This window comes from Tiliqua scincoides, chromosome 10, assembly GCF_035046505.1.
Source record: "Tiliqua scincoides isolate rTilSci1 chromosome 10, rTilSci1.hap2, whole genome shotgun sequence".
NCBI lineage: Eukaryota > Metazoa > Chordata > Lepidosauria > Squamata > Scincidae > Tiliqua > Tiliqua scincoides.
Genome location: NC_089830.1, coordinates 10,228,839 through 10,373,017, shown reverse-complemented (window position 1 = coordinate 10,373,017; position 144,179 = coordinate 10,228,839). Strand labels below are relative to the sequence as shown.

General features: G+C 46.3%; 2 protein-coding genes and 1 pseudogene across 5 annotated transcripts; all 3 read right to left on the bottom strand.

The window, feature by feature from the left end:
* Nucleotides 1-53,657: 53,657 nt before the first annotated feature.
* LOC136661395 (digestive cysteine proteinase 2-like) lies at nt 53,658-89,772 on the bottom strand. 4 transcript variants are annotated; one of them, XM_066638618.1, is made up of 12 exons: nt 89,526-89,772; nt 78,880-79,034; nt 74,797-74,856; nt 71,624-71,716; nt 69,975-70,147; nt 68,606-68,849; nt 66,801-67,002; nt 63,118-63,311; nt 61,585-61,676; nt 59,878-60,039; nt 57,573-57,762; nt 53,658-54,154 (listed from the first exon to the last, which is right to left on the bottom strand). In XM_066638618.1, the coding sequence occupies exons 3-12, from the start codon at nt 74,843-74,845 to the stop codon at nt 53,967-53,969; spliced, it is 1,587 nt and encodes a 528-aa protein (XP_066494715.1). In that variant the 5' UTR covers nt 74,846-74,856; nt 78,880-79,034; nt 89,526-89,772; the 3' UTR covers nt 53,658-53,966. The 4 variants fall into 4 exon arrangements, with proteins under 4 accessions (XP_066494715.1, XP_066494713.1, XP_066494714.1 ...); XM_066638616.1 differs by lacking the exon at nt 89,526-89,772 and adding an exon at nt 88,155-88,279; XM_066638617.1 differs by lacking the exon at nt 78,880-79,034.
* On the bottom strand, nt 57,287-57,404 carry LOC136661776 (5S ribosomal RNA; annotated as a pseudogene).
* Nucleotides 89,773-101,122: 11,350 nt separating the features above from the next.
* Nucleotides 101,123-143,163, bottom strand: LOC136661349 (digestive cysteine proteinase 2-like). Its single transcript, XM_066638507.1, has 11 exons — nt 143,087-143,163; nt 134,030-134,089; nt 121,043-121,135; nt 119,569-119,741; nt 111,807-112,050; nt 108,186-108,381; nt 106,996-107,189; nt 106,064-106,155; nt 105,126-105,287; nt 103,656-103,845; nt 101,123-101,977 (listed from the first exon to the last, which is right to left on the bottom strand). Exons 1-11 carry the CDS (start codon nt 143,130-143,132, stop codon nt 101,790-101,792), a joined length of 1,638 nt encoding a protein of 545 aa, XP_066494604.1. The 5' UTR covers nt 143,133-143,163; the 3' UTR covers nt 101,123-101,789.
* Nucleotides 143,164-144,179: the final 1,016 nt, after the last annotated feature.

Sequence of the window (144,179 nt, the reverse complement as noted above, 5' to 3'; positions counted from 1 at the left end):
GGAAGGGGGTAGCTTCACCTGTCCTCGTCCTCAACCTGACTCTTGGCTCCTTACCTAGGCTTGCCCCAGAGCAGCCCTCAGGTACCCTTCCATTGGCCTCTCATCATCGCCATTCTGAAGGTTCAGCGGCAAGTCCCCAAGATGGTGCCCAAGATGGCAGGGCAAGTCAGGAAGTGGACACAAGTGTGCCCAACCATTCTCCATGGGCCAATCCCAAAGTCCCTTTGGTATCCAAAACTGACCTAAAGTAGACAACTTTCTAAAAAACTGACTGGATGCAATTACGCCCATTCCTTCCATATACTGTTGGCCATATACTGTATACTGTCTCTTCCTCTCAGCCCTGCAGAGCACCAACACTGCCTTCTGCTCACGAGGAGGCCACTGTCTCTTCTCCTCCTCCTCATGCAACCTCTCTTGCCCCCACCTGCCTGCCTGCTCTTAGCTGCACTGCTCCCCATCCCAGTGCACCAGCACTATATTCACAGGTAATGAGAACAGAGTCAGATAACTAGAAGTAGGTAGCAATTCTGCCCCTCGAACATCAGCAAATGCACATATAAAGAGGAACTGAACTGAACTATCATGGGTGCAGCTTCTTTTATTACAGAGTTCCCACCACCTGATAGGTGCAGAGAGGAGTATACCCATCCCAGCAATCTTCTGTCAAAGTCCCTGTGGATATGCAAGAATGGAATCTGTGCATGTGCCGGCCAACTATCTGAGGAGTTACATTTTTATTATCCCTGTCTTTCGAGGATGACTTACCAAATCAGATTCAAAGATCAGGGAAGAAAGTCCTCTGAGGCTCAGCTTCCGAACCCCAAGTTTCCCATGATCCAGCCACTGAAGGAGAGAGTCTTTTGACATGATGTTTCCAAGCTCCTTCACACGGTTCAGGAGCAACTGAAAGCCCAAGAAGGACAACAGAAGCAAATTAATTGGGGTGAACACTTTGGTTCACCTTGTTGAGCTCTTTGCAGATGAGTGTTCATGGCTTTATCCACCACATACAGATGCAGAGGGCACAGCTATATCACTGGTTTAAATTTGGTGAAAAGCCATTTCCTCTCCTCAGAGCATCCTGGGAACTTTATTTCTGTGAGCGGAGCCAGAAAACTCTTGCATTGGCAGTGCCATCACAATTCTCAAGATTTGCTGGAAGGAACTGCATCAGTTGAACTGAACAGGAAATGGATAGAAGTTTAGAGCATAGAGTTGCCTGGACACACCCAGAAACATCTATCACAGTCTCTTCTGCAAGCTGAAGCAAAGGCTCAAAGAGTGAATTCCAAGTCATTCACATGCCTTGTCTCCCTGACCTTGAGGTCAGAGATTCAGGGCAAAGCCAGCCCAGAGGGTATAAAATTCACACACCACTCTGTAAACACAAGTAGACTCTAACTGATCATTTGATGCCCTGTAATGGTGCCCATAATTTGCCATCCACATGCCAACCAATCTTTAGGACCATTGGTTTCCATAGCAGTTACATGGCCTAATCCAGTGGTTCCCAAACTTTTTTGACTGATGGCTCTCTTGATCTACTGGGCCATTGGCCGTGGCTCTCCATTAAGGCTACAATTCTAGAGAGGCAGGTTTTTCACAAAGATTCTGTGGCTTCCCTAGCTGGTTTTCATGGCTCCCTGGGAAGCCACAACTCACAGTTTGGGAACCACTGGCGTAATCCTATCCAGGGAAAGGCTGCAGGGTGCATCGCCACTAATGAAGCCTCTCAACTACTGCAGTACCCCTCACCTTGTGGTAGAGCATCACTGCTGTTTCATAGAGCCATGCATGCTCTTCAGCCCCAAAGATAAGCAGAAGGAACTGAATGATGCCAGGGACCAAGGAGTGTGAGCTGGAGAGGAGAATCCTGGAATAGATAACAGGACCATGCAAAAAAAAGAAAGGAAAAGAAAAAGAGGCACTAAAGATGTCAGTGGAAGACAAATGATGCACATTCACATCCCACAACTTCAGCTATCTGACACTCTTTGAGAAACCCAGCAGTCTTCCTCCTACCTTACTAAGCTGGACAATCCCTCACTAAAAGATTGAGGACTGCTCAGCTGATCCCAGCACTCGGTTTCCTCTGTCACGATTCTCACGATGTTACAGAGAAGCTGGAGTGTTTTCAGCGGCTCTCTGCAAGCAAGATAAAAGAAGTAAGACCAGGAGGGTCACTGCCACAGATACACCAGGAGTGTGACTAAGGGTCCCACTTCTATAGAATCCAAGAGTTTCATTTAAGTCAGAAATGGAACAAGTTGCTGGCTCAGGAGTAATCTTCTTCTTATTTTGAGAGTGTGAGATTGTAAGGTCAATTTCCCAGATGAGCGCATGTCCAAGGGAACCCCGGCCTGGGTGCCAAATCCGGGATTCCAACAAATCTGTGCGCCCGGTGAGCAGACCTTACCGTTCAGCCTGGGCGCTGCATGTGGTCCTCCACGATTAGGAGACAGAGATGCTCTGGGCAGTCGCATGTGCCTGAATGTCCTGTCACGTGGCCTTCTGGGACGCCAGGCAGCAGATGTGACTGCCCAGAGCGTCCCCCAATCATGGAGGATTACACATGGCGCCTGGGTGGAATGGAAAGATGTAGTCCAAACAGGAACTGCTTTTCCTGTGTGTGGCGGTAGTGAGTTTGGCCACTGTGGTCCAAGAGGAAAAAAGGGCCACATGCTGGGCAAGTGGCCATGGCTGAGTTGTAGCCTCCATGCCTTGCAAGCACCGTGTTCCAGATTCAATACCTGGCATGGTCAATCCAAAAGCTAGCACCAAAACCCAAAAGATCTCTTGCAGAGACAACTTACCTCACATTGCTTCCGTCCTTCAAGGAGACCGAGATTTGCCCCAGCAATGTCAGAAGCAACTTTGGAAACTGCTCTCTCACCCTTCTTTTGTTGGCAGCAGCACAGAGAAAGCTCCTCATGGCTTGGGTGGCATGTTGCTAGGAGAAAAGGAAAAAGAGATGCCCGGTGCTCTTACAGCTTCTTCTTTGTCCTGGACCAGAATGTCATGCAGCAGAGGGTGAGATCCTGTGTGTATGCACCTGCTCATCTCTCTCAGCTGCAGGGGGAGTCCTCCACTGCAATCTGCCTGGTACCTGCCGGGGACTGGGCTCGTCCTCCACCCCCTTCCCCTCACTTCCTCACCAACCCAAACTCCAGCTGAGGCAGGGTTGGCCCAAACCTGACCGAGAGTGAAAAATACACCTTCCTGTTCATGAAAGCTGGGCAGAAGGTTTCCTGCACAATCCCCAGTGATAGGAATGGATCCTGCCTCTTTTTCTTTCACAGCCTCCACTCATTTCACTAGGACTTGAAGAAAAGGGCATCCCCATGGGGTCAGATGGGTTTGTCTCTCACTCAGCCACAGTTCAAAAATCTCTCACCTGCAGTGAGCACTTCATATTGTCTCTTGGCAGGTCTCCCATATTGGAGTTTGCAACAAAGTGGTACTCTTGTAGCTGTACCAGCGGGGAGGTCATAAGGCTAGGCAGATAATGGTAGTGGGATAAGGTGTTCTCTCTATCTTTTCTATCTTCTGGTAAAGCATACCTAGAGGACAATCCTCAGGCTTTACTTCCTTCCTGCTCTCTCTCCCCCTTCCCCTCAAAAGGCCATGGAGCTAGACAGACTAGCTATGGGATTCTCTCCAACTCACATGCATGTTTCTTAAATTAACTGATGTCTGAGTCTTGAACTCAAGTCTCATACAAAGCTGCCGATCTCGGCTTTCCTGCAAAATGCATCTTTTGGGGTTTGGTCTCTGCCAACAACCCAGCATTGGATGGAGAGCTACATTGCAAAGATGTCAGCAACAGCAGAGATTTTCAACCCTTTTCATTTCACGGTACACTGACAAGGTGCTCAAATTGTCAAGGCGTACCATCAGTTTTTGGACAATTAACAAGGCACATTGCACTACAGGTGCGGGGCTTGCACACCCCAACGGCCCTACTGATAAATGACCCTTTCCCAAACTCCTGCAGCACCCCTGTGAACCACTGGCAGCACACCAATGTGCCATGGCACACTGGTTGAAAATCCCTGTGCTAGAGTATACCAGATCAAGAGCAGTCCCTCCAACAGAAATCAGTTCTCTCTTTCCTTCCTGACAAAAGGAGAGCACATCATGCACGAGGGACAGTCATTCACACTTGTGGTTCAAACCCTGAAATCATATTCTGGATTGTTGTGGATATTAACATTCATTGATATTGAAGAAGTTGATATTCTCCAGGGTGAATTTTGGTGTGTAGATTTTGCCCTCAGTACCAACTCCCGTGGCTTCTCTCTCCTTGCATGCAGCTGCAGGATATACTCATACGCTACCGGGAGAAGGGAATCGTGACACAGTTCCACAGCACAGCTCTTACCACACTTGTCTGCTCTTCTGGCTTTCCCCGCATCTCATACAGAAGGGCTTCAAGGAGCAGGGTTGTATCGGCACAGGCAAACACCACCGGCCAGTGCTCCTGACAAGCGCTGTGAATTGAAAAACAGACAGTTAGGTCCCTTGGACCAGGCGTGGCAACATCTGCCTACCTTACTGATGGCCCCCTCCAACCTGGAGTCAGCCTTGGTGCCGCCCTATGTAGCATGCTCTTTGGCAAACTACAAGCCCCAGGATTCCTTACTTTCTTCTGGCATTCCTACATGTCAGATGTACCCACAGGGAGCAGTAACTCAGCAAGAAGAACTGTAATAATCATGAACACTGGAATCCCAGAGAGAGTGCAAAACTGCCTGATACCATCTCACTTAGCATTGCCTATTCTGACTGGCGATGGTTCTTCAGCATTTCCGAGAGGGGTCAAATCCACTTTCCAGCCCTACCAGCAGATGCCAGGGATTGAACCCAAGTCATTCTATGTACAAAGCGCGTGCCCTATCACTGAGCTAGGGGCTTTCCCATACATGATGCAGAACATATGGCAGTCAATGAGTTATGCCTGCACAGTGAATCCAACTTTACAGATTAATAGTGATGCCAAATGGGCACACTGTTAGTTCGGATTTTTGGAGCGGCAAACAACAGACAGGAGAATTCAGAGGACTTCTGACAAAAGTAAACCTTTACTCGTTTGCAAACGGGACCCCCACACACACAGGTGGAGGATCCCAAAAAACTACAATGATGCAGGTTTTATAGGGTATTCTAGATAGGGGAGGGGTACAAGAGCACACAAAGAGAGGAGAACATCCATGGGAAAATTAACAGACCAACAGGCAAAAGAACAACATTTGGCATTTGTTATCAGTTCAGGATGTTGATTTGAGAAGGGCAGTTTGACGCGCATAGACACTTTGTTTACAGACCTATCCATTGCAGAGGATCTGGTGCTCTATCAACATCCCTTTTACCCTAACCCTTTCATCCTTTTTTGTTTCTTGCCATTGTTTATGGCTTTCTGTTCATCCTTGGGGCCCATACTGCAGCCAGCTTGTTTTCTGAGAAGGATATTAGATGCTGGCTGGTATCATTCTTGGACAAGGGTCAGAGAGGGGCTTTTAGTCAGAGCATTTGGGCCTTGTGGGTATTTCAATATTGTGAGCTGGGCATTTTGGGGACAATAGGGAATCTTTTTGATGGAGTAGCTGGACTGATAGGGCAATTTTTACATCAACTTACTGATCAGGACCAGGAATTTTTCCTGACATCACTTCCGGTGGGTCCCAGACATTGTCATTCTAAAAAGTGGGTCCCAGTGTAAACATGAGAGAACCACTGCCTTAATTCAAAACAGGCCAATGAGACATCTGGGGGGGGGGGTTGACACCCTAGTGACCAAAATTCTGGAAAGCGTGGCTTTTAGGAATAATGCCATCATGTTAGGAATAATACCATCATGAGACCATTTGATGCAGAATTTCATCTATTGCTTGTGGGGAAATATTCACTGCATTAATTTTCTGGCCATTATTACTACTCACTTCATGTCATGACTATTACTATCTCTCAGTCTCACCTACCTCACAGGGTTGTTGTGAGGACAAAATAAAGGGAGGAACCACACACACCATCCTGAGCTGCTTAGAGGAAGGGTGGTATAAAAATGTGAAAGAATTAATATGATTAATTAATAATTAAATAATTATGTTGCATGAGGAGACAAAAATTTATGGGCCCCAGTTGTCAAGTGACCTAGCTACACCACTGTATATATTTGAGGATCTGGAGGCCATTACTTGCTATATTAACCTAAGCTGCATGAAGTGTTGATATGCAGATACTTTGTATATGTGTGTGTGTATAAATATACATTCCGCACCCCCTTTTTTTAAGTATGTAACTCATAAGCATGTATCCATGTAATGCTATTTTTGGGGGGTTCTGTTTAAGCAATAAAAATAAAATAAAATAAAATGGCTGTACAGGTCTCCAGTGCCCACAGAACTGCCACTAAATCTCAGCCAGGCACAGAAGCATGCGCATACATAATGAGCCTATGGGTGCAATCCTAACCCTTTATGTCAGTGCTTTCCAGCACTAAGGGCCATGTAGCTCCAAGGTAAGGGAACAAACATTCCCTTACTTTGAGGAGGCCTCCATGAGTGACACCCAACTGCAGGTTGCAGCACATGTTCCATTGGCACCGCTATGCCAGTGCTGGAAAGTATTGACATAAGAGGTGAGGATTGCGCCCTATGTCCGTGTTTCTCAACCAATGGTATGTGCACCACCAGCGATACTTGAGGTCGTGTCTGATGGTACTTGTGGGACCCCCAGGCATCTGCTTCTGGCAGCAAGACAAATGAACTGATGTGACCAACTTCAGCAGGAGGCTTGGCTCCGTGAGCAGCAGGCTTTTCACCTACTCTAAAAAGCCCTCCTGTTCACCCTGAGCCTCTTCCTGATTGGTGTTTGTCATGTGGCATCTGGCCTCTCAACCCAGAAGTAACTGGCAATCACTTCTGCTGCTACTTCCAATAGGTGGATCATGCAAAGTGGTACAGTGTGGGATGAACATTGAGAAACGCTGGTCTATGTGCATACAAGGCTACAATTCCTGGCTCCTAATACAAATCAAGTTTGAAATATTAGGAAACTAAACCATGAACTAGATGTGACCGGACACCCGTAGAGATGCTCCAGAGCAGAGTATTCTTCATTCTGGTAGGCAGGCAGAGAGGGTGGTGGGGAACCCTGCTTTAAGTTTGTCCGGGGTGCAGAGACATGATACTTAGGGCCCAATCCTATCCAACTTTCCAGTACTGGTGCAGCCGTGCAAACAGGGCATGAGCTGCATGCTGTGGTGGGGACGCAGTCACAAAGGCCTCCTCAAGGTATGGGAACATTTGTTCCCTTACCTTGGGGCTGCATTGTGGCTACACCAGTGCTGGAAAGTTGGATAGGATTGGGCCCTTAGGCACTACTGTAAGCCCCATAGATCCCCAATGGGCCATCCAAGGCAGTACATGCTGAAATCCCCTATAGCTGCTTTGGGTGGTTTTTTATAAATACTAACAGAGAGGGAGAAATGCTTTAAATAAATAGATACCTGAAAGGATGCTGGAGGAGAAAGTTCACCACTTGGACCACGTTCTCACTCGCAAGCACGCCAAAACCTAAGAAGGGCATGTTGCTTTCACCCCTCCTTTCCGTTTTACACTTTTCAAAGAAGTGTTCCAGCAATGTCTCAACCTGTCAGGAAAGCAAAGGGCCACTGCTAAGGTACCCAGAAGCAAAATGTCTCAGAGGCTGTTGCCGTCCTAGGCAGGGCAACATCCATGAGGCCAGGTGAGATGAATTCCTCAGGTAGCAGACTGGTGGACGGGGGAGGGTGACCAGATGTCATAACGGCAAAAAGAGGATCAGGCACCCCCAAATGTAGGAATTCCAAGAAAAATGTAGGACATGACACAATAAAAGCTATGAACATTCATGTATTGATTTCATGTGGTTAATTTAAACACTTAGGGCACAATCATAAAACAATATTACTTCTTAAATTCAAAACTATATTACTTATAATTTATTATATATAACATTAATTACAAGACAGTTCTGTGCTGCCTGCAGGGGCCCACTCACAGGGAAAAGGAGGACATTAAAGTTCTTTTCCAGGACACGAGGCTGAAAAAGAGGATATGTCCTGGAAAAAGAAGATACCTGGTCACCCTGTGGGGGGGGGGGGAACCCAACTCCATTTGTTGGGTTCTGCCCACCGATTTGCTGCCCAAGGCAATTGCTAAAAAAACCTTTACTAAACCTTTTTTCTCCTCCCACTGCCTGGATTTGAAAACAAAGAAGGAGATGGAGTGAGAAGAGGAACAAGAAGAGCAGTCCTCTCTCCTTCATGCCAAACTCCCTCTCCATCTCTCTCTTCCCTATGAGAGAAGAGTGTGTGACTGCATTTAGGGAAACATTCAGGGAAATGTTATGGATCTGTACTTTCAACAGGATACTATGTAAATGCTTTTCACACTGATAGTCAATAGGGCTTACTCCTGGGTAAGCGCAGACAGAATTGCAGCCTTTGGGATATTTGGGGAATTTTCTTGAAACAGATCATCAATTGCTTGGGAAAGTTAGGAGGGTTCTTCTTTAGTTTAAATAACTTTTTAAACTTATACTTATTGTAACATTTTAATATACTTAGGCTCAAATCCTAACCAACTGTCCAGCACTGGCATAGCTTTGCCAACAGGTCAAGTGCTGCATCCTGCAGTTGGGTGGCAATCACTGAGGCCTCCTCAAAGTAAGGCAATGTTTGTTCCCTTACCTCGCAGCTGCATTGCCCTTATGTCACTGCTGGAAAGTGGCTTAGGATTGCACCCTTAATTAATTTGATTTGACTTTGTCATGTGAGGGGTGTTAAATTGTCCTGTCTGATGATCTCACTTCCAGCCATGACATTACTTCCTGGTCAATGACATCAATTCTGATGAGCCCTGACAGATTGCCATTCTAAAAAGCAGATCCCAGTTCTAAAAAAGTCTGAGAACCACTGATTTCAGCCATGGATTTCACACAAACCCTTAGCATCTTATGGTTTGCCTCTCTTGCATACGTATCTTTTGGGAGATGACAGATATATTAGGATTGGTACCTGACATCTGTTCCATGCTGAAACTTGGGGTTATTGCAGAACTTAGAATTCAGGAACACCAAGCTAAACTTGAGGGGGGGAGGGGGGTTTATATTTTCACCTCTAAGGCCACTCACCTGACATATGGTCTTTCAAAGTCCTTTGGTTAGTACTGGCATGATATGCTCAAAAATATATCCTTCAAAACATGCTAAGGATCTGGCGCAAGGATCCCAATGGCATGGGATTGATTTACAACTCCAAGAGATCCAGTTCAAAACCAAGATCCTTCTTTGCTATCCAGACTGTCTCTCTGGATTTATTTGTTCTCCCAACGGCTCAATAATATGTGTCAGGTCTTACTTTGTTTCTTCGTTTTGTGTTTCACTGCTTACTGTTAACATGTTTTTAATGCTTTGTTGGATGTTTTTCCTTCTGACCTGTTATGATACTTTGTATTTTATTATGGAGCTTTGTAAGTCCTCTTGGGTAATTGCTTCAGCATGGGAAAGGTGGGGTATAAATTTCTATAATAATAATATCTTTGCAGTTCCTTACCTTCACTACCTTGCCGCCAAACTGCTTGAGGAGTTGACGGAGCAAGCAATATATATCAAACACCTCAAAGGAGTTCTGGGCAGCTCCGGATAGGAAGGCCACGGCTTCCAAGAGTTCTTCAGGAGTCAGGAATGCACCAAAGACCTGAAACAATGCAACATCTCTGAGCGTCAAATCTTGCTTGGTTTATTCAACTATTTATACTCCACTTTTCCATGGAAAATGGTCTTGGGCTTTTAGTGAAAGAAAATGTCCAAAGCAGCTTACAAGTTCAGAACATACAACCGAACGTAAAACATAAACAGTCCAATGTACAACAATGATAAACAAAATCAAATCCAGAAGATTCCCAAACATTTCAGCACCATGACCCACTTCTTAATACAACACTCTATTGGGACCCACCTAGCTTTAACAGACTTTAAATGAAAGGCCATCTAGAAAAAAATATTGATTTATTTACAAGCAATAATGCCCAGAAAAAAAGAGCTAGCAGCTACCTTGCAGACTGTAGAAGCTGAGCTCTTTGCAGGTCAATTAGCAGCTATTTGATTTTTGAATAGGTATTGCAGATGTAAGTCAATCTGATGGGAGATTGACTTACATCTGCAATACATGATCTCACATCAAGGACATATTTAAAACTTCTTTCTTGGAATATTGCGGGATGGCGTAGCAAGGTTAACGATGAGACTTTCCAGAGATATTTATGTGATTTTCACATAATCCTTTTGCAGGAAACCTGGTCTCAAATTCCTTTACACCTTCAAGGTTTTAATTCCTACAACATTCCAGTTTATAGAATAAGCTCCAAGGGACGTTTGCAAGCGGGGATGACAATTTTTGTCTCTTCCCAGCTCAATTCAGAACTGGTGGTCACCAAGACAACTAGCAAATTATGTCATGCAGTTCAAGCTTATTCTTAACCATCTCCAATTAATAATTGGAAAGGTTTATCTTCCTCCTGGCTTGAACAGCCAATTATTATCCCAGAATTGGAGCACCTTCTCTAAAATTGTCAAGGAGTTAGACATGGAATTTCCTTCATGCCATTGGCTTATTGGTGGGGATTTCAACGCCAGGCTTGGAAATTCAGAGTCGTTGCTCAGTACTGCCGCAAACTTAGATCCTGATTCATCTCTCCTTGATTTATTTTCTTTAGAGAGATTTTCCAAAGATAATAAAACGAATGCAGCTGGCCTCTATTTGGCCAGATTCTGTCTCAATTTTAATACAATATGGTTAAATGGCCTTGTAGATTTCCCCAATTCAAGTGAATTCACTTCTGCTTCAGCCATTGGTTCCAGTGTTATAGATTATTTCTTGGTTCCACTTCACCTCAAGGTCAATGTTATTGATTTTTTGCTTGATGATCTAGCAATGAGTGACCATTTTCCTTTCATACTCAAGCTAGATTGAGGTTCTTTCCAGTACTCTACCCCTGATGTAGAGCTTGAAAATGAATATGAAATTAGGCCTAAAATCATGTGGAATACTACAATTAATCAGAAAATGAGCAAACTGCTCTACACGGAGCCATACAAGAGCTATAGAATCCCACTTTTAAATGAGTCAGATCCGATAGAACTAATTCAGATAGATGAGTTATTAATCTCTAGGGTTTCATCCTTTAGTCTCCTACACTAGTATACCCTCTGCTAAAGGTGCTACAGGGGAGGGATCCCAAACAATATCCCCTTGGTTTCATAGGGATTGTATGGATCTCCAAAATCAGATTAGATCCGTTTACCAGCAGTACCGCTATTCAGGGGATATTCAAATTCTCGATACATCTTTTATTCTAAAGAAGCAGCTGCAACAACTGATCCAAGAAAAGCCACATAATGATGCTTCCCGCTTGTGGTATAAACTACTAGCCGCCATAGAACATAAAAATTCTAAGCCATTTTGGGGTATAATCACCAATTCTGCTCAGAAAACTGCACCTCGCTCTCAGATGGTCATCTCCCCACACGAGTGGTGCCGCTTGTTCCCCACCTTCTATTGCCAAGAGGGTGAAAGTGGCTTAGCATCTTTGACTTTAAATCCTTCAGCAACCACCCCATGGCCTCCTGTATCCCCTGAAGAAATGAGAGAGCTAGTCTCTCAAAGTAAACAAGGGAAAGTTCCTGGGCCAGATTTGGTATTGTCAGAGATCCTGAAAGTGGACCCCGAATGGTGGGCCCCTATTCTATCCTCATTATTCACAGTGGTGGACCAAACAGGTATAATACCAGCTGAATGGACAAATGCTATTATAGTGCCTATTTACAAAAAAGGCGACCATCCTGATCCCTCCCATTTTAGACCTATAAGCCTTTTAGCAGTGGGGACAAAACTTGATGCAAAACATCTTTTAAACAAGCTGCTATCCTGGATGGAAGATCTGGGCCTTCCAGGGTGGGATCAGATAGGATTTGGAAAAGGATCTTCACCAATTGATCACTGTGCTGTTTTAGCTCATTTGATTGACAAGTACACAAGGCTTAAAAAATCAAAACTTATATGTTGACTTTGTTAATAGATCGCTGCTATGGGACAAACTAGTTCAACTCAATATAGACCCTGGACTTCTATCTCTTATTCAGAAACTTTATACAGGCACCACCTGCCAAATTAAATTGACATCTGGGGAAATTGACCCCCCAAATTCAGGTCAAAAGGGGAGTGAAACAGGGGTGCATTTTAGCACCCACTCTTTTTCATCTTTTTCTACACAATTTTACCCCCTTTTTGCTTCAGATAGATGGACATTTTTCCAAACTAGGTTCAATGCATATTCCAGCATTGCTTTAGGCAGATGATGCAGTGCTAGTTTCCTGTACACCTAGTGGACTTAAGAGACTTTTAAATAGAACTTCTGACTATCTGAAGTGCAACAAACTCGAATTGAACTCTCAGAAAACCAAAGTTATGGTTTTTTCAAAATCATGGAGCCCAGGCACTTGGTCTATTGGAGGGGAGAAACTGGAACAGGTCAAAAGCTTTCAATATCTTGGAATTCACTTCCACTACAATCTTTGCTGGGGTACTCATCGAAAATTGCTTACCAACTTGGCCCGTGTCACTTTGCAGAGCACCAATCGATTCTTTTTTAGTCAGGGCAATCGTTATATACCAGCTGCTCTCAAGGTATTTAATGCCAAAGTAGCGGCACAGCTCCTGTACAGGTGCCCTATCTGGATTAGTGCTATAAATCACACCCTTGAGAGTATCCAAGCTAAATTTTTGAGGGCTATCCTGGGTTTACCTAAATCTGTACCATACTCTGCATTATGTTTGGAGACCAGACAATCGCTCTTAGTATCAAGAGCATGGCTTTTAACCATACGCTATTGGTTCCAATTCCATTATAACATGAAACCAGGCAGTCTCCTATCCAGAATGCTATCTGAGTAGAGTCCAATTAAATCAAAAATCGAATCCATTGGTTTTTCTTTGGATTTTTTAAGTTTCTATCCATTCCCTGCAGTTTATCAAAGCGTGAAGCAAAGAATGCTAGACATTGAGGCACAAAACCTCTTTGAACTTGCTTCTAGAATTTGCTCCCCTCTTAATTTCTCTATCCCGCTAAAGTATGGGCAAATGGCTCCTTATCTGAGTATTCTGATCAACCCTTCTGAACGTCGTGCAATCTCCTTGGCAAGATTCAATGTGTTTTCATCCAAGGTCACAGGAGGCAGAAATACGCAAATACCCTATAAAGAACGCCTCTGCCCTTGAAATTTGGGAAATGTTGACTCAATCATACACATTCTTTTTTATTGTCCTCGGCACACTAGATCCCGCCACACTTATATCACTTCTTGGCAAAATGAATGGGCTTTCGGATGAGGCAAAACTGAAGTGTCTCCTAATGACTGCTCACCAGATGTGCTAGAGGGAGTTTCTAAATTTTTACTTATGGTGATTTCTAAGCTTTCTTAATGTAATTTGTCAAAAATGTTGATATTTTATGTTGAACTGTAAATGTTTTATTAGTAATTTAGTATCTTAACTCCGTTTTTGATCAACGGGATTAGGACTAATTATGTTTGCTTTTATGATTTCTCTATCTATGCCCAATCAAGGTTTATTCATTCACTCATTCATTTTTGAATAGCTTCAGGGCTTGAGGCAATTAGTTATCTGATCTTTCCATCATCCTTATGCTACCCACCAAAAATCAGGGCGTGACCCACCAGTGGGTCCCAAACCACATTTTGGGGACCACTGTGTTAATCAGTTCAAAAGCCTTTTCATCATCTGAGAAGGTTCCATTTGAGTCACATTTGTCAGGAGCCATGAATTTGCCTTAGGGCCCAATCCTATCCAACTTTCCAGTGCTGATGCAGCATACCAAAGGGGTGTGTGCCACATCCTGCAGTGGGGAAGCAGTCAAGGAAGCCACCTTAAGGTAAGGGAACATTTGTTCCCATACCTCAGGGCTGCATTGTGCCTCCATCAGCACTGGAAAGTTGGAGAGGATTGGGCCCTTATTCTTATTTCCAACCTGTCTCTCAACTACTGGGTCTTATGCTTTCATGTGACTGTAAATATTTAACAATGATTAAGATGAAAATAAAACACCACCACCTTTAGTTTAAACCTCTGGTTCCCAACCTGTGGTCCACAGGTGGTCCGTGAGACCCTGAGAAGTGGTCCACACAGTCTCAGGAAAAAAACAACAACATGCCTTTAATCACTTCCATGTTGCCAAGTGAGCATTTCCACATGGACCACCATAGAGGGTGGAGATCAGACCGCCCACAGCCAGCACTGAAGTGTTGGCTGTGGTTGTGGGTGGTCCATTCTCTCTGATAGGCTGTGCATTTTTTGTGTGTAGGGGTGAGGTGGGAAAGAGGGGGGGTTCCACATTGTCCACGACAATTCTCATTTTTGCCTCAGTGGTCTGCAGGCTCCTAAAGATTGCGCACTACTGGTTTAAGCCAACAATGAAGGTGCTTATGTGCACCAAAAAAAGCACCGAAATGGTTAGTTAAGGTTATTTGCCTTCACTTCATTATTGCCATGTTAGCAATAATACACATTATTGTATTGAACATCTTGTATTGAACACAACTGAACATCTTGTGTTTGCGCCAGGCTTAACCAGTGGCTCTCAAACTGTGGGTCACAACTACAAGTGGGTCACAAACTGATTTTTGGCAGGTTGCATAACATGGCATGAGCTTGCTGAGCTGTTGCGGGTTTTTTTTTTATTACTTGTAAAGCACACCTTCTGGAGTGTGTTTTTCTCATTGAACATGTTTTCATGAACAAGAACACAACGCGACAAGGACCAGAGTGGGCTGTAGACCGGAAAGCAGAATGCTTGGCCCCCTCTGGGCTGAGATGCATTGTGTTGTTGCTGACAAAAACATGTTCCACAGGTGAGCTTTTTGTGTTTAAAAAAATGCAAAAGCTCAGCAACCCAGATGTTTGGGCAGCGATGTGATGGCATCATTACGCCAACGCCAAAACATCTGGGTTGCTGAGCTCCATGCTGAAGGTGGGTCATGGGGCTAAAATGGTTGAGAACTACTGGCTTAACCTCCAAGCACCTACATTTTCCCCCAGTCTTTCAGCCCCATTCCTCTTCCTTTCCAGGTTGGAAGAACCCTGAAGTTTAGGACGCAGTGAGGCCTCAGACCATGGAAGGCTTCACACCCTTTCCTCCTTGCTTTTCTCATATGTTTTCCTTTGGACCAAGAGACGGGTCTAAATTATTACTAGTAAAATGTTGCATAGCCAGGGAGGGGTGGAAAGGTTAATAGACAGAAACTATAGAGCCAGACACAAGAAACAAAGGGGCAGAAAGCCAAAAAAATGAATGGTGAGTCAAAGGGAGGAATGAATTAGGAATGAATTAGATGTCCCCCATATACACACACACTCAGGCCCCAATCCTTTCACCCACCAACAGCAGCAATGCAGGTGCTCCTCACACTGCATCCTATGGTAGGTGGGAACTACCTGAAGACAAATGGGATGTGGTGATGGCATCTGGCCTAGGTGCCTTTAAAAGGAGATTGGACAAATTTCTGGAGGAAAAGTCCATCACGGGTTACAAGCCATGAAGTGTATGTGCAACCTCCTGATTTTAGAAGTGGGTTACCTTAGAACACCATATGCAAGGGATGGCACCGGGATGCAGGTCTCTTGTTGTCTTGTGTACTCCCTGAGACATTTGGTGGGCCACTGTGACATACAGGAAGCCAGTGGGGTAGCAGTGCAGGGGGTAGCAGTCACACCGGGCAACAAGCTTTAGGGGGGCAACAAGCTGAGCTTGACACTAGTGGCCAAAATTGAGCAAATCTTGGTATATACAAATAATACCATCACGTTATATATCATTAGAAAGGTTATTTAATGCAGAATTCAATGAAACAAACCACATTAGAATAACTGTATTTTATCAAAAGTTATGGCCAATTAACCAGAAAACGAAAATACAACTGCCTTAAAGAACAAAAACCGACTTTAACTCAAAGCTGACTTATGAGACTGATTTTTCTGAGAGCCAAAGAGATGTTCTTATGATACAGCAGAGAACCAGTAAGATGTGAATATGAGTCAGCTCTCATTTCCATGTATCATAATACAGCTACTCCTGCTAACTGGTAAAGAGGCACTTTTTCACGTGGTGCTCCTCTTCTATTTAGCAGGGGGAGAACAACCGTCCCTCATCACCCCAGCACAGTGTCTTGAACCAATAAGGGGCAAACTTTTGATGTATTTACTTAATTAAGTTTGATTTTGTCATGGGGGTGGCCACAAAATCTTTGATTCCAGGTAGCAGACAGATGCCTTAGCTATGCCACTGGCTGGGGGGAGATGGCAGATCAAGTGGGTGATGAGCTCCTTGGGGGAGGAGGCAAGTTTCCCCCCAATTTGCACTTTTAAAAAAGCCTGGGCTTGATATCACTTCCTGCTGTGAAATCACTTCCAGGGCATCATTCTGAGCTCCGCACTGGGCTACACGTTCATTAGCTACACCACTGCAGGAAGCTGCGCTAGATGGGCCTATGGCCTGATTCAGTGGGGCTGTTCTTATCTTCTTATGGGAGGCAAGTAAAAAGCATTTTTTTAACTAACCCCACATAAGCCCTGGGGCTAGCGATGGGTCTCTTTGGACATACACCACCTGTGTTGGTGGTGTATGTCCAAGGTGGGAAAAGGGGCAGGGAGGTTTCTGAAAGGGGGGATTAGATTCAGCATGCACCATTGCTGCTGGATCCATCCCCTCCTGCCTCTGTCCCTCCCACGGAATGCCCCAGTCCTCCCCTTCCGTGCACACACCTGCCTTCCCCGCTGACCTGTTGTTGGGGGATATAGGAAACCCACTGCTGCCTGGTCAGCACCACTAACTGTTTCTGGCAGCCACCCAGCAGTGTGCTCAAGTGTTATATTTCGCAGTGTGATAAGTCAGGTTGTGCTGCTGGAACACAAGTTCCAGCAGAGCAGCCCAAGGATAGGATTGTGCTGTCACTCACTCTCATATGGGGTCAGGAGTACTCTGTCCCTTGTGATGCTAACTTACTCTGACCAGGATGAAGCTGTTGTTCCTGAAGATGGTTGGTAGTGCTACATCAGTTGCATTCAGGATGCGGAGTGCATTCTTGATAGAGTCTTGGTTCAAGGAGGAATTTATCAGCATGTCTGCAAGGGAAAGAAACAGCTTCGACTCATTCCACCATACAACGGATGCCCCTTCATTGCAACTCCTCCCTGGCCTCCATCGGAATGAGATCAGAGAATCCCGTATTGAACAGTTGCTTGACCCTCCATTAGATCAGCTGAAGGTTGCTTACTATTGACTGCCAAAATATGTGGTCCTCTAGTCTGGAAAGATCTTGGTGAAGCTCAGAGGAACATGGTGAAACAGCGACAGAGTTAGGACAGTCACTGCAGCCACTGCAAGAGGGTGGCAGGGAGGAGGAGGCAGTCCTGTGGCAATGACTAGCGGGTGCCTGTCAAGGCAACAGTGCCCATGAGAGGGGGTAATTTGTACCCAGGCACAGAGTGAAAAAGGGGGCCCAGCAGCCAAAGGAGGGGCCGCAGAAATTTCTCACCTGGACTTGGGATGCTGAGGTTGCTGCGGCATTGGCTGCTGCAAGCCATATGCACCGGGCCAGGGAATGCATACATGACACTCCTTAACACTTAACTCCTGGTGTCAAATCCAGGAGGCAACCGGCCTGCTGCAGTAGCTCTTTAGTTTGTGGATCCACTTTCCAGGAAGGAGTGTAGAAGAGCTCAGGGACACAGCGGTGGGATTACAGCTACTGCAGAAGTACATTTTGTGCAGACAGGACATTTCCCATGCTCCTGGGAGCCTAAAGACAATGTTGCTAACTTTCTGCAATGATTTTCTACATTTTCTCCACATGGGGAAGCCAGGTAGACCCAGGCTCTGAAGACTATTCTGGCTGCTACCACTCTCCTCCCACCCTGTTTCACCCCCTCCCTGCCCCCATTCTGCCTGCTCCCGTCGCCACCCTCCCCTCACTCTGTTTTGCCCCATCCTCTTTGGGAAGGGGCCCAAAAGAAACTTAGTCATCTCTGGGAAAATTCCTCCATGCGCCATTTGAACACCCTCATGCTGTCTAGACTCCAAGTGCCCTCAGCTCAAGGCAGCCAACAGAGTAGGAGCAACCCACACTGAGCACTGGATGCTCCAACGCTGCAGCAAGGGCTACTGCATGGAGGGCAAGAGGGAGGCCCCTGGGTTTCTTCCAGCTCCCCTTGCAACTGATTCTACACCTAGAAAAGAGAGAGAGATGCTGCCTGAAAAAGAAAACTGCCAGCCTTCATTAGCCTTGCCAAGGGGCCAGACAACGAAAAGGCTTTCAACTGGCAGTCTTCAAATGTGATGCATTCCGGGGCAGATTCAAGGGGGGAACAAGGATCCATGGCAAGCCTCAAATTGTCCACGGGAAGCAGCCCAAGCACAGCCAAGAACACAGGTCTACCCAGCAGGTAGATCTGGGCTCCAAGTCTGGGTGGGAGCCCAGGTCTACCTGCTCAACAAACCTCATCCATGTAAGCCAGTAGATTTGGGTTCCAAGTCCAGGCAGAAGCTCAGGTCTATCCACTCAGCTAACCTCATCCAGGGAGGCCGGTAAACCTGGGCTCCAAGTCTGGTTGGAGAGCCCAGGTCTACCTACTCAGCAAACCTCAGCCACAGAGGTCAAAGCACAACAGGAGCCCAAGTCTATCCCCCTGGCTGACCTGGGCTCTGGAGTTAAGGTAGTGCTTGTGACCAGCCCAACAAACACAAACACTCTATCTGTCCCTGGATGTATTCTGTTCGACTTGGCAAAAGGTTCAGCGACCTTTGCAGGCAACAGCTCAAGCTCCTTCCAGACTTACCCGCCCGATGGCGCAGGATGGGCAGCAGCTCCCAGAGAACCTCTACCGCATTCTCATCGCACCTGGCATCTGTATCCAACGAGCAGAGACCGAGGATCGTGACCAGGCGGGGAAGCAAAGGCAACTCTACGGAAGGCTGGAGAGAAATGAGGATTAGCCAATGCTGGGTTAAGCAGCTCACCCTGATGGCAGGAAGGAGACGTCCTATTGCAGGGATATTGTGCATCTTTACATCTCACAACCCAGGCACACTGACTATTTATCAAACACCTATGATGGCTTCTGGCTGAAATTCCCAAAGATTCAATAAAACAATCAGAACAGTGCAATATTACAAGCGGCAAATGACAAAAATGCATCATGAGAACAACAGGAGTCTTTGAGAAAGGCATAGGAACCCGGGGAACCCGGTATGCACGGATCCCATATCCACAGATTCAGTTATCCGTGGATTGAGTCCGCAGGACCCCCTGGGCGCTTGCCCCCTCCGGAGGCGAGGGGAGCTCCGCTTCGCCCAGAGGGCTTCCCCAAACCTCCTCATGCCTTATAAGGCTTTAAAAAGCCACTTCTGGTTTCTCCGTGAAACCGGAAGTTATGTTATTTGAGCTGCCAAGCTCAGCCTGAGCCCAGCAGAGGCCACGGACGGGGAGGTCTGCTTCCCTCACCTCCAGAGGGTGGGGGGCAGCTGTTTGCCAGCATCCACAGTTTCAGGTAACTGTAGGAGGTTCTGGAATGGAACCCCCGCAGATACGGGGGCATGCTTGTATATAAATACTGTAATAAATACAATAATAGTAATAATATAAAAACAAAGAACACTGTGTGTGGTTAAAGCATCAGGTGATCAGTACCCTACATGGTGTTTGTCAGGTGTTTAAATGGGGGCTAGTCTCTACCCCTCAGTGTGATTGTCGGTTCTCCCACCAAACCATGTACCACATTGTGTCTGGCTGCAAACTGAGGGCGTATAATGGCCCATGGTCTGACTTTTTCTTTGAAGGTCACTCTATCTTTGAATGGCTGCATGAACTGGACACTGACATTTGATCTAGACTAACTGATATATATGTCCATGTATTATATGCCTTACGCTAAATCAATCAATCAGGTGATGAAATAGAACCCCAGTCTTGGTCTGTCACTTTTTTCTTTGGTTGAATTGGAGCTACTTTCCCTCGTTTTGCCTGTAGGTTGGGAAAACCCCATTCCAATCTCTCCTGGGCCATGAAATCATGATGAAACCTATGGCAAGGTTCTTACTGGAAGACTGGAGCAGGTCCAGAGGAGGGAGTCTAGGATGGGTGAGGAGTCCAGAGACTGCATCCTATGTGGACAGGTTGAAAGGGATTCGCATGAAGGAGTTGAAAGATGTTTACCGGGTGATTTGGGAACTATCTGTCAATATCTAAGGGGCTGTTGCATGGAAGATGGAGCAGCCTTGTTCCCAGTTTCTCTGGAGGATGGTACCGGGACAAGTGGGCTTGGACTACAAAGGGGATTTCAATTAAACATTAGGAAAAACTTCCTAATGGTCCAAAGAATTGTGCAGTAGAACACTATGTCTCAGAAGGTAGTAGACTCTTCATCATTGGAGATCTTTACGCAGAAGCTGGTTGGCCCTTTGTCAGGGATGTTGTAGTTCTACGACTGGCCTACCCTGCAGGGTTGTTGAAAGGATGAGTAATATAATCTGTGAAGCAGATTGAATACTCTGAAGTGCTTAAGAAATGAATATTGATTGCATGTAGCCGGCTTGCACAGCAATCCTGGAAGGGGCAGCCTTTGGTGTTCAAAACAAGGTTTGTCCAAACTACTCCCCTCAGTGACTCACGTATCTCTGGATCTCTCCCAGCAGATCTGCACACTTCTCCAGAGCCTGTGCCCGGATCAGATGGTTTGGGCTGATCATCTGATTCTGGAGAGTGGCCAGATCCCACATCAGCCTCACTTCCTCCCCGTCAGAATATCCCAGGTTTCTGGGAGAAGGAGACAGATGGAGAAGAAAAAACACACACAATTAGTAACAAACTGATGTGGGCTAACCATATCTGCGTCACCTCCATGGATTCCCTCAAGGAATCCTGCTCAGTGTAGCATGTTGAGCATGTGTAGCAGGTCTGCACTTCAAGTGACACAGATTCAAAATTTGCACCCCAGGATTGCCTTCCCTTGTCACCAGAGATGGTAGAGATTTCAGCAAAAATGGACTGCCGGATAGTGAGAGTTGTTGGACCTGCAAAAAGGCTCTGAAGTGAGGAATGCTGTTCCTCTCCTTGGCCTGGATTCCATGGGGTTCGATCAGTAGTTCTCAAACTCTTTCATATCAGGACCCACTTTTAGAATGACAATCTGTCAGTACCCACTGGGTGAAGATATTAACCTTGAAGTGACGACATGGTTGGAAGTGACATCATCAAGCAGGAAAATTTTTAACACCCCCAGACAAAAAAATCAAATCAAATTAGAGCGCAATCCAAATGGTGCGCTTGGCCGGCACAAGTCCCTTGCGCCAGCCTAGGAGGGTTGTAAATGTGCCATAAAGCATGTGTGGAGACAGCTGGGCTGGCGCAAGAATGTGCGCCGGCCCGCAGGGGCTGCATCCAGCTTCTGTTGCCCCGACGATGGGTAAGTTCATGCCAGCCAAACTCAGCTGGCGTGTGGGTCTGGGGGGTGTGGGGAGGAGGAGTTTTGGGGCAGAGGGAAAGCAGGCTGCAGGCAGGCAGGTGGCAAGAGAGTGGGGGGTGGGGCCAGGATCCGTCACTTGTGCCGGATCCTGACCCCGTTCCTGGGCAGCATAGCCCAGCTCCGGGCTGCTCAGATCTACAACACCTCTTTAGGTGGCGAAGATCAGAGTCACAAGCTTTGGGGCTGCCGAAGCAAAGAGCCAGAGGCCAAGTACACACAACAGTGCTTTCCAGATCTCCTGCTGGAACAGGCAGGTTGGTGGCAGGGGCAGTTCAGGGGAGAATCATGGGCAGTTTGGGGCAGGCAGTAGGCTGGGCAGGGGGCTGGGCAGGGGCACCACCTCACGGCCTAATCCTAATCCCCTTTCCCTGCCCTGAACCAATCCAGAAGTCTCCTTGGACTTATGCAAGCAGAATAGCTACTATAGGTTTGATGAAACCCATTGGGGGGCAGGTGGCCTATGGGGAAGTAAGTAGGAAAACATTTGACTTATCTCCTGGGCTGTCTGGTACACACACACACATACACACACCATAGAATGCAGCATGTGCTCTGTCTGCAGCACTGTGCACTATGGGCTGGCAGGGGGGATAGGGTTGGGCCCCATGTTTCTGGCTTTGAGCCACTAAAGGTGACAGGAAACGCACAATGCTTTACCTTAAGGGATCATCCACCTGACTAAGGGAGGTGCTGGTGTCACTGGTGAACTCAGTAAGCTGTGAATGAGAAAGAAAAATAAATAAATAAATAAATAAATAAATAAATAAATAAATAAATAAATAAATAAATAAAAGATTAATAAGTTGTGAGTTCCTACACCCTTTTTTTTTTTTTTTTACACAAAAAGCACTGACTATGCCTCTCTCTGTTCTCATTGTGGAGCTACACAAATAGTGTGGTACTGTTGTGCCTTGCCATAGGTTGGGCCGAGTTGCAGCCCATCAACCCCACATCTGGAAGGTACCTTGGGAGAATCAAAAATCCACTTACCTCATCGGGTTGTTGAGACGCCATGTTTGACTCACACAAAGGAGGCTCACCGCAACAAACCCTATGAAAAAACTGATGAAACAAACTAGGGTTAGAAAGAAAGAAAGAAAGAAAGAAAGAAAGAAAGAAAGAAAGAAAGAAAGAAAGAAAGAAAGAAAGAAAGAAAGAAAGAAAATGCCCTTTAATGCTACAGCCTAATTTATGAGCTTCCAGAGCAATAAACAAACACAACAAAGATGGATGTATCCAGTGTATGACGAATAAAGATTGCAGCAAAACTAAAGCTATTCAGAAATGTTAGTGGACAAGAGCTTCTACAAATCAAACTCTATGAACATAGATAACCAGTGCCAAAAAGTCTCTTGCCTAGGAGCCCAAAGCCCAAAGTCTTCTCTTGCCTAGGAGGCCAAAGACAAAAGCCCAAAGCCCATAGCACTTGATAAGTCAACCACCAGCCCTTTGTGACATCAAGAGACTGCAGTGCCTGGCAGCCATGACCTAGGAACATTCAGCTTGGTGAGTGTCATAATGTTTCTCCAGGAGGTGTGAGAAGTTTGTCTTTGGTTCCCCTTCAAAACATCCCTCCCACACTGGCTACCAAAACCTGCCATTTATGTAGTCATAGTCTGCTTTTCCTTGGTCCTTCCTTTCTTCACCTCCATGATTCCACCATGGTGTTTCCTAAAGTGTGTTCCTAGGCACACTGGTTCTCCCTGTGATCCCTTCATGAGCTCCGTAATCACACCATTAAATGGCTGCCATCTGCCCCCAGCTGGTTTACTCATCTGCCTTCCTGCCTTCCATTGTAGCTCTCCTTCCTCATTCTCCTCCTGTTCGAGCTCTTCACCAATAGTCAGTGTTGGGCTCTGTACTTTGCCACTCTGTGCATATGCCAGAGGTCTGGGGCTCTCCAAGACTCCGCACATGTGCTGGAAGACCATCTTGAGACACCTTTTGGGAACGAAACAGACTTGAGAACTTCAAGATGTCGGGGGGGGGGTGAGCATAAACAGAATGCTAGACACAGGGAAGTGGCAGCAAGATGCAATCTTGTGGTCTTGTGTGATCCCCGAGGTATCTGGTGGGCCGCTGTGAGATACAAGAAGCTAGATCGGATTGGCCCTGGGCCTGATCCAGCAGGGCTGTTCTTATGTTCTAATGAGAAGTGCTGCCCCAGTGGCATACCTATGGCATCTGTCACCCAGGGCAACCTAAAATTTTAGTGCCCCCTCCATTGTGCGTTGGGACCCATTAGGTGTGTTATTGGCCAATATCAGGTGGATCCCCATTCATTTAAATGTGTTAAATTTAAATTTTTAATAAAACACCCACCTCTTTGCAGAGCAGTTAGCAGCTACCTTGCAAACTGCGGGAGCTCCATTCTTTGCAGGGCAGTTCGCAGCTACCTTGCAAACTGCAGGAGCTCTGCTCTTTGCAGGGCAGTTAGCAACTTCCTTGCAAAGCTGCAGGAGCTCCACTCTTTGCAGGGCAGTTGGCAGCTTCTTTGCAAAGCTGCAGGAGCTCCACTCTTTGCAGGGCAGTTGGCAACGTCCTTGCAAAGCTGCAGGAGCTCCACTCTTTGCAGGGCAGTTGGCAGCTTCTTTGCAAAGCTGCAGGAGCTCCACTCTTTGCAGGGCAGTTGGCAGCTTCTTTGCAAAGCTGCAGGAGCTCCGCTCTTTGCAGGGCAGTTGGCAGATACCTTGCAAAGCTGCAGGAGCTCCACTCTTTGCAGGGCAGTTAGCAGCTTCTTTGCAAACTGCAGGAGCTCCACTCTTTGCAGGGCAGTTAGCAGCGATCTGATTTTTGAACAGCTTCAGCGCTTGAGGCTATTAGCTATCCGATCTTTCCACTCCCCCTTAGGGGACCCACCCAAATCGGGTCCGGATCCACAGTTTGGGAACCACTGAGCTAGAGGGTCCTGATCCACAGTTTAAGAAACCTTGCCTTAGCCCCACAGTAGCCACAGATCAGCCACCTGCACAACCACTGCCCTGCCTGCCTCCACCTTGGAAAGCTTTCCAGCGCTTAATCCTGGCCTGCTCTATTTAGCCCAGCCACCCCCTGCTATGACTGCTCTGCACTGAAGTGCTTGGATGGCTCCACCTCCTTTTTTCCCTCCCCACCTTCCCCTTTGCTTTCCTTTCCCTCTCCCTCCTGCCTGCCCCCACCTTCCTTGTCAAACGTGCAGGAAGCGCACAAATGTTTTCCCCGCCCCCACACACAAGCAAACCAAACAGCCCCCCTCGGATGACAGTCAAGGAGAGGCTCCCCCCACCCCCTAGACTTGGGAGAGCAGAAAGCATGGGGCCAGTGGAGGAGCTGATCCGAATAGCCAAGAAGCTGGAGAAGATGGTAGCCATGTTGCACGGTGTCTTCAGGGTTCAAAAGCAAACTCAGCAGACTTAAATCGTGGTGATTTCCAAGCACTTATTCATTGCCAGCAATGGGCTTCTCTTGGTGTTCAAAATGGGAAACACAGAGATCTGTGTTCTCTCAGTGTCTCCAGAGAAAAAGCAACTTTCCAATGCATGTTTCATTTTAAGTACCCCTAGGTTCTTTGTTCTAAAAATCTTACTGCTATTCATTAAGAGCTGATGATATCAGAAATGGAACTTTCCTTTGATTGGCCACAGGCCTCTAGCATTGATTGGCTGTGCCATCTAAGGAGAGTGCATTTGAATATCTCAGGTTACCGCTTGTGCCATATTTGGAAAGCTCTTCCCCTTCCTGTAATGCTAGCACTGTTCTAAAAAGCCTGTAGGGGGCACTGTACTTCTATCCTATTCAGAGCTTAACTTTTATATTTTCTTTATTTCTTTAATTAAGCCTCTGATAAACTAGTGTTTAGACTTTTTATAATTCTCAATTTATTCCTCTTTTGATTCTGATTTCAAACATTTCATATTTTGCTTAAAAACTGAGTTTTTAAGGGTTTTCTTCTCTCTGTAAAATCTCAGCTTTGCTCTGATGATTTCAGAAGACAAGCTGTGTTTTTCTCTGGAATCTCTTCAACTGGGCCCCTTCTAACATTCCTTAGATATCGGGTCCTGCCAGTTTGATTAACTATTCTTATACTTAAAACTTTCTCTGGCGCCTGGGTTTCACTCCTTAAACTGAGTTGCTTATTAGTTAGCTGACATGATATAATATTTTTGCTAGATAAGAATTTCAACTGTGAGGGGTTACCCATTTAACACATTCCAGATTTGTTCTACTCGTTTGATTTGAGTCACATTTGAAACTTAAATCCTTTCAATTTAGTTTCTCTTATTAATCTAACTCATATTAACAAAACTAGAATTCACCCTTTCATTGTATTTTCTAACTGATTAGAGCAGTGAAGAATTCAATTTACTTGCTAACTTCTATGATCTAATTATAAGTCTGTAGCTACAGAGTCTCTTTATCTGTGGCATGCCATAAATTCTGGAAACCTAGGCTGAGACAGATCTGCTTATTAGCTGGCTAAGTAAACTTAGCTTTTCTCCTTTCTTGTGGATTTTATATTCTGGCTTCAAATAACATTAGCAATTAAACTTTTACGCTTGACTTATATTGATTAAGAATATCTGCAAACATCCTATGTATTTCTACTTATCACAAGCAAACTTGAAAGTCAAAAATCCCTTTTGACTTTCTGTGTATTTGAATGCAAACCACTGGCTCTCTATTCAGTTGCAGGTATGAAGTGTCCCTTTAGAATGATCTTGCTTCTGTTTTAGTCTACTTGAATCCATCTTCATGTAGCTTCTGTTAACCTCCTTGCTAATGATTTTATGACCTTTGGTAATTCTCATTAGATTTTATTAGTTTTATTAGTGCTGGTAGCAGGATCTTGTAACCCTATCCCCTTTTATTGCGGCTTCAGAAACTTTAAAATGCTCCCTTTTGTTCTGAAGCTCTGCTAAGCGTAAGACCTAACTGACCTAACTATGATCACTCATTAATATCTAATTCTCGAAGTAAGCTTCCCTTAAAATTCAACATATTTGTTCTTCCTCTCTCTCTGTGTTTTCCTTTTGTTTAAATCCTATTTTCTCTGTCCAAAAGCAGCCCATAGGTTGGAGGGGGGTTTACATTCTTAACTCTTTGAAGCTGCTGCTTGACTCTAGATATCAACTTAATTAGCTTGACAGTTTCTTTGAAGCCTCTTATCTAATCGTTATGTCAAATGGTTTTATTACTGGGGCCTCCCGTGCCATCCTAGCTTATGACCTCTGCCTTCACCCAGCTTTGGACTCAGAGGGGTGACACAGAGTTCATCTGATTCTTACCTTATTCCCTATTTCCAAACTTATTTACTCTTCGCATTATTAAACATTTGTTTTATACTGATTCACTTTTTGCATTTACATTATTAAACTTATTGCTTATAAATAAATTAGGTGCTCTCCTTTAATTTTGTTCTTATAAAACAGCAATTGGGGATGTATCTTTGATTCCTTTCCAAGGAATGTCTCTACTAACAGACTATGCATTTCCTTTTGATGACACCCAGCTTGCAGACAACAGCTGTCTTTCTCTCTGAGGCTTCTGGGCAAAATGGATTCAAACTCAAATATAGTACATTTTCCCTATATCTACTAAGCAAATGCTTGCTAAACATAACATATATGCTGAAGTCTTGTTTGTGAAATGCTTTTTGAACTGTCCTAAGTACAAACATATTGCTTTGGTCATGATAAATACATATTTTTTTCCTCTAACATAACATAACATTTGGTTGGCATAAGTTTGGATTGCTTTTCAAACATACATTTGAACAGAACATCATGACATTTCATTGTCTTCACTGAGCAGGTATACATTTATTTATACAGGTTGAGTCTTGGCATCCATGTGGGTTCTGTTCTGAGAACCCCTGCGGATGCCAAAAATCATGCTAAATGAAATCCATTTAAAAAACAATGTCCCTTTCTCAGTGGTTTAAAAACAGCTTCACTTAACATTGTGAGGGAGAGCAAAAGCAGAAAGCAGACAAACTCTCTCTCTCTCTCTCTCTCTCTCTCTCTCTCTCCAGGTGCCCCCCACGGAGAACCACTGCATTAGATTGATTTGTAGGGCCTCTTTTCCAACGCAAGCATCTCATCTGTATGGTTCGTGATCAAAATTGCAGAGGTTACTGCCTAGAAGGGAGGGGGGTGTCCTTAAACCACAGCCTGTAAGCCATGTTCCAACCAACACATTTTGGCCAGACCACCGAGTCCAACAGAATTATAGGAACTTATGCTCCCCTCCCTACTAATTATAAATAATAATTCTAAATGAATACACATACTTGCAAATATTTTTCTTCTACTGTGAAAATGGTTACAGTCATGCCTAGCGTTTATATCTCACTTCCTACCATGAACCAGCATCGGCCCGGCATAGCAGCAAGGCTGAGCTATACTGTCCTGGTAGTTGACAGTTTGGGGAACCCTGGCCAAACCCCACACTCTCTACCCTACCCTATTTTTATTTGGCCTGCCCATGATCCACACCAGTTGAAGTTTAAATTTACATGGTTAGACTCTTGCCAGACACCTGTTGTCTACATGCCACTCCCCCCCCCCCCAATCCTCATAGGGACTGACCACTCTCAGGACAGGAGGAAGGGAGGGCTATGCCTTGAAAAACTAAGGTTGCCAGATACAAAGAGGGACAGAGTTCCTATACCTTTAACCATTGTATAGAAGAGGGAATTTTGGCAGGTGAAGCTCAACAGGGAAAGGTTCAAAAACCCTCTTCTATATCGGGGTATCAAACTGGTTTCATACAGAGGGCGGAAGGGAGGTGGGTGTCCTTAAATTCATGGTGCCTGCTGAGGGCTGGAAGTGACATCATTAAACAGAAAGTGACATCGTTAAGCAGAGGATGGCCAGAAATGAGCACTTTGTTCTCAGAAACTCATGAGCTGCAAATGACAAAAGAGAAAATGTGCAAATCTGGTTCATATTTTCAAGAGAGCCCAATAATCTCACTGGGAGAACCGAATTATAACTTGGGCAGATAAATTGCTTCCAGGGGCTACATTTGGCCCTCAACGATTAAGGTATAGGCCAGCCATTTTCAACCACTGTGCCATGGCACACTGGTGTGCCGCAAGAGGTTCACAGGTGTGCCCTAGGAATTTGGGGGAAGGTCATTTATTAGTAGGGCCAATGGGGGCTGTGAGCCCCCCACTTTGCATTCCTCCCCAGTTATGTCATTACCTCCATCTAGCAGCCCTACTACTAGCAGCTACTGTGGGGCTAAGGCAAGGTTTCTTAAACTGTGGATTGGGAACCTCTAGGTCAGTGGTTCCCAAACTGTGGGTCCGGACCCGATTTGGAGTGGGTCCCCTAAGGAGGAGTTGAAAGATCAGATAGCTAATAGCCTCAAGCCCTGAAGCTGTTCAAAAATCAGATCGCTGCTAATTGCCCTGCAAAGAGCGGAGCTCCAGCAGTTTGCAAGGTAGCTGCCAACTGCCCTGCAAAGAATGGAGCTCCTGCAGCTTTGCAAGGTAGCTGCCAACTGCCCTGCAAAGAGCGAAGGTCCTGCAGTTTGCAAGGTAGCTGCTAACTGTCCTGCAAAGAGGTGGGTGTTTTATTAAAAATTTAAATTGAACACATTTAAATGAATGGGGACCCACCTGATATTGGCCAATAACACACCTAATGGGTCCCAACCCACAGTGGGGGGGGGGCACTAAAATTTTAGGTTGCCCTGGGTGACAGATGGCATAGGTACGCCACTGGGGCAGCACTTCTCATTACAACACAAGAACAGCCCTGCTGGATCAGGCCCAGGGCCAATTCGATCTAGCTTCTTGTATCTCACAGCAGCCCACCAGATGCCTCAGGGATCACACAAGACCACAATATTGCATCTTGCTGCCACTTCCCTGTGTCTAGCATCCCGTTTACGCTCACACTCCCCCCCCCCAACATCTTGAAGTTCTCAAACTTTGGTGACGTCGGAGTGCGTAGCGTTCCCAAAAGGTGTCTCAAGATGGTCTTCCAGCACATGCGTGGAGTCTTGGAGAGCCCCAGAGCTCTAGCATATGCACAGAGTGGCAAAGCACAGAGCCCAACACTGACTATTGGTGAAGAGCTAGAACAGGAGGAGAATGATGAAGGAGAGCTACAATGGAAGGCAGGAAGGCAGATGAGTAAACCAGCTGGGGGCAGATGGCAGCTATTTAATGGTGTGATTGCGGAGCTCCTGAAGGGATCACAGGGAGACCCAGTGTTCCTAGGAACACACTTTGGGAAACACCATGTTGGAACCATGGAGGTGAAGAAAGGAAGGACCAAGGAAAAGCAGACTATGACTACATAAATGGCAGGTTTTGGTAGCCAGTGTGGGAGGGATGTTTTGAAGGGGAACCAAAGACAAACTTCTCACACCTCCTGGAGAAACATTTTGACACTCACCAAGCTGAATGTTCCTAGGTCATGGCTGCCAGGCACTGCAGTCTCTTGATGTCGCAAAGGGCTGGTGGTTGACTTATCAAGTCCTATGAGCTTGGGGCTTTGGGCTCCTAGGCAAGAGGAGACGTTTTGGCACTGGTTATCTATGTACATAGAATTTGTTTTGTGGAAGCTCTTGGCCATTAACATTTCTGAATAGCTTTAGTTTTGCTGCAATCTTTATTCATCATATTCTGGATACGTCCATCTTTGTTGTGTTTGTTTATTGCTCTGGAAGCTCATATACATTATTAGTCTGTAGCATTCCAGGGCATTTTCTTTCTTTCTTTTTTTGTAGCCCTAGTTTGTTGCATCAGTTTCTTCATAGGAATATATATGTTTAGGAATATATATATATTATTTTAAATTTTCTTACTACACCTTATATTTACATTATATTTACACTCCCATACTCGAGAATCTGTTACATTACCTGTTTTATCTTTGTTCCTTATTAATACAATATATTATCTTATCTAACTTACATCTAATATACAATTGTTACCTAGCGTTAATTGAAAAATGTTGTTCAAATGTTTCAATTTCCAGTTTTCTGTCACGTTATTGGAGCAGTTGTTCCCTGGTCCCAAGGCCAAAATTTTTTCCACTTGGTTTCTGACATTCTTTCTTTTTCATGTCTACTTAATGCGTTTACTTTAAACAATATAAATTCAACCGAATTACTTATTTTACTTTCTTTTCCAATTTTAATTTCTCTGTTTCTTTGAAATGTTAATGCTAATAGTACAATTAAATTTATTAGACGTACTGTTGACCAGGGAACACTCCAATAGTTTATCACAGTTGGTTGTCTTTCCTCCTTTTCTTTGTAGTCTTCCTTCTTGGTCCTTTGAAAGATTCTGTTTCGTTTTGTCCTGAAACAATATTTTCCCAGTTCTGTTTGGCCAAATCTGTCCAGTCCATTTTTTCTACTAATTTTGTCCAAGTTTCTTTTGCTGTAATACAATCACTAACAAAATGTTCTATTGTTTCTGTATGAGGTTGTCCTATTGTAACTGTTTGTCTTCGACATGCTATCCGAGTACAAGTTTGATCATTGGCTGCCAGCCATGGTCTGGCTGCTAAAACTCCATAAACTTGGAGTATAAACTCCATAAACTTGGTATAACCGCCATCTCAAGTCCCACAGATAGAATGGTACTCTGTTGTCTTTAAAATATTCAATCAGATAATCTGGTTCTCTTAAATAGTTACATAAATTAGTTCTTACTTTCTTTTTTTCTAATTCTGGTTCAAAATAACATTTTTCTAATATATATTGATATGTTTTCTTTTTTGTTATTTTCACAGAAACTCCAAATTCTTTCAACATGTCAGAATTTATATTCCACTTTTTTACACTTCCATAAATTTCACATAAATAATCAGGTCCAGTAAGTTTCATTGCCTGAGTGACATTATAAGATAAAGTACCAGCTTCCCACCACTTGTTACTCCAGTGTTTTCCCTTCCAACCCAATGCGAATGCTATTAACCAAAATTGAACATCTGTTCTTTTGACATCTTCGAATTCTAATTGAGCCCATTTTCCAAAGTTAAAGGATAAAAAAGTCGCTAAAAATATTGGCCCTATAGCCGACAGATCTAATCCTCCATCAACAACAGATCTAAATGCTGTTGCAAGTGGAAAATGGATCGTATCCCATAAAAATTTAAAAATCAAATTATATGCTTCCTTAATCAACCACTGAGGAGGAGGGTACACCGCTGCTATATTCGTCACTATGGGTAAAAGATAAGTTCTTACATACATTGCTCTTTGGTACACTGTTAGAGTCCAATTTTTCCATATTTTTATTTTTTCTGTAATTTTTTCTAACCATTTTTTCCAGTTGACTTCCCATCCATTTTTTCCTACTGAAAAATAGACTCCTAGCAATTTTACATATTCCTGTATTTCCATATTTGTTATTGTTTTTAAATCTGAGTTGATTACATCTTGCATTGGAATAACTGTCATTTCTTTTTTAGATGCTTTTAAAGAAATTTAAAAAACTCTTTTGAATATTTAATTTTGATCCAGAACATTTCTCGTAGTTATTAAACAACATAATTAATTTTTCCATTTCTTCCTTATTTTTTACCAGAATGGATACATCGTCTGCATGGGCCACCAATTTAACCACCACATGACTTTCTTTTAATGTATCTTTTGCTTTGTATATTTTAACATATACCAGTTATACCTTTATCTAGATGGATTTTAGCCAAGATAGGATCTAATGCTAATACATACAATAAAGAACTCAATGGACAACCCTGCCTCACTCCTGATAAGAGAGGAACCGGACTACCTCTCCAGCCGCTAAATTGAGGAGTCACAGCGGCACCTTTGTATAACAGTTTTACAGTATTCACAAAATCCGTTGGTTTTTTCTTCCACAACATCACTCCCCACAAATAATCATGATGGATATTATCAAAAGCTTTTACTTGGTCAAGTTGTACCAAATTACCTTCCCATCTCCCTTTATTAACCAAACAGAAAATTTCTCTGAAAAGACATAACAAATCAGTCATATTTCTCCCTGGTATACCATTGGTCTGGCATTGCATCAGTATTTTACTTGCAATTTTTGCTAACCATTCATTCAAAATTTTTGTTACAATTCTATAAGAATTCTATAACATCTGTAAGTGCAATAGGCCTCCAATTTTGTGGTAGGGTCAAATCTCCCTGCTTGGGAAAAAATATTAATGTTCCCTCATAAAATGACTTATTCCAAGTATGGTGTGTCAAACAATAATTTAAGACTCTAGTAAGAGGGCCTACTAACCAATCACTGAATATCTTGTAGAATTTCCATCCAAGTCCATCCGGACCTGGAGCAGATTTACCTCTTCCACTGGTTATGGCCTTTTTAACTTCCTGTTCTAAAATGGGACAAAGAAGAGTTTGAATATCTTCTTCATCTAATCCCTGATAGATTGCACTTAAATCATGTTTTGATAAGTCTGATAAAAATTTATAGTGTTCTTTTTATCTGTTTTACTGAGAACATTTTTTGATTATAATTCTCCATAATGGCAACCATTTCTTGTGGATGGAATTTTACTAGAGCATTTTCATTTTCTCTTAAACCTTCACACTCAATGAACATTTTAGAACTTCTACTTTTGGCCCATTGATCCATATCTATGATCCCTCCCTTTGTTCTAAATTTGTTCTATATTTGTTATTTAGTCTTTTTATTCTTTGTTTTCGTTGAAAATCTGCTATAATTTCTTTAGACCGCTTTATGTTTGTTTCATTGATTAAGAGACCTTTATTGGCTTAATAGTGACCCCTTAAAAATTGATTATTAGCTTTATGATATTCTACTATTTCTTTTATGAAAATATTTTTTTCATATTTTCTACTTCTGTTAACTACTGTTTTTTTGAGCCTTTCCCACCATTTATCAAGATCATCTAAGTAAGAGTCTAGTATAGATACTAGTTCTGCTAGAGTGAATTCAATTTGTTTTTTATATTCATATCTGTCCAAGTTGTTTTCCTTTTTGATGTATTTGACTTGTAGAACATTCGAGGGCAAGCATGCCATGATCTGACCATGGTGTGATTAAAATACAACATTTTTGAACTTTTAGATTTTGTGGGGTCCATAAACGATCTATTCTACTTGCAATTCTAGGGTGATAATACGTAAACCTTGTATAGATGAATAGTTGCTTAAATATTACGTATTTTTCTACAGACAACAGGAAAAAATCTAACTCATTGCTGATGTTCAAAGCTTTGTCCTGTAGATCTTTTTGAATCAAAAATATTTATAACATTTTTTCCTCAGGGTCTAACATTTTTGAATATTGTATCTTGGTTTTTGAATTGACATAACTACTCCTGTCTGACACCTTAGACCTATTATTAAAATCTCCTGCTACTATTAGATTTTTTCTTGTATTACATGCATCTTTCAAATGAGACCATAATTTTTTTCCTACCCGTTGATGTGGTGGGAGCATAAACTCCACATACACGAAAACTTTTTGTCTCATATTTCCCATTACTTAGAAGTTCTTTTAATGAAAAATCAACCACTAGCAATCTACTTGGCACTGCTTCCAAAATAAAATCAACAGTCATGCTTTGTTTCTGTTTAAATAAAATTGCCACACCACCTTTCTTATCCTCGCCATGGGACCCATAAGAAGGATCCAGAGTCCAAGCCCTCTGGACCTGACTCCGTTCCTTCTGGTTGGTAAAATGGGTCTCTTGTAAAATGTATATATCTTGGTTTAAACTAGGCAACTTTGATAAGATCTCATTTTGCCTATCTACAATTTTTAGGCCTCCTGTATTCCAAGTAATAATGTTAAGTTGACCCATAATGATTAAAAGTTAATAATTTGTATTGGTACAACTTTCTATATTTCCTCCACCTGTTTGATACCCATTTCTTCTTCTTCTTCTTCTTCTTTTACATCATTTCTTTCTACCTCCTCTGAAATCAGAGGTGTAGCACTACTTGAATTGTTTACTTCAGTCTCTGGAGGTTTCGGGGGTATCAATCTAAGGAAATCAGTAATGTCAAACAAATTTTTTGTTTTTTCTGCTGTTTGCTGTATAGTTTGTTGGGTAGCTTGTTGACAGATTTCAACTCCTTGTTTTTTATGGTGTAGGATGCTTTGTTTTGAAGTAGTTGCAAGATATCCACTATCTTGATCAGATTGTCTACCTATAGTACTTTCTCTTTCGATTTCCCTTCCTTGTTCAGTATCTCCTGCAGTTTTGTCAATGTCTTATGCAATTATATTCAATTTCATTTGTAATTCAGTAATGTCTTTTTCCAGTATTGAAATAGAATCTTTTAAAGTTTTGTGATGTTTTTGACTTTTAGTTCTTTGTAATTGGTTATTAAGCATGTCCCATTCCAAATATTTATCTTGTATTTGTATCTGTAAAGATTCAATTTCTTTCTGAAAATTGGCTCCTTTTTGAATCAGAAGTTCACTTTGTCTTTGTTTCTTATTCTATTTATTCCTTTGTTCTTTCGGAGATGATTGGTTTTGAATGTTCTCAATTTTGAAAAAAGTTTCATCTACATCTGACAAACCATATAAGCTATTCTTTTCTTCTGTTTCTTCTTCTGTCATTAGCATTTGAAATTTGTTTTGTTCAGCTAAAGTGTCTACTGAGAAGGTGGACAGTGTGTGATTTATTTTCCTGGATTTCTTACCCCCTTTTTTCTGTTCTCTCCATTCAGATGTTTTTTCCTCTGACAAATCGACTGGGTTAAATTGTCTTCTTAGAATATAGTCATCATTATCTATGCCCTTTACCATAGTTGGTGTTTCGCTTTCCATTTCATCTGAAGCTTTTGGTTGTTGATGTGCTTCATCCTTTCTGGTAGCAGTTTCTTTTGAGGTTGATTGTTTTGTTGTCTGTTCCCATCTTTTACGATCTCGCCTGTTGTAGTAGGCATCTGGACATTTGTAATAAACATGACCTGCTTTTCCACATAAATTGCAACAGATACCTTTTTGGCAAGTGGTCGCATCGTGTCCTCTCGTACCACATCGGGAGCACAAAGACGTTGTGCAAAAACGCCTTATGTGGTCGTAGGCCCCGCAATGATAACATGCTGGTCATTGTCCACTGAAACGTGTTATTCCTCTATCTGTCCCCAAAAAGAAATATTTTGGTATTTGAGTGACTCCATCTCTAAAGGCGATAACAGTTCGATATTCACCAGTCCATATTCCAAAGTCATCGTACTTCTTGTCTGGACCTAATAAGATGTTTGCATGTCTGGAGATCCAAGTTGCTATGTCCTGTGCTGGGATGGTAGTTGTTCTTAAAATAATTGTTAAGACTTTGGTGTCACCTCTGAAGAGTGGCACCGCATCATAATCTTTAAATAATGAAGCGCCTTTAGACATAATGTTTTTAAAACCGAGTCAGAATTTTTGATAGGACCTTTCCGATGCTAAACAAAAGTCAATTTCTTTAGATCCAGTAAGCTGGATCACAGCTATAATATCTTCTCTTGGAAAAGATAATTGTTCTTTTAGAAAAAGTTGTATGAGATACTTACAGGTCCCTTTTTCAGGATCTATCCCTTTGTATGTAAAGCGTACCACAAATCTTTTCCGAGGATTCTTTTCATCAGAAGCCAAGTGTGTAGTATTATTCCAATAAGCTTCCTCTTCATCTTCAATATCTTGTCTGTCTGCAGGGACACGTGTAAGAAGTTTTCTCCCAATTTGAGGGTCTTGTGTTCTCTTGGCTCCTGTTACATTTGCATAAGATCTTTTAGAGTCTGTCTGTGTTGATCTCTTAAGAGTATCATCCTGTATGCTTCCTTGCTGTACTGAAAGTCCTTGTAGCACTGGTGTATCTTGTTCCTTTTGTAAATGTATTTTCTCTTTGTCAGAAGAAAGATGTAAAATAGCTTTGGATTTTCCTTCAATTCTTTGTACTGTTGATAAATTTTCTGATATCTGCTTATCAAAATGTTCATGGCTTAGGTATTGTGATTCCATACTAATTAATTCTAAATTTTCTTGAAAGGGTTCTTTGGCCCAGTCTCTACCTCTTCTTGGCTTTATATGTTTTGGACCTTCTATCTCTGTATCCTTCGTTTGTTCAAATAAACTTTCACTAGTATTAATTTCCATATTGTCTAATTGTACTGTCTCTTTAATGGACTTAAACACTTCATTTGAATCCGTTTGCATTAAAGATTCCTCCGCTGATAGCTCTTCATCAGGTTGTTCCAGTTTTTTTCCAAAAGTTTTAAATCCACATTTAAGGTTTCTTGCAGTTGTTGTTTATAAAGTTTTTGTCTTTGCTTTAAATTATCAACAACGTATCTCATTCTATCCGAAAAGGTATTAATATCAACACATGAAGAACCCTCTTCTAAGTGTTGTTTATGATACATTTGTGCACCTTCAAAAGGCTGCTCCCAAGATCTAATCAGATGTTGTACCATCTTGATCATATTTTGTTATTTAAACCATTCTGGTATGGGCTTTGTCAAAGTCCTTGCTTTTCTAAAAACTATAATTTTTTTGACAATTTCAAGAGTTACAAACCTTGCATAATTAGGTTCATGCTCAATGTTGTTTTTATGTTTACCTTGTAGTATATCCAACATGGTATCTTTTTGATTATCCAGAAGATTCCATAAGGCGTCTTGGCTCAATCTGGAGAGTTTAATCATGTTGTTTCATGTTGAGTGAAATGGAGGATGCGGGGGGGAGGGGCAGAGAGGGCATTGTGGGTACCTGGAAATTGGAGAGAGAGCTGTGTTGAGTGAAACGGAGGATGCGGGGGGGAGGGGGGAAGGCAACTTATCTAAGAGAAGGAAAACTCTGATCCCAAATCTCCACTGCCTTGTGGCTACATCCAGTTGTGGAAAAGGCTTCAGGAGTCAACCTCGAGGCAAAATCCGGAGCCGGAGTCCCTGAGGCAGTTCGTGGCTGTACACAGTCATGCTCTGGCAACTCCTGCAACACCACTGGAACCAACCGAATTGGCTTCTGCCTTTCCATTGGACCATTTCAGCAATGTGGAGAGGGGGGATTTGCTGCATGGGTAACAGCCTATCCTCCATACCTTCTTTAGCCAGGCTTCGCGCACTGGAGAGGACACTCCAACTTCACCATACGGCGTCGGCACAACACGGGAAGCAGCAGTTTACCGGTTATAAGTCTTCACTCGATTGGCGTAGAGCGTGACACCAGGGGCTGCTTCCGATGGTGGGAGAGATCATTGCATCTCATTGGACAGCTACCACCCGCCTTAAACTGGACAGTCCCCAGTCAGTAAGGTGTTGCCTCGCCACGGTCCGTTAACCTCACGGGGTGTGTGGGGTTTAGGGTGAAAACCGACAAGTGGATCGACAACTCCGTACCATGCAACAGAAAACAGAAAACTCCTGCCCTAAAGCTGGGCACCTGGAATGTTAGGACAATGACACCTGGCTTCTCTGATGACCTGCAAGAAATAGATGACGCAAGCAAAACAGCTGTCATTGACATGGAGCTGAGCAGACTGCAGATGGACATCATCGCCCTTCAAGAGACTAGGCTGCCAGATTCCGGATCTGTCAAGGAGAGAAATTTCTCATTTTTCTGGCAGAGAAAACCACCAAACGAAATCAGGGAACATGGTGTTGGCTTTGCAGTCAGAAATACCCTGCTGAAGTCCATCATCCCACCTACTGTGGGAAGTGAAAGAATTTTGTCCCTGCACCTCCAATCATCAGCAGGACCTGTCACTCTCATCAGTGCTTATGCACTGACTCTGTCGTTTCCAGCAGAAGTCAAAGACAAATTCTATGATGACCTGGCCACCACTATCAAGAAGATCCCTGTAAAAGAGCCATTGTTCATCCTCGGCAATTTCAATGCTAGAGTTGGTGCTGATAACAGTTCGTGGCCCACTTGCTTAGGTCAGTTCGGCATTGGGAAGATGAACGAGAATGGCCAACGCCTGCTAGAGTTTTGCTGTCATCACGGTCTCTGTGTCAGCAACACGTTCTTCAACACGAAGCCCCAACAGAGTCTTTTGGAGACACCCAAGATCAAAGCACTGGCACCAGCTCGACCTGATTCTCACCAGACGCTCCAGCCTTCCCAGCATCAAGATCACACGCAGCTATCAGGGTGCTGCCTGCGACACCGACCACTCGCTGGTGTGCAGCAGAGTGAAACTGCAAACAAAGCGACTGTATCACACGAAAAAGGAAGGAAGACCCCACATTGATACCAGCAAGTCTCGGGATCAGAGAAAAGTGGAGGAATTTGCACGAGTGCTTGAGGAATCTCTTCCAGGCCCGGCTGACGCAAACGCATCAAACAGATGGGAACATTTCAAGAATGCCGTTTACAACAACGCCTTGTCCATATTTGGCAAGAAGACCAACAAGATGGCAGACTGGTTTGAAGCCCACTCTGAGGAGTGGACACCAGTCATTGAGGAAAAGAGGAGAGCTCAAGCAGCATACAAGGCCTGTCCCAGTGAGCACAACCTGTAGGTCCTCCGAGCTGCTCGCAGCAAAGTCCAGCAGACTGCCAGGAGATGTGGTAACAACTACTGGCTTCAGCTCTGCTCCCAGATACAGATAGCAGCTGACACAGGCAACATCAAGGGGATGTATGACAATATCAAGCAGGCCCTAGGTCCAACACAGAAGAAAATTGCCCCTCTGAAGTCTGCCACAGGCGAGGTCATCCAGGATCGGACGCAGCAGATGGAACGCTGGGTGCAGCACTACTCTGAGCTATATTCCAGAGAAAATGTAGTCACTGAAGAAGCACTGAACAACATTGAGTGCCTGCCTGTGCTGGAGGAGCTTGACAGTGAACTGACCCTAGAAGAACTTCACGTGGCCCTGGACACCCTTGCCTTTGGCAAGGCACCTGGAAAAGACAGCATCCCTGCTGAAGTCCTCAAGTGCTGCAAAGAGAACATTGTCAGTGAGCTGCATGAAATCCTCTGTCTCTGCTGGAGAGAAGGTGGAGTACCTCAAGAAATGAGGGATGCAAACATCATCACGCTGTACAAGAACAAAGGTGACAGGGGTGACTGCAACAACTACCGCAGCATCTCTCTCCTTAGCGTTGTAGGAAAGTTGTTTGCCCGAGTTGCACTAAAGAGGCTCCAGGTACTTGCAGAGAACATTTATCCAGAATCACAGTGCGGATTCCGAGCCAGCAGGTCCACCACTGATATTGTATTCTCCCTTAGACAACTGCTGGAGAAATGCAGGGAACAACGACAGCCACTCTTTATAGCCTTCAGAGATCTCACGAAGCCCTTCGACCTGGTCAGCAGGGATGGCCTCTTCAAGATTCTCCCCAAGATCGGATGTCCACCCAGGCTCCTCAGCATCATCAGATCCTTCCACAAGGACATGAAGGGCACTGTTGTCTTTGATGGCTCCACATCAGACCCCTTTGACATCAGAAGCGGCGTGAAGCAGGGCTGTGTTCTTGCACCAACCTTGTTTGGGATTTTCTTCGCTGTTTTGCTGAAGCATGCATTTGGAACTGCAACAGAAGGCATCTATCTCTGGACCAGATCAGACGGAAAGCTCTTCAACCTCTCCAGACTAAGAACAAAGTCCAAAGTCCAGCTGAAATGTCTGCGTGACTTCCTCTTTGCCGACGATGCAGCTGTCACTACCCACTCTGCCAAAGATCTCCAGCAGCTCATGGATCGTTTTAGCAAGGCCTGCCAAGATTTTGGACTGACGATCAGCCTGAAGAAAACACAGGTCATGGTTCAGGATGTGGACTCACCTCCCTGCATTACTATCTCTGCGCATGAACTGGAGGTTGTCCATGACTTTGTGTACCTTGGCTCAACAATCTCCAACACTCTTTCTCTCGATACCGAGCTAAACAAACGCATCGGTAAAGCAGCTACCACGTTTTTCAGACTCACAAAGAGAATCTGGTCCAACAAGAAGCTGATGGAACATACCAAGATCCAGGTCTACAGAGTTTGCGTCCTGAGTACACTTCTGTACTGCAGCGAGTCATGGACTCTCCGCTCACAACAGGAGAGGACTGAACGCTTTCCACATGCACTGCCTCCGACGCATTCTCGGCATCACCTGGCAGGACTAAGCTCCTAACAACACAGTCCTGGAACGTACTGGAATCCCTAGCATGTATGCACTGCTGAGACACCTGCATTGGCTCGGTCATGTCGTGAGAATGGATGATGGGCGAATCCCAAAGGATCTCCTCTATGGTGAACTCGTGCAAGGAAAGCACCCTACAGGTAGACCACAGCTGCGATACAAGGACATCTGCAAGAGGGATCTGAAGGCCTTAGGAATGGACCTCAACAAGTGGTAAACCCTGGCCTCTGAGCGGCCTGCTTGGAGGCAGGCTGTGCAGCACGGCCTTTCCCAGTTTGAAGAGACACTTTGCCAACAGTCTGAGGCAAAGAGGCAAAGAAGGAAGGCCCATAGCCAGGGAGACAGACCAGGGACAGACTGCACTTGCTCCCATTGTGGAAGGGATTGTCACTCCCGGATTGGCCTTTTCAGCCACACTAGACGCTGTTCCAGAACCACCTTTCAGAGCGCGATACCATAGTCTTTCGAGACTGAAGGTTGCCAATACCAAAATCATGTTGTTTACTGGTAAATCTATGTAAGCAACTAGTAAACCCCATAGTTTGACCATATCAAATTTATGCATTTCTTTAGGATATATGATTTCCTGAACACTTTTGTAAAAATCTTTATGTAATAACACTTGCCAGGCTTCTTGAATTTCTCTCTCTTTAGATGGTTTTCATTTTCCAGTTTTAACCTTCATTACAACATCAGTTTTACTTGTTTCACTCTCTTCTTCACTAGATAGCTGCACTTCACTATCTGAATTATGAATCAAAATGTAATCTTGAACATCAGACTGCAACGAGTTAGTAGAATTTATTTTTCCATTTAGTTGTTTATTAGTCTGTTCAACAACGTCTAAAATACTTTCATCTTTTGGTAAAATAAAAGGGTCATCTTTGACTTGTATATCAGAAGTAAGACTTTGTTCTTTTTCTTTAAGAGTAGATGCCTTATTTTTTTTTTTCTTTTAATTGTATTTGTTTATCCTGACCCAGTAAAGATAGATCAAAATCAAATGAACCAATTTTTTTCCTTAATTTTCCTTGATGTCCATCATCCATTTTTCAATTTTCCATCCATCCATCCATCTATTTTTCCAATTTTCCATCCATCCATCATCCAATTTTCCTTGATGTCCATTTTTGCACATTGGGGCAAAAAATCAAAACTTTAGATATAGGCTGATGGGTTCTGAGCTGTCTGTGACAGATCAGGAGAGAGATCTTGGGGTGGTGGTGGACAGGTCGATGAAAGTGTCGATCCAATGTGCGGCGGAAGTGAAGAAGGCCAATTCTATGCTTGGGATCATAAGGAAGGGTATTGAAAACAAAACGGCTAATATTATACCGTTGTACAAATCTATGGTAAGGCAACACCTGGAGTATTGTGTCCGGCTCTGGTCACCACATCTCAAAAAAGACATAGCGGAAATGGAAAAGGTGCAAAAGAGAGCGACTAAGATGATTTCGGAGCTGGGGCACTTTCCTTATGAGGAAAGGCTACGGCGTTTGGGCCTCTTCAGCCTAGAAAAGAGACGCCTGGGGGGGACATTATTGAGACATACAAAATTATGCAGGGGATGGACAGAGTGGATAGGGAGATGCTTTTTACACTCTCACATAATACCAGAACCAGGGGACATCCACTAAAATTGAGTGTTGGGCAGGTTAGGACACACAAAAGAAAATATTTCTTTACTCAGCGTGTGGGCGGTCTGTGGAACTGCTTGCCACAGGATGTGGTGCTGGCGTCTAGCCTAGACGCCTTTAAAAGGGGATTGGACAAGTTTCTGGAGGAAAAATCCATTACGGGGTACAAGCCATGATGTGTATGCGCAACCTCCTGATTTTAGAAATGGGTTATGTCAGAATGCCAGATGCAAGGGAGGGCACCAGGATGAGGTCTCTTGTTATCTGGTGTGCTCCCTGGGGCATTTGGTGGGCCGCTGTGAGATACAGGAAGCTGGACTAGATGGGCCTATGGCCTGATCCAGTGGGGCTGATCTTATGTTCTTATCCCAAGACAAATCTACTATCGATTTGTGAGGTGAGTGATCGCGTGCTTCTAAAAAAAATTTTCCTTCACCGATGAAATCTTTAGACAAACTTTTCTTTGATAAAGATAGTTATTTTATTGTTTGTCTGGTGCTTGTTCGGAAGTTTGTTTGGAAGTTTGTTAAGGCAAAGTGTCCTAAAGGTTTTAAGACCTCTTGCACTGGAAAAGTTATTTTTTCAATAGTCTGCAGTGATGCATGAAATTCCCCTCCTTTAGCTCCCAAAGTCAAAGTTTGTGGGGTATGACTAGGCTGGGCTGATTCCTGAGGATTTTTAGGGACCCCTCCTGTCGTTTTGGATGTGGTTTCCATTCCAATAAACATGGTTTTCGGTTGACTGTAATCATTATTTACATTTGGGCCTATCAGGCTTGTTCCTAAAGCAGGGGACTCACTTAACTGCTTGCCCGATTTTGATTCCAGAGAATCAGTTGTGCTTTGACTTAGTGGAACTAAGACAGAGGCCTCGCCTATTTACTTTCCCAGAAAAGGCTCTAAGTCTTTATTAGCATGTGATTGCAAGGCGTGCTGGCCTGACTGCTCTAAAGCAACCAAAAGGTCTTGTGGTTTCCTCCCCATTAATAGGTACAAGATAAAGGTTCACTTTGCTGTTCTCTTAGCCATTTTGTCTTGTTCTTCGTCTCTGTCTTTTCCAGTCATAGAGACCTCTTCATGTTCTGCAGTTTTCTGGGGTTCTATACAAGGTACCCCCTCCATCCTGGTCTTATTTTGATCCGTAGACATTCCCCCAGCTGGTCCTATATTGGGATCCTGGGCATTGTCACTGGAGAACTGGATTCTGGATGTTTTTTCCCCAACAGAAGGCAGGAGCACAGTCCAAACACTTTCTCTCAAGGCAGAGACAGTTGACAGTTGACAGTTTCTTCATAGGGTTTGTTGGGGTGAGCCTCATTTCTGAATAGCTTTAGTTTTGCTGCAATCTTTATTCATCATACACTGGATACATCCATCTTTGTTGTGTTTGTTTATTGCTCTGGAAGCTCATATATTAGGCTGTAGCTTTCTTTCTTTCCTTCCTTCCTTCCTTCCTTCCTTCGTTCTTTGTAACCCTAGTTTCTTGCATCAGTTTTTTCATAGGGTTTGTTGCGGTGAGCCTCCTTTGTGTGATTAAAACATGGTGTCTCAAGAACCGGATGAGGTAAGTGGATTTTTGATTCTCCCAAGGTGCCTTCCATAAGAACATAAGAACAGCCCCACTGGCTCAGGCCATAGGCCCATCTAGTCCAGCTTCCTGTATCAAACAGCTGTCCACCAAATGCCCCAAGGAGCACACCAGATAACAAGAGACCTCATCCTGGTGCCCTCCCTTGCATCTGGCATTCTGACATAACCCATTTCTAAAATCAGGAGGTTGCGCATACACATCATGGCTTATACCCCATAATGGATTTTTCCTCCAGAAACTTATCCAATCCCCTTTTAAAGGCGTCCAGGCTAGACGCCATCACCACATCCTGTGGCAAGGAGTTCCACAGACCGACCACACGCTGAGTAAAGAAATATTTTGGAACATGTTGGGGAGACACCAACCCAGCCAGGACTCAACCCCCCTCCACCACCCTCAAGAGCAATGCTTATTTATTTTTTGCTTACTCCAAGCCAGGTCCCAATCTCATACATGCCCTGGTCAATTACTGCACCAAATGTTTTACATAAAAGATTTTTATTAAACTTAAGGGAGTTCAGTTGCTCCATAAAAACATTTCCATATGCAACACAATAGCTTTAAAAACAAGAAAGATCTTAAAGAGGCTAAAACTATACTTACAAATCTCAGTATTGCTTCCACTATCAAGCTGTAAGCTTCCTTCCCCCTGCACTCTCCTTTCCAGGCACCCAACCCCAGGTTTTATTCCTTAGTTGTTAATACCCTACACCTGACCCAGCCCATCTTAAAGGGGAAGGGACTTGCCCCACCCCGTGACAGTAATCTCTCTCCAAGGGCTTAGAGAGGCTTCACTCCCAGGCAAGCAACCCCTCCCTTCCCCCTGGAGCACTCAAAAGAATGCAAAGGGAAGTGATTATTGCCTCCCTCTTTGCATTCTTTCCCTGTGCTTCAGGTGAAGGGAAGTGTCACTGCCTAGGAGTGAGGCCTTTCTAAGCACCTGGAGAGAGAGAGAGAGAGAGAGAGAGAGAGAGAGGTTGTCTGCTTTCTGCTTCTGCTCTCCCTCACAATGTTAAGTGAAGCTGTTTTTAAACCACTGAGAAAAGGGACATTGTTTTTTAAATGGATTTCATTTAGCATGATTTTTGGCATCTGCAGGGGTTCTCAGAACAGAACCCTCATGGATGCCAAGACTCAACCTGTATAAATTTTCTCATATACCGTGGGGAATTTCCACATCACACTATATAGTAGTATGATGTTTGTTGTCCCATAGTCCTCTAGTGAAATTCATAGATGAGCATGGATTTGAACCCAGGTCTGCTTAGTCTACATCCAACTTCATGGGTTTCACTACTTGATTTGTGATAGAAGGGTGGTAGGATCAGTACAGAGTGTTCCCTTTGCACAAATATGCCTGATGCCAGTTCTCATTGTTATTTTCTGCAAGACCAAGACCTACAGCCCAGACCTCATTAGGGGTGCTGCCCTGAGCTGTGTGTTCCATCCTTGTGTGAAGGAGGCAGCAATATTCAAGGTGGCAGCTTGCTTTGTGGGTAAGTCAAGGAGCATCCCTCACTTCAGTGCTGAACATCAGCCCCCACCCGTTTCTCTAATCCAATAAGCAGTGTGACTGTTTCAAAGACACCCCCTCTTTTTCACCTGGCAGATCCTCCCAAACTGCAGAGCACCCCTGAAAACCATCCTAATTGTTGGAGACTATTTTTGCTTGTTTGTATTTTGGCAAAAGTGTATTTTGGCTTAAAAAACATTAGGTCAGCATTTGGTTGTGCAAGAAGTTGTGATATCTGGGTGACTGAACAGAGAAGTCCCTTTGATTCAACAGGTCTCTTGGTGCAGAAACTAGAACCCAGTGCCAGGAACAGGGGACCACTGGCTTCTCTACAAGAATAGTTTATACAAGTGGTTCCCAAACTGTGGGTCAGGACTCACTGCGTGGTTGTGACCTGATTTTTGGTGGGTTTTATGTAGGAACATAAAACGGGTCATTTCCCCTTAAGGGAAGTGACCTAGTAATGGATGCCCCAGCAGTGCCACAGTAAACCAAAAGTCACTCCAATCTGAAGATTGGAGTGAAATGAAGCTTGGGGGAGACCCGCAGAGGGAGCTGCAGGCCTCTCGGACTCTCTCCAAGGCTGGCAGACCCCCTCAGGTAGGCAAGCCTCTGGGTGCCTGTGGCGCCACTATCACTGCGGTGCCACTGGGGCACATCCCCTCTCTCAGTCCCTGCCACTTACAAGCAGTTCTTGGACTCCCAGCGAGTTTGAGAACCGCTGAGCTATTTCCTCAAGCCCTGAGGCTATTCAAAAATCAGATACTGTAGTTACATATTACCCTACAAAGAGCCCAACTGCTGCAGTTTGCAAGCACATGTAAATATAGGGAGATAAATATTTCAGGGTCTTTTTCTGGTTATTATCCCTTATAAATAAATAGATTTTTCTTTCTAGACCTCTTTTTTTAAAGTCAGGTAAACCTAAGTGGGTCCTGATAGAGTATTGTTTAAAAAAGTGGGTCCTGATGCCTAAAAGATGCCCCTTGTTTATTGCCTCTCGGTATAGTACATGTGCCACACAGGGAGAACTCTGTTCTCAGCTCACAACCTCCTAAGGCAGTGGCTCTCAAACTATTAGCACCAGGACCTCCTTTTTAGAATGAGAATCTGTCAGGACCCACCGGAAATGATGTTATGAAGTGACATCATCAAGCAGGAAAATCTTTCTTTCTTTTAATAAATGCAAATACAAAAAAATTAAAAAGAATAAAGATATTACAAGTTGTGTGGCAAGTGTGGAGATCTCAAACTACATTTCTTTGTTCTACTACTACAAAAACATACAAAAAAGTTAGACATCACATCTTAAACAATCTACACTTATTTAAAATGTACATTTTCAACACAAAAAGAAAAATGAGAAAAACATAAAAGTTAAATCCCCTATCTACTCATCAAATCCATAGATTATTTGACCCATTCTCCCTTTAATGCGCAGGAAGTCCATGAATGGTTTCCAATTGTCCATAAAAGTTTTTACTGGCTTATCTTTAAGAAGTATTGTAAGTTTATCCATTTCTGTCAAATTCAATACCTTTAGCCAGCGTTCTTCCACTACAGGTATCTCTGGAACTTTTCAGTATTTGGCATACGATATTCTTGCAGCAGTTGTCATATAGAAAAACATAGTTTCATAGTCTTTCTGAATTGAATCATCCAATATTCCCAACAAAAAAGTGTCTTGTTTCATTTGTAAATTTACCTTAAATGTCAACTGCATTTGCTGGTGTATCAAAGTCCAATATATTTTTGCTTTTGTACAAGTCCACCACATATGGTAGAACCTTCCTTCTTGTCTTTTACACTCCCAACATCTATTTGGTATATTAATACATTTTTGCCAGTTTACCTGGAGTCAGACACCATCTATACATCATTTTATAAAAGTTCTCTAAGATTTGCATTCAATAAGCAGGAAACGTTTTCACAGTCATAGGCTGCAATCCTACCCGTGCTTATCCAGGAGTAAGTCCCATTTACTGTGTTACATTCTAGCCTGTAAAAAGTACAAGTTTGTCACATTTCCCCAAATGGTAGCATCAAGTCTAATATAGTAAAAACAAAATATTGAAATGATATGGGGAGCCACCTGAAATTGGCTCTCGGTTCACCTAGTGGGTCCTGACCCACAGTTTGAGAAACACTGACCTAGGGAGATCTCTGGCAGTCCTAGGTGCTGTCTTGACAGTCCAAGAATCAACATTCCATCCATTGTCGATGGCAACACCATGAAGGAAGTCCCAAAAGGCATCCCCTGAGCACTGAAGCTGTCCTTCAAGATGGGTCTCTCCAGAGGTCTCATGGCACTTTACAATCACTTCAGAGCACTCCCTCATAAGCTAACACTGATTCAGGTTGGTTTTCCAAGAGTAACTTCCTATTTATTCCACTGTCTCTCTAGGACACCTGGCTCATATTAATGGGAGCTTCATAAGAAGAGAAGATTTTCCTGCCTACTTCATGTGTAAGTGAGGAGTGCAGCTTTGCCCTTTCATAAACTCCCTATATTTTTTAAGGATTTTGTGGTCCAAGTTCATCCAGAAGGGAGCAGGTTCATCACTGGTCTCTGATAATCTCATTACATGACTGTTTTAACTTCCAGAAGAAAAGGAACCCACTAGATTTTGGGGCTCTCTGTTCACCAAGGAGGGAGGGTCCCCAAGGTAGCCTCCTTCTGACTCAGCTCCCTAGGTGGCAGAGAAAGCTATCATTTTTTCCCAGTTAATCCCAAACGGACCAATAGGAAGAATAGAGTGGACAGCAAGAGATCAAGGGCCGTCACTAACTGCTAGGCTTTGCGTCCTTTTAACCCATCTCTTTCATCACAATTTACATTCAAATACACATTTTTTAGGGGGAGGGGAACAAAAACAGTGCACAATTACTGTGTACCTTGGTACCTGTTGATTTTGTTTTGCTTTTCTGTTGACCTTCTTGGGGGGGGGGGTGTTATTTAAACTTCATGTTTTATTTATTGTATTTTGATATATTTTTAAGTTCATTGTAAATCGTTTTTTTCTGGAATTTTAATTTGTGATTGTGACCCACCCTGGACTTCCTGTTGTTCTGGAGAAGGGCAGGATAGAAATCTATTGAAAAAATAAATAAAAATTATGTGAAGCTGTCTTTTTCTGCCCACTCATAAGGCACAGTTAGATAGAGAGGACAAAAAGCAGAGAGGGCAGTGGTGGCTTGGGATGGACTGAGGAAGTTGGAAAGAAAAGGGGATTTCCCGTGCATGGAGATAGGCACAAACAAATAAGAGAACAAAACAGACTTTGTAGTTAAAAGAAGAAAAAGGTCCAGCAGGCATCTCTGATTGATTGGCCTTCTCTCTCACCCATTCAGGTCTTCAAACCAGTGATGTAAATGAGGAAGGCAGATTGGTGCTGTCACCAAGACCATGTTACATCGGTTCTTCAGGGAGCACAGCAAAAAAGGCATCCAGGGCTTTATGTCCCACTGTGCCAGGCTGTGTTTCCCAACAGGAAAGTACCCACCGGAATACTGCAGGGAAGATCTGGTGAGTACAGTATGTGCTTTGAATTCGCAATCAGTCAAATACCTGCAGAATCATGACCATGGCTGATGTGGAAGTATAAACCAGATTTAGGCCCTGGAATTCAGCAGTGTCGGAATGAGTGTTCTGGTGTCACTAGGTGCTTTCTGTCTGTCACAGAAGGGAGCATATCACATATTAGCATAATACTTCATTAGCTCCTAAAGTCTTGACTGGAATTCAAACTCCTGAGAGTCTAAATAAAAAAATACCCATCTAAACACCTGGCAGAGTGTGAAAATTGATATATTAATTAATTAAAAAATGCACTTTTCAGATGAACCCTGAAGCTGTGTCTGATGCAAGCGCTGAGGCAGGTACCTCTGGGCAGGGGATGTCTTCTGTCCCTTAAGAAAAGAAAAGAAAGGAGTGAAGACCCTTTGATTCAGCAGCACAAGGAAGATTTTGACACAAATGATTTCGTGCAAGGAATTGTTGGCCTTGGTCTCCTCTGCTCACCCTTTTCCTTCTTCTCTTTATTTCTTTGCCTCTCTTTTGCACTGTCTCTCTGTCTGCCTCTGCCAAATTCCCTCCTGTTTCCCTTACTCTTTGCAAGATCATCCGCTCCCTAGTCTGATCATGGGTCACCTTGGGTGCCATCTGTGCTGAGGTGGGGTGGGCTACTTCTGCTGAGAGGATTTCCTTGGTTGTGGTGCCCTACCTGTCAAATGCTCTCCCAATGGAAGCTCATCTGGTTTCTACCTTGTTGTCTTTTTGGGTACCAGGCAATAACCATTTTTATTTTCCAAGGTGCTTAACTGGGTTAGAATAGATGGTTTTCATTTCTGATGGTCAGAACAGAGCCCTTGACAAAGGCTGGGAAGGTCAGTGGATGTTCAGAAGCAAGAGCTGGCTAAAGAGACAAAGGGCACAATCCTAACCGTGCCTTGGGACACAAGTTTATTGCGCCAGCCCGGGAGGGTCACTAACATGCCAGAAGGCACGTTTGCGCCTCCTTATGAGGAAGCTGCATCAGCGCAAGGAGATGCACCAACACATGGAGGCTGAATCCAGCCTCTGTGGCGGCTTCCCTGCTGAGTCTTGTGTTGGCCTCGGTGGGCTAATGCAAGAGTAAAAGGTAGGCAGGGAGGAGGCAGGAGGGAGGCATTCCTGGGTGGGGTGTGGGTGAGCAGTGGGCAGCCCCGGGGGTGGGTGGGCAGAGAGAAGGAGTTGGGCTGGGATCCGGCAGTTATGCCAGATACCAACCCCTGTTCCCAGGGAGAACGGAGCAGTTTGAAGCCACTCCACTCTCCTTGGATTTGTGCCACCTCCAGAGGTGGTACAAATTCAGGGAGACCCATAGTGGCCAGCAGCTGTTACCCAGGGGTAAGGGGAAAAGTTTTCCCTTGCCTCTGGCTAAGCTGCTTCTGGCCATAATCCTGCGCTGCATGCAGCACAAGCCTCCTGGCTTGCCTGTACCAGCGCAGGATAGGATTGCACCCCAAAACTTGGATGAGAGGACCTCCCCCTGCCTCAGGCCATTCACAAAGGTATAGGGAGGAAATTCTTGGTCCAGACATTCACCTTTGAGAGTCCTTCTCATTCACCAGTATAAACACCCTCGGGATGACTGGCAGGGCAGTCGTGAAGCAGGTGCTTCCTCCTTTCCCCAATTCTGCCTTTCTGTCCAAGTCCAAATTGGTGACTCCACAATCACCATGAAGACAAATCCAGGCAGAGAGGGGTCATCTTTGGAAGCCTCCAGTTTACAAAAAGAAGAACCCCAAAACCTAACCAATAGCAAATAGGCAAGCCTCAAAGAGGTCTGAGGCAAGGCTATGGATAATCCCAGAATAAAACAAGAAAGGAAGCTCAATCATTACTTGTCCCTTCCTCCTGAACTGATTGTATATATGAACTATACAGCAGGGATGAGAAAATCCCCAGCGGCTAGACTCAAGTTGGGTCCCAAGTCCCCGTCCTCTTTGATTCGACTCGTGCATAATGCGTGGCCGTGGGGACTGCAGTGTTGGCATCCTTCAGTCTCAGAAGACTATGGTATCGTGCTCTGAATAGTGCTTCTGGAACAGAGTGTCCTTTCCAGTGTGCGAAGCCTGGGTAAAGGAGGTGTGGAGGACAGACTGTTACCCATGCAGCAAATTCCTCCTCTCCATGTTACTGAAATGGTCCAAAGGAAAGGCAGAAGCCAATACAGTTGGTTCCAGCGGTGTTGCAGGAGTTGCCAGAACGTGACTGTGTTCAGCCATGAACTGCCTCAGGGACTCCAGCTCCGGATTTTGCCTTGAGGTTGACTCCTGAAGCCTTTTCCTTAACTGGATGTAGCCACAAGGTAGTAGAGTTTTGGGATCAGAGCTTTCCTTCTCTCAGATGAGCTGCCTTCCCAGGCTAACGAGTCCCATCTACCCGGTGGCTGTTTAGTCGCCTCTTATGACAAGTACAGCCAAACTGAGGGCCTATTCTTATCGCCAGCCCCCAGGGGAGACCGTGGGGACTAGTCCAAAGCATTTTTGGAACTTAGTTTGACTTGAGTCATGTCCTTCCCATACATGTGTCAGCAAGGCTGGAGGGGGGTGGGACGGACTGCGTGAGAGTGGAGACAGAAGGGGCAAGTGGGAGGGGGGTCAGGTGCACCAGCTGGGCGGCTTACCAGTAGGATCCAATCCTTTGCGGCTCTACTCAGTAGTCCCATTGTGGCCAGGAATTTAGTGAGCCTGCTGAAGCCATGAGTTTCTCTTCCATTGCTAAAACCACCTCCCACACACCTCCCCCCCCGCCCCGGCTTCCCAAGTCACTCCCCAGGCAAGAACCCCACCCCCATCCCTTGGGCTCCTCCTTCTACTCATCCTTTGTCCAATTACACAGGCCTACAAAATTGAGGGTCAGAAAAGTTTTTCCCAAACTTTATGGTGATTTGATATGAATTTGGGGTGCTTATTCCAAAAATGGCATCCGTTTTGCCCTATCATGTCTAGTTTTGGAGACTACACCATGGCTTCCTCATGAGGAAGCTGCTTGAACTATTCACTAATGAAGCTATACTATATCTCCAAAACTAGACATGATAGGGCAAAACAGATGCCATTTTTGGAATCAGCACCCCAAATATACCCAGGAATTGGTGTAACATTTAAGGAAGCAAAGAGTGTGCTGGCCTGTGTTTTCATTGGTTCCTTCAGAGATGGACAAAAGAGCCTGCTGCTGCCCCCCATCCCCCACCTCTTGTTCAATGCAAAGCCAAAACATTAACCCTTCCCTGCCTCCTGGCTGGAATTTCCCTGCTGCTCACCCGGTCTGAATGATGGCCCCACAAGGTCTTTCATGCCATGAAAAAAGTAAGCAAGCACACCCAGACTTATGCACTTAAGTTGTTTACATTCATGACTCTCAGTCAGGGGTCTCAGACTCGAGTCAGTGCCGGAATCATCAACATAGATGACTCGAGTGTACATGAGTCAGCAAAAAACGTGTTTTCATGGTTTGGACTCAGGCCACCTGACTTGAGTTCCCATCCCTGCTATATAGACTTGCAAAGAAGAGAACTTTTGCCCAGTGATGGGATTAAAGGCCCAATCCTATCCAACCTTTCAGCGCAGATGCAGACATGCCAACAGAGCATGTGCTGCATCTGGTGGTGTGGGGGCAGCCATGCATCAGCGCTGGAAGGTTGGCTAGGACTGGGCCCTAAATCTCAAACTGGATGTGGTCTGTTCCTAGTTTCAGGCCATTCAAGACATCTGTGCACAGTAGAACAAAGGGGGGGAAGAGAATTTGACTGTATAGTGTTCGAGAATGTCATTTACAGATTGCTCGGTCCAACTACAATTTATACTAGTCTACTGGGAATCCATCAGATCCCTCATTTTTTCCATTTCTTTTACAAACTTAACTGTTTCTTTTTTCTTCCAGGATTTTTTTAAACCAGAAATTCAATCTAACCAGGCTCCAGAGGAGGCCGTTACAGATGGTGGCTGTTCAAAAATGTGGCTCTCATGATCTGCAGGATGGTTCTCATTGCTGTAGAGCTTCAAATAAAGAGTTTTGAAACTCTGTGCTACTGGCTTTGGATGTTGTGTGGCTTTTCACTTAAAAGATTTCCTGCCTTTCCTCTTAAAAACTAAGGGCGCAATCCCAACCCCTTATGCCAGTGCTATCCAGCACTGACTTAAGGGCAATGCAGCTCTGAGGTAAAGGAACAAACATCTCCTGACTTTGAGGAGGCCTCCATGAGTGACACCCAACTGCAGGATGCAGCACATGTCCCATTGGCACTGCTAGGCCAGTGCTGGAACGTACTGACATAAGGGGTTAGGATTGCACCCTAAGATGCCCAAGGCTATTTACAATCACTTTGGGGCATCTTTGATCAGAAGAACAGCATTTCTGCGGTAGAGAAGTTTTATTTGGTGGGTCTGGTCATTTGCAGGGTCGTTCTCCCCTTTCCCTGTATCCCTGCTGCCCTTGGCTGTAGTTTAAAATGTCCCAAGCTACAGATGATTTCAGGCATGAATTAGAACAAAAACAGTCTTGTAGCACCTTAAGGACATGCAAAGCTCTAGATGGGGTCACCTTCTTGAAGGTGCTGTTAGGGTGAAGAAATCACTGGCATAGACATGGAGGATAAATCTGTCATCTTACACAGGAAGTTGCAACAGTTTAAATGACTTGAGCTGTCTAGGCATGTTTGCCACACATAATTTATTCTGGTCACCCAAATGTGAATGTTATGTGGTCTGGAACATTTCCCTACCTCTTGGGCAGAAAGTGAAGTAGGGGATCAGGTCCTTACGCAGTGCAGCCACATGGCATGGTACTGGACAGAGCAGTCTGCGTCCATGTAAAACAGAGATACTGAGCTGAAAAAATGCAGAGTTTTGCTGCTTTAGGAATTTCTTCTACAGAGATGCAATGAGACATTGCTATGCAGATGGTCCTGAATTCCAGCCTCATTCAGGTCAACCCAATTCTAAATGCCACATGGCAGAGGCCTCCCAGAAGGTCGACTAGCCTGGACCATCTTCACCATTAGGCCAGGATGGGGTAAGTGGCAGCGGTTGCCACTCCACAGTTGTTGTCTTTCATGGACATGAGGATGTAGCCATCATTGCCCCAATAGGTGGACCAAGAGTTCTTGATGAGCCAATAGCTTTCCCCTTGGAGGATCCCATATCCTACTGCTAGGACTGCATGGTCTAACTCTGCAGGTTTGTTTCCTAGAAGAAGAAGAAAAGGGGGAGAGTCAATCGACTGCTTCTCCACTGGTCATTTCTATTCAGTGGCATCACTAGGATTCGCGTCACCCAGTGCAGGAGGCCTGTGCATCACCCCATGCAGTGGGCAGGGCAACGCCCCAGGTGGTGGGCGTGGTGATGTACCATTGCCCCGCCCACACTGTTTTTTTGGCTGAACCTTTTGTTAGAACACAGATATTTCAATGTGGTTTGTTTCATTGCCTTCTGCATGAAATTACACATTGATTGATATATCACATGATGGTGTTATTCCTCCAAACTCTGATTTTAGTGATTTTGAAAACTTGTAGAGTCTCACACACACACACCCCTTGTCAACTTACTAACACCTTATTGCAGCATTCTCAAACTTTTAGCACTGGGACACACTTTTTAGAATGACAATCTGTCCAGGACCCATTGGAAGCAATGTTGTGGCCAGAAGTGACATCATCAAGCAAATTAAAATAAATAATTATAAATAATTAAATTAAAATAAAAGAAATAATTAAATAAGGGGGAGCCAGTCCTGTTCCAGCTAGTGAATTTTCTCTGTAGTCTGCCTGCAATAACACGCCCCCCCAAAAAAATGAATCAGTGAGATTTCCAGCCCTCCCCAGTGCCCAGTTTAAATTTCTTCTATTTCAAGCAGACCAAGATAAAGACCCACCTGGCTTTGCAAGTGGAAAACAGAAAACTTTCCCCTTACCAGTTCAAGCCTCTCTTTTGTCCTTTTTAGTGGGGGGGGGGGGAGGCTGCCTTCTGGAGCATTTGTTGCACTCCAGCTCCATCGGATCGGCACCATCCTGATGTCCTCAGATTCCCCTTTGCATGGCCTGACCACCAGCCAAGGCACGTCTGCCTACTCATGAGTAAACGCAACCGTGAGGCTGCTTTGCTTTCAATAGGGCTCAATAGACTCGCAACTGGGAGGGAGGGACCTCCTTCTTGGGTGTTTTTGGAGGCTGCATTCATTGGATCAGGACCATTCTGACGTCTTGGAGTCCTCTCAGCCTGCTCTTTCCGATGGACTAAGGCAAGTTCACTTACTCATGAGTAAACACGGCCACGTGGCTTCGGTTTTGGGCTCAAGAGACTCTCAGCTGGGAGAGATGGGACCTCCTTGGGTATTTTTTTTTGGCTGCATTCATTGGATCAGGACCATTCTGGTGTCATTGGATTCCTCTCAGCCTGCCCTTTCCAATGGACTATAGCAAGTATGCCTACCAACGAGTAAACGTGTGATACAGCTCACTTTCACTTTCCATAGGGATCCATTCATTTTTTCTTTCCAGCTTTATGGCCATAACTTTTGAAAGAAAGGAGCTATTTCAATTCTGTTTTTTGCATTGCATTCCGCTGGGAATTCTGCATCCAATGGTGTATGGCATGATGGGGTAGCTCCTAATGGTGCAATTTTAGCACATTACCCCCCAGGGCGCGTCCCCAGGGCGCATCACCTGGTGCGGCCTGCACCCCTCGCACCTGCCTAGCAACGCCATTAAGAAAGAGGCTGAACACAAGAAGACGCTCTGAACCAAGTCAACTATCAGTTCTCCTAATAATTGTAATGAAACAGACAGCCCAATCCTATCCTGGTCTCATGATGGCAGATCTTGTGTTTCGTATCATAAGTCGCAGGATTGCACAATAGGTTTGGGTTCACATGCTGAAGAAGAGCCAGCAATGTGATGCAGCTTCAAATAAAGCAAGCGTAATGGTAGGTTGCTTTTTTTTTTTTTAGGCATAGAGTCCAGATTACAAGCAGTAATCTGCTAATTGGGTAAGAGGCACTTTTCAAGTGGGTGCTCCTTTTTTTAGCAGGGGGAGAGTAACTGGCCCACCTCGCCCCAGCACTGTCTGTTCTAGTGGCTGTCTGCTGGTATTCATTTGCATCTTTTTTAGATTGTGAGCCCTTTTGGGACAGGGAGCCATTTAGTTATTTGATTTTTCTCTGTAAACCGCTTTGTGAACTTTTAGTTGAAAAGCGGTATATAAATACTGTTAATAATAATGTTAATAATAATGGTTCTACTCTATTTTGCAGTAGCCAGGCCTGACTCGGAATATGGCGCAGATAGAATTCCAGGCACCCCCTTATAAGGAGGACGCTGGTAAGCTGGAGTGGTTTTGGAGGAGAGCAGCTAAGGTGGCAAGGGGTCTGGAAACCATCTAATAGTTCAAAGAGCTTGGTATATTTAGCATGCAGGAGAGAAGACGAGGGGTGATATGATAGCTGTCTTCAAGTATCTGAAGGAATGTCACACAGAAAAAGGACAGGACTTGCTTTAGGTCACTCCTGAAAAAGGACTAGAATTAATGGGTTAAAACTACAGGGAGGTAGACTTAGGCCAGACATGATGAAGAATTTCTTAATTGTAAGTGCTGTCTGGCCTTGGAACCATCTGCCTAGTGGACTCTCCCTTGTTGGGGATTTTCAAGCAGAGGCTGGACAGTCATATGTCAAGGATGCTGTAGCCTGCACTGACAAGGAGGTTTGACTACATGACCTCCAAAGTTCCTCCCAACTCTAACATTCTAGGATTCTGTAATTAAACCAATAGCCTGACTCAACAGAGGACAGCTTCATACTGGAGAGTGTGTGTGTGCACTGATGACTCAGACGCTACCAAGAGGCACTGTGAATAGTCAATATCATACCAGCTCCAAATGCAATTCTGAATTCAGAGCGTGTATGTTCTGGGAGGTGAAGAGTGCTCTTATTGATAAGAAACATGAAACCAATACTTGAGGTGCAGCCCTGCCTGAAAATGGTTTCTCCCTTGATGGGTGAAGAATTTTTTTTTTGAGCATGGAGGGCTCCAGCCCAGTGGTGTCACGAGAGTTTCCATCACCTGGTGTTTCCATCACCTGGAGTTTCCATCACCAGCACTTTACCCCCATGATAGAACACCAATCATGCAGTGGGCATGGCAATGCCCCCCCAGGTGGTGGGTGTGGCAATGCATCATTGCCCCACTCACCTGCTGGTTTTTTAGTTATAACGTTTAATAGAATAGAAATATTTCAGTGCACTTTGTTTCATTGCATCTGCATGAAAGTATACATCAAATGGTACATAATATGATTCAGTCTCAAAAGACTATGGTATAAGCCTACAGCAGCCGGTATTCCCAAGCAGTCTCCCATCCAAGTACTAACCAGGCCTGTCCCTGCTTAGCTTCCGAGATCAGACGAGATCGGGAACATGCAGGGTAGCAGTTGCTGCACATGATTGTATTATTTGAAAATACCAAGTTTTAAAAAAATTTGGCCAGTAGTGATGTGACACCCCCCCCCGTGCATGTCACCAGGTGCAGCCTGCAACCCCTGCACCCCCTAGCAACGCCACTGCTCCAGCCCCTGGCATCTAAACTCCTCCCCCACCAGTCAGACTCACCACAGCTTGGCTCATGGTAGACACCGTTGGCGTAAAAGGCAAAGGACTTGTGGGAGGCATCAACATTCACTGCCACAGGGCCATGCTTGAACAGAGCAGCCTTCAAGGCGGTGGCGTTTGCAGAGGGCACGTTGACGTAGCCAGAGATCTTGGCCATCAGCTCGGATTTGTTGTAGTGGCAATAGCCATTCTGGAAGAGGGAAACCAGACAGCTCCTCGATTAGAAAACTGTTACTGCTTCACATACACATCTCTGTCTTAGAGCTCATGGGTTCTGGCTGCGGCTTGTGCAAGGTTGTGTGCATGGCCTGCCATTTTGTGAGATCATACAGCAACCATGTAATGCACTACTGATTGCAGCATTCCACTTACGGAATTTCTCAGCTTGCATGTTTTGTAGCTCTCACAGCTGCAAAGCCTCGCCTGGAAGCACATGAGTAATGCCTGCTGAACCTCAAAGAGCAGTTGCTGATGAGATTTCTATAAGCCGTGACATCGCTAGGGGTGTGTGGCCGCATCATGTGACGCGCATAGGGGGAGTGACACCCTCCTGGCCAAAATATGTAAAATGTAGGTATTTTTGAATAATATCATCATGTGAATATGTTAATAATATTATCATTATCATGTATCAATCAATGTGTAATTTCATGCAGAATGCAATGAAACAAGCTGTGTTGAAATATCCTATTATAGCAAAAAACCAGTGGAGGTGGGACAATGGTGCATCACCATGCCCACTGTCCAGGGTGCGGCACTGCCCTGGGAGGAGGATGGGGGTGGCACATTGGGCTCCTGCACCAGGTATGATATGCATACCATAAGAACATATGGGTTCCCAGCTGGCGCAGGCCAAAGTCTCATCTCACAGTGATCCAACAGCTGTCTCTGGGATCTCAATAACAGGAGGTGAAACCAACACCCCATTCTCACCATGACATCACTAGACCAGGTATTCAAAGACGTGCTGTCCTGAACCTATAGTCATCATGACTAACAGCCACTGATAACATTTAGTAGCCACTGATATATTGATACTAAGGGGTGGGCAGAGAATTGGTGAGGGCCTCCATCTCCTTCCACCCCAGTGGCGTAGCTAGCGAGGGGTGGGGGGGAACAGTCCACCCCAGGTACCAGTCTTGGGGGGTGATACCACAAGTGACCCAACATTGCTAACATCGCAGAGGTTATGAATAACCCCATCATTCTATATACCATTGGATGCAGAATTTCCAGCAGAATGTAATGAAAATAACCAGAGTGAAATATCTCCTTTCCATCAAAACTTATGGCCAAAAAACCAGAAACCAAAAAATGCATGGAGCCCTTTGGAAAGTGAAACCGAGCCATATTGTGTGTTTACTCATGAGTAGAAGAGCCTGCCTTAGTCTGTTGGAAAGGGTAGGCTGAGAGGAATCCAATGATACCAGAATGGTTCCTATCCAATGAAAGCAACCCCCAAAAAACACCCAAGAAGGAAGTCCCTCCCTCCAAGCAGTTGACTGTATTAATTGAGCCCTATGGAAAGTGAAAGTAAGCCACATGGTCATGTTTACTCCTGAGTGGCATGCCTTGGCTGCTGGTCAAGTCAGGCAAAGGGGAATACAAGGCTATCTGCATGGTCCCAATCTGATGGAAGTGGAGCTCCAGAAGTCAGCACCCCCTCCCCCCCAATAAGAAGGATCAAAACAGAGGCTTCAGCTGTTAAGGTGAATTTTTACTTTTTAAAGACTGGTAAAGCCAGGAGGGTCCTGATAGTGCTATGCTTGAAATAGAATTTACACTGAACTGGGCACTGGGGAGGGCTGAAAATCTCACTGATATTTTTGTGGAGGGTGTTATTGTAGGCTACAATAGGCAGGCTACAGAAAAAGTTCACTTGGTGAAACAGGGCTGGCTTCCCCTTAATTATTTGTTTATCTTTAACTTAATTATTTATAATTATTTATTTTATTTTGCTTGATGTCACTTCCAGCCATGACATCAGTTCCAGCGGGTCCCGGACAGACTGTCCTTCTAAAAAGTGGGTTCCAGTGTTAAAAGTTTGAGAACCACTGCGTTAACTCAAAACGGGCCAATGAGACATCTGGGGTGGGGGGGGAGATACCCTAGTGACCAAAATTCTGGAAATCATGGCTTTATGTCATGTTATATACCATTTGCAGCAGAATTGCATCCATTGCTTGTGGGGAAATATTCACTGCATTTATTTTCTCGCCATTATTATTATTCACTTCTTGTCATGACTATTACTATTGACTATTATAAGTTTTGCTTCCCACACAGACAGACAATCTGGACTCACTTGACCCATGTAAGGCCCATAGGACTCTGTGCTGGCAATTCCACCATGCTTCATGATCCACTCGTATGCATGCCATTCTTGACCACCATCGCAAGCATGGTTTCCAAAGCCCCAAGAGCAATCAATCAAGATCTGCTGAGATAGTGGAGTTAGGACTCCAGTCTGCAGGGAAAGGAATGAATATGGTGACTCATTGGTCGCTATATCAAGGCACTGACACCAGCTCTTATAACAGCTTCCCCTCCTCAAATGTCCTTTTCCTGCTCAAGAAAGGATGTTTAGATTTAGCATGCCATACATCATCTCTCCCTCTCTTTCTCCCTCTCCCTGTGTATGTAAGAAGAAGAGAGACCTGGGAACACGAGGCAGAAGTCCCTGCCCCAAGGAACTTACAATTTAATTACTGCCATATGGGAGACAAAAGAGGAAGGTCAGTGGAGGTAGCAGTAAACAGCTCTATTTCTTGACTATGGGTAACCATTCAGCTGTACAAGTGACAGGACCTTTGCATCCTGGACAACTGTGTCCCAGTCAAACGCATTCTGATATTGGACATTCGTCTCCACGTTCTTTTTGTGTCCTAGATATTTGTGTCCCAATAGGTGTATATTTAAATTATATGTACTTTTTTATTTTTAAAATGTGAAGGTACGGTTAGGGCTGGGTTAAGAGTCTTAGCATATACAGGTTGGTAGCATACCCATTCCCGGACCTCCACGGACATTCACATGCAGTTCTTTGACATATGTGTGGTTCTTAATTTGCATCACAATATAAAAGGTAAATAAATCTTGAAGTTTTATGCTTATTTACTGGGTATAAACTGAGAGTTCACTGGATTAACATGTAAGTTTAATGTTCATGGTGAATAAGTATATTGAAGAACCTGAGTGCTTCCTAAATATTGTGGCTCTTAAACATCTCTCTTGAGGCTTTCATACAACTGAAGTTTCTTATCTGTGGCTCTTACATTAAGCAAGTTTGGCCACCCCAATATATAATGTGGGGTCTGTTGCCCAGTTATAGTGGGGCGCTAATAACTGGGACGCCAAAAAAAAAAAAATCAAAACAAGAATAGGCTTGAATGTCCAGGGACACCAGTATCCAGGACTCACTAGACCAAGACACAATTGTCCAGGATGCAGAGACCCTGGTACCAGCTGTGTGATCCCCCTCCCCCTCTCTTCACAGCCTAATTGGTACAATCCAGTTGCAGATTTACTACCTCATCTGCTGGCTGTGAAAGGCTTGACAATGTTTGTGTGCCTATAAAATCTGCCTTCATCTCTTAACCTCACACTTTTCCCCTACAATAATCTATGACTTGTTTGATTAAACAAGCTAAGGAGGAAACCCTTTGCTGGATCCATAGTTCTGCTAGCAGCAAAGTTCTTCTCCCAGGGCTCTAAGGTAACAAGCCAGCTGTAAGGAACACCAGTGTTGTTAGGGGGTTTGGGAGATGTGGGCTGCACCAGGTGACACCCACACGGGGGTGACACCACTACTGGTCAAAATTTTTAAAATCTTGGTAGTTTTTAGTACATGTTATATTCTAACAAAAGTTATAGCCAAAAAAACTGGAACATTGCCCTGCCCACAGCACAGGAGCAAGCCCATCATGTGGGTGACATGCTGGCCTCCCACACTGGGTGACACAAACCCTAGTTACGCCACTGGTAAGGAACTGACAGGTCACCGAGCTCTCACCTTGAGGAACAGAGCACCCTCCAGTGTGCCTGTCGTAGCAAAGCTCCAGCAGGAACCACACACAGCCTGATCTTTGACTGGGGTCACCGCACCTTTCATGATGAGCAGAGAGAAGTGGGAACAGGTGTGATCCTTGATATTTCACTTCCAACAGTTATGGCTTTTCTCAAATGGTAACTTCCCCACCTACACAAAAACTTTTCAGTGTGCACAAGGCCATGTGGGAGGCATGAAACACCCTAGGGCAATTTTCCAGATTTGGAGTTGAAGGAAAAGGGAATCCTAACCTCCTAAACAAATCTGCTAAAATAAAAACTGAAGGCTCAGGGTTTCCACGTCTACTCAGAACGGTACTGTGTCTGTGGAGACTGTTCAGAAGACAGTCGGAAACTTCTTCTTCTCAACTTCTTCTTCTGTGCTTCTCAACCAGCGGTAAGAGTACATGTACCCAAATCTGGGTACATGTAATTCTGGGGCATTTGGTGGGCCACTGTGAGATACAGGAAGCTGGACTAGATGGGCCTATGGCCTGATCCAGTGGGGCTGTTCTTATGTTCTTAAATCTGGCCTATCCATGAGACTGACTGAGGCAGCTGGAGACTGGCTGGAGTCAACCTCTTCCAAGCACTGGCCCCCACTGCTTCTCCTCCTCCCACTTGCTGGATTGGAAAAGGAAGAAGGGGCAAAGTGAAAGTGAGGCATGTGGATGAGAGAAGCAAGGGCTAGAGCACTGGAAACCCACTTCAACTTCCGATCTGTCCTCCTCTTCCTTTTCCAATCCAGGGCGTGCAAGGAGCAGAGGCTGCAGCATCACCAGTGGGAGGGGGAGAGTATTTGGCGTGCTGCCAGGAAACCTCGGGCCAGCCCTGCAAGTACTACTGTGGTACATCTTCATAGGTGCTCCGCATGACAGGTGATGCACCAGCGAGCAGGTGCAGCTGTGCAATGGTCCAGTCTTTTGAAAGATATATGGGTTGGGCACAGAGAGAAGAAAGGTACTGTGTGGAGAGGAGATCAGAGGAGACAACATCTGGAGAAGCCCCTCAATCACTGTAGGGACAACTGTGGGGCATGTCACCCACTTTTGCACACAGCAGCTGCCCTGAGGGCAGTGGTATCAGGCCAAAGGGGTGTTCACAAAGCTTAAAGCTGAAGAGTCCTGATCAAGACAGAAGTCCAGTGGTATACCTGGGGGGGAGCAGGTGCAAGTGCCCCTCGGTGGCATGGTACTACCACTGGTACTCCCCAGCTGTGCAACCCCAATGGCCACCCGCACCTGCTGCTTCCCTGTTTGGAGGCCTTCTGAGAGCCAGAAAGGCCTTCTAAGGCCTTCAAAGAGCCTTAAAACATCACTTCCAGTTTGGGGGGGACAGGACACCGCGACCTCTCCACACATGGCCTCTGCAGCCCTCAGCAGACCTCCAGAGGTAATACAATCAATAGAGGAGGGTGGCACTTCCAGGCTTACCCTGGGGTGGCATAGTGGCCAGGACCGCTACTACAAAAGGCAGAAACTGATGTTCTCATGCTCACCATAAAGTCTCCAGTCCAGACTCTCTGGCAGAGCGAGATCACTATAGCCTTGTGATGGGAAAGGCCACCCACAATTGGATGTCCCATTCTTTAACCTTCCCCTCAGCACTGCCATCTCCTCTGGGGTACGATCAGCCAAGTGGTTCACCGCCAGCTTGTAGGAGAGGTTGGCCCGGTTCTTGGAGTGGACATATCTGGAAGGAAATGGAAAGCAGGAAAGAAAGACAGAGACCCAAGCAAGTTTTCAGAGACTTGAAGGTATTGTGACAGAAGCCTTATTGTCCATTGGCCTCCCATGATCACCTTTGCTCACAGATTCTACTTGATTTATCATGAAAAACCTGCAGAACTCACTTATATTTTCTGTCTCCAGTGTGTCTCTTTGAGCTCTCTGACCAGTGTTCAATCTGATAACCCTCACATCATCCCTGCCCCAGTTTATTATGAAAGCATGGAACTGAGATCATGGGAAAGAAGGGTAGCAGATGGGGTAACCGGTGAACCCATTGTGAGGGTCCCAGAGCCAAAGCCAAGGCAGCAAAACCTCCAGACCTTTCTCCTCTGAGCCAGAAGAGGAGATTGAACACTGGAACTCTTTCTCCTTTGTTATTATGCATCACCCAGAAGGCTGAAGATGGGTGGGGGACTGTGTGCTTCCTGTCAAGCCCAGATAAAATATGGATAAAAGGACTTGTAGGGCAGGGACTGTGAACCAACAAACCTGCATCCCTAGTCAACACATGTGGACGAAGAAGGCCCATATTGTCACTACCATTACTGCCCATCACTAATAAAAAATATTGAGCTGGGCTGCAAGAAACCATCGACAGCAAGCGTGTCTGTAGCTTGCAGCTTGAAACGTCCTGAATTATTGCCAGATGGCTCCCTTTCACTGCTACCTTGAAGCATTTCTAACCTTCACCCCATAAGAATTCTGGAACTTTCTGGGACTGGGTTGCTGTGTACAGTGCTCTTTCAGTGGTCATTTTGGGAGTGCTGCCCAAGAGGCAGCAGCACTTCCTGGACATCCCTGGGACCCCCCCGGGGGGGGGTCGGGGAGGCAGTGGCGTAGCTAACCCAGTTGCTGCCTGGTGCAAAGAATGTTCTGTAGCCCCCCTCCCCAGCAATGACCTCACATTTAATTAATTAAATTGGGTCTTTTTATTTGTTAAAGTGAGTGAGAAATGTTCGTTAATATTTTGAAAGAGCAGGCACTTTTGAAGGTACTTGTTGCACTTTTAGAGGGCAATCCTATTCATATCTATTCAGAAGTAAGTCCCATTGTGTTCAATGAGGCTTACTTCCAGGAAAGTGTGCATAGGACTGCAGCCTTAGAGTTAGCGAGGTGCACACAAAAGGGGATCACATTATCTTTCTGCTGCAATGGACAAGTGCAAAGTCCAACCACAACTTGAATTCTCAAGACACTCTGAATCTCTGGATTCATGGTGAGAACTGAGCCTTACCTGGGGTGTGTGCAAGAAGCAAACACTGGCATTCTGACAAAGGAGACAGTTTTTTCTTTGTGATGGCAGGTTGCTGCCAGCTTGGGGGGGGGGGGGCTTACATTCAGGTGCTGGATGAGGTAAGTGAAGGCGCCCCTCCCCTGCTGTGTGAGTGTGTGTGTGGGAGGGAACAGAGCATCTGTGTGTGTAAGAGAAGGGGGGCAGCCTGTGTGTGTGAGAGAGAGGGGGGAGCGTTTGTGTTGTGGAGAAACTGTGATGCTCCAGGCTTGGGGGGGGGGAGAGAGAGGCTGTGATGCTCCAGGCTTGAGAGGGCGAAGAGAGAGGCTTTGATGATGCTCCAGGTTTGGGGGGGAGGAAGAGAGAAACTGTGATGCTCCAGGCTTGGGGGGGGGAGAGACAGAGAGGCTGTGATGCTCCAGGCTTGGGGGGAGAACAGAGAGGCTGTGATGCTCCAGGATGGGGGGGAGAGGCTGTGATGCTCCAGGCTTGGGGGGGAAGAGAGAGGCTGTGATGCTCCAGGCTTGAGGGGGGGACACAAAAACGGGCAGGGGCAAGAACGTGCAACCCCCTCCCCCGACAGGCACACAGGAGCCTGGCTCTTTGTGTGTGAGGGAGGGAGGGAGCATGAGGGGGAGAGAGGGGGATGCTGACCGACCCGCTGCAGCGCAAGGGGCGAGGGAGGAGCCCACCAGGCTTGCCAGAGGCTGCACGTCCCTGGGAGCAGGGGGGGATGTGGGGTGGGAGGTGCAGGAAGCGGAGGGAGGCTCCTGGCTGGCTGGCTGGTGGGCTCTGAAGTTTGGCCCCGAGAGGAGGGGGAGGGTGCAGGCGCAGCTGCAGCGCTCACCGTCCCACGTTTCCTGGGACGGGCACGCTTGGCTGGGTGGGCAGGAGGCTGCATGCGGGCGACTGTTGGCTCAGCCTCTGACAGGGCTGCAGCAGCCCGATGGAAGGCACGCGGGGGGGGCGTTGTTGCACGCTGTTGCTCCCCCAGGCCTGCTGCCCAGTGCATTTGCTACCCCCTGCACCCCCATAGCTACACCACTGCGGGGAGGTAAAGCAGTGGCACGAGCGGGGAAGGGAAGGGAAAGGGGGTAGGGAGACTGCGGTTGCATCTTGCAGTCAGGGCCTAGGAGAGGAGGGTAAAGGGGGTCATTTGTCCCCGGGCCCAAGGTCAGAAAGGGGGCCCAGGAGCCAAAGGAGGGGGCCCAGAAAGTTCCTGGGATCTGGCATTTTCCTGTCTCACCCGAACTCACTGCGCATGATGCTGGGGCACAATTACTTGTCTGCAGTGCTAACTGCTGCTGCAAGCCATACAAGCTGGGCTCAGGAATGTATCCATGACCCTCCAACACAGTGTCAAATCTGGATGTCAAAACTGGCCTGCTACAGTAGCTCTTTGGCGGGTGGATCCCATAACCATGAAGGAGTGTATAGAAGCTCAGTGACCCAGGTGTGGGGCTACAGCTGCTGCAGAACTTCATTTTGGTCCATTCTAGTGTGAGCCTAAACACAATGATGCTAATTTTCTGCAATCAATTTTCTATATTTCAAAGATTTTAGAGAGACTTAGGAGCGTGCTTGGTTTTCCATATCACTATCTAGCTGCCAATGCTGCATGATCAGGTAGACCTGGGCTCTGTATCAAGAAGTCTAGTAGACCTGGGCTCCAAAGACTATTGTGGCTGTCAGCACCCTCCCCCTGCCTTATTATGCCGTGCCCCCCCCGTTCTGCCTGTCCCCATTGACCCCCTCCCCCTTTGGGAAGGGGCCCAGAAGAAACTTTGCACCCCCTGACAAAATTCCTCTTATAGGCTTTCCTTGCAGTGATGGTGTACATCAGATCCTATGCTCATTTTAGAACCTCTCCTGCCCCCATTCTCTCCTCTTCTCTATCCTGCACCAGCTAAAGAGCTGAAACAGCTCAGAGGAGACTCATTGCAGGGGGGGAGGCTTGGGGAGGGGTAAGGGGATTTAAATTCCCCCCAAAGCCTCCCAATTCACCCACCCCACTGGGTACACTTTTTTGGTGGGGCTGCACCACTGGGATGAGGGAAAAGATTAGGATTAGGTTGTAAAACAGAGCCATGTCCCTCTGTCTCACCATCCTGATTCTGACCACTGTTCTGGGTTTTCCATTCAATCTGAACCTTTGGGAGTCCTTACACTGTGGTTTAAGGTAGCGACCCATCCCTGACTCTCCTCTGCTACTTGCCATACCTCATGTTGTGGATGAAGTTGTGCTTCCTGTGCTCTGTCTCCTTCTCACTGTTGTATCTCTTCCTGAATTTCTCTTTGTAGTGATGAAACAGGTGCTCGTGGTGCCTGCTTATTTCTCCAACCCCTCCCACAAATTCCTGCATGGGATTGGCCATGATGCGGTGCTCTGGTCCTGCCACAGGCCAGTGCTCACACTTCAGGTCTGTGAGAGAAAGTCATTCAGTTGTCATTACTGAGGGCCACAAGTTATTTCTCTCCAGTTCTCCATTGCTTGCTGAGTGCCCTGGCTGGTAGGATGATATTAAGGATAGGAAGAGCCAGCCCAAGACCTCCTGATGCCTGAGGTAGCTTCCCAAATGCTATCCTCTTTACCTGGTGATGCGTCAGCCTCTGCTCCTCCAACTTTCCCATATTCAAGCTTTGCACTCTCCTATCCTCCACATTCCTCTACCTCTCTGTTTCCTTTTTTTCAAGGTAGGGATTGGAAGGAGAAGGAGAAGCAATGGAGGCAAGAGGGCAGACAGAGATGGGCACCCCTTCCACCAATCTGCTGTCTGATGAGACTGCTTCTGTTGGCCTCATGGATGGGCCAGCCCTGATGCACCACAGAGAATTCTACTTTGTCGTCTGTCCACCTTCTGGGCTGATGGGGACAGGGGGGATAGGTAGCACGTGTGCATTTATGAACATGTATATATAGGGGGGAGGTCCCAGGGCTTGTGCCCAGGAACATCCCCAAACCCAGTGACCACCCTGATTCAGTGTTAGAGCACATACATTTCATGTACACGATCCCAGGTTCAATCCCTGGCATCTCCAAGGAGACAGGAAATCACCATCCAAAACTCCGGAGAATTGTAGACATACTGATCAAGACTAGCCACTGGTTCAGTTCAGTCTAAGGCAGCAATTTTCATTGGGTGTGCCACAGCACATTGGTGTACTGTGAAAGGTCCATAGCTGTGCCGTGGGAATTTGGAGCACAGCAACTGAATCACTGAAAAACTCTTCCGGGCTCAGCAGCTCTATCTTTAGGGCAATAGTCGGTAGTCACAAATTGTCAGTCCCTCTTCCTCCACTCACAGAGGGACAGACAAGTTCTTACTATGGACAGTTGCCCTAAAAACAGAGCCACAGAATGCAGAAGAGTCTCCCAGAAGCGGGAAGTGACATTACAAGAGGCAAACACCATAGACATCAGTGTGCCATGAGAAGAAAATGTTGAAAATTGCTGGTCTAAGGCATCTTCATATATTCAGGGTGTGTGATTGGCAGATAGGGTGTGTGATAGGCATCAGTGGCATCCCTAGGGGTGTGTGGGATGCACCAGGTGATGCATATGGGGGAGGGGGTGATACCACTACTGGCAAAAAAATGTTAAATCTTGGTATTTTCAAATAGTACCATCTTGTCATATCATATGATGTGCAATTTCACACAGAATACTATGAAACAAACTGTGTTGAAATCACTATTCTATCAAAAGTTATAGCCAAAAGACCAGCAATGGCGGGGCAATGGTACATCACCACACCCACCACCCAGGGCATTGCCCTGCCCATTGTATGGGCAGAGATCCATCATGGGGGTGATGCGCTGGCCTCCCTTACCGGGTGACGTAACCCCTAGTGATGCCACTGATAGGCATCACTTTTCCTGGGATGAAAGGTCCCATGGTAAGCTGGGGAGCTACATGCACTTTGTAGAAGTGGGCAGCGGAAAAGGGAGACTCCCAATGCAATGCAACACCCAGATAGGACCATGTGACAGCGCAACTAAAGCAAAAAGCACTGAACCGGACATACCGTGGGGGAGATCGAAGACATCAGACAGGAAGCTGGGGGAAAAACTGGTGTAGTCTATCTCATACTTGTCATAATGGGAGCCGAGAAGAGTGTTGAAGCCCTTCATTTCATAGTGGACAGGTACATGCTTGAGGGAAGCATCTGCTGCTATCCACAAGGTGTAGATGTTTTTCTTCCTGCCCCAATAGGACACACTCTCTAATACGGTGCAGTATCGTCCCTTGTAGTACTCCTGCCGAACAAGCTGGAGTTTGGAGAGAGCAGAAGAGAGTTAAATATTAAGATCATTAGTGGGATATGGGGAAAGCAAATTTCTAAGTACCATATACGTTCAAGAACAGGTACTAGAGCAGGGGTGCTCACACTTTTTTGGCTCGAGAGGTACTTTGAAACCCAGCAAGGCCCGGAGATCTACCAGAGTTTTTTTTACAATGTTCGCGCCATCATAACATATAACATTTATGTGTACAATGTATGTTGGTGTACCTTGAGCCCCACTGAGTATAACAGGACTTACTCCTGAGTAGACATGCCTAGGATTAGGCTGTGAGGCTGCAATCCTAGCCACACTTACCTGGGAGTAAGCCCCATTGAGCACAATGGGCCTTACTCCCGGCGTTTCCTCCCAGAGGCACCTGAAGGGGGGGGTTGGCACTCCGCGATCTACTCATTTTGCCTTGCGATCTACCAGTAGATCGCGATCCACCTATTGAGCACCCCTGTACTAGAGTCTCGGTGTGGTCCCCAGACATACACACACATACAGTCTCATCTGGCAGTCTCAGCAGCCAGGGAAATATGCACGATCAAGGTGAATGGTTTTTGCTTCCCCTTCCCTTATAGACGGGAAGTGGCATTCCAACAGATGCTGCGCTATTCATCTCCTCCTGACAGTCATGCAATCACTTTTTATTTTTCCTGCTGTCTTCGCTGAAAGCAAATTGCATCTCATTTTAAACACCTACAATTCTGTAAGAGACAATACAAGTCTTACACTACAAAAGGCAGCAGGAGGAGCAAGCACTAAACAATGCCACAATACACACTTTTGGAATTTGCTTCTGAGTAAATGGGTGTAGGATTGTGCTGCAAAACAACAGTAAAATCAGGTACAAAATTAATCAAAAGCCTCCAATTATTACTTTTTTTTTTTTTTAAGTGGCCTTCAGAGCTGACATGTCTGACATTCCACTTCAGTTCAAAAACTGGGAGAGTTCTCACTCCAGAACTAAACTCAACAAGGTCATTTGATCAAAGGCAACTCTCATGGATGGCCCTACTATGAACACCAACCTTTCAAATCCCCACCTGCCCTAATGCATGGCCCAACACACACAGGGAACAAGGGGGAGAAGGAAGAGGGACTCACCTGGAAATCAGCTAGCCTAGGAAAGACGCTCTGAGGTTTGACGGGATTCACAGAAGTGCCGTTGACCCGGAAACACTTTCTAATGTTGAGCTTGGTTTCGGTGCTTTCTGGTGTCACCTTGAAGCTGGCTCCAAAAGGCTTCATGGAGCCAAACTGGTAAGTGACCACTTGACCTGATGCAAAGAAGAGGCTGAATTATACCACATAGTTCATTGCCTCACACCAGGGTCATATACGATCAGGATTTCTGTCCAGGACCCATTGGAAGTGATATCATGGCCAGAAGTGATGTCAACAAGCAAATTAAATTAAATAATTATAAATAGTTAAATTAAAATAAAAGAGATAATTAAATAAGGGGAAGCCAGTCCTGTTCCACCAAGTGAATCTACTCTGAAGTCCCATAGTGGTCAATGGGGTTTACTCTGTAGTCTGCCTGCAATAACAACCCCCCAAAAAGAATCAGTGAGCTCTTCAGCCCTCCCAGTGCCCAATTTAAAGTTCTTCTATCTGAGGCACATCAGAAGAAAGACCCTCCTGGCTTCACAAGTGCAAAATAGAAAACTTTCCCCTTACCATTCAAGTCTGGTTCATTTTAGGGGGGGGAGGCTGCCTTCTGGAGCAGCTCCATTGGATCAGGACCCTTCTGGTGTCCTCACATTCCCCTTTGCCTGGCCTGACCACCAGCCAAGGCACGTCTGCCTACTTGCGAGTAAACGCAACTGTGAGGCTGCTTTGCTTTCCATGGGGCTCCACAGACTGGGAGGGAGGCAGCTGGGAGGGAGGAACCTCCTTCTCCAGTGTTTTTGGGGGCTGCACTCATTGGATGAGGACCATTCTGACATCCTTGGAGCCTCTCAGCCTGCCTCGACCAAGGCAAGTCTGCCTACTCATGAGTAAACGCGGCCACGTGGCTTCATTTCAGGCTCAGGCTCGCAGCTGGGAGGGGGGAGCTTCTTGGATGTTTTGGGGGGGCTGCATTCAATGGATCGGGACCATTCTGATGTCATTGGATTCCTCTCAGCCTGCCCTTTCTGAAGGACTATGGCAAGTACACCTACTCACAAGTAAATGCATGATACGGCTCACTTTCACTATCCATAGGGCTCCATGCATTTTTTCCTTCTGGTTGTTTGGCCATAACGTTTGAATGAAAGGAGCGACTTCAATTCTGTTTTTTGCACTGCACTCCACTGGCCATTCCACATCCAACGGTGTCTGGCATGACATGGTAGCTCCTAACCCCACGATGTTAGCACGTCCTTCCCCGGGCGCGTCACCCTCCCAGCGCGTCACCCGTGTGGCCCGCACCCCCCTAGCGATGCCAGAGGGTAAGGACAATGCAACTCCGATGTAAGGGAACAAACACTGCCTTACCCTGAGGAGGCCTCTGTGACTGCCCCCCAACTGCAAGATGCAGCACATGGCCCACTGGCACAGCTATGTCAGTGCTAAGAAGTTGGTTAGGATTGCATCCTAGGTCATTTTAGTCAAGTCACTACTTTTGGCCTCAGTCCTCCCTATCTGCAATGGGGGGATAATACTTACCTTACAGGGTTGTCATTAAGGTCAGCATGTGAAGCACTTCAAACAAGAGGTGAAAAAGCTATATAACTGCTACATATTATTAGAAGGATTATTTTACATACCCTGATAATACTCGATACGGCTGTTTCCTTCAGTAGCATTGAACCAGGCCTCAAAGGGCTCCTCTATTTCAGCATAAGGCAGTTTGAGCACCCCTGAAGGAAGCAAGATGGTGGTCGTTAAAGTATTTGCCTACAGAGAGCCAGGATGATGTAGTGGTTTGGAAATCGGACTTAGACCTGGAAGATCCAGGTTCAAATTCCCACCCAGCCATGAAGATTCCTGGGTGACCTTGAGCCAATCTTTCTCTCAGCCTCACCTACCTTACAGAGTTGCTATAAGGACAAAAGAAAGGGAGGAACCATGTACACCACCCTGAGTTCCTTGGAAGAAAGGTGGAATTAAAAAGTGAAAAATGAATAAGGATAAATTTGAGCCACAATGATACATTCGAAGAAGAGACAAACTACACTTCGCGTTAGCAAGTTCTTGGTTTTTAAAGAAGTCGGTAAGACTTGGTAGGCTCTCTGATGGGGTGTGGGCTTTTAGCCAGTGCCTCACCTGACCAACATCTGCCACCATAGCTGAGCACACACCTCCATTTAGTAAGAAATGGGGGGTGGGGAAGAGATTTTTTTTTTCCTGCTCAGCATGGCTTCTAGCAAGAAAATAGTGCACTGCAAGCTACGTAACTCCCATTTCTTAAGTCAGAAATGCTTGCAGTCCATTTGTGCCACCTCCAGAATTAAGCACCTATGATATAGGGCAGGGGTGTCCAAAGTTTTTGGCAGGAGGGCCACATCGTCTCTCTGACACTGTATCGGGGGCCAGGGAAAAAAAGAATTAATTTACATTTAAAATTTGAATAAATTTACATAAGTTTACATAAATGAATATATTAAAGATGAACTTCTATGAATGAATGAAGGTCTTGCAATAGCTCAAGACCCATAAAAGGCCTTGCACAAAGCAAGGCTGGCCTTCCCTTTGCTGCTGCTACTGCATCACAGACATGAAACAGCAAGCAGTGGAGGAAGCCCTCATTCCACAGCTCAAGCAACAGGTCAAACAGTTGCTCTCATGTTGAGAGCAGTTGCGTCGGGCCAGTGTGGGCTCCAACAAATCTCCGGAGGGCCAGAGGCTCATTGGAGACTGGGGGCTCCCTGAGGGCCGCACTGGGAGGCCTCCAGGGCCGCAAGTGGCCCCAGGGCCAGGGTTTGGGCACCCCTGATATAGGGTGATGTTTCTCAAACTGTGGTTCAGGACCCACCTAGTGGGTCATAGCCAATTTCAAGTGGATCTTCTTTCATTTCAATGTGCATTTTGTTTTTCATATATTTAACATGGCAGCATCAAGTCTATGTGACTGTATATGGGGAAATATTACAGATCTGTACTTTTAACAGGGTGCTAAAAATTTTCCTGCTTGATGATGGCACTTCCGGCCATGACATCACTTCCAGATTCATGACATCACTTCCAGTGGGTTCCAATAGATTGCCATTCTAAAAAGTGGGTCCTAGTGCTAAAAAGTTTGAGAACCACTGATGTAATGAATTCTCGCATGAAGGCAATGCCTGGGAGCTGGCCACTTCATTTTCCAAAGCAGCAGCGTGAAAATAATGCTCTGCTCTAGCACTTCAGGAGGACTAATGAAACTGACTAGGAGTGCTCTGCAACCTAAGAAGGTCTGTGAAATTTAACAGAAGAGAGAGCAACCAGAGCAAAAAAGTACTCTGAAAAAAATAAAGCTTCAGTAGTGTAGCTAGGGGGACGACAGTAAGTACCACAGATGCCACAGTGCGCTGTGTAAGCTGCCCCTCCCACTTGTCATCAGAGCCATTCTGGGCAGCGATGGCAATGCACAGTTGCTCACCAAACCAAACAGCGTCTTCTGCGCATTGCTATCACTGCCCAGAATTGCTCCGAAGGTGAGTGAGGGGGTCGTTTACATTGTGTGTTGCAGCACCTACCATTTTGCTCCCCCTCTAGCTGGCTACTGCAAACCTCTCCTTTTCCATCCATATTGGATATTGTAGGACAGGTATCATATGGGGCTTTCGTAATTGAAGTTTGGAGACCCACAGAGCTTCACATTAAAATTGTAGCTTAGAATGTTCCTACAATTCAGTAGCTCTCTCTCTCTCTCTCTCTCTCTCTCTCTCTCTCACACACACACACACACACACACACACACACACACACACACACACAGAGTCCTTCAAATGTATGACACTCTTGAACAGAGGCAAACCTAAACCAGGCCGCTAATGGCTAATTACATACAATCTGAGTTCTGGCCTGTTTACTTTTCCTTGTGTAAATGCTACATGTGGCAGGGGACCAATCTGGAATAGGGCCTTGATTCAGGGATGGAGTGGGGGCTTTTAGGTCAACCCTCCACTGTGATCCTCATCAAGATCCCCCACCCTTTCCCCTTTGCAATTTGCCTTGAAAAAAAGAAGACGTTTCCGTTGGCTCCAATAGGGCCTCACAATTTGTAAAACCAGCCATGTGACCCCTGTGGTCCAAAGGCCCCTGTGGCAAACCAGTCATGCAGCATTACTTCCTCCCAACCCCGACCCCTATCATAGATTTTGGTCTTCAGGAACATCGAACCCAACCTCCTGCTTGAAGCAGGAAACTCCTGCCTGTCCAGTCTCAGTTTGAAGGCTTTCAACAAGGGAGAACCCACCACTTCCCTCAGTAATCATTTCCATTGTTAAACCACTTACCATTAAAAATTTCTTCCTGTCTTGCCTCCTGCAGCTTAAGCCCATTAGATCTAGTTCTGCTTACTAGGGCAGCAGAGAACAAAATTTGACCCTCTTCCATGTGACAACACTTCAGGTATTTGAAGGGTCTTATCTAGTGACCAGGCTAAACAAACCAAGTTCCTTTCTTGCACAGGACTAGGAAATAAAAGCTAATTGCATGTGGTCAGAATCTAAATGGAACCACTATCCTGCCAGTGGTTGAGTGATGGCCAGTGATGAGGAGCAGTGACAAGGAGCTTGGAATATCCAATCTACTCACCCCCAAAACAACAGCTGGTGAGATTTTGGAGATGTCAAGAAGCACAACAGAACCTCCCACCATAAACCTCCATCAAGATCCAAGTATTCATCGTATCCACTGCTCAGTATCCACTGCTCAGCTTCTGCAAATCACATACTATTCCTGAAGCATTCTAGGGTACTAAAAAGCCCAGGATAATATAAAGGTATTATATTACCTTTAATATGATAGACATCCCCAAAGTCAGGAAGCGTCTGCAAACTCATGCAATCCACAGCTGAAATCCAAAAGAGAACTCAATTTATTCCTGTGCAAGTCTGCGGTAAAAGACTTTCACAAATAAATACCTTTCTTGAATGCAACAGATGATAAAATAATAACACAGAACACTAGTGAAATACAATTGGGATGTCATTCACCTAAGAGAAATTCTCTGGGAAACCTGCTACACACACAGAATGTCCCACAGTTGTTTTGGTTCCCCTCCCACTTTGCCCTGTTTGGTATTTCAGTTTCCACAATCTCTCCTAGATTCAGCTGTGTCATTCTTAGTAGCTCTGTTTTTAGTCTTTAATCGACTTGCTCCAGGTCCAGACTCCTTTAGCCACATTAACTTTCCAGCCAAGAGAACCTTGAAACTTCTGACCAGACAATATGTCTTTAACCTGAACATAACAAAAGAGAAGACCGGCAACCTTACCAAGGAGCCCAGCCCAGAACAGTAAGGTCAGCATCCTCATTCCTGCAACAGCCTGGTCAGACAGGCTTTCTCTTAGATCTCCTTAAAAAGGAGATGACTTGTTAAACAATGGTCAGTTAGCCAATGGTTAAAACTGAGCCCACTTGGAAGGGTGGGGCTAGAAAGGTGGTGGGATTTCAGAAGGAGACTGTAGAAGGCATGTATCCTACTGGCTGCTTAGAGATTGTAACAAGAAAACAGCTTCCCAATGGTTGGCAAACAGCTTCCCAATGGTTGGCAACCTTCAGTCTCGAAAGACTATGGTATAAGCCAGGTGTGCTCAATAGGTGGATCGCGATCTACCAGTAGATCGCAAGGCAAAATGAGTAGATCGCGGAGTGCCGACCCCTCCCTTCAGGAGCCTCTGGGAGGAAATGCTGGGAGTAAGGCCCATTGTACTCAATGGGGCTTACTCCCAGGTAAGTGTGGCTAGGATTGCAGCCTCACAGCCTAATCCTAGGCATGTCTACTCAGGAGTAAGTCCTGTTATACTCAGTGGGGCTCAAGGTACACCAACATACATTGTACACATAAATGTTATATGTTATGATGGCGCGAACATTGTAAAAAAAACTCTGGTAGTTCTCCGGGCCTTGCTGGGTTTCAAAGTAGCTCTTGAGTCAAAAAAGTGTGAGCACCCCTGGTATAAGCCTTCAGCACCTGGTATTCCCAGGCGGTCTCCCATCCAAGTACTAACCAGGCCTGACCCTCCTTGGCTTCCAAGATCGGGCATCTGCAGGGTAACAGTTGCTGCTCCCGTTCCCCCATCATGGTCAAACCTCTTATCACTTCTGGAGGTCAGAGAGGACTCAAGAATAGTGGGGCAGGGGAGGTAGTGGAATGACATACCATACTGGGGCCTGGAGATCCAGGGAGGCCAATCCCAAACTGGAACTAGGGTTGTCAACCTTCCAAGATTGTCCTGAGCATCTTTATCAATTTCCAAGGGACTCCTGAAAGCAATCCTACCATGCAATTCTATTCAGAAGTCCTGTTCATCTCAATGGGACTTACTTCCATGTAAATGTGTATGGGGGTTGCAGCCCTTGAGATGTTGACAGGTTAGTTTCGTGATATGACATCATATTGGGGGGGGGGGGAATCTCCAGGAATGGCTCTGGTCAAAATTGGCAACCCTACCTGAAACCACATCAGAGTAAAGTTAAATGGTAGATCATGCAAGCCGTACATTGTATGTCAAAGAGCCACAGGTGTCTCCTGAGTCATGGTTTGGTCACCCCGCTATATGGCATGTTCCCTCAAGAACTGGCAGTTCCAGAGTTCCCTGTGCATGTTGGGAGACAAGGATGGTTGACAGAAAGGACTAAGCACCATAATAATCAGAGTCATTGATCCCAGGGACAGTGAGATTCAATTCTCCTTGCAGAACTTAAAGACCCCATACAGTATGTTCATAAACATCCAGTTCACACATACCCTTACTGTCATGTCTGGTGGCCATCAATACAAATCAGGCAGTCAGAAACAGAAGCAGCTCAAAGAAAAGGTACAAGAAGAAGATAAAAGAAGATAAAGAAGAAGAAGATAAAGGATAGATAAAGACGATAAAGGACAAGGAAACAGCAAATAATTTCTCAATGAAGTGTGCATAGTTGTATGGACTTTTTGTATATGGCAAAACAACATAAACAACTTTGTGAATTTGGGGAGGAGATTTGAAAAGTGGCATTTGAATTTTTTTCAGAGTAGTAAAAATAATAATTCAGAATAAATCAAAATGATGAGTAGAGAAAATAAAAACAGTGGTACATAAACATCTCCCCTATGCAGTATCACAGCAGAGCATATAGCCCTTGGCTTGTTCTTTAGCAGGTCATTGCAGCTAATTGTTATCATAATAATGTGTAGCAAGATGCAGACTGTAATTTTATGTGAATGCACCTGGGAATATGTCCCACTGAACTCAGAGGGACTTACTATTGAGGAGGTATGCATGGAATTGAACTCTTAGGAATGAGTCAAGCCATACACCTGCTGGAACTTTGCAATAATCTAACCCTTTTTTTCTAAATAATAATTCTTTTTTTAAACATTTAAAGGCCTTGAAAGAAGGATCCAATCTGATTTTCTGGGGCAAGATGTTGCCATAGGCTGAGTGCCACAACAGTGAAGACTCTCTCCATCCCCTGAATGTCCATTTAAATGAATAATAGTAGGAAGAATACATGGGGTCTCTGGACAGTCTATATCCAAGGAAGATATCTTAAGGACATGAAATGTCAAAGTGTGGAACTGGAGGGGAAAAAAGCAAGCAAACAAACAAATAAAATCCTTGCAAGGAATTTTAAGGAAAGGGATGGAAAAGAAACGACCAGTATCCAAATGTCTGTATATCTTTACACCAGTATTAATGATGTAGCTACATTTGGAAAGCTACAGCACACAAATAACAGCAGGAGGGTTGGTTGCCTTTGCACCTTGCTTATAGACTCCCTGGAGAAAGCTTTTGGTTGGACTTCGCTAGAAAGAGAATATGTGTATGCGCAACCTTCTGATTTTAGAAATGGGTTATGTCAGAATGCCAGATGCAAGGGAGGGCACCAGGATGAGGTCTCTTGTTATCTGGTGTGCTCCCTGGGGCATTTGGTGGGCCGCTGTGAGATACAGGAAGCTGGACTAGATGGGCCTATGGCCTGATCCAGTGGGGCTGTTCTTATGTTCTTATGACTAGGTGGGCATTTGATCTGTTCCAGGAGACATATCCTGTTTTTGAAGAATAAGCAGGATACTTCAGATTGAATGCCAATGTCCTCTTCTCTCATTCCTCTTGCCCCATATCCAGCTGGTTTCTCACCCAAGGTTGAAAGCAGGCACTTCTGTTTGTCCTGTGTCAGTGTGTTCTCTCTGAAACCATAACACAGTCTGATAAGAAGCAATTCGTCTGAGCCAGAGCTTCCATTGGCACGTAATCTTGTCTTATGTGTGCATCCAGGGAAGTTGCCTTGTTTGGTCAAAGTTGCTTGGCGTTTTCTCGTCCTGGGTTTCCAAACCTTTACTTGGCAAGTGCCACATTCAGGTGACTCCAAGCAGCAACTTCTCATGCTGCTGTTTCAGCTGTGGGACACTGTGACAAGGTGGGGCATTTCTCAAGGAAAAGTAGACACCATTTTCCCTCGGACAGTTTCAGGGTTGGCACATCCATGAGGTGGTCGCCTCAGGCACCAAACTGCAGTGGCATCACTAGGGTTTGCTTACCCAGTATGGGAGGCTAGTGTGTCACCCCCATGATGAACCTCCTCCCATGCAATGGGTGTGGCAATGCCCCAGGCAGTGGGCGTGGTGATGTACCTGCACCTGCCTGGTTCTTTGACTATAACTTTTGATAGAATAGAAAAGCCGTTTGTTCAATGCCGTTTGTTCATTGCATTCTGCACAAAATTACACAACGAAGGATATATTACATGATGGTATTATTCAAAAGTACCAAGATATTAAAAATTTTGGTCAGTAGTAGTGTCAACCCCATGTGTGTCCTCCCATGCGGTCACACTCCCACACCCCCCTACCAACACCACTGCCAAATTGACGGAGACTGCTCACCTTTTTCTGGCCTTCAATGTTCCTCCTCCTCCCCCACTGCCTGATTTGGAAAAGGAAGAGTGACCTGGAGTGGAAGTGTGGAGAGGGAGAGAGTGGTGGGCTAGAGCAGGGGTGTCCAAACATTTTGGCAGGAGGGCCACATCATCTCTCTGACACTGTGTTGGGGGCCGGAGAAAAAAAGAATTAATTTACATTTTAAATTGGAATAAATTTACATAAATGAATTTATTAGAGATGGAACTTCTATGAATGAATGAAGGTCTTGCAGTAGGTCAAGGCTTATAAAAGGCCTTGTACAAATCAAGGTCAGCCTTTCCTTCACTGCCACTGCTGCATCACAGACGTGAAACAGCAAGTAGTGGAGGAAGCCCTCATCCCACAGGTGAGAGGTAGAACAGTTGTCCTCATGCTGAGAGCAGTTGCGTTGGGCCAGAATGGGCTCCAACAAGTCTCCAGAGGGCCAGAGGCTCATTGAAGACTGGGGGCCTGATTGGGAGCCCTCGAGGGCCGCAAGTGGCCCCCGGGCCAGGGTTTGGGCACCCCTGGGCTAGAGTGTACTCAGATTAAAATGTTACTTTCTAATGCAGAATTGGGTTCAAAGGGCTTACTTCTTATCAGACTGTGTTATGGTCTCCAATCTAGGGAGCAGAGGCTGGTGCATCCTTGCATTTGAAAAGGAAGAGGGCAGCAGAGGACAGAAGAAAATGGGCAGGAGAGGAGAATGGTGGGATTGATCGTCTTCACTCTCCTGTCCCTTACACTTCCTCTTCTTCACCTCTTCTTTTTGAATCCAGGTTGGGGGGGGGGGAGCAGTCGCAGCAAGGAGGACAGAGATAGGTGCACAGATGAGGGAAGGCAATTAGCACCCCTCCCAGGCTAGTAGTCCATCCCAGAACTTATATCAGGCCAAAAGGACAAGGAGTCTAAAGGAATGGATAGCCATGGGTTTGGGTACCATATGCAGGGAAGAATCACAGCATTTTAGCCTGCCATTCATTAAGACCATTCTATGTTCCTCGTCTTATGCCTTAGAGTTCCTGGCGCTCTGTTACCATACTGTCTCCCAGAGGGTTTGTGTCACCCGGTGTGAGAGCTCATTGCATCACCCCCATGATAAACCTCCTCCTGTACCAGATATACAGATCAAATCACAATATCATACGCACAGCCTAAATGCAGTGGCACCACTAGGGTTGGTGTCACCCCCGTTCACTGTATTTATTTCTTAATTTTTATATATAACAGTACAGGTCAGTCAACAGATCAGTAACCAATAAAAAACCAGTGGCCAACTTAATGATAGTCATACAGCTGAATAAGAGTTCTAGTATTAACTCTGATTCATGGAAAAGAGAGTTGACATACAACCACCTTATTGGTTCCCTCCTGTGTCATAATAACACCTTATTGGCTCTCAGAACAATCAGTCTCATTGGTCAGTTTTGAGTCAAAGAAATCCACTTTTTGTTACATAAGGCTGTTGTGTTCTCCTTTTCTGGTTTTTTGGCTATAACTTTTGATAGAGTACAGATATTTAAGCATGGTTTGTGTCATTGCATTCTGCATTACATTACATATTGACTGGTGTATAACATGATGGTATTATTCACAAATACAAATTTCCAACAGGTTTCTAAAATTTTGGCCACGAGTGGTGTCACGCCCACCCCCGAGGGTGTCACCCGGTTCAGTCCACACCCCTCCCACTCCCTTAGTGATGCCACTGCTGTCCCCGTGTTTTTGGATGTCCTTAAATATTGCATGTGTTGCAGCTTGGTACGGAGGCTGCATTTGAGCAGCATGATGAACTACAGCTATGAACTGGGCCTTTGACAGTCTCCATTTTGTCAGACCTTTGAGGACATTACACAGTTCCAGCCTTTCTTTTGGCTGCAGGGTCATACGAGATGCTTAGTCAGTCCCTGGAAAGGACAATAGTGAGAGGGCAATATTTCTGCGGTGTTCAAAATTGAAATGTTGCATGTTCATGCACTGCCCATGTTTCTGAAATGCAGCAAGCACAGTGGGTGTTTAGAAGGAACAGGCCGCTGCACGCAGAAGCATCCACAGACCCCAAGGACAGACAAGAGAATAGAGACAAACTTGGACAAAGGTGAAGCCACCCCGACTGATCAGACTCTCATCTCATAGCCATAATATTGATGTTTCAGTGTTATACGAGCAAGGGCATGAGCAGGATGGAGAGCGGAGGTTGGATAATTATTTGCATCCTACGTGAATTGTTTGTGCTCCTGAAAAACGAATCAATGTGTTGTCTTTTTCATTCAGACTGTACTGAGGTGGTGAGTTTATCACGTGCGGACCCATATCCAAAGCAGAGTGGCCACTTTCCCTCCCCCCTGCCCCGTTTCAATGCCTTTAACAGCATCTTGCTCTGAAGATAAGAACAATGCTTATCCCCATGCTGTGAATGACAAATCTGCACTGGTTATTCTTGTTTACTGGCTGTGCTAATTTTTGTACTGGTCTCTACCCTTGGGAAGCCACTCCATATTTTTGCCTTTTTGGAATACCTTTATTTAATGTTGTCGGTGTTAGAGTGTTAGTTGCTAGCACAGATATTCTTACGGGTTCTTCTCCATTCCCAGGGTCTCCGGATGCCATATTCTGGGTCGAGCACCTGGCCTCAAGTGTACATGTCTGTAAATGCATGCGCCAAGACACCATGCAACCTGCTCTGCCTCCAGCCTGAGATGTCCCATGGCCTGAGGCAGCTCACCAAATATGGCAACCCATTGATGGTGGCATGCCAACCATTGCCACCTCCACGTCTCCTCTTCCTGCTCTAGGGATTCAAAATGGAAAAGGGCACTGGAGAGGAAGAGGAAATGTGGTGGAAAGGAGACATTCTAGCCCAGCACTCGCCAAACCACAGCTTGTAGGATGGATCCAGCACAGCGCTGCATCCCTCCCCCATGTGAGCATTCCTCCACACTGCTCATATGAAGCCCACTTGAGTGCCACAATGCAATGCTCTAGGCAGTCATGTCGGCCCGGAAATGCAGGTGCAAAGCTTCCCGGGGCAGTGGGCTACAGGTGCAACTGCCTAGACTGGAGCATTGCATTGCAGCACTCAGGTGGTCTTCTTCCCAGTAGCAAGGTGAAATGGTAAGAGTGGGTCCAGATAGGTGCCACTTCTACCATGCACAGCAGTCATGAGTTTGCTGACTGCTGCTCTAGCTCATCAGACTCCTGTCCACCACACTTCCTCTTCCACTCTATCAACCTCTTCCATTTCCAATCCAGGGAGCGAGAGGAGGAGGAGGAGGAGGAGGAATGGCAGAGAGGAGCAAGCAGTGATAAGCAAGGCTCTGTCAGTCTGCCACCTGAGGTGACCACCTCAATCAGCCTCTTTGCAAAGCCAGTTGTGCCTGCAGCTGGTGAGGTAAGCTTTGAACCAATATATTGCAGGAAATTTTTTTCCCAGCATACCTCTAACACTAAAACCAGCTAGCTTCTCATTTTTTTTTTAAAGCAGCAGGAGATGCTACAGCAGAATAAGGAAATGGTTGGCAACCTTCAGTCTCGAAAGACTATGGTTACAAGCCTACAGCACCCAGTATTCCCAGGCGGTCTCCCATCCAAGTACTAACCAGGCCTGACCCTGCTTAGCTTCCGAGATCAGACAAGATCGGGCATGTGCAATAAGGAAATATGGCATCCAAAAGATGAAAGAGAGTCCTCAACAATGTTTGGGGGTAGGGGTGGAGGAAGGATATTGGGCAGAGATCCTATTGATCCTCAGAATAGTGGCATTATAAGCATTATCCTATTTAAATGTGTGAGATTTTGGAGGTTCTATACTGTGTCTACTGTAAAAGACACAGGAGTAGATCAAGCCAGGGTTTTGTTTTGTTTTTTTTCCTGGTCAGTTGGCAACCCCAGTGTGGAAGCCTGTGAATTGTCTTTGCAACAAGTGGCACCTTCAGGGTATTTCCATGGGGAGGGGGATTTCTGGTGAGAAAACTGCATGGAAGTAAAGGATTACTTTACTCTGCTCTGTGGTCCCAGAGCTTTGGGCTTCTGTTTTAGGGTAACTGTAAACCTGCAATGAGGTGGCACATCTCTGCTATTTTGGCCCAGAGCCTGTGTGCGAAGGATCCTGTTTTGGGGACAATGGACAGGGCCAGCCCTACCATGGAGCAAACTGAAGTGTCAGGCAGCAGATTCTGAGTCATTTCTCAGGGGCTGCACTGCACCTTCCCACAGTGGTGATCCTGGGGGGGAGGGGGCAAAGAGCTTCAGAGTCATTCGAGAGGCGAGAGCAAATCAGGCATCCCCTCCACTTTGCTTTCAGTGCTCTGAATGGCTCTGAAGATGAGGGGGAGAGGCTGCTTTACACTGTGTGTTCAGGCACCTGAAAAACATAGTGCTTTGCCCCTCCCTGGTTCACCACTGCCCTCCCCACAGACAGCCTGCAGAGGATGGAAGGAGAAATGGTCCCATGCTGTTTTTCCACTTCGAAAAAGAAAGAAGGGGAAAAATTTGAAAGTAGGAAAGGAAGCGGGATACATGATTTTAGCAGGACACAAAAAGAGGAGAGGTGCCATTCAGTGCTCCAAGGCAATAAGTCACGGGAAGTAGTGGTTCTGCTTACTCCACATTGGTCAGACCTCACCTGGAGTAACGTGTCCAATTCTGGGCACCTCACATTGGGAAAGATGCAGCCAAACTGGAGCAGGTTCAAAGATGAGAATAATCAGGGAACTGGAGAACACGAAAGGTTGAGGGAACTTGGTATGTTCAGCCTGTAGCAGACCAAAAGGGGATATTTGAAGTGCTGTTCAAATATGTGTAGGGCTGCCAAAAGGGAGAAGGAACTAATTTGTTCTCAGCTGCTTCTGAGAGTAGAATTGGATCCTGTGGGTACAAACTGTAAGAGGGGAGATTCTGGGTGGACATCAGGAAGGAATTATTGACAGTCAGGGCAGTTTGGCAGTGGAACACAGGGAGGTGGTGAGGGAGGAGGTGGATTCACCCTTACTGGAGATCTTCAAGCAGAGGTTTGACAGGCACCTGCTGGAGATGCTCTAGGAGGATTTCCTGCAAGAGACTGGGGGTTGGACTAGATGACCTTGCAGATCACTTCCAACTCTATGATTCTATAATTCCATGACTTCAGGTTGCAAAAGGTCATAGGCCAGCACTAGCAACAGAAGCACAAGTGCAGTAGAAATGTAGGTTGGAAAGAACATGCTGCACCATAGAAGCTCCTGCCTTTTCTTTTCGTCTCTGAACCATTGGTAGGGTATGAGTGATGGGGCTTGAGCATCACTCGGGAAACAAACAAACAAACAACTATCTGCACACAGCCTATAAGATATAGTAGAAAAGGATTGGTTGGGTGAAATAAATGGGGCTGCTTGGCCAAGGCCAGACAGTGAGTGAGCTTCATGTATGGGCCGAAACTGGCTGCCTGGATTGAAACCTTAAGTATGGAGAGTCCATCTATGAGGCTGGCTGAAATGTCCTCATCAGTGCAACAAACAGATGAGATGAGTGCCTCTCCATCAGATCCCCAGCCATTGCCACATTCTCTTCTTGTGTGCTCTCCTACAACAAGATCCTATGCATGCTACTCAGAAGTAAGTTCCATTATAGCCAATGGGGCTATAATGGTCAGCAGGTCAGCAGCCCTAGTGAGCCAGAGGAGGATGGTGAAGCAGCTTGTCTTGCCTTGTGTCACCTCCTCCTCGGTTCAATCCTTGGTATCTGCAGGAAGGGCAAAAAATAACTGAAACAAAGGGATGCCACTGTGTTGATGTTGCTGAGCTCAATGGACAATGATCAAACACAGCAGGAAGCAGCAAGGAAGAAATAGAATTTGTGCCTGCTAAATTGTGTCTGCACTGAAACAACCTACGTACAAGGCCTTATCACAGCACTTTGCCCTACTTCAGACTGTGCATGTTTTGAATGCCTAAAGATCTACTTAGGCTGGTCCAGGGGCCCTGACATGAAATACAAACTTTAATCCACCCAAAGGTCAACTGCAATGGAATGTCAAACCCGTCCTCCTATTCCCCTCCTGCCTTAACCAGCAGAGATGATTGCACAGCAGTGACATCGCTAGGGGGGTGCCGGGGGGTGGGGGCCACACCGAGTGATGCACATGGGGGGGTGACACCACTAGTGACCAAAATTTTTTAATTCTTGGTATTTTTGAATAAGGTTCTATATCGTTCAATGCGTAATTTCATGCAGAATGGAACAAAACAAACTGAGTTGAAATACCACTATTCTATCAAAAGTTCTAGCCAAGAACCAGTGGTGCGAGGCAATGGGCGTTGCCCTGCCCACTGCATGGGACGAGGTCCATCGTGGGGGTGTCATGAAAAGTCGGCCAGTTATTTTTTTTTCTGTTTGCAAATTGTATTGATCTTCAAAATGGTAATGCAATAAAAACAACCATTATGTACTTGTCTCTTAAACCTTTTATCTCTTGTGGATTAATTTAACTTCTCATAACTACCTCTGTTTGATGTTCTGGTTGAACAATTTTTTTCCTTTATGTAAAGAATAGAGGTGTTTGAAAATGGTGTTATTTATTTTACTCACAAGTAAGCCCACTCTGTTCATTAAGAATAGGGGCCCAATTCCAGAGTGCACTGTCGCAAACATGCCGTGAGGCACGCCTGTGGCAGTCAGAGCTGGAGCTGGCTCAGTGTGAGCCCACACTGAACCAGTGCTGGTCAGAGGATGGAGGAGCGCTGCCTGGCACTCTGGGAAGTGCTGGGCAGTGGAACGGTGAGTAAGGGCATGGGGGAGGTGTTACGGGGCCAGGGTATGGAGTAGGGTGGGAGGGGCAGGACTGGCGAAGCTCTTCTCCATTGGATCCAAAGCTCCATGTTGGGCCTCCTGGCCTGACACAGGGCTGCTTTACTCTGCACTGTAAAGTACTTTGCCAGCGCAGAGTCAAGTATCCCTATTGCGGGGCTCCTTACTTGGGGGAAGGGGACAAATGTCCCCTTCCTCTGAGGAAATGTTGGGAGCTGCCACCGGCTGTGTGGCATCCGTTGGATGTAGTGGCAGTCATTTCAGCGCTGCTGCAGCCCTGGGTATCGAGCAGAATAGGATTCGGCTGTTAGGCTGTATTGGAATCTCAGTAGATCTGGCAAAGAGGTAGGGTGTGATGTCAGCAGTGGCCCCTTTAAGGGTAAGGCCTGGGCATCCAGCAGAGTGTGCTGCACAGCTGCAGCCACTTGAAGGCAATAGGGCCCTCAGGGATATAAGGAGTACTTGAGGCAGGAAGGGTTTGTGGGCAGCAGAAGGAGGAAAGCTTGATGAAGGAGAGATGGGATTAATGGATTAAGGAATTGATGGCTAATGGACTGCTGGTGGACTGATTGGTGAATGAACTTTGGAGTCTGCTGGAACAGACTGCTGGAGACACTAAGAGTGGTGTTTGGCTGCTGTGCCCAAGACTTGCTGAGGATCAAGGGGCTGCTGTATTGGCGGGAGGCTGCTGGCAGGAAGGAGGACCTCTGTAGGTTTAAACAGGTGAGTTGCCCTGGTGGTGGGGTCCGGCAGGACTGCAGGGCAGAACCAAGGTCATTTCTGAGGAAAGAAGGGGAGCTAATTAGCTAAAAGTGGGCATAATTCTCCAGGCAGGGCTTGGCCTTGGAATCTGGCAAAACAAAGGCTGTAATCCTATCTTAGTCACTGGAAGCAAACACCTCTAGTTATCAATAAACAGACTTTACTTAATAAAGTAAAATGAAGCTTTGCACTCCAGTTTTGTGTCTTCTCTCTTCTAGTGCCCAGACTGGAATGCTGACCCCCTTGTCTCTGCAAGCCATGATGGGCCGCTCTTAGGACCTTGGAACTATGGAGGATTTGGGAGGCCTTGAACTGGATCAAGGCACATGGCGGTATGCCAAGTGCTGAACCAGATGGGACATGTGTGGGCCATGTCAGCAGAACATCTATTGTGGCCAGTTTCAATTTATTCCAATGGATCCCAACCAAACCAGCCAATTATTCCCGAGCCAAACCATCCTCTCGCTTCCTCTTTTTGATGAATGGTGCACTGGGGCAGTTGAAGTGCATTTGAGCCTATTTGTACCTGTCTGTGAATGACCTAGCTAGCTTAGCATTTCTCAAACCATAGGTCGGGGCCCACTTGGTGGGTTGGGACCTGATTTCTGGTGGGTCTCCCAGAGCCCCCAATGATTGACAGATCAGATAACTAATTGCCTCAAGCCCTGAGACTATTCCAAAATCTGATAGTTGCTCACTGTCCTGGAAACAGCTAAGCTCCTGCAGTTCATAAGCTTGTGTAAATATAGGGACATAAATGTTTGGGCAGTGCTGGGGCAGACCAATTGTCAAAAGAGCCAGATAGAGAGTTTCTGGGGGCCACATTCAGTCTGCGGGCCTTATGTTTGACACCCCCATTTTTAAAAGTGGGTCCTGGTGCTAGAAAGTTTGGGAACCATGGATCTAACTGCACAGAAATGCAGTTTTCATTTTCTTTTTAGAGATGTGTGTTGAGAAAGGCAACTTTTACCATCACACAGTCTTGGGAGCACCTTGAAAAACTATGCTGAAGTCTACAGGCCAGACCAAGATCTCTTGGCACACCTGAGACAGTGCATCAAATGCTGCCCATCTACCCCTGTTGTGAGGCACCTCGCCACACCAACTGCAAACGTTTTCATAGCCAGTAGCATGCTAGCCTCCTCCTCTTTCTCATCCCACTCTCTGGATCCGAAAAGGACGGGAAAATATGGAAGAGAGAAATGTGCAGGGCTAGTGCATCTTACCTCTAATGCTCAAGCCCACTACTCTCCTATCCACACTTTCTTTTCTGCTTTTTTACTCTCTTTTCAAATCCAGGGAGCAACAGAAGGAGCAATGGGGGACAGGCGCGCCCATTCCACCACCTGAGACGACCGACCACCGTAGTCTACCTGGCATGCACTATCACCTGGAGTATATTACTGAGTCTCCTTCCAATGTCGCTTGCATAGAATTGAATGCACAGAAGCCCTGAGAGAGATAATGATGACTTAATGTAGCTTCTGCACTAGTTACCAGTGATGCCAGGTACATTCAGGATGCTGGGTTAGATCTCTGAAGCCTTAAATGGTTCAGCCCTGGGAAGGACCATCTCCTCCCCTATGAACCTGCACAAGATCAGTAAGGGAGACTCTCCAGTGTGTCAGACAAATGGTTTGGTTGGGATCAGCCCAGGAGTTGCTCCTGGGTGCTAAGAAGAAAGGATGAATGGACAGGCAGAAAGAAATACCTACCTACCCTCCCTCTCTCCTGAGAGCAATGTCTGGCTTCATCTCTGTCCTTTTGTCCGTCAATAAAGAAATTTTTTTTTCTGGGGTGCTTTTTATCTAGTTTGGTGTGGAGGAGTGGAAAAAGTCAGACAAGCTTTAAATTCCTCAATTCTTCACTGATCAGAGTGCACTGATCATAGTTCATAGATTTGCATCAAAATCACACTGAGCTTGGGGGGGGGGGTATTTGCAAGGCATGTTTTTGTCCCAACACTCCCTCCCAGCTCTATTTGCAGGTTAAATTTGCATTTCTATTTGGCAGCACAAAGTGAACATGCAAAGAGAGCTGGGAGGGAGCGCTTTGAGCCCTTGGGGAGCTCAGTGCAATTGCAACATAGACTGAAGTGTCAAAGGGCATGGGAGGAAGGATTTGGGGACTCGAAATGTCCCAATATACACTTAAGGGAAACAACCAACCAAGTTGTGGGTTTTGTCTAGTACAGTGTTTCTCAAACTGTGGGTCATGAGTCAGTTTCAGGTGGGTTGTGTAGCACTTAGCTCAGCCGCCACTGAAAACACAGAGCTGAAAATAAAGGGTGAAGAGTTGTTGGGCAGGCTCCAGTGAGAGGGGGGGGGGCATGGTACTTTGCCCTGAGGAGATGGGAAGATGGGATGCTGGAAAGGGGGAAGGTCTGTGTGGTTGGAGAAGAATCCAAGTCTGCTTTCTACTTTGACTTCCAAGCTAGAACGTTTGGGCTTAAAGCCTAAATTGATGATGTCACTTCCAACCATGACATCACCTCCAGGTTAACGACATCACTTTCAGTGGATCCCAGTAGGGTAGAGCCTCCATTAGCCCGAAGATAACATCAGAAGGTCGCCAGTTCAAGGACACCGGCAGCTCCCTGAACGGCTGAGAACGGCGAGAACTTGAAGCAGCTGACAAGCCCAGCTGAGCGATTCCACCTGCTCTCGGTGTGAGCAAGAAGCGTCTTGGCTGCCCTCCACATGAGGGGGGAGATGGAGCTGCTTGTCAGCTTGCGTGGGAGAACCGGAGGCCAGAAGTGAGACCAAGCCAGGAAGATCCATTCTGAAATGTTGTTGGTTCCTGAAAGAGAGAACCTCTACGATTGTAGAAATCCCCTTGAGGGATTTAGAAACACCTGCCTATGTAAACCGCCTTGAATAAAGTCAGAGGAGTAATCCGATGACCAGAAAGGCGGTATATAAATACAGAATTATTATTATTATTATTATTATTATTATTATTATTATTATCCCAACAGATTGCCATTCTGAAAAGTGGGTCCCAGTGCTAAAAAGTTTGAGAACCACAAATCTATTGCATCGAGTAAGCTCAAGCGTTGGTTGAGTTATTTAGACTGAGAAGCTTACCTTGAAGATGTCTGGAGAAGTTCTGGTAGTATTTGGGCTTCTATATTTTCCTGTGTTTAAGGAAATATTTTTTGCTTTTTCTCAGTAGTCCCTAACTGTCTACTTGCATGTGGTATCCCTTGCAGGTGGCTCTCCAACCTCTGCATGAAAGCCTCCAACAAGGAAAGGCCTGCTATTACGTAGGGCAGACTGTCCCACTGCCAGACAACTCTTACAGATGAGGAGTTCTGTCCAGCCGAGATCAGCCTTCCTGTAGTTTAAACCTGTTGGTTCTAGTCCTGTCCTCAGCAGCCGCGGTTCGTTCTTCCACGTGACAGCCCTTCAGATATTTGAGGATGGCTATCATACATCTCCTTTGCCTTCTCTTCTCAAGGCTAAAAATACCCATCCCTTTTCGTTGTTCCCCACAGGGTTTGCTTTCCAGACTGCTCACCATCGTTGTTGTCATATTTGCTTCTGGGTAAGGGTACTCACACACAGGTCTGCATAGCCAAACATTCTTCAGCCTGCAGTAGTGTTTTATCCCCTAAGGGATCCCCTAAGTTCCAGTGAGGCTTAAGCCTGTCCAGGTTTCCCTTGGATTGCTCAGCTTGGGGGGGGGGGGCAGCTTGGATTGTGTTCTTGGGGGGGGCAGGGCTGTCCCATGCAGGAGGCCAACTGAAACAGATTGGTAGGGGTACCCATCTCTGCCTGCCCACTTGCCACCACTGCTCCTGCTTCTCCTGCCAGTCCTTGGATTGGGAAAGGAAGAGGGGAACAGAGAGGGGGAGGAACAGTGGAAGGAAGGAGATTGCTGAGCTAGGACATTGCAGAGTGGGGGAAACAGAGGTGGGCACATCATTGGGTAAGAGGGGCAGCATTTAGAACACTGCCCTAGGTGCCAGGAGGTCTTGGGCCAGTTTATTTCTACACCACTGGCATATGTCTCCATCATCTATGCTTCTGCCTTAGGGTGGTTTCTCCTATGGAGCTAATATTCCTCTGGTTCAAGCCCTAGTCAGAACATCTAACAATAGTGATTTTTTAAAAGATATATATTTTATTCAATTTGACTTTCATTAGCAAACGAAGTCTTTCAGCAAAACCCTACCCATTTCATTCTTCATGTGAGGCTCTGTGTGTGCTTTACCTTGGTTATGCCAGCAGGTGGTAGCAGTACCCCATTCAAGCAATTTTTGAGCCGGCTGATTTAATTCTTACCCTTGGAAACGGAGGGTTAACCTCCAGGAGCTTCAGCAAATTACAGGCTTACTTGTTCTTCTCAGCACATAATGGCTCATGCTTTATGCAGCCCTTGGCTGATCTCCAGCAGCCTTGAAAACCAAACCACAAATATGATTGCTAGTTCCCCTGACAATACCAGCCTATACATCGAGGGCCTTGAAAGGAGAAAAAGAACCTGTTTTACAAAAAATGACTCTAGTGGGCAATTTCCAATTTATTGAAGTAGAAACTTTTGTGGGCTACAGGCCACTTCATCCGATGCACAAATATTTATACTTGGTAGGTATGTGTATTTACATTGTTGGCAACCTTCAGTCTCGAAAGACTATGGTATCGCGCTCTGAATACCATAGTCTTTAATACACGCTCTGAGCGTGTATTTACATGCTGTGGTATAGCTAGAGAGGGTGCAAAGCACTAAGTTTTGCAGGGAGCCCCACCATGGTGTGCAAACAGCTCCTCTCCTTCCCCTTCGGAGCCGTTCCAGGGGGTGGGAACAAAATGGAGGCAGTTTGCTCGGGAAGTGCTGTTTAAGACTACAGGGAAGCGTCAGAACACTTCCCCAGTGGGTCTGAAGTTTGCGCGAGACTCTATTGCGCTAGAAAGGCAGGGGGAACAGCTTCACATATGCAGGGGGCGGCATCTCAGACCATTGCCCCAGGGTAAGTCAGCCCCTGCTTGATTCGATTTTGTTATGTGGGGGTTGTTAAAAATTTTCCTGCTTGATGATGTCACTTTCGGTCATGAAATCACCTCCAAGTTAATGACATCACTTCTAGTGGGTCCTGACAGATTGTCACTTTAAAAAGTGGGCCCCAGTGCTAAAAAGTTTGAGAACCACTAGGCTAGGGCGTTGGAGACGCTTCCTCTTCTGCCTCATTCCCCTCTTCCTTCTCCAGTCCAGGTGGTGGAATGGGTGGAGAGTCACCTGTGGCTTGAAGAGGCTGCCTCAGTCAACCTCAGGCCAGTCTGTCCCTGACTACTCATATTCTATACATATAGTCAAATCTATCACAGTATTGGTGGTAAGTAGAGTATAATCCACCAGAGAAACACTGGTCAATTTCTGGGTCCCACCCTGTACTTCTTATTCCTTGCCAAGGATACTGGACTTGGTATATCTAACTCTGCAATCTGGTCTTCTTACACAACAGTGCAGCCATACTCAGTATTACTTAAGAACAGGTCCAGCAATGGAGTAACCAAGACAAACTGCTTGTCAGGAAGATATTTGCATCCTTCTTATCCCACTGGCGCGGTCTATGTGCCAAGGCTATTTGTTCCTTTCGTGAATACCAGCAAGTATTCTGCATGCTTGTCTCCAGATATCCCCACCCCCCAGTTCTGCACTGAAACACCATCTGTGCCTTTTTTGGAAGCATTGAGCAAAGAACAGGTTGTTGACTCCAACAGCAAGGGTAGGCAGTCAATGGCCTGCAGGCCACATTCGACCTGTCACTCAGTCACTCAAAATCATCTGGCCCATACTTCCAAAAAAATATATCCACCCAGCCTGCAGTTGTCCTAAGAAAGAATTCCAGTCTGTACTTCTATCGCTGCAACTCTCACAGTGTAAGCAGACCAATGGCAAAGGCCTTCTTTGAGCATCAATCTCTGTCTGGGCTTGCGTCTCTCTGCAGCGTGCCCGTCTCTTTTTGATTTGTTCTATGGCAGTGTTTCTCAACCAGTGGTATGGGTACCACCAGTAGCACTTGAGTTGGTGTCTGGTGGTACTCACAGGACCCCTGGACACCTGCTGCCCAGCAGCAAGAGCAGGAACACAACACAACAAACAGTGGTAGGAGGCTTAGCTCATCAGGCAGAGCTCCAAAGCATTCTTTTCCGCACTCAAAAAAGTCCTCCCGTTCCGTGAGCCTCTTACTGGTATTTGTTGTATTGCATTTAGCCTCCCAACCTGGAAGTGACTGGTGATAATATCATCGCCAGTTACTTCCAGTAGTACTTTCAATAGGTGGACCATGTGAAGTGAAGGACAAACATTGAGAAACAATGTTCTACGGCTTAATCAGGAGGTTTGTGCAGGCTCGTGTATTCTTGATGAACCCAATGTCTGGCAGCTATGCGGAAGAAAGTAGTCAACCCTGACCTACAGGCTCTTGCAGGGTGACCAGATGTGATAACCACAAAAGAGGACAAGGCATCCCAAAATGTAGGTCATGACAAAATAAAAGCTAAAAGCACTCATATATTGATTTCATGTGGTTAATTTCAACACTATATTACTTATTAAATTTAAAACTATATTACTTATAATTTATATTATGTAATGTAGATTATATTTACATATAATTTATGTAATATAGATAACATATAATCTATATTATAATTTACATATAATTTATTATTTACAAGTAGGCTCTGGACTGCCTGCTCACAGGGAAAAGGAGGACATTTAAGTTCTTTTCCAGGACTTGAGGCTAAAAAAGAGGATATGTCCTGAAGAAAAAGGATGCCTGGTCACTCTGGGCTCTTGCCTGTTCTAAACCCTTTGTTCTAAACTAGTTCTGCCCCCCACCCAGCCCCCATTCCTTTAGCATGCAATTCTCAGGTCAGCCTGTAGACAGTGCACAAGTGGTTCTCTCTTTGAAAGAGGCGGATCAAACCAAGTGGAAACCCTTGTCACTTTCTTTCCTGGTCATTTCATAATGGGATGAGCTTTGCCTGTGCATAGGTTACATCCAGTTATGTAACACCACAAGGCACCTGAAACTTACTTAGTTTTTGCCTTCCCATTCTCAGGCTGTCTGTAGGGCACACCTAGCCACAGAGTTATGTCTGTGGACAGTGGGCATGGTTTCAAGGAGCAAAGATATGATGTGACTTGATGATATCCTCTTTTTTCTTCCCCTCCCATCATTAAAACGCACTAGGTGGATGGGGAAGAAGGAAATAATGACATGTAAAATGTCAACTGCTGCTTTCACTGAGGTTAATCCTGATGTAATTGTTAAGTATGTATGTATGTATGTATGTATGTGTATGATTTATATAATCTGTCCTTCCCTTTAAAATATATCAGGCAGTATACAGAATATAGTTTTCAAAAGGGCAACACTGGAAATTAACACATCTATCTTTATATCTAAAGGAATAAAGAACATTTGCAAGTTCAGCTAAGAGCAGGTGTAGCATTCAATTACACAGCTCTACAAAATTGAGGGTCAGAAACGTTTTTCCCAAACTTTATGGTGGTTTGATATGAATTTGGAGTGCCAATTCTAAAAATGGCACCCCGTTTTGCCCTATCACGTCTAGTTTTGGAGATATAGTATAGCCCAGTGGTGGCAAACCTATGGCACGCGTGCCAGAGAGGGCACGCAGAATTGCCCCAGCGGCCAGGCGGGAGCCTCTAGGATCGCCACCCCAGGAGGCGCCAGCAGCTGAGGCGCGTCTGCCTGAGGAGCCGGCGCAGGCACAAAGCCAGCCTCCTCCTGCTTGGCAGTAGCCAAGGCTCCCAAGACACCCCATCTAGCCAGGCCGGGGGGGGGGGGAGGAGGAAGGCTGAAAAGCCCTCTGCCTAGCAGCCCAATGGGAGCGCTTCCTCCCTCCCCTGTCTGGGGTAAGGCAGGCAGCTGGCTCCTGCACATGGTGCTGGTCCTGAAGTAAGTCTCATTAAAGTCATTGGGGTTTGCTCCCCAGGCTAGGATTGCAGCCTGAGAGCCCAATCCTTTGCATGTCTACTCAGGAGTCAGTCCATCATAGTCAGTAGGGCTTACTCCCAGGAAAGTGAGGGTAGGATTGCAGCCGTAGTCAAAAGGGGGGGGGGGTTGCTCCTAGTTTAAGAGCCCAATCCTATGCATGTCTACTTGGGAGTCAGTCCCATTATAGTCAATGGGGTTTGCTCCCCGGAAATCGTGGCTAGGATTGCAGCCTTGGAGCCTGCTGCTGTGCATGTCTACTCAGAAGTAAGCCCCATTACAGTGGATAAGGCTTACTCCCAAGAAAGAGTGGCTGGCATTGCAGCCTTGGAGCCCACTCCTGTGTATGTCTACCCAGAAGTAAGCCCCATTAGAGTCGATGAGGCTTACTCCTAGGAAAGAGTGGCTAGGATTGCAGCCTTGGAGCCTGCTCCTGTGCGTGTCTACTCAGCAGTAAACCCCATTAGAGTCGATGAGGCTTACTCCTAGGAAACAGTGGCTGGCATTGCAGCCTTGGAGCCCACTTCTGTGGGTGGGGCTTTTTAAAAAAAAATTTTCTTGTTTGAGAAAATGAGCAGTGGCAAGGTCTTGTAGCCACCCCCTCCCTGCTAATATTTCTTTACCCAGCATGTAGTCTGTGGAACTCTTTGCCACAGGAAGCAGTGATGACAACTTGCCTAGATGCCTTTAAGAACGGATTGGACAAATTTCTAAAGGAAAAGTTCATTACAGGTTACAAGTAATAGTAAGTAAAAGATGTTAATGTATGAGTTGTTTTTCTAAACTAAAACCTCAGTATTCAGGTTAAATTGCCGTGTTGGCACTTTGCGATAAATAAGTGGGTTTTGGGTTGCAGTTTGGGCACTCGGTCTCTAAAAGGTTTGCCTTCACTAGTATAGCCTCATTAGTGAATGGTTCAAGCAGCTTCCTCATGAGGAAGCCTACACCATGGCTTCCTCATAAGGAAGCTGCTTGAACCATTCACTGAAGAGGCTATGCCATGCCTCCAAAACTAGACATGATAGGGCAAAACGGATGCCATTTTTGGAATCAGCACCCCAAATATACCCATGAATTGGTGTAACGTTTAAGGAAGCAAAATGGGTGTTGGCCTGTGTTATCATTTTAGAAAAAAATAATAAAAACTAACCAGAACAACTGTAGAACCCTCCTCAAGAAGGCTGCTTTGCCTCAAAAGCTAGCTAGAAAGGAGTGAACTTTTTTAGGGAGACAGTGTGACAATTTTGGGGTCACACAGAGAAGGCAGGGTTGGGAGAAATCCCACTCTTTTGAGTTAAACCCTGATCTCTCACAAACACCACTCTTGGTATCACTACCTTAATAAATGATTTCTGCCCAACGTTTCATATGTTGGCAACCTTCAGTCTTGAAAGACTCTGGTATCGCGCTCTGAAAGGTGGTTCTGGAACAGCGTCTAGTGTGGCTGAAAAGGCCGATTCGGGAGTGACAATCCCTTCCACACTGGGAGCAAGTGCAGTCTGTCTCTGGTCTGTCTCCCTGGCTGTGGGCCTTCCTTCCTTGCCTCTTAGCCTCAGTCTATTGGCCAAGTGTCTCTTCAAACTGGGAGAGGCCATGCTGCACAGCCTGCCTCCAAGCGGGCCGCTCAGAGGCCAGGTTTTCCCACCTGTCGGGGTCCACTCCTAAGGCCTTCAGATTCCTCTTGCAGATGTCCTTGTATCGCAGCTGTGGTCTACCACATACATATACCACGTGGCAAACCATATGCCACGTTTCATATACACAACAGGGATCAAATGTGAACACCTGTGGGCTGGGCAGAAATGGGTTAAATATTCATGCACAACTGTGGTGATTTGGATGAAGCCACCACAGCCCACCATGCAGGAAAGAAGCAAGGCACACAGTCTGTGTGGCTGACAGAACCTCCCAACAAAAAAAGGGGGGGGGGAATAGCTGCTGCTACCAGGAAGAAAAAAAACCCCTGAAAGGGGGGGGTGTCCTTTCTCACCCTACCTCCCATCTGGGGGAAGCCCAATTACTGGACTCCCTCAGCCCAGGAACCACTTACTGTAGGAGTGACCTGGAGCTGACCAACCCCAGAGACTGACTGGCCCAACTAGCCCCCCACTTACATTTTGTAGTGTTCACCCCAAGGGTCTGTCAGGAAGTCAGAGGCAATAACTCCAAACTCTGTTCTGAAAGGAACAGGAGGCAAGTAATTAGTAAAAATTTTTTAAAAAAAATTCATTAAGAAAGACAAAAAGGGAACTAAGAGCCCAGCCCTATCCTTCCCCCCACCAGTGCAATCTGACATGTGCTGTATCCAGCGGGGGAGTAGATTGGGAGACCTCAGAGGGGAAAGGGAATGATTTCTCTTTACCCCTCTGTAAGCCTCCCACTCCAGCACTTATACTCTATAGCTGGCGCAGGTCTGAGGACAAGAAAGGGGTGGGCAGGTTTGAAACAGAGGGGATAGGATCCAACCTGCATCATTGGCACTGGATCCACTCCATCCTACTGTCCTCCTCCCATTCCAGCCTAAGCTTCTCCTGTTTTCTGGACTGAAGGAAGGAGAGGTGGAGGAGAGGAGGGCAGTGGGCAAGATAATCTCTGTTGCTCTTCCTTTTCCAATCCAGGGCGTGGGGGGAGAAGAGGAGCAGTGGAGGTGCGTGGACATACAGAAGTGTCTCTCCCCCCCCCCCCACTGTCAGTGTACTGCCCTAAGGCAACTACCTCAATAAGCCTCATACATGGGCCAGCCCTGCCTAGGAAATGAAGCCCGACTCAGCTACCGAAACCATTGGTTTCATTCTAATCATGCATGGCTTTTGAGCCATGTCTGCTTCCAAGGATTGGCTCCAGCTGAAGCCTATGGATTGCGCTCCAGGGTGTTTCTGTTCAATATTCACCTGTGCTGCAAATTCACTCGTGTGGCGTCAGCATAGTCTGGACCTGCCAATATAATGCATGGCAGTCATTTTATGGCATATTGTTCCAGATTCCTATGTAAGCACGAGTCAGGGGGTTTCGGTTAAGGGCTCTACAGAACCTGGATCATCTCATCTAAGGCTAGGCTTGTGTCTGTTCAGAACCCTTTGCAGGCACAGATGGGAACAGAGGTGTGCAATAATGGCCTCTGGAATTGGCAGGCATGATGGTCTCTGGATTGGCCAGAGCTGACACAACCACTAGGAGAAGGCCTTCTGCCTTTGCTTGGTCAATAAAGCAGTGCCTACTATCTGCTATGCTTCAGCCTCCACCAGCTTCTCCAGCTCCAGTCACTGATTCCAGAGACCCTAGAGATCCTCCAGATCTAGTTTCGGAATACCACCCCTGGTGCCAGGCCCTGCCAGTTCCCCTCTGAACATCCAGCCATCCCCCAGCCTACCAAGAAGACATGTGGTGTCTTTGGTTGTAGGGGCAACCCCTGCTGAAGTGCTTGCATTGAGTGGCAAGCTGGGGGAGGTGGCAAGCAGTCCAGAAGTTCCCCCCATTCCTTGTTACCCACCACATCCCCTAGTCCACCATCTGTCCAGCCACTTTACCTGGTCACTGCCCCATTATCTTCTTGCACGCTCGCCTTGGAGACTGAGTGAGAAGAGGATGGGGGTGGGTCTAACTTCTCCTCTGCTGATATTGGAGAAAGCAGCCACCACTGTAACCAAGAAAAGGCTGTCTTCTCCACTGCTTTTTCTTCTCTGCTGCTCCTTGTAAAGGAGCCAGGAGGGCAGGATGCTGTGAACGCACAGGTTCTGCTCCTAGGAGCCTCCACAATTGCAGCAAGCCTCCATATTACAGCAATGGACACATGAAGGAAGACCATGGGTGGCAGTCAGAGCCATCCTTGGGTAGGGCAATTGGGGCCGCCTCCCTTGGCCTCACACTGTCATGACCAATATATGGCCATAATTAACCCAGGCCCTCACCTTGTCTGCACTCTTCTAAGGATGCCTCTGGTGATAGCGTTGGCTTGCACACCCCAGTGCATTTAATAAAGAGCCAAGATAGTATAGTTGTTCAAAAGGTGGACTTAGACCTGGAAGATCCAGGTTGAAATTCCCGCTCAGCCATGAAACTTCCTGGGTGACCTTGGATCAGGCAGTCTCAGCCTCACGCACTTCACAGGGCTGTTGTGAGGACAGAAGGAGGAAGGAACTCCTTGGAGGATGGGTGGTATATAAAAAAAAAATGTGACATGTGGTGGCTGAATTTTGAGGGGAGGATCAGCTTGGGCCACCTCAGTACTGGACCGTGATGATCTGTCAAGATAATCAACAGCGGGATAATTCAGGCTGGCTGATTTAGCATGCAGTTGGCATGGCTCATGGTGGAGAGTTTGGTCCTCCCATGATGCTCCTGCACTTTCACTAGCTAATCCACCACAAGCACAATAATGCGGTGAGCCAGTGCAGCTCTATGGCAGTAAAACAAAGGATGTCACATTTCTACTTCCTGGACTTATTTACACTCCCTGCCAGCTGATGCATCTTAGCAACACAGCAGCACCCTAGCTCTGAAAGAGGCTGTGTCTGGATTTTCTGGGATGAGAAGAGGTTGCAAGCTTGCTAGGGATCCTCTTGTGCCAGACCAGCATTTTTCCTGCTGCCCAGTGTCCCTGCCTGCCGGAGCAGGCAACATTAAAAGGGCTGATCCCAGAAGACATGTCACCTCCCACTTGGACGTTTCCAAGGTTTTATGCAATCTCTCCTCCCTTGCCTGGAGCACAGGTTCCCATGAATCTGCAGAATGCAGGACAAAATAGTTCCTCACCTGCGATAACTGTGACTAAATGTTTCATGGTGCCGCACACCCTGGATTGCACAGCTAAGTGAGAATCAGTGGGCCTGAAAAAACAGGTCAGTGGGGATTCTGTGGGGAATTTCAGGCATCACACAGGTGGTTCGATGACACACACACTTTGGCTGGCTTCTGCCTTTCTTTCACACTTCCTTGCTTCTTTCACCATACCATGGCATGGAACATCTCCAGGTCCCAAATGAGCAGAGCAATGCCAAGAGATTCACCAATAGCACCATGAGTCCTATTTATCAAAACTAGGGTTCAGAACCAGTACATTTAAAGCAGGGCCTTCCAAACCCCAGCCCGGGGGCCGGATCTGGGGTTTGGAATAACCTTTCTGCTCCATGAGCAGAGCTTACCATTCCACCGCCTGGCTGCATGACTCCTAGTTAGATTGGAGGAGAGGGACACTCTGGGCACTCTGGGATGCTGGGCAACAGACAAGACTGCCCAGAGCAACCCTGTCCTCCAATCTAACTAGAAGTCAGTTAGACCTGCTCTGCTCTGTTGGTGTGTATATTTGCTGCATTCTCAGTTATTTCAAGGAAGGGGTGTCCCTGTTCCTGGGTTGGTGGGGTGGTTTGATTGTGGGGGCATGTGGATGTATGGCAGGGTTTTTGGTTTAATCTGTCTGTGTCATCAGTGTCACTCTTTCCAACTCCAGAACACATTTCTTTCCTAGCACGTTCCTCAGTGCTCTGACTGATGATTTGTTACCCCTGATAAATGGGCAGAGGCACTTTGAGAAAAATGCTGCTCCACTTATATTTGGCAGAGTAACTGTCCTTCTTCCCCCAGCACAGCCCTTTTTGTGTGTTTCTGGTTTCTCTTCTATGTCTTTTTTAGTTTTTGCCCCTTTTGGGGCAGATAAACATTTCTTTATTTACTTAGCATTGGAACTGGTATCCTTCAGGATGGTGTGCTGGGACCTTCTCCTATTAGGTCACTGTTAGCAAGCCCTGAACTCTTCACAATGGAGAGTGTGTGTGTGGTGCGGTGAGGTGTGCTCCAAGGATCTGTCCTGGGGCCGGTGCTTTTCAACCTGTTCATACAAGACCTGGAGACAGGGTTGAGCAGCGAGGTGGCCAAGTTTGTGGATGACACCAAACTTTTCTGAGTTGAGAGATTGTGAAGAGCTCCAGAAGGAGCTCTTCAAAGTGGGAGATGAGCAGCAAAATGGCAGGTGCGTTTCAATGTAAGAAAATGTAAAGTCATGTACATTGGGGCATAGAATCAAAGCATTACATACAGGCTAATGGGTTCTGAGCTGTCTGTAACAGATCAGGAGAGAGATTTTGGGGTGCTGGTGGACAGCTTGATGGTGTTGACCCAATGTGTGGCTGCGGTGAAGAAGGCTAATTCAATGCTTGGGATTATTAGAAAAGATTTTGAGAATAAGACGGCTAATGTAATAATGCCATTGTACAAATCAATGATAAGGTCATGTCTGGAGTATTGAGTCCAGTTCTGGTCACCACATCTCAAAAAGGATATGGTGGAAATGGAAAAAGTGCAGAACAGAGCAACCAAAATTGCTCTGGGCTGGGGCACCTCCCTTACGAGGAAAGGCTACAGTGTTTGGGGCTCTTCAGTCTAGAAAAGTGGTGCCTGAAGGGGGACATGACTGAGACATACAAAATTGTGCAGGGGGATGGATAGAGTGAAAGCAATTCCATAGGACAGCACAGATGCCCACTTGTTTTGCTCTCTCATGGCAAGAGATGCTAGTGCTGATTTCAGGATGGAACCTTTCACCTGCCCCCCTCCCATCCATCACAGTCTTGGGACAAGCTAAATGCAATGGAAAGGTCAAATGGATTTGGGGATGCTCCAATCACAGCTGACCATTCCCCTAAGCAGGTAAGAAGAGAGACAAAAACCACAAGGTAAATACATATATATTTTAATTGGCTCAGAGGGAAAGAGCCGGAGCACTGCACTAAAATTGAGACAATTAATACACTATTTGGTCAAAGTCCAAGTTGACCACACAACCTTATATAGCTGCATTTGCATATGCTGTTTTGAAACCCTCCTCAGTGCAGAGTAGCAGGTTTGAATCATCCTTCCATTACTATGAACAAGGACAGTCCAGCATATAAGGCCAGAAAAAGGGTTGGTTCCTGAGCTATGCCAGAGTACATGTGTGACTTTCGAGAAACCACCCCGAATTTCTTAGGCTTGTTCCAGGGCAACAGTCCCTGCTTTGCTAAAGAGATTTTTGCACAGACTATGAGGTATCCACCGTGATGAGACAAAGATCATATCTAGAGTGTAGCTGGATCTTGCGGAACTGGAATGATGAGAAGAGATTGGGCAAAAGAAGATTCCAGAACATTAGGGGTTGGCTAGAAGAAAGCTCCATAAGGATAGGGATTCACATAAAATATTGGAAGAGCAACCTGAAGTTATTCCCATTCCAAAAAGGTACTGTCTCTGTAAGTTCCAGAGTCTCGTCCAGTCTTCTGATGAACATTCCAGTGCATGACTGAGTAGTTTAGATAAATTTAGGAGAAGGAGGAATCCAGAGTCAGGGCAAGGAGTTGGACAGGATCTTCTGGGGAGCTTGCTTGAAGGAGCTGGCTGGGTTCTGGCCTGGTCACCCAATAATTGGGTATGTGGCATCAGTAGCGACTCCACAGTTGTTGTCTTTCATGGACATGAGGATATAGCCATCATTTCCCCAGTATGTGGACCAAGAGTTCTTGACAAGCCAGTAAGGCTCTCCTTGGAGAACACCATAACCCACAGCTAGTACAGCATGGTCCAAGTCACCTCTCTTGTTTTCTGAAATGGATGATGAAAACATTTTCAGTACAGACTGAAACTTTAGCAAACGTGATTATGTATAACATTTTGCAGGTCAGGTGGCCAAATGGAAAGAACACTAACTCCCCCCAAACAAGTTCCCCCGTATTCAATTAAAGCCACAGCACTTCTGTCCTTCCCTAGCCCTAATACCAAAGAAGAAAGCCAACCCAGTTTTTGCTGGGTGGGTGGATGGCAAGGGACTGACTGAACAGTCCTCGAAAGGGAAGTATCTGTTTATGTTTCCTGATGTCAGAGCTCAGGCTCGACCCTGGCTACATTTCAAACACATCTAATGCAAATTATACATGGGGTGGATAAAGGGAAGTTCTTTCCCCTCTTGTACAATACCAAAACTAGGGGACATCCACTAAAATTGAGATCTCTCACTGGACAAGACAAGAGACCATCTTCCTGTTGCTAGTCCCTGGCATCTGGCATTTGGAGGTAGCCTGCTTCTAAAACCAGGAGGTTGCACATACCCATCATGGCTTGTAACCTGTGATGGAGTTTTCCTCCAGAAATCTGCCCAGTCACCCTTTAAAGGCATCTAGGCTAGATGCCATCACCACATCCTGTGGCAAGGAGTTCTACAGTTACATGCTGGGTAAAGAAATACTTGCTTGCACTCAGATCCATCTGCAGCTTGCAACCTGAAAAGCCAGGCTGGGGCACCTCCTTGACAAAAGGTCTGCTTCTAAGTGCCTTTATAGGTGGCAAACCTGTTGCAAAGAGAGGCAGATAGAGAGGCCCCACCAGGCTTCTTGCTGAGATGCTGCAATGGATGCAAGTTCCTCTTTAATGAGCTGCTGATTTTGCCACCTCAGAAGTTGGAAGTGTTTGTCTCATCAAGGTAACCGCCTGGGATGAAGTACAGACTGTACCAAGTGCTCTTGGGACACGTGCTCAAAAGGGACCTTTTATGTACAGTTTTTGCCACACCTGAGATGCCTGCAAACTTAAGTTTGGAGAAGAACTTGGGGGGGGGGGGGCTTGTAAATGCTCACCTGGAAAGGAAACTGAGCAACCTAAGCCGCCAATTTAAAACTGAGCCAGAGAAGGGCCTTCCTTCTCCCTCTTCAACACAACACATCAGTCCGTCCCCCCACACCAAGGCACACTCTTAGTCCCTACCCTTAACTTACTGATCTGGCGGCAGTAGAAGAGTAGAAGAGGCATGAAGGGGGGGGGGGAAGGAGGTTTTCTACACCTCCTCCCATCAGTCTGAGACACTGCAGAGCTGCTTGCTAGGAGGAAAGATGTGGTGGCCTGTGGGATGTGTAGTTTTTTCAAGGGCCACGAAGGCCTTTTCTTCTGAAAGTGCCTTGATGTACTACTAAGCAACATGGGGAGAAAATATCCTCTGTTCTTTCCTCCCATTCCCACCCCACCCCCAGAACCGTTGCTCTTCTTGCTGGAACAGCGAGTAAAATATGTTGGGGAGTTGGTGGAAAAGGCATTTTGATACTGGAATGTTGTGATGGGGAGAAGAGTCATTTTCCAAACCTCGGATTAACTTAAAAAAAAGAATGATTCAATTTCTTCCTAGATGGAAGATGAGAAAAGAATTCTGACTGTGTCTACATTAATCTGAGGAAAGGGGAGAGCTTGTCCACCAATCCAATCCATACACTTAGTGAGATAAGCCAGGACTCACTGCACTTGGGCTCATAGTAGACGCCGCTGGAATAGAAGGAGAAGGTTCTGTGGGAGGCATCGATGCTGACTGACACAGGGCCGTGTTTGTAGATGGCAGTCTTCAGAGCCGTAATGTTCCCCGAGGTGACGTTGACGTACCCGGAGAGCTTGGCCACAAAGTGCGATTGGTTGTAATGACAGTAGCCATTCTGAAACATCCATAGGGAGAGAGGGGGGGGGCCATTAGCAGACAATGCAATATGTACAAAAGCAAATTCCAGAACTGCACCCATCATTACGCTATGCACCACCACCTCTCATCAGGGCATTCTTAAATGTTCATTGGAGATATTTTACTTCCATACAGACATTCTGGAGTCCTACTAGCTCTGCCCCAGGGCAGAAACATTACACTCCATATACATGAAGAACTGCCTACCTGAAAACAATTCCCACTTGCCTGCCTCCTCCTCACTGCCTCTGGGCAATCTGCTCACCTCTACCTGTACAACCAACACCCACCCACACCTCTGCCACACCGCATACCTCTTTCCCTACCCAGGTGTTAAACTCCTGCCTTTCTACATACACGCAATGCAGCCTGCCACACAAACACCACAGGTTATCCTCAGGTGGCATAGCTAAAAGGGGGGCTGGAGGGCAAATTGTCCCAGGTGCCATGCCTGGGGGTATTGGGAGGTGCCTTTCTGGGGTCTGGGGAGGCCGTGTATGACACTGCTCAAAAGCAGTGGCGTCGCTAGGGGGTGTGTGGGCCACATCAAGTGGTACACATGGGGGGAGGGGTGACACCACTATTGGTCAACGTTTGTTAAAATCTTGGTACTTTTGAATAATACCATCATGTTATATATCATTTGATGTGTAATTTAATGCAGAATGCAATGAAACAACTGCACTGAAATATCTCTGTTCTACCAAAAGTTATAGCAAAAAAAGCAGTGGGGTGGGGCAATGGTGCATCACCATGCCCACTGCCTGGGGTGTTGCTCCAGCCCCACTGCATGGGAGGAGCTTAATCATGGGGGGGATGCGCTTCCCTCCCACACCAGGTAAAGCAAACCCTAGCAATGTCACTGCTCGGAAGGCCTTAGAAATGCACTTCTGGTTTTAGCTCAAACTGGAAGGGCGTTCCTAAGGCCTCCAGCAGGCATGGGGAGGGGCCGTTAAAACCTTTCTTGCCCTGGGTGCCAGATATTGTAGCTACACCACTGCCAAAGACCGCCATCAGATGCATGGGGGGGGAGGGGGGAGCAGATGCTTTCATCAGTCTAGTTGCTTGCATTAATCTAAGTGCCAGTACAGCCAGAGACACTGTGGATCACCAGCTGCTGAGGTGCAGGTGGTGGCTCACCCTCCTGTTGTTGCAAACACAGATCCTGGCCTATATCTGCATGCCTCAGTCCAGCAACAGTATGTTGAATCCCCTGGTGGCACCAGATCCCCCGAGAGATTCATTTCTGCTACTCACCTGGCCTTTGTATGAACCATAGGACTCTGTGGTGGGAATGCCGCCATGCTTCAGGACCCATTCAAACGCCTGAAACTCCTCACCACCATCACACGCATAGTTCCCAAAGCCCCAAGAACAGTCAATGAGGGCTTGTTGTGACAGCGAGATGAGCTGCCCGGTCTGGAGAGTGAGAGAGAAAAGGGACCTCAGTCTAGCTGCCCTTCCAGGCAGTAGGACCAGGTAGCTACGCAGAACTTAGAGGCCTTCAGAAGGAAAGATGACGCACAGCCCAGTCCTGACTACTTTTCCAGTGCTGATGTAGCCACAACGCAGCCCCAAAGCAAGGGATCAAATGTTGCCTTACCTTGCAGAGGCTTCCATGACTGCTCTCCCACTGCCGGATGCAGCGCACACCCTGTTGGCATGGTTGCACCAGGGCTGGAAAGTTGGTTAGGACTGGGCGGGCACTTCTTTACAGCAGAAATGAATTTTTGCATAGCAAATTCAGTGATCTCTGAAATTTCAAATCTTAAAAGTCGAAATTTCAAATCTTAAAAGTCATTTAAAAAAGTAAAGAAAAAAAAATCTGAACTTACGTTGATGAGCCTGGAGGTACTAATATTAAGTACCAACAGATCTTATTATACTCATTAATGACCCACAGCTAATGGGTTAATCTAGCACACTTGACGATGGATCCCTAACTGGAAATGTAAAAAAGAATAGGCTGAGGAGGGGGAATATGAATTGATTAGCACATTTGCAAACAATCGAATTGGGAGGATTTGTTGAGAACCTCCCACCCCGTGGAGGCAGCCACCTGACCACACCGATCCTCTTCTGGAACATGAACTACCTGGAAAGCATGGAGGATCAGTACAGTCTGAAGAGTGACCCCAGCTTCTCCAAATTACAGACAGGAATCCCATCTCTAAAAAAAAAAGACAAACTCTAACCTTGAGGAACAGAGCTCCCTCCAATGCTCCGGTGCTTGAAAAGCTCCAACAGGAGCCACACACAGCCTGATCCTTGACTGGGGTGACTGCACCTGCAGAGGACAAAGAGAAACAGTTGGGGGGCCTGCATCTCCAGCAACATCCCGAGGTATGTTACACATGTTCATCTCGGACAGGGGGGAGAAAATGGGGCTGTAGAACAGTGGTATAGTGCATGTTTTGCATGCGCTGCAGAATGTCCCAGGTTTAATGTCCTATTCATCTGTGAAACTCCTTGCCACAGGTTGTGGTGATGGTACCTGGCCTACATGCCTTTAAAGGGGGATTGGACATTTCTGGAGGACAAGGCCATCACAGGTTACAAGCCATGATGGGTATGTGCAGCGTCCTGGTTTTAGAAAGTAGGCTACTTCTGAATGCCAGGTGCCAGAGAGTAGCAACAGGATGCAGGTCTCTTACTGTCCTGTCTACTCCCTGTGGCATCCAGTTGGCCACTGGATATAGGAAGCTGGACTAGATGGGCCTTTGGCCTGATTCAGTGGGGCTCTTATGTTTAGGCTGCAATCCTATACACCCTTTCCTGGGAGTACCACTGGGAGTACCACACTGAACACAAAGGGACTTACTTCTGAGTAGACATACATAGGCTTGTGCCCTGAATCTCTCACATATGCTCTACCTACTGAGTCCTAGGCCCTCCTCCCACCAGTGGCTTTTAAGTAAGTGTGAACACAGGAGAAGATTTAATCATCTGTCTCCTCTTGTATCTCAACTGTTTGGCCCTTTGCTGAATTGAATGATCAGCTTGGAGAACTGGTGAGCTAGCCAAAGAGGGACGGAAAGAACCAGGCATGTTCTGGAAAAGCAAGGGGAAAGACATTCACTCCCTCCCTTGGCACCCTTGGTTTCAGCTTCAGTGAGGCTCCACTCACCGTACATTCGCCAATCCATGCTCTCTGGCAGAATGAGGCCCACGTACGTTTCCTTTGGGAAAGGCAGCCCCTTGTTGGGAGTCGTGCTCTTCAGCTTCCCCCTCATCACAGCCATCTCCTCCTGGGTAAGATCAGCCAAGTGATTCAAAGCCAGTTTGAATGGGAGGTTGGCTCGGTTCTTGGAATGCACAAACCTGGAAAAGGAAGGTGGGTGGTAGGAGAAGGTGCTGTAGTTTGGGTGCATGGGCCCTTATGCTTCAGGTGACTTGGTCAGAAGGGGGGGACTGTATGGGCACAGAAAGGCAAGTACTAGACACAGCTAGAACACTCATTTCTTTGCTAGACAAATTATCCTCCATTTATGCCCCTTGATGATGATGCACTTGGGTATGTGGACTGCAAAAAGGTCATCCACCAGTTATGAGGAACAAGGCCACCATGTACCAAAAACAGTGCCAAAGTTTACATCAAAGGCACATGGAAGTAGCAGTCTAGCAGAGAGCCTGTAGTGCCACAAGAGATTCAAATAACCTAGGTCTTTATTTCATTTTTTACATTTATATTCTGTATTTCTTCCAAGGTGTCACACAGGCCCCTCCCCCCCAACGCAAAGATTAAGTCTCAGAACTGGTGTTGAACAGCACTGGCAATCCTCGCCCCTGGGCCACCCTGGGTCAGGACCGCAGAATGCTGTCTCCCCCAGAGGAAAATGCCACCCCCACCATCTCATCTGGAGGCCTTCTAAGGGCTCCAGAAGGCCTTAAAAAGTCACTTCCATTTTTCAGTCGAAAACCAAAGTGATGTTTAAAAGCTTTCCACAGAGGGGCGAGGGAGGCAGTGGGGGGGGGAGGCCAGAAAGGTGCCACCACCCCTGCAGGTGTGATGCCCCAGGGCGATTGATGACCCCCCCCTCTAGGTATGCCCGTGTTGAACAGCAGGCCACAGTGGAATATTGAAAGGTGAGTGTGTCTCTGAGCATGTGCTGAGTACATCTTTCCCTGGGAAAAGAGTATCCTAATCAACATATCTAATGTTATTAACAAAGATTTCTGAGTCAGAGTGAGCATGAAGTGCACATGCAACCTAGGATTATCAGTATGCGCCCAATGGATTCTTCAGCTGTTTTTTATTATTTAAGCTATTGCTGCCCCCACACCATCTCCCTCTGCCCCACGTGGAAGTCCCCATACCTCATGTTGTGGGTGAAGGTGTGTTTCCTGTGTTCCATCTCCATGTCGCTGTCATAGTTCTTTCCAAACTTCTTCCTGTACTGGTGGAACACCTCATGGGCCCGATCCTCCTGTCCGCCAACAAAATCTGCCATGGGGTTTGCCATAATGTGATGCTCTATCGAGCTGCCTCCCATCGTTCTACACAGTTTTGTTTCTAGGGAGAAAAGAACACAAGTGGGTCTCAAACTGTAAGAGTCAGTCTCCCTAAATCCAGAGGTAAGGCCTGGGACTGGAATCCTTTTTCCAGCACAACATTCACTACGATCAGCACTTGAGGTCCTGTACTGGGTGCTCTCTCCTTCAGAGGCTAGTAAGATATCTATTGACAACAGGGCCTTCTCTGTGGTGGCCCTTGAGCTTTTGGCATGTAAAAGCAACAGGACATCTTTGTCATTTGTTGCCTGCCCACTTCACTGCTGGTGGCTTTCCTAGGGTTTTGTGTGTTTTTAGATATGGAATATTTGACTCTCATATTTTGCTACTTGTGTGCAGAAATGAATGAATGTTAATGAGGAACAAAATGCAGGAGAGCTCTATTCTTAAAAAGGTAAATGATTATAAACATGACTTTGTGTAGGAAAGGGGTGTCAAATTCATTTCATATAGCGGACCGAATAGTGTTTGTGGCACCTCCTGAGGACCAGGATTGATGTCATTAAGCAGGTAGTGATGTCATTAAGCAGGAAGTGATGTCATTAAGCAGATGATGGCCAGGAATAAGCACTTTGTTCTCAAGTAGGAACTCATCAGTTGCAAATGGTAGAGAGAAAATATGCAAATCTTGACCATATTTTCAAGATATGGGAGAGCATGGCCACCTTTACAGCAGCATTGCTTCTGCCGAAGCATCACTTTGCAGCTCAGCGAAGTGGTGCCTGGGTCGAAGCTGTACTGCTGAAAGCATGTTGCCATCACTGTCCTGAATTGGTTTGACAGTGACCGAGAAGAGTCACTTACATGGGGGCTTGTAACGCTTGCTGTACTTACTGGGCTGCCCTGTGCTGCCCCCCTGGCTACGTACCACCCCCCAGGCTGCCCCTGGCTCTGGCTTACCATGTTGCCCCCCTGCTACACTCCTGACTCTGATCACTTTTTTCATAAGCAAGCAATTATCTTTCTAGTAAGTCTATAATGTTCTGATGCACAAATTTCTGATGGAAATCTAGTCGCCTCATCTTCCAATTACACAGGCCAACACACACTTTGCTTCCTTAAATGTTACACCAAATCCTGGGTATATTTGGGGTGCCGATTCCAAAAATGGCATCCGTTTTGCCCTATCACATCTAGTTTCGGAGATATAGTATAGCCTCTAGTGAATGGTTCAAGCGGCTTCCTCATGAGGAAGCCTACACCATGGGTTCCTCATGAGAAAGCTGTTTGAACCATTCACTAATGAGGCTGTACTATATCTCCAAAACTAGACGTGATAGGGCAAAACAGATGCCATTTTTGGAATCGGCACCCCAAATTCATATCAAGCCACCATAAAGTTTGGGAAAAACTTTTCTGACCCTCAATTTCGTAGGCCTGTGTTATCTCTTTGCCCTTTTTAAAAAAAAAACCATTCTGCCAATTTGTTCCTACACATCTGCTTTGGGCTGCTGTTTGATTTCCTAGGCCCACAGAGCCTCTGACTTGTGCACCATTCACTGTCCTGCAAAACCTCTGCTTTCTTCTGAATTAAAACGTGCCTGGGTGCAGTTACAAAAAGAAAAGCTGAAAAACAAAAGGTGCAACCTTTGCAAGGCAGTTCTTCCTCCTAGAGTAGTAAATTACAGTTGCCAGTGATTGCACGTCAGCAGGGTATTGTGCCATTGGCACTGAAAGATGAGTGGACTTGCAGGAACATTGCATCAAGGCTATAATGCCAGTTGCATCATTTTCATTGGTTGTTCTGTATGGCCGCAAGCACAACCTCTACAAGGCTCTCTTGCTTAAGTTCCTTGGAAACGATTGCTATCAGAGGAATAACTTCTCTGCCTTTTCAAGGGATTTCTGACATTGGAGCACCCAGCCCTTGCTGGTGGCCTACAGAGATTTTTTTTTTTTTTCCTGTTTCGCAACTTGTGTTATGTAAGGGCAGAATTTATTACATTCTGTGTGGAGGTACAACCTATGGCTAAAAACGTGTTCATGCAAAGTTGCTGGCTGTGATTCAAATGCATTGAATAGACACCTCAGATCCCCATCACAGGGATGATTTTCCATGCTTTTGTTTTGCTTTTTGAAAAAAGCAAAACCCCAAGTTTCTAGTCCTCATGGCTGGGAAAGGTTTGGAAGCGTGTAGACAATGCCTTTTGAAATGTCCTAGGAAGCTGCCTCCAACTGAGAGACCAATGATTTATCTATCTCAGTATTGTCTACATCAGAGGTTCCCAAACTGTGGTCGGGACTCACTTTTGGAGATATAGTATAGCCTCATTAGTGAATGGTTCAAGCAGCTTCCTCATGAGGAAGCCTACACCCTACATAATGGGGGCCTGATAAAGATCTTCCAGGGGCCACATCCGGCCCACGAGCCTACACCATAGCTTCCTCATGAGGAAGCTGCTTGAACCATTCTCTAAAGAGGATATGCCGTGTCTCCAAAACTAGACGTGATAGGGCAAAACGGATGCCATTTTTGGAATCGGCACCCCAAATATACCCAGGATTTGGTGTAACATTTAAGGAAGCAAAGTGTGTGTTGGCCTGTGTAATCGGAAGACGAGGCGACTAGATTTCCATCAGAAATTTATGTATCAGAACATTATAGACTTACTAGAAAGATAGTTGCTTGCTTATGAAAAAGTGATCAGAATCAGGAGTGTAGCAGGGGGGCAGCAAGGTAAGCCAGAGCCAGTGGCAGCCTGGGGATCAGTATGTAGCCAGGGGGGCAGCACGGGGCAGCCCAGTAAGTACAGCAAGCGTTACAAGCCCCCATGTAAGTGGCTCCTCTCGGTCACCCTCAAACCAATTCAGGACAGTGATGGCAACACACTTTGCCATTGCTGCCCTGAATGGCTCTAACAGCAACTAGGAGAAGCCACCGTGCGTTGCGGTGCTTGCTGTATTTACTGTGCCGCCTCCTGGCTATGCTATTGATCAGAGCTAAGGCAATGTAGTTAGAAGGCACTATCAGGCCAGAGAGGCATCCATTTGGCCGAATGTCCCCTCGAGCACTGCTGGACCAAACAGCTACACAACCCATGGTCTGATATCCCAACGTCTTATGGGAGCAGTTCTCAAACGACTCAGTTGCAGGAGCCCTTTATTCTCCTCAATGGAGCCTTAAGAGCCCCATTGGAGCATGCACAGAATCTTGGGCACAAGATTGGCACAAGCCAATCTGTTGGCACAAGCACAGAGTCTCAGAGAGCCCCAGAGTGCCAGTGCATGTGCAGAGTGGCATAGCACCAACCAGATGTCAGCTACTTATGGTGTGCGCATGGAGCCCCTGAGGGGGTCTCAGGGAGCCCTAGGGCTCCTAGGAGCACATTTTGAGAAACACTGTCTTACAGAAGGGTGAGGTCTGCTAATTGTTTGTGTCTTGTACGCATAGGAATATTCTTTCTCTGCTCCAAATTTCTGACTCACCATTTGGCTTCAGGACAAAGACAGATTCCGGGAAGCTGTTGGAGAAGTCGCTGTAATCGATTTCGTACTTGTCGTAGTGGGAGCCCAGCAACGTGTTGTAGCCCCTCATCTCGTAGCGCACAGGTGACACGCCACAGCTGCTGTTGGTTACCCACATGGTATAGATATTCTTCTTCCTGCCCTTGTAGGTGATGTTCTGCCACACATTACAGTACTTGCCTTTGTAGTACTCTTCCCTGATGGGCTGGAGAGGGAGTGCAAAGACTGTTCATTAAAATAAACAACCGTCCTGTGGGATTGCATTGCTACGCCTTACAATTTATTCCACTCTTACTCCAAGGAGCTTGGCGCAGATGATGTTCACCCCACCTCGTGGCATCTTAGAACAGTGGTTCTCAAACTTTTTAGCAGGGATCTACTTTTTAGAATGGCAATCTGTTGGGACCCACCAGAAGTGATGTCATTACCCTGGGAGTGACGTCATGGCCGGAACTGATATCATCAAACAGGAAAATTTTTAACACCCTTCCAGACAACAAAATCAAATCAAATTAAGTAAGTAAAGTATGCACTTAAGTTAAGTACCGTATTTTTCGCTCTATAAGACGCACTTTTCCCCCCCCAAAAAGTGGGGGGAAAAGTGTGTGCGTCTTATGGAGCGAATACTGCAAAAAAAAAAAAAAACTCCGCTCCTGGCCCCGCCCCCTGCCTGCTCTGCTCGGCTCCGCTTCCCAGGAAAGCGTGGGTGGGGTGGCAGTCTTGCTGAGCAAGCCCGTGTGTCTACTCAGAAGTAAGTCTCAGAGTCACTGGGGCTCACTCCCAGGAAAGCGGGGCTGGGTGGGTGGGATGGCAGGCTCGCTGAGAAAGCCCATGTGTCTACTCAGAAGTAAGTCTCAGACTCACTGGAACTCACTCCCAGGAAAGGGGGGGATGGCAGGCTCGCTGAGAAAGCCCACGTGTCTACTCAGAAGTAAGTCTCAGAGTCACTGGGGCTCACTCCCAGGAAAGCGTGGGTGGGATGGCAGTCTTGCTGAGCAAGCCCCTAGAGCAGGGGTGCTCATTAAGTCGATCCTCGAGCTACCAGTCCACCTCCAGGCGAAATGAGTCAATCGCGGGCTTCTCTCCTGTCCACGCATCCCTAGGAGTGAGCCCCTGGCAGGCTTGTGAGTCCAGGGAGCCCAGGGACTGAGACGGGCTCCTCCCTGGGAGAGGAGGCGCTGGCAGGCTTTTCTCCCGTCCACTCATCCCTGGGAGTGAGCCCCATTGGCTCTACTGGGGCTGACTTACCTTTCCCCTGCTTTTGCACTGGTATGTATGGAGATCTGCGCCCCCCCCCCACTTCCATCTGTTGGTTCTGTGTGCAAGGGGTTTTGCAATGGCCTTGCTGTGACGCCTATACAGAGATCTTACCTGCCCCACACTTTTCCCCTGCTTTTGCACTGCTATGTATGGAGATCTGCGCCTCCCCCACTTCCATCTGTTGGTTCTGTGTGCAAGGGGTTTTGCAATGGTCTTGCTGTGATGCCTATACAGAGATCTTACCTGCCCCACACTTTTCCCCTGCTTTTGCACTGCTATGTATGGAGATCTGCGCCCCCCCCCCCACTTCCATCTGTTGGTTCTGTGTGCAAGGGGTTTTGCAATGGTCTTGCTGTGATGCCTATACAGAGATCTTACCTGCCCCACACTTTTCCCCTGCTTTTGCACTGCTATGTATGGAGATCTGCGCCTCCCCCACTTCCATCTGTTGGTTCTGTGTGCAAGGGGTTTTGCAATGGTCTTGCTGTGATGCCTATACAGAGATCTTACCTGCCCCACACTTTTCCCCTGCTTTTGCACTGCTATGTATGGAGATCTGCGCCCCCCCCCACTTCCATCTGTTGGTTCTGTGTGCAAGGGGTTTTGCAATGGTCTTGCTGTGATGCCTATACAGAGATCTTACCTGCCCCACACTTTTCCCCTGCTTTTGCACTGCTATGTATGGAGATCTGCACCCCCCCCCCACTTCCATCTGTTGGTTCGGTATGCAAGGGGTTTTGCACTGGTCTTGCTGTGATGCCTATACAAAGATCTGACCTCCCCCACACCTTTCCCCTGTTTTTGCACTGGTTTGTATAGAGATCTGCTCCCCCCCCCCCTTGTATTGGAATCCAGGAAGATCTGGTGAGGAGGATGCGATGTCAGCAGTGGCCCCTTTAAGGGTAAGGCCCGGGCATCCTGGGCACAGCTGCAGCCACTGGAAGGCAATAGGGCCCTTAGGGATATAAGGAGTACCAGAGGCAGAAAGGGTTTGTGGGTTTTGAAGGAGTGCAGGTTGGAGGTAGGGGGAGGAGACTGACTGGGTTTATTGAATTTGTAATCTGACTGTGGATTGTGACTGGACTTGTATACCCTGATGGATTTAACTGACCTACCTGGAACCTGACCTTGGACTGTAATTTGGCTTATTGGCTCTGGACTCTGATTTGGTAACTCTGAATGATGGGATTGATTTACTTGGCATCTGTGGACTGGAACTGGACTCATTTTTGCTTGCTGCACTGGTGAGTTGCACAAGGGGGGACTGTTCAGCCTTAAGCGGTCATGAGGCCCAGTGGATTGGAATTTGGCAGAACATCATTGTAGCAGAAAGATAACGTGATCCCCTATTTGTGTGCACCTGCTTTTGTGAGCTTCATAAATTCTGACTCTAGTGATGATGAGTTCTTGGGATTTCCAGAAAACTAGAGTACTCAAACCTTTAAGTCTCTCCATTTGTTAATGACAGTGATAATGGTTCTTAATGCCACTGTTGACTGCTGTTCACTTTACATGGTTCAAATGTTGTTCTGTTATAGTTTATTAAATATTTTATTACACTATTTGGTTCAGAATATTTTTTCCTTGTTTTTCTCCTCTAAAAACTAGGTGCGTCTTATGGTCAGGTGCGTCTTATAGAGCGAAAAATACGGTATAAGTTTAAAAATGCATTTAAAATAAAGAACCCTCCTAACCTTCCCAAGCACTTTCTGAACTGTTTTAAAAGAATTCTCCAAACATCCCAAAGGCTGCAATCCCAGCCCCACCTACCCAGAAGGAAGCCCCATGGACTATCATTGTTAAAAGAATATACACTGTAGCCTGTTAAAAGGACTGATCTGTAACATTTCCCCAAATGCAGTCACGTACCATGGAAGCAACAAGTCTAATATATTACATTGAAATGAATGGGAACCCACCTGAAATTGGCTCGTGACCCACCTAGTGGTTCCCGACCCACAGTTTGAGAAATGCTGACATAGAGCACAATTCTATGCATATCTACTCAGAAGAAAGGCTCATTACAGTCAATGGAGCTTACTCCCAAGTAAATGTGGATAGGATTGCAGCCTCAGAAGCTAAGCCCGGTGATTAACCCAAGAGGTATCTTGCATTTGGAATGCCCTCCCTGCAGAAACTCACCTGGCTGACACTATCTTAGATATTTTTCTAGTGCCAGATGAAGCCTTTTTTTTTTTCTTCTTCTTCTTCTAAAAATTTATTCAAGCAATTCTGTATATTTGAATTACTATCTTCCTGTCCTGCTTGATTTAATGGTGTGGCCGATGGCTTATTGCTCTCTGCTGTCATTTATTGAAGTTCTTCTTTTATCCATGAATTTCGGAACCAACGGATCTGACTCCCCACAGTTTCCAAACCCACGTCTGGAGGACCCACAGAAAACCTCTGAGACACAGCCAGAAGCACCATCCAGGTGCATCCAGGAGGCTTTCTGAGTCCTGGGGAAGCCACGCACAGCCTCTCTGGGCCTCAGGAAGCCCTCTAGTGGTGTTGGAAAGGCACTTCGGGTTTTCCTGAAAACAGCAACTGCCTTTCCCACACCTCCAGGAGGTGTTCTGAGGCCTGTAGAGGCCACCTGCGGCTTCTCCAGACTCAGAAGACCTCCTGATGCGACAGGTCACATCTGAAGGTCCTATTGGATGTGACCCACTGATTCCATTATCTGTGGGTTTTGGTATCTAAGGAGGGTCCAGGAATGGATCCCCCACAAATACAAAGGTCCAACCTGTATTTGCTTTAATATGTTCATGGCCCTGTGCTGAAGGGCAGTTTATATAACTCTTAAATAAACAAGTTCTTGGCCTAACCCTAACCTATCTCACAGAGAAATATCTGGATCACGGCCATTCCAGGAACTGCTAATTGTATTAGAAGGAGAGGAGAAGAGTTTGGATGAATTCCCCAGTCACATTTAATCATTTAATCAAAATACTCACAAAGATTTGGGGGGGGGGGGAGACATTCTAAGTTGTGTCAGTCAAGCAATTAATGTATCATCCAAACTAGCCCCTTGTCACCCTCCACAAGCATTAAGCCAGCCAAATGTTTCCCAAACGCCAGAACGAAAACTCGATCACAAAGCAAATTGAGGCGCCGTGAGTGTCTCAATCGGCTGACACCAGTTCTCAGTCATAAGAGGAGAGCTGCCTTGACTTGTCCACTAGATGCAACTCACAGATAAGCTCCAATATTGCACAAACAAGATCCAGTATTGTGCAAATGACAAGGGCAACCTCCTACCTGATGATTCCATAGATACAGTGCCAGTTCAACAGGTACATTTGGAGGTTATGATGGCCGAGAGTTCCCTGCTACAATGAAATTGGCAAGGGTGGCAGCTAGAAAAACAGTGTTTTCCCACATTTCTAACACTGTGCTGTGGTTCAGGAACAGCTTTTTATCTATGCTGCATCATCACCACCAAGGGAAGTGGTGAGTTTTCCCTCGTCAGAGGTATTCAGGCACCTTCAAAGCTTGACAGGCACCTTTTGGAGATGCTTCAGAGCAGTGTTTGAGAAACAATTTTTCTCAAACTGGGTCTGGACCCAGCAGACGAGTCATGAACCAATTTCAGGTGGGTCCCCGTTCATTTCAATATTTTATTTTTAATACAGGGTGTCCACAAAAACACTCCCTGATTTCACGATGTTATGATATCTAAACTAATTCAAATATATTGATAAACATGCTGTGAACCGATTCTCTAACAATAGTTATTTCATTTCTGCTGTATCAGAGAGGACAGTGTGTGGTCCTTTCTTCTTTGAGGGGAGGAACTGCTACTGGTCAAAGTTACCTGGAGAAGCTGACCAACTGGATGTTTCCACAACTAGCTGCTGAGGGTGCTGACTACCTTTTCCAGCAAGATGGTGCTGTCAGGAGATTTCTCAATGAGCACCTGCCAAACGGATTGGTCGTGCTGGACAAGGTGACCAGGTGTTCTGCAAGTGGCCTGCGAGGTCACCGGACCTGTTTGTGACTTTTCTTTGGGGGTACATGAAGAGCACAGTTTACGTACCACCACTACCTGCAGCCCTGGAGGAGCTGAAAATTTCGATCACTGAAGCAGTTCGCATGATAACTCCAGATATGCTACAGAGCATCTGGACCGAACTGGACTATCGCATCGATGTTTGCCGAGCAACCAGAGGGACGCACATTGAGTGCCTTTAATGCTACCCTATACCACATGAAACTGAATGAAATCCTGCAACTGAAGCTACAAACTGTGAAAGATTATGACAATCAAGTTGCATGTTATACTTGTTTGAAATCAGGGAGAGTTTTTGTGGACACCCTGTATATTAAACTTGATGCTACCATGGTATGTGACTGCATTTGGGTTGTACTTTGAACAGGCTAATCTGCATATGCTTTTAACAATGATAATAAATGGAACTTACTCCTCGGTAAGTGTGAGTAGGATTGCAGTCTAGAATTGTTAAAAAATGTTCCTGCTTGATGAGGTCACTTCTGACCATGACATCACCTCTGGTGGGTCCTGACAGATCCTCAGTCTAAAAAGTGGGTCCCCGTGCTAAATATTTGAGAACCACTGCTCTAGAGAGCTGATTCCTGCTTCAAGCAATGGGTTGGACTAGATAACCTTGAAGGCCCTTCCGTGATTCTATGACTAGGCAAAGGCAGAAGGACAGAACCCCAGAATTTATGCTCTGCCAGAGACTTGATGTTTCCTGCCAGTTGCATACTGGCACACATCCAGTGGCGTCGCTAGGGTTTGAGTCACCCCGTGTGGGAGGCCAGCGCATCATACCTATGATGGACCTCCTCCCATGCAGTGGGCAAAGGCAACGCCCTGGGCGGTGGACGTGGTGATACGCCATCACCCCGCCCCCCGAGCTAGTTTTTGGCTATAAGTTAACTTTTGATAGAATAGAGATATTTCAACGTGGTTTGTTTCAGTGCATTCTGCATGAAAATACGCATCAGATGATGGTATTATTTGAAAGTATCAAGATTTTAAAAATTTTGGCCAGTAATGATGTCACCCCCCACAGTGACCCAGTGCAGCCCATGCGCCCTGCACCCCACTGCACTGTGGCTTCTCAAGGATTCCGTGGCTTCAGCATATCCAGTAGCCCACTCTGCTATATCCTAGCTTCAGGCCTCCAGGATTCTTGATTCAAGCCCCAGAGGCCTTGACATGGGCAAGTGGAAATGCACGGGGGTCTACAATCCCCAAAGCTCATGGCAGGAGCAGTTCCAAGGGAGGAACGGAAAGAAAGGTTATGATGTCAACCATCCCGATCCAAGTTCAACTTTACAAACACGCAAGTCAGAACAAAGTCAATCCTTACCTAAAGCTACTCAAAAAGTCTTACAGCATCAAAGCACAGAAAAAGGGAAATTAAAGCAATGCTCACTACCTGGTAAAGAGGCAAAGAGGGGCTGCCTTGGGTGACATGCCAAAGAGATGAAGGATGTAGATACAGATGATTTGCTACACACTTTGCACATTTCTGCAATGCTTCTCATTAAGTCCTTTGCAGTTGGGCTGTTGAATCCTACCTAACAACCCCGGCGTTGATGCAGCCACTCCAACATGGTGCACACTGAATCCTGTGGGAGTTTTGAGCTGCAAAGGCCTCCTTTAGGCAAGGGACTTGTCTTGGAGTAAACCTTTGCTGCCCCTTGGTGCTACCCAAACCTGTGCTGGCACAAGTCTGAGTAGAGCCGGGAAGGCAGCTTGAGGCTGGGAAGGAGGATTGGATATTGGGGGTACTATTGCTACTGATAGCCCCCTCCCCAGTCTCAATATGTCCTACTCCCCACCCCGGTCTCTGCTGTGTTCCACCCCCTGCCCTCAACACTCCCCCTGTGCTGACTTATCAGCACTGGGGCTGCCACTGTTCTATGGGTGCAGCCACTCACATTTTACAGCAGTAGCCAGTAGCCCCATGGAGCTCTGCTGTTTGAGACAGCTGTAAAGTACACTGAGAGCCCAATCCTATGCATGTCTACTCAGACACAAGTCTCATTATAGTGCATGGGGCTTAGTCCTAGGAAAGTGTGGATAGGATTGTAGCCTGAGGGCCCAATCCTATCCAATTTTCCAGCACCAGTGCAGCTGCAATGCAGCCCCAAAGAAAGGGAACAAATTTTCCTAGTCTCTGTGACTGCTCCACCACCACAAGATGCAGCGCACGGCCCATCGGCACGGCTGCACCAGCACTGGAAAATTGGACAGGATTGGCCCTGAGTTGCTAGAACTCATGCTTTGGCAGCACAGAGGCCCAGCAGGATTCAACTGTGAATTTTGCTTACCCCAGTGAATACCTTAATACAGATCAGTTATACATACGAGAGCAACTGAGACCAAGAGACAGTCATTCCACCCAGGCTACCTGCAGATATCCAAACCCAGCTCTGACCACTTGGTTGTACTCTTTCCTTTCCCGCCTATCAAACATTACCGGCTTACCTGGAAGTGTTTCATGTCAGGAAAGACACTCTGTGGCTTCACATGCTCTTCTTTGGTACCGTTCACTTGGAAACAGGTGAGCATGTTCACCTCCTTCTCCGTGGTATGTGGCGTTAACTTGTACAGGGTGCCATGTGGTTCAATGGAGCCTAACTGCCAGGTCACCACCTGGCCTGTGGAAAAGGATGAGATGTAAGGCTGTTATTCTTGCTACCTCCTGCATGACAAATAGGAGCAGTACCTCTAGACCCGCCCATTCACCTGGATCTGCCCCAAGGCACTGCTGTGAGGGCCCTTGCTCTTGGAGGTCAGGTGGGTCAACAGGACCTTTTCTGTGGTGGCACTCTCTCCCTGAAAGACCCGTCCCAGAGAGGTCTGGCAGGAGCTTATGCTTCTGTCTTTAAGGCACTGCAAGATCCTCCCAAGCTTTACCCAACTGGATTTTTGGGGGGGGGGGCTGCTGTTTTTAATGCAGTTTTGGTTTATATATTAAGACAATCACATTCCATATTTGTATAGCTATTTTTTTTTTTAGTGTGCAAAGCACTTCACATATATTACACAGGCCAACACACATTTTGCTTCCTTAAACGTTACACCAATTCCTGGGTATATTTGGGGTTCCGATTCCAAAAATGGCATCCGTTTTGCCTTATCACATCTAGTTTTGAAGACACGACATAGCCTCTTTAGTGAATGGTTCAAGCAGCTTCCTCACTAGGAAGCTACAGAGAGATCAACATTTAGTGAACCCCAGTGAACCATGGCACCCCAGCACCTGTTAAGTTCAGGACAGAGGCAACGTTTGACCTGTAAATACCCCAATTTGCAGCATACCCTCTTAGATCCCACTCTACACTAGCTCTCAGGTTCTTACTACCCAAGCCCCCAGTTTGTAGGGCACAATCCTAACCAAGTATACTCAGAAGTAAGTCCTATTTTGTTCAATGGGGCTTACTCTCAGGAAAGTATGGTTAGGATTGCAACCTTAGGCTGCAGTCCTATGCACACTTACCTGGGAGTAAGTCCCAGAGAGTGGGATTTAATTCTGAGTAATCATGCATAGGACTGTAGGACTGTGTTGTTAGGGAGCCACTTGCAGAGATTTAAAAAACATGCTAAAATAAAATCTAAATCATGAAAAAATAGCAAAAGGGATCTCAAAACAGCTAAAAATCTGCAGGAAAGGATCTGCATGCAAGGGAGTTCCCGTGTGCACATTGATGCATGTGAAGAAGCCTCTCAATGCTTTTGTTCCTGCATCATGCCTTGGGTGTGATTTGGGCTTATTTTTACTTAAGACTCCTGTTAAAATGATTTGGTTTCGAAATGTCAAGACAAGGAACCAACTTGGACATGCATGTGGAAATCAGATCAGGCCTGGTCCATTCATAAGGCCAACTGAGACAAATGCCTCAGGCAGCAGATGGTGGGGGGGACACACTCCTTCCCCACTAGTGCCTCCATTTCTTACCATTGTAATACTCAATGCGACTCTTGTTTCCCGTCTCGTTGTACCAGGCTTCAAAAGGCTCTTCGATTTCTGCATAAGGGAGGTTAATGACTCCTGAAAAACACAACGGAGAAGAAGCAGGTGAGAGAGTCAGTAGCCACTGGATGGCCATAAATTAGGTACCTCATATAGAAGGGGCTAGTTCCTCGGTTTGCATAGAGGTAAGCAGCAATGGTGTCAGGTTGCTGGGGGTCCACAGCCCTATACTAGGCCCCCATAGCGCCCCTTGGCTATACCCTGCACATGCCCGATCTCGTCTGATCTCGGAAGCTAAGCAGGTTCGGTTAGTACTTGGATGGGAGACCGCCTGGGAATACCGGGTGCTGTAGGCTTATACCATAGTCTTTCGAGACTGAAGGTTGCCAACCAGATGACTTGCTGGACACTACCACTGCCACCAGCAATTCAGGGGTTGGCCTGGCCACCCCAATTGCATCCATATTGGCTTGCCTAACTTTTGCTACTGTATTCTTGATTATTTGCAGAAGTTCTGATTTATTTACTGGTGGTTTAATTTTGAAAGCTTTGATGGAAAAGGTGCAATTTTGATGGAAAAGGTGCAAAAGAGAGCAACTAAACTGATTACTGGGCTGGGGCGCCTCCCTTATAAGGAAAGGCTACAGCCTTTGGGGCTCTTCAGTATAATATAATATACTAATAATATAATATACAGTATTTATATACCGCCTTTCTTGGTCTTTATTCAAGACTTTATTCAAGGCGGTTTACACAGGCAGGCTTATTAAATCCACGCAGGGATTTTTACAAATTGAAAGAAGGTTCTCTCTTTCAAGAACCACCACATTCAAGCTGTTACACTCCGATCTGGTTTAACATTCTGGCCTCCATCCTCCCACGCTCCGAGCAGATGGAACAGCTCAGCTGCAGCTTGCCGGCTGCTTCAAGGTCGCACGGTGCCGGTGGCCTCGAACTGGCGACCTTGTGGATGTTACTCTTCAGGCAAATGGAGGCTCTACCCTCTAGACCAGACCTCCTGCCCAGTATAGAAAAGAGGTGCCTGACGGGGGTACATGATTGAGACATACAAAATTATGCAGCGGATGGACAGAGTGGATAGATGCTTTTTCCGCCTCTCACATAACACCAGAACCAGGGGACATCCACTGAAGTTGAGTGTTGGGAGAGTTAGGACAGACAGAAGAAAATATTTCTTTCCCCAGCGTGTAATTAGTTTGTGGAACTCTTTGCCACAAGAAGTAGTGATGGCATCTTGCCTGGATGCCTTTAAGAGGGAATTGGACAAATTTCTGGAGCAAAAGTTCATTGCGGGTTACAAGTCATAGTAGGTATGAACCAAGCTCTTGGTTTTAGAGGCAGGCTGCCTCTGATTGCCAGATGAAGGGGAGGGCACCAGGTTGCAGGTTGTGTCTATTGTCTTGTGTGCTCCCTGGGGCATTTGGTGGACCACTGTGAGATACAGGAAGCTGGACTAGATGGGCCTTTGGCCTGATTCAGCAGAGCTCTTCTTATATTCTTATGAAAGTTAATTTGTGCTTAATTCTTCAAGTTAGCTAATTTTTAAAGCATCATCTCAACATTTGAAAGCTGCACATAGTGGAAGTGTGTGCAGTACAGGACTGCAGTCTTAGCCAACTCGCTCAGCATGTCCAGGGAAACTGCTTCCCTTACTGTCTAGGAAAAGCAAGTTAGACCTCCTCCACTGAAATAGTGGCATAGTGCCTTAAAGACGGACACTGTTATTTCAACTGGTGTCATAGTTTACACAAGAACTGGAGGTGGCGTCATCTTTTTCAAGAATCAAAACATGGCTTCCTCTAAACACAGGGACAGACTTTCTGTCAACAGCTTTGCAAGAGTGATGCTACTCCAAAGGAGGGCTGAAAGACATTGACAGCCCACACGAATCTAGGAAAATAAACTCCAGAAATTAGCATTCAACTTCAGGCAATTATGAGAACCTTTCTGATTAGGCAGAACATCTGGTTCCACAACAAAAGCCAATACTTTCTTACAATGTTATAAGTTGGTTTTCCTTTTTTCCAGGCTAAAATTTTGACAGAAGACTGGCAATTTCCATGTTTGCGGGTGTTTTAACAGTGTTCAGACTACAGTGGAATCAGGGCAACCATCAAAAAGGCCCTGCTCCTTGTGATTACCTGCAATAGTCCAGCCATTGCCTTTCCCACTCACAACGAAGTCTCAGGTAGCAGACTGGTGGGGTCACCATCTCTGTTTCCTTACTTGCCTCCACTGCCCCTTCCTAGATAGGAAAGGAAGAGGGGGACAGAGAAGCAGGGACAGTGGCATTGCTAGGGGGTGCAGGCTGCACTGGGTGATGTGCAGGACACTACTACTGGCCAAAATTTTTTAAATCTTGATATTTTTGAATCATATATATATGGTGCCTGGGGTATTGCCCTGCTCACTGCATGGGAGGAGGTCCATCATGGGGGTGATGTGCTGGCCTCCCGTATTGGGTGATGCAAAGCCTAGTGATGCCACCAGGAAAGGGTGGAGAATGCTAAGCTAGAATATTGGAGAGTGGGAGGAACAGCGGTTGGCACATCATCAGATAAAGAGGGGCAACATTTGGCAAGCTGACTAACAGCCCAATCCTGAGCTGCCTGGAGCTGCGGGACCCCCCGGCTCCACGGAGGGCTCCCACCGGATCCAGCACCTCCCAGGCTACCACGGGAGGCTCCTCGGGAGAAGGGGATGGACGTCCCCTTCCCCCAAGTAAGGGAAACAGCCCCGCGATGGGGCTACTCACTTTAGTGGCGACTGTTTGGTCGCCGCAAAAGTGAATGTGCTCATGTAGGTTGAGCAGCCCTGCCCGAGCGCCTTGGATCCTGCAGAGCTTGGCTCCGCGGACCCGCCTCTCTCCCGCCTCCCCCATGCCCCCGGCCATGCCTCCCCGGAACGCCTCCCCCACGCCCCCAACCATTCCTCCATCTCCTGTTCCGCAGCCCGGCAGTCACAGAGACCACCAAGCCGTGGAACCCAGGCGCCCACCGCGCGCTGGCTCAGCGCCAGCCAGAGCTGAGCCAGCTCCGGCAGGAGCCCGGCTGTAAGCCCCGCAAATGTGCCTTACGGCATGTTTGCAACTATGGTCTGCGCCGCGCACTCTTAGGTGCCAGGAGGTCTTGGGATAGCCCTGACAATGAGATGTTCTTACAGATGCTAATGATAACATAATTTAAGACTGCAATCCTAATCCTGCCCAGATCACACTAGTGATAATTGGTGGTGGGCCATAGCCACATTTGTTGTATGTGTTTGTCATATAGAATAAAGGTGGTGCAAATGTTAAGGTCCCAAATGTCATTTATTAAAAAAAAAAAAAATAGAGCTGTGCTGAGCTATCTGTCATTTACCAGTGAGCAAATACTTGTCTACTTACAAGATAATGAATACTCTCTGTCACTCTCTGGCCCAAGACCAATAAACTTATTCAAATTTGAAATGTAAATTAATTCTTTTTTCCCCTGGCCCCCAACACAGTGTCAGAGAGATGATGTGGCCCTCCTGCCAAAACGTTTGGACACCCCTGGGCTAGAGCATCTCCAACAATCTAGCCCACCACTCTACTCTCCTTCACATTTTCAAAAGGAGTGGGAAGAGGAGAAAAAGCCGTGGTGAGTGGGCAGACCAAGTACGGCACTCCCTGCCGAAATTCATGATTCAATTGCTCACGACACTATACTTTTTCAGGTGGTGAAGCCCAGATTCAGAGATGTCCACTAAAATTGAGCAGTAGCAGCTAGAACAGACAAAAGAAAATATTTCCTTTACCCAACAAGTAATTAATCTGTGGAACACCTTGCCACAGCACCTGGCCTAGATGCCTTAAGAGGGCATTGGACAGATTTATGTAGCAGGAAAATAACATGTGATGGTCAAGTCATGTTGGCAGTAGAGGTCTTTCCCTTCTTGGAATCTTTGAAACTGGAAGTGCCGGGGATTAAACCTGGTGCCTTCTACATACCTCTTGAGATTTTAGCCAGGAAGGTATTTCTGATGCATTTGGAAAAGATTTAAGCCACAAGCCTTCTAGTCTGAAGGAAATATCAAAGGCACATTGAGACATCAAAGCAGCGGTTGGCTTGGTCAAATTTCTGCAATGGGTAATGCAGTGACTGCTTCATCAACTGAAATCAATAGGATCTGCCCTGCAGGATCAGGACCAAACTGCACATTACTTTAATTGCGTGATTTGGGTTCCCCGCCCTGTGTCTTCCAGGAACATTAAATTAAAGCAGTTGTGTGATGCTGTATACAGAATTGGGGCTCTGTGTTTCCCTGGAGGTGCCAACCAAAGCACAAATGAAGTGATGCCACATTATATGACTGCTTCAGGAAAAAGTTACATAGAGAAGAGATACAGGATACAGTAACATGCCTGGCCCCTCAAACCAAAGCCCAGTGCAACCAACTTCCTGTTTCTAATGGTAGCCAGCTAAATGTCTCCAAGCAGCAATGGCGTACCTGGGGAGGTCAAGGGGGTCAAATGCCCTGGGAGACACTTGCGAGGGGCTGCAACCCCTTCCCTACCCATTCCCCCCTTTTTAGGCCTTTGAAAGGCCTTTTCTGCCTGCAGACTCCCTGGCCCCCAAAAGGCTTTCTGGGGCCTCTGGCAGCCTAAAAAGTCACTTCTGGTTTTTGTCTCCCTGGTCCTCAAAAGTCCATTGAAAAGCCTCCAGGCATGCCTGGTGGAGGGGGTGGGGCAGCATGGGGGACGGACGGCACATTACAATCCTGGCCCCAGGTGGCACGGGGACCAGGATCACCACTGAGGCAGAGCAGCAAGACAACCGCCTGCTCACATTTGTTCTCAGTATCTGATATTCAGGAACAGGACCAGCCCATCCATGATGCCAGCTGAGGCATCAGGCAGCAGAGGGGCAGGGAACACCCACTTCCTTTGCCCATGCACTTCCACTGCTCCTCCTCCAGCCTCCTGGATTGGAAGAGAAAGAGGGGACAGGATGCAAGAAGCAGTGTGGATGTGGAGGAGAGTAGTGGGCTAAACATAGGAGATCTTCCAGTCCACCCCTTTCATCCTCTCCACCTTCCTCTTCTACTCTGCCCCCTCCTCCTCCTCCCCTTCCAATCCAGAGAGCAGGAGGAGGATAGGCTGGTGCATCTCTGGGGGAGCAGTGGTAAGCAGATGCCAGAATGTCTTGAGCCAGCCTTGCTCAGGAAAGGTTGCTCTCAAAGCAAAAAAGGAAACAAGCCTCATGATGTTCTTGGGTAATCATTTCTGTCACTCATACTTGTAGTTCCTCCTTTTTGCAAAAAACGCATGACAAAAGTCTAAAGACTGCTGCCACCCTAGGATGTACTATAACGCGCATTCTAGGACCTCCCACAGATACTGAATTCTAATGAAATTCACGGGTGGGGGGGGAGCATGTGCTCACAAACCAGAAAGGCCTTTTAGAAGCATCCTGGAGATCTTCTGAGGCATGGGGAGACCTCTTGGATGTGACTGGAAGGCACTCTGAGGAAGAGTCCTTGCCACAAGATTTGTGATGGTACCTAGCCTAGATGCCTTAAAAGGGGATTCCACAGATTTATGGAAATAAAGAAACCTATGATGGAAAAGACATGATGACAGTATGCAACCTCCATGTTTTTGAGGCAGTTTTTTTTCCAGTTTTGTGACTGGAAGGTCCTCTGAGGCCTTCCGGCCAGAGACTCAGCATTTGTGGGTATTCAAATTCACAGATTCCAAGCCCATGGATAAGAAGGGCACACTTTATATCCGAAACCTGAAACCATAAGAACAGCCCCACTGGATCAGGCCATAGGCCCATCTAGTCCAGCTTCCTGTATCTCACAGCGGCCCACCAAATGCCCCAGGGAGCACACCAGATAACAAGAGACCTGCATCCTGGTGCCCTCCCTTGCATCTGGCATTCTGACATAGCCCATTTCTAAAATCAGGAGGTTGCGCATACACATCATGGCTTGTAACCCGTAATGGATTTTTCCTCCAGAAACTTGTCCAATCCCCTTTTAAAGGCGTCCAGGCCAGTCGCCATCACCACATCCTGTGGCAAACCACCTGCTTCAGATGGGGAAACATCCTGTATTAGTAATTTAGGATGGCCATGATACAATCTTTGGCAACAACCCCTGTGAACCATCCTCTTGTATCTCACAATGGCCCACCAAATGCCTCTGGGAGCACACACAACAACAAGAGACCTGCATCCTTTTGCCAATCCCTTGCACCTGGCATTCTGAGATAGGCTGCCTCAAAAACATGGAGGTTGCATACTGTCATCATGTCTTTTCCATCACAGGTTTCTTTATCTCCATAAATCTGTGGAATCCCCTTTTAAGGCATCTAGGCTAGGTACCATCACAAATCGTGTGGCAAGGAGCCCCACAGATTAATTACACAGCACAGGGCTGTTTAGATGATCAAACAAAACCATGCTATGTTCTATCATTAAAGCAGTCTTAAAAGCTCCCAGTCTCGAGTGCTCCTTCCTCCCTTTACCTCTTCTCCTGGCATGGCAAAGGAATCATGGTTTGCCAAAGTAAAGCTTTGTTGCTCATCTAAACCTGCAATTGTTGCCTAACTGTGGTTTATTGTTATTAAACCATTATTAAATCAAGATGAGAAACCAGCTTTCTAATCACCATTGTAAACTGCAGTTAAACACTTCTGGGGTTTGGGTGAGCCATGCAACTGTAGTTTTACAGGTCACTGATTGCAACACCCAGAATGCTGCACTGGAGCTCAGGAGGTAAGGAGAGGTGGCTGCCATCAAACTGGAGGAACACAGGAGAGAACTGTAAGAGAAACTTGCTCCCACCAAATTTGGGGGCAGAGAGATCATATATACAGAAAGGATTGTCCCTCCAAATTATTGTCACTGTGTGTGCTAATCCACAGTCCTTTTTGCCCTCTGGAACAAAGTTATTCATATTGCTACTGGGAAGGCCAAAGAGTGGACATCCAATTCCTCCACCACACATCCAAATGGCTGGTCAGCTTGAGACTCAGGCAACACACACAATCTGTACAGTTTGGGTAACCAAAGCAGAGTTGCAGGAACAAGGCCAGTTTGCCCTGACTGGTTGTGTCCCCTGGCTCCTGTTCAGGGCTGGCCCGAGACCTCCCAGCACCGGGAAGCGGCATGCCATATGCTGCCCACCCCCTTACCCAGTTATGTGCCCACCGATGCTCTTCCCCCTCCCTGGATTGGAAAAGGAAGAGGGGTGGAGCAGAAGAGGGCGTGTAGAGGAGAGAGCTGCAATAAAGCGTCCTGCTAACCCACCAGTCTCCTCTCCTCCACATTTTCTCTCCTGCTCTGTTCTTGTCTTTCTTTCCCATGCCAGGAAATGTGAGAAGGAGCAACGGCGGTAAGCGGGCACAAAGAGGTGGGCGTACCGCTGCCAACCTGCTGCCTGAGGGGACCACTTGGCCTCAGATGGGCTGGACCTGCTACTGGTTATGCTGCAAGACTGAAGGATCAGACCATAGTCCTGAAGCCACACCTGGCTTTCAGGCTGGAGTTACAGCAGACAAGAGGGGATTGCTGTTCAATGATCAACAGGGTCCCAGTTTCCTAGTCAGCGTTTTTGTGACAAAATGGGGGAAGCCACTGCATCTTATTCCCAATGTACCCTTCTTGCTTGCACAAGCTAAGAGAGGGTCGCCATCCCCAGCACAATATCCTCAGTTTGCTAAATCAAGGGATGGTGATCATGATTGTGCCTTAGTCCCCCTGTTAAGTGTCATCATGAGACAACCACATTCCTAGAAGTGGGAAATCCACTTGGTTCAATGTGTCTTTGAAGATTTGCACGTAACTAGTTTTGAGATTTGCATGTAACCTGTTTGGAGTGCTTTTGAGCCACATGCCAGAGAGACTTCAAAGTTAACAGGGAAAAAGATGACAGAGGAGATTACAGCAGAGATTTCCCACCCTGACTATCTAATTAAGAGAAAGATACCAGTTACAGCCAGGTTGCTTTTTCCCACCAAGTCACAAAGTGCAGTCACAGCTCAGTGTGATCAAAGAGGGCCCTCAATAGAGCATTTGATGCACACAGGATGCGACATACAGCGGCAAGAGATGTGGCACTGATGAGAAGTCATAAGAACATAAGAACATAAGAACAGCCCCACTGGATCAGGCCATAGGCCCATCTAGTCCAGCTTCCTGTATCTCACAGCGGCCCACCAAATGCCCCAGGGAGCACACCAGATAACAAGAGACCTCATCCTGGTGCTCTCCCCTACATCTGGCATTCTGACTTAACCCATTCCTAAAATCAGGAGGTTGCGCATACACATCATGGCTTGTACCCCATAATGAATTTTTCCTCCAGAAACTCGTCCAATCCCCTTTTAAAGGCGTCTAGGCTAGACGCCAGCACCACATCCTGTGGCAAGGAGTTCCACAGACCGACCACGCGCTGAGTAAAGAAATATTTTCTTTTGTCTGTCCTAATCCGCCCAACACTCAATTTTAGTGGATGTCCCCTGGTTCTGGTATTATGTGAGAGTGTAAAGAGCATCTCCCTATCCACTCTTCCATCCCCTGCATAATTTTGTATGTCTCAATCATGTCCCCCCTCAAGCGTCTCTTTTCTAGGCTGAAGAGGCCCAAACGCCGTAGCCTTTCCTCATAAGGAAGGTGCCCCAGCCCCGTAATCATCTTAGTCGCTCTCTTTTGCACCTTTTCCATTTCCACTATGTCTTTTTTGAGATGCGGCGACCAGAACTGGACACAATACTCCAGGTGTGGCCTTACCATAGATTTGTACAACAGCATTATAATACTAACCGTTTTGTTCTCAATACCCTTCCTAATTATCCCAAGCATAGAATTGGCCTTCTTCACTGCTGCCGCACATTGGGTCGACACTTTCATCGACCTGTCCACCACCACCCCAAGATCTCTCTCCTGATCTGTCACAGACAGCTCAGAACCCATCAGCCTATATCTAAAGTTTTGATTTTTTGCCCCAATGTGCATGACTTTACACTTACTGACATTGAAGCGCATCTGCCATTTTGCTGCCCATTCTGCCAGTCTGGAGAGATCCTTCTGGAGCTCCTCACAATCACTTCTGGTCTTTACCACTCGGAAAAGTTTGGTGTCATCTGCAAACTTAGCCACTTCACTGCTCAACCCTGTCTCCAGGTCATTTATGAAGAGGTTGAAAAGCACCGGTCCCAGGACAGATCCTTGGGGCACACTGCTTTTCACCTCTCTCCATTGTGAAAATTGCCCATTGACACCCACTCTCTGCTTCCTGGCCTCCAACCAGTTCTCAATCCAGGAGAGGACCTGTCCTCTAATTCCCTGACTGTGGAGTTTTTTCAGTAGCCTTTGGTGAGGGACCGTGTCAAACGCCTTCTGAAAGTCCAGATATATAATGTCCATGGGTTCTCCCGCATCCACATGCCTGTTGACCTTTTCAAAGAATTCTATAAGGTTTGTGAGGCAAGACTTACCCTTACAGAAGCCATGCTGACTCTCCCTCAGCAAGGCCTGTTCGTCTATGTGCTTTGAGATCCTATCTTTGATGAGGCATTCCACCATCTTACCCGGTATGGATGTTAGGCTGACCGGCCTATAGTTTCCCGGGTCCCCCCTCTTTCCCTTTTTAAAAATAGGCGTGACATTTGCTATCCTCCAATCTTCTGGTACCGTGGCCGTTTTGAGGGACAAGTTGCATACCTTAGTCAAGAGATCTGCAACTTCATTCTTCAATTCCTTAATATCCCTTGGGTGTATGCCATCAGGGCCCGGTGACTTATTGATCTTTAATTTATCAATGAGGTCTGAAACATCTTCTCTTTTAACCTCTATCTGACTTAACTCCTCGGTTAGGAGGGGCCGTTCGGGCAGCGGTATCTGCCCGAGGTCTTCTGCCGTGAAGACAGATGCAAAGAACTCATTTAATTTCTCTGCCATCTCTAAGTCTCCTTTTATCTCCCCTTTCCCTCCCTCACCATCCAGAGGGCCAACCGCTTCTCTGGCGGGTTTCCTGCTTCTAACATATTTGAAGAAGCTTTTATTATTCCCCTTAATGTTGCTGGCCATGCGTTCCTCATAGTCTCGCTTGGCCTCCCCTATCACCTTCTTACATTTCTTTTGCCACAGTTTATGTTCCTTTTTATTCTCTTCATTAGGGCAAGACTTCCATTTACGGAAGGAAGCTTCCTTGCCCTTCACAGCCTCTCTAACTTGGCTGGTTAGCCATGCGGGCACTCTCCTGGATTTAGTGGAACCCTTCTTTCTTTGCAGTATACACCTCTGCTGGGCCTCTATTACTGTTGTTTTAAGCAGCCTCCATGCACTCTGGAGAGACTGGACTCTTTTTACCCTCCCTTTCAACCTCCTTCTAACCAGCCTCCTCATTTGAGGGAAGTCCGCCCGTCGGAAGTCAAGGGTTTTTGTTAGAGATTTGCCTGGTATTCTTCCCCCAACGTGCACGTCAAAACGGATCGCAGCATGATCACTGTTCCCCAATGGCTCAGTAACGTTTACATCTCTAACCAGGTCCTGCGTACCGCACAAAATTAAATCCAGAGTCACCTGTCCTCTGGTGGGCTCCGTGACTAGCTGATCTAAGCCACAGTCATTTAGCACGTCAAGAAATCCGGTTTCCTTATCGTGACCAGAACACAAATTGACCCAGTCAATATGAGGATAATTGAAGTCCCCCATGATTACAACCCTGTCCTTCCTTGTCACCTCCCTGATCTGTTTCCTCATTTCAAGGTCCCCATCAGATTTCTGGTCTGGAGGACGATAGCACACCCCCAGTATTACATCGCTGCTCAAGCCTGGTAATTTAACCCACAGAGATTCTACGGTGGAGTCGGACCCACCTTCAATCTCTACTTTGCTGGATTCTATCCCTTCCTTAACATAAAGGGCCACCCCACCTCCAACACGCCCCTGCCTGTCCCTCCTGTAGAGTTTATAGCCCGGGATTGCGGTATCCCACTGATTCTCCGCATTCCACCAGGTTTCCGTTATGCCCACTATGTCAATATTTTCCCTTGTCACCAGACATTCCAGTTCTCCCACCTTTGCTCGTAGACTTCGGGCATTCGCATAAAAACATTTATACACGGAATGCCCCAGGATGGGCTGCTTATTCGCTCCTTTGTCCCCGCATCCTCTCATTGTGCCAAACTGTCTATCACATCCCATCTCCCTACCTTTCCCAATTTCTTCTCCTACCCTGCCTTTGTCTTGTTGTTCTCTAACCTCCCCATCCTCATCCCACAGGGATGAGGAGTCCCGAACCGGATGCCCCTCGGCTCCTGTCGGCCTTCCCCCAGGGATCAGTTTAAAAGCTGCTCTGCCACCTCAAGTCAAGCATAAGTGTCCCAAACCCAGTACAGAGACAGTATCATACCAGTGGTAACCACTCTACTGAATTTAGTTAATACTGAAATGTCTAACACTAGTTACTTTTGGAAGGATGACAGCACGCAAACAGAGCTACCAAGTAGACAGTCAGTGGGTGTGGGTACATGTTAATCCCCACTAGTAGGGGGTAGCTGTGGGTATATGCTCATCCCCACCAGTAGGGGAGAGTCATGGGAATAAAACCCCACCAGTAGAGGAAGCAATGGGTACATATTAATCCCCACCAGTAAGGGGAAACATGACCTATCTTGTTACTTGGCTAAGAGCATGTGGGTTGCTATCTCCTACATATACTAGAGCAGCGGTACTCAAACTGTGGGTTGGACCCATCAGTGGATCACAACCCAATTCTTGGCGGGTCGTGAAACTAACAAGCTGATAGATGATAAAGAAAATGCACTGAGCCCTATGGAAACCAAAATGGAGCAGCTTGTGCACATGTACTTGTGAGGAGGCAGACATGCTCTGGTCCACTTTGAAGGGTAGGCTGAGGGGAATGCAACACCTCCAGAAAGGTCCTGATCTGATGGACACAGACCCCAACAAACTGTCAAGAAAGAAGTCCCCCCACCTCCGCCCAGCAGACAAAGAAAATGTATTGAACCCTCTGGAAAGCTAAACCGAGCCACATGTTCCTTGCAAGTAGCTGAACATGCCTTGGCTTTAGTCTTACTGAAGACCAGGTGAAGGGGAACACAAGAACCAGAATGGTCATGATCCAATGAATGTGGGGCTCAAATGCTCCAGAAGGACCCCCCGCCCCCAGTAGTAAAAAGATAAAAACAAAGGCTTGAGCAGCTAGTAAACTTCCAAAAAAAAAAAAAAAATCTCATAGATAGATGGATCCCAATATAGCGTTGTTTTAAAAATTGGGTCCCAGTGCTCAAAGGGTTGGGAACCACTGTACTAGACTTTTATTTAGTTTCTTTTTTCCTGTCTTGTTGTTCTGCCTGTGGGTAACAATGGATGCAGTTCTTTCCTTGTTGTAGTAAAGCTCTTGCAAAACTCAGCTTTGCTGTGCATGGGACTAATTGCTTCCCTTCAGCAGCACGAAGAGTTACTCAGACTGCCTGTGATGGGAACAGCAAAGAAGTTACTTCATACTTCCTGGACCCAAAGGAAGACTAACCTGTTCCCTTCCTCTTTCAAGCACTTAAGAAACTTTTGTTTTCAGTACAGGAACCTGAGCAAAACAAATCTGTTTGTGCTACTTGGTCTATTTTGAATTGTTTTCCGGGATGTGATAATGAAGGCCAAGTTCCACAAAGAAGTTAAAATGTTTAATTTTTATCCTGTGTATTTAATCGTTTTTAAATGCCAATAAAGGTTTATGAAATGAATGAATTGTTTTGCCCTGCAATTATAGTAATCAACTCTGACTTACTAGCAGTGCAATCCTATGCCTGTCTACTCAGAAGCAAGTCCCATTGTGGTCAATGGGGAATATGCCCAGGAAAGTGTGCATAGGATTGCAGCCTGGAATGCTTTCTTGGTTGAACTGATATTAATGTGTTTTTATTTAGGCACTGGAGAAGCATCTAGGAAAGCTTACCTTTGACGTGGTAGAGCTTTCCAAAATCAGGGTAGGAGCTTGAAATTTCGCATGGATTTCCTGAAATGAGAAAAAAAAATGGCAATGTTAAATGCATTTGTATGCATGACTCTTGAGGTGGCGCAAAAGTGCCTTGTGGCACTTTTGCAATACCTCCGGGCTGGTGCAAGGAACTTGCACTGGCCAAAGGGTGAGTTGGGATTGCGCCCAGAGAGAGAGAGAGACATAGCCAAGAGGCCTAGTGCTGTACTCTGGTCATTCAAATCAAGCATTAGCTACTTTCATATGGGGGGTAACTCTGCTAAATTTAGTGTTTATTTTTCACATTTTTATACCACGCTTCCTCTACAGAGCTCAGGGTGGTGTACAGGATATCTTTTGTTCTCACAACAACCCTGTGGGGTAGGTTGGGTTGAGAGATAGTGACTAGCCCAAGGTCATCCAGGAAACTTCATGGCTCAGCAGGGATTTGAACCTGGTTCTTCCAGGTCTAAGCCCAGTTTCCAATGCACTGAGAGCCATCCTGGCTCTTTGTCTTAATTGGACTTACCGTAAATGATGGATTTTTCTTGATTCAGGCTGCATTCTGTGAAAGCTGATTAGTACCTAAAGCAACCCAGTAAGGTCTGCCCAGTTTCCAGCTTGTGCATGGCTCAGAAGGGAGGCATCCCATACAAACCCCCATTTTGGACCCAATAGCGAAGTGGGCCATGCAGACCTTTTGTGTCGATGGTGAAAATGAATGTGCAATCCAGGGCAGGTAGAGGAGGGGATATCTAGATGAGGGGACGGCTGTTGGCTGCATGAAAAACTTGTGGTTTTCCCAGTAGGACCTGACATGCAAAGTGAATGTGGGGCAGTATGGGGGGTAATTTGTACCCTGGGTCAAAAAGGGGGCCCAAGGGCCAAAGGAAGGGGCCCAGAAATTTCCTGCAATCTTACATTTTCCAATCTTACTGGGACTCACTGCCCACATGGGATGCTGGAGGCATTACCTTGGGCAAGTAATTGTTGTTGCAAGCCATAAGCGCCACATCAAGGAATGCATACATGATACTCAACACAGTTTCAACTCTGGGAGGAACCTGGCCTTCTACAGTAGCACTTTGGCTTGTGGATCCACTTACCAGGAAGGAGTGTATAGGAGCTCAGAACACAGCTGTGGGCCTACAGCTGCAGCAGAAGCACGTTTTGGTACACACGGGATGCTTGGAGTGTGTGGTTTTCCATATTACTGTAGCTAGCTATCAATGTCACAAGGGCAGGTAGACCTGGGCTCCACCTTGGGAAGCCCACTAGACCTGGGCTCCAAAGACTATTTCAGCTATCACCACCCTTTCCCTGCCTTCTTTTGCCCCCTCCCCAGCCCTCTCACTTTGAGAAGGGGCCCAAAATAAACTGTACCCCCTGATAAAATTCCTTTCTAAGGTCCTGCTGGGCTCAATAAATGTATGGGGCTGCCTTCTACAAGAAGGTCTACAAAGAAAACAATGAAGAAGGAAGTTAAGCAAACCCCAAAGGCAACATGGCTCTGATAATTGTATCCAAGGTCACTTGCATTGTGGGAGACACCCTAAGGAGAAGCCATTAATCCTACACTTATAACTCTCACCCCTCTCATTAAGTAACTCTGATCTGAGAGGACTATTGAATCACACACCGAGTGAAGCCAACACACCCTTCAAATGGGGCTCACCTTTCTTGATCTGAGCATTTTCTGCAGAGGTGGCAGGTCTTCCTAATTTGCAGGTTGAACAAAGTTTCCCAGAAACAGGAGATGGGGTCACCCCACCTTGAAAAACAAGGGCTCTGCCCCTTCTTGCAACTCTTTTGTCATGTACAGAGAGCGGGAGCCAGCACAGAACAAACCCTGCAGCTTGTTTCTGGCTCCCAGCAAGAGCAGGTTAATACAAACTGGTTGTTAGCACACTTCAAAAGGTAGCCTCTAATTTAGAGCTGAAAGTCTTGGAAGGAGGCAAGCCTCCCAAGTATTTCAGGTCAGCATGATCCCAGAGATGGGCTTTCCCCACTTCTTCTGCTTGAGGTTCCAGATCCCTCCTACAAATCGCAGGCACGGCTATGGAAAAGATAGCAGAAACCTGTCCATTCGGCAACAAAGATTGCACTGGGAGCGAGACAGCTAAAATAGCAATTCTTATTCTCAAAACTGGCTCTATTATTATTTACTGGGTTTGGAGCCAGATGAAAGGATCCTTTTGTTTCTGCATGTTTTGTTTAAGAATCTCATGAGGGATTCATTTGCTCCTGGGTTTTAATGTTTTTGCCACTTTGCTGTCTTTTACTGTTTTTATTGATATTAAATTCCTGTTTTTCGCCATCAGGGCAGCATCCATGAGAAGGGGCATCCACTAAAATTGAGTGTTGGGAGAGTAAGGACAGACAAAAGAAAATATTTCTTTACTCAGTGTGTGGTTGGTCTGTGGAACTCCTTGCCACAGGATGTGGTGACGGCATCTGGCCTGGTTGCCTTTAAAAGGGGATTGGACAAGCTTCTGGAGGAAAAATCCATTACGGGTTACAAGCCACGATGTGTATGTGCAACCTCCTGATTTTAGAAATGGGCTATGTCAGATGCAAGGGAGGGCACCAGGATGAGGTCTCTTGTTATCTGGTGTGCTCTCTGGGGCATTTGGTGGGCTGCTGTGAGATACAGGAAGCTGGACTAGATGGGCCTATGGCCTGATCCAGTGGGGCTCTTCTTATGTTCTTAACTACAATTCCCAGGAAGCCTTGCAGGTCTTCTTGTTATCTGATGTCCTCCCTGGGGCATTTGGTGGGCCGCTGTGAGATACAGGAAGCTGGACCAGATGGGCCTATGGCCTGATCCAGTGGGGCTGTTCTTATGTTCTTATGGGGGTAAATGGAGTAATTTGTGCCTGGGCCCCAGGTTTAAACGGGGGCTCAGGACCCAAAGGAGGGGCTCTAGAGATTTCCTGAGATTTTACATTTTCCTATCTCACCCGGACTCGTTGACCATGTGGGATGCTGGGGGCACTACTGTGGGCATGGTAGCAGCTCCTGCCACGTGTCATATGCCCCGAGTCGAGGAATGCATACATGACACTCTTCAACACAAATCTGGGATGAAACTGGCTTGCCACAGTAGCTCTTTGGCTTGTGGAACTGTTTACCATGAAGGAGTGTATGGGAGCCCAGGGACACAACTATGGGGCTACAGCTGCTGCAGTCGCATGTTTTGATACACACAGGACACTTTCCATTCTAGTGTGAATCTAAATATGATAACGCTAATTTTCTGCAATGATTTTCTATATTTGAAAGATTTTAGAGAGACTTAGAAGTATGTTTGCTTTTCCGTATTACTGTATCTAACTGCTGATGCTACGTGGGCAGGTAGACCTGGGCTCTGCATCAGGAAGCCCAGTAGACCTGGACTCCAAAGACTATTTCAGCTGTCGCCATCATCCCCCGACACTGTTTCTCACCCCCCTCTTTTAGGGAGCCCCCCAAAAACTTTGTACCCCCTGATAAAATTCCTCTCAGAGGCCCTGCATAGTAATTTCGATGTCATTGCATTATGTGTCATTGAAATTTGGTATTTTATGTTGTTGTTGTTGCATTTGGGAAATGGTCATGTGTTACATGTGACAAGGCTGATAAGGGCCTGGCTCGGGCGACATGGTTACACAAGGGCCGGCCCATCCATAAGGCCAACTGAATCGGTGGCCTCAGGCAGCAGACTGGCAGGGACCGCCCACTGCCACCCACCAATTCAGTTCCACACTTCGCTCTCACTCCCTGGATTGGAAAAGGAAGAGGAGCACAACACAGAAGCGCGGAGGAGAGTGGTGGGCTGGAGTGTCAGAGGGGAAGAGGCTGGCCCATCATTGGGGGGCAGCATTTGGCACACTGCCTCTGTTGTCAGGAGGTCTTGGGCCAGCCCTACCATGAGATTCCAGCATTTGTGCCCACCTTGCAAGCAGGAGGCAGTTTACAACTGACCTACATTCCCTCCCCCTTGAACAAGTCAAACAGTGCTACAGGCTCCTATTGTCCTGCCTCATTTACATGCAAGAGAGGGAGAGTGAAAACCTTTGTTATTACTGTGCTCCAAGATCAAATCACAGGTCCAGATGAAGTCTGAGCTTCAGACACTGTGGCTGGTTAATAAACTGTCCTTGGAGCAAGCCAGGCTCTCAGACTCCAGTTTGATCCTGCCAAACTGGCCCTTGGTTCAGCTGTTTCAAAACTGGCAAGATGCATTCCCAATTACTTGGTCCCAATTCACAGTCCAGGGATGCAATCCTGAACATACTTACTAGGGAGTCATTGTTGGCAACCTTCAGTCTCGAAAGACTATGGCAGGGGTGTCCAAACTTTTTGGCAGGAGGGCCACATCATCTCTCTGACACTGTGTTGGGGGCCGGGAATAAAAAAGAATTAATTTACTTTTAAAATTTGAATAAATTTACATATATTTACATAAATGAATATATTAGCGATGGAACTTATATGAATGAATGACGGTCTTGCAATAGCTCAAGGCTTATAAAAGTCCTTACACAAAGCAAGACCGGCCTTTCCTTCACTGCTGCTGCAGCATCACAGTCATGAAACAGCAAGCAGTGGAGGGATCCCTCATTCACAGTTCATGCGAGAGGTCAAACTGTCACCCTTACACTGAGAACAGTTGCACTGGGCCAGCAGGGGCTCCAGTAAGTCTCCGGAGGGCCAGATTCTCATTGGAAACTGGGGGCTAATCGCGGGCCAGATTGGGAGTCCTCGAGGGCCGCAAGTGGCCCCCGGGCCGGGGTTTGGGCACCCCTGGACTATGGTATCGCGCTCTGAATGGTGGTTCTGGAACAGCGTCTAGTGTGGCTGAAAAGGCCGATTCGGGAGTGACAATCCCTTCCACACTGGGAGCAGGTGCAGCCTGTCCCTGGTCTGTCTCCCTGGCTGTGGGCCTTCCTTCTTTGCCTCTTAGCCTCAGACTGTTGGCCAAGTGTCTCTTCAAACTGGGAAAGGCCATGCTGCACAGCCTGCCTCCAAGCGGGCTGCTCAGAGGCCAGGGTTTCCCACCTGTTGAGGTCCACTCCTAAGGCCTTCAGATCCCTCTTGCAGATGTCCTTACTAGGGAGTAAGCCCCATTGAACACAATGGGATTTAGCGCCTGAGTAAACATAGCTGTAGAGCTGCAACTGTTACCCTGCACATGCCTGATCTTGGAAGCTAAGCAGGGTCAGGCCTGGTTAGTACTTGGATGGGAGACTGCCTGGGAATACCGGGTGCTGTAGCCTTATACCATAGTCTGTCGAGACTGAAGGTTGCCAACCAGAGCTGCATATTGGACAAAAGGAAGTTTCTGGGACAGTTTCAAAGGCAAGATGTACCACCCCACGTACGCTACACTGCAACAGTTAAGATTTTGACAGTTAAGAATGAGTGTGCTAAGGTTTTCTCTGCCCCATATATACAGGCTTGGAAGTATTTGTCCAGCCTTATGATGTGCAAAGATGTGGTACCCACCAACATACCCAACATATTCCCTTGGCCAGCCAAAGCCTGCTTCCTTGCAGCAGTTTATTACAAGCGATGCTCAATACAAGGGAGGCCCTTTTCCCTCTCACATAACACCAGAACCATGGGACATCCACTAAAATTGATTGTTGGGAGAGTTAGGACAGGCCAAAGAAAATATTTCTTTACCCAGCGTGTAATTAGTCTGTGGAACTCCTTGCCACAGGAAGTGGTGATGGTATTTCGCCTAGGTGCCTTTAAGAGGGGATTGGACAAATTTCTGGAGGAAAAGTCCAACACGGGTTACAGGTCTTGATAGGTATGTGCGAGCTCCTGGTTTTAGAGATAGGCTACCTCAGAATGCCTGATGTAGGGGAGGCCACCAGGACACAGGTTGTGTCTTGTTGTCTTGTGTGCTTCCTGAAGCATTTGGTGTTACCCTGCAGATGCCTGATCTTGTCTGATCTTGGAAGCTAAGCAGGGTCAGGCCTGGTTAGTACTTGAATGGGAGACCGCCTAGGAATACCGGGTGCTGTAGGCTTATACCATAGTCTTTCGAGACTGAAGGTTGCCAACCACCATGGTGGACCACTGTGAGATACAGGAAGCTTCACTAGATGGGCCTTTGGCCTGACCCAGTGGGTCTCTTGTTATGTTCTCTGTATAACAACATAAGCTTGTGTAAGCTTGTGAATAATCACCACTGAAGGAATGTGATCAAACTCACCCAGCAATTTCCAGATGTGCCTTTAGATTCACTTTTATGTGTGGGTGTTAAAAATTCTGGAGGCCACCTCAGCACTACCTTGAAACTGTTTATATCAACAGGAGGGGTATAAATTCCCTGAACCAAAAACAGTTCAATTTATTCTCCCCATCTTTGTTCCCACACTTCTGTTGTACTCTCCACACCCATTGCCCCTTGGTAGGGAAGCAATCAGCAAATGCTCAGGAGAGCTGTATGCATTTCATTTACATTCTGGGATAGTCCCTTTTGGGAAATCACTTTGCCTTTGGGAGGAGAAGTAGATGGCATTTAGATAGTAGTACAGAGTATTCCAAATGCAGTTAATGTTCGCGCAGTCTCATCTGCCCCTACAGTCAGCCAAGGAGGCTCGCCTGACAAGCCTTGCAACCCAGCAAAGGAAAGCCAAAGCATGCACAAAGGCAGGGACTTCTCTGTAGTAGCACCCAAACTATGGCATGTTCTGCCCAGGAAGGCACACCTTTATCTGTTTATGTGTTTCATTATTTTGTTTACAGTCATCTGGCTTGTCTGCCATTTCTTTTAATTTTGTTGAGTGCATGCTGGATTTTTATTTTATTTGGCTTTGTCTTTAACACCCCTGGCCGTTTTTGATAGGGTCATGCTGCTCTTGATCGATGCGGTTGTTTTAAAAAACAAACCCATCCTAGTATATATGAACTGTGGTTTCATCTGGATAGCAAATGGTATAGAGTGTAGCCAGGGCTAGCCCAAGACCACCTGATTGATGCCTGAGGCAACATGCCAAATGCTACCCCCTACCTGATGGTGTGCCAGCCTTTGCTCCTCCCACTCTCCTATGTTAAGCGCTCTCCTCACCTCCAATGCTCCAGCGCTCAGCACTCTCCTCACCTCCACATTTCCTCCCCTTCTGTCCCACTTTTCCAGTCCAGGGAGGAATGGTGGAGGCAAGTAGGAGGACAAAGATGGGCGCCCCCCAAGGTGATGCTTCAGTTGGCCTCATGGATGGTCTGGCCCTGGGTGCAGCAATTCAAAAATAACGCAAGCAGATCCATTGTGGAATTAAGTATCATATATAGTATCAACATCTATAGTATCTTTCCCCAGTGGGGGAAAAGCAGCAGGAGAAGGGTCGTCTTCACAGAAGGTTTAAGAAGAGCCTTCCTTCCACCAGTTTCCCAGATCAAACTGCAGTCCCAGCAGCTGCAGAGTACGTGTAGCACTATGTGTCAAGAAATGCCCTCCCCATCCCTAAGTGTGCAAATGCTGCTTACTGGACAAAGGGAGCACTTCTGACTCCCAACCTTTTAAAAATAGCATGGCAGATGAAGGAATGTTTGCTGGCTTCACACTTGCCAATAATCCATGACCATCTAGTCAGTGTGCAGAGACTAGCAACACAGTAGGCCAAAGCACAACAGGTGACGCATCCCCCCTTTTGCTGCATTTGTGCTGGGAAATAATGCCACATCCATTGAATTTCTGCCTGTCTTACTGTGTCTTTTAGAGAACCAAAGTTGGTAACTCTACAGATCAGAAAAGATATTGCCATGCAAGTCTCATTTCTATTACACCCACACCCACAAAATATCTTGCATGCTCCATGTCTTGTTGCCAGGCGCATTGCACAGGAATTAAATGTGCTGCTCATAAAAGTTGCAATGACCCCGAGTGGGTGCACATGAATTTGCAGGTACATACATCTGTATGGTGCAGGTACATACAGTAATTTATAAGAAATGCAAGATCTTCATATTGTACCAACCACACACACACATGCATACGCAACACATTAATTCCTATCTAGCAGTGTCTCATGAATAGAGCTGGAGCAGAAGATACCACCAGGGGAAAACAAAACAGGGTTTCATCACACCAGCTTTTTACTTGTCATTGCTCCTGTACCAAAAGCAGCTTGCTTGACAACCCTTAACCACTCTGACAACACTAGCTGTGTTACTCCACTGTATCAAGACAGACCTCATGGAGGCAGCACATTGAATGCCACCCCCCCTTATGAGGCAGTGCCCCTGCAGTTGCTTCCATCACTGTTCCTTATAAAGCAAGAGGGAACAAGGTGGAAGAGGAAGTGTGGAGAAGAAGAGAATGGTGGGCTAGAGTGACAGAGATGCCAACTCCTCTCCTCTCCTCCCCAGTCTCTTCTGCTTTGTTCCCTCCTTGCATTTCAAGGAGAGTAAGAAGAGGGAGAGCAGCAGAGAAGGTACCCTCTGCCAATTTGAAGCCAGACCCTCATGAATGGGCCCACCCTGCAGCAGGAACAATGAAGTGGCACCTTCAAAACGATTATAGTGATCATAGCAAAAGTGTCCGTCGGCTCAAGTCCACTTTATCAGATGCATAAAGTGGCATCTTCAATAGACAAAATATGGACAATGTTTAAGAATTGGATCAAGAGAGAGGGGTGGAAAACGCATACAGTAGAACTATACAGTCAGTAAACACAAGAGCAAACATCTGTGGCAATTCTATGTCAAGTTTAAAAATCTAAGGCCCAAATCCTAACCAGCTTTCCAGCACAGGCATAGCGGTACCAATGGGATGTGTGCTGCATCCTGCAGTTGGGTGGCACTCACGGAGGCCTCCTCAAAGTCAGGGGATGTTTGTTCCCTTACCTCGGAGCTGCATTGCCCTCATGTTGTTGCTGGAAAGTGGGTTCAGACTGGGCCCTAAGCAGCAAAGTCGTGGCATTCCTTTGGCACAAATGTGAGCAGCCAGGAAGCCAAAGAGCATGTTCATACCAGGAGGTTTTGCCTGGTCAAGCTCTTACCCCAATGTGCATCATCATTGATTGGCTCTTGGCAGCAACTCACCTAATGCAAGCCCCCAGAAGAGAAATAAGCAGCAAAGTCTCCCCATGTCTCCTCTTTTGCTTGCTGGGCTCGCTCTCTCCAGCCTGACAAGCAGAGAACTGAGCTTCCTTTTAAGAGGAACACAGTCAGCCAATGTCAGCAAGAGCACATTCTCCTGGGGTGGAGCCTTGGCTGGGTGTCAAACAGCTCCCTTTCTCTGGTATGTAAAGACTGTTGCGACACCTGGGCTGAGGAATTGTGTGGAAATGAGGAAGCTCAGAGTTGCTATTTGTTTCCCCCAAGGGAGGGGGCGCTGATGTCCTCAGGTAGACTCCCCTTTCCTTGAATTTTCAGCTGGAAAGAAAGGACACCAATCTCTCTGGGGCAGTGACTTTCAACCACTGGAGCCCCTACTAGCAGCATGATGTGCCTTGTCAAAGGTCAAAAAACCGAAGGCATGCCTTGACAACTTCAGTGCCTTGTCAGTGTGCCTTGAGATGAAAAAGGTTGAAAATCACTGCTCTGGGGCACAATCCTAACTTGCGCTGGGACAGGCTGGCCTGCACGGAATCTATTGCAAGTAGGTGCAGGCTGGGTGCAACTTGGAATGAGGGGATTTTATTCCCCTTATCCTGTGTTGCGCAGCAGCCAGCTCTATGGGGCTACTTGGATCTGCATCCATGAAATCGCGGGCGCAAATCCAAGCCTGCCTGGGTGATGCCTGTGCTGCCACAGCCAGTCCCACCCCCCTCCCAGGCTCAATCCACCCTTGCCCTGCCCCAAAACACCCCTCCCTGCCACCCTCTCCAGCCCCTTGTGCCAGCCTGCCTGGGCCAGCACAAACTTACCCTCTCCAGGTTTGGCACTGCTAGGCCAGCACAGGTCCGTGCGCTGGTCTAGCCTACTCTGAATAGCTGCAAAAGTGCTTTACAGCACGTTTGTGACACTCAGGAGCTGGCACAAGGGACTTGTTCTGGCACAGAGGGGCATTTGGATGGCACTGTAGCAATTTTACCTGTGGAGGGGCAAGAAAAAGCATACATGCCGTCTCCCCACCAGCACCACCACCACTACTTTTGGTCCTTCAGCAATGAGTGAATAAGGGATAGGCGGC

Bases quoted from the DNA above. Each gene is read 5' to 3' on its own strand.
- LOC136661395 (XM_066638618.1), bottom strand. From the start codon at position 74,845: ATGAGTTTGCAGACGCTTCCTGACTTTGGGGATGTCTATCATATTAAA. The intron at 61,677-63,117 runs GTGAGCATGAGA...TCATCATGAAAG, and splicing joins TCTGGACTGGAGACTTTATG to GTGCGGTGACCCCAGTCAAA. The intron at 54,155-57,572 runs GTGAGTCTGACT...TTCTTCTTCTAG, and splicing joins CTACCATGAGCCAAGCTGTG to GAAACAAACCTGCAGAGTTA.
- LOC136661349 (XM_066638507.1), bottom strand. From the start codon at position 143,132: ATGGGGAGACTTTGCTGCTTATTTCTCTTCTGGGGGCTTGCATTAG. The intron at 134,090-143,086 runs GTGAGTTGCTGC...TTCTCATTTCAG, and splicing joins CTTCTGGGGGCTTGCATTAG to GAAATCCATGCGAAATTTCA. The intron at 101,978-103,655 runs GTGAGTCCTGGC...CATCCATTTCAG, and splicing joins CTACTATGAGCCCAAGTGCA to AAAACAAGAGAGGTGACTTG.